Source organism: Macrotis lagotis, chromosome 1 (assembly GCF_037893015.1).
Source record: "Macrotis lagotis isolate mMagLag1 chromosome 1, bilby.v1.9.chrom.fasta, whole genome shotgun sequence".
NCBI classification, from domain to species: domain Eukaryota; kingdom Metazoa; phylum Chordata; class Mammalia; order Peramelemorphia; family Peramelidae; genus Macrotis; species Macrotis lagotis.
Window position 1 is genome coordinate 401,059,511 of NC_133658.1, and position 112,745 is coordinate 401,172,255.

Genomic DNA, 112,745 nt, shown 5'->3' on the forward strand with positions numbered 1-112,745 from the left:
AGCTGGGGTCAGGGTGGGTGGAGGCTGTGGGGAACACAGGGAGAGGTGAGGCCACAGGCAGGCTGGGCAAACAGATCTGGGCATGCGATGCTCTGTACAGAGCTCCCATTGTATGAATCAGAATTCTGCTTTGAATAATCTTCTGAGAATAGCCTCCCTCATGGTACTAGTGAACTTTGGAGGGTTAAACACAAGGTTAAATCCAGCTGCTTAGGATTGGCCTTAAAGGCTCACATCACCTGCCAATATTTTGATTTTTAAGCCTAAGAATCTCAAGAGGCTCAGGGGAAATGTGGGGTTTGAAGGTACCTTCCAGATAGATAGCTAGGGCTATACCAGATGAAGGGATATGAACTCTTATTTCCTCCAGAACTGAATACTTGAGAACCTCTAAGAACCCTAGAATATCCCTCTTCTGGTTCCCTTTTCCCAATAAAAAAGCTCTCCTTCTGGGAGCTTCCATTTTGGCGACAGCCTCAGATTGGCCATGCTTCATTCCCTCCTGTCTGTGATTCCTATTCTCCAGACTTTGCTATTTTGTCTCTTTGAAGGTTCCTCTATCTCACCAGCCCTGTTCTTTTTTATATGTTGCCTTCTTCTCATTAGAATGTAAGCCCCTTGAGATCAGAATCTGACTTTTTTTTTACTTGCATTTTTATCTCTTAAGAGTGCTAAAAATAGGGGCGGCTAGGTACCGTAGTGGATAAAGCACCGGCCTTGGAGTCAGGAGTACCTGGGTTCAAATCCGGTCTCAGACACTTAATGATTACCTAGCTGTGTGGCCTTGGGCAAGCCACTTATAACCCCATTGCCTTGCAAAAACCTTAAAAAAGTGCTAAAAATAAATGCTTGATAAGTACATGTCTGTCTTGAGAACCCCTCTTATCAAGTGGGGATAAGACAATTAATGTATTTTGTGTGTCTTTTCCAAAATGTCATCAAATTTTTTTTTAGGTTTTTGCAAGGCAATGGGGTTAAGTGACTTGCCCAAAGCTACACAGATAGGTACTTATTAGGTGTCTAAGGTCAGATTTGAACTCAGGTACTCCTGACTCCAGGGCGGGTGCTCTATCCACTGTGCCACCTAGCTGCCCCCAAATATTAAATGTCTAAATATGTGCTTTGGCAATGTAAAAGAATCACAAGATCATAGAATTTAGAGTAGAAAAGAAGGGAGGGGAACAAGCATTTATTGAAACAAGTTTTAGAAATATTATCTCATTTCATCTCCTCAACAACCTTGAAAAGTGAATGCAACATTATGCTCATTTTATAGTTGAGGAAACTGCAGCAGGTCAGAGTTAAGTGACTTATCTTGGGTCAAAAGTATCTGAAACCATATTTGAACTCAGATCTTCCTGATTCTAGACCTAGTATTTTTTCTACTGAGTCACCTAGCTGGAAGGGACCAAGAAGAATGTGCAAGGCAAAATCAGTTCCAGGAGGAAAAGGATATAACTATCCTCATATTACATTCACATTAGGCTCAAATCATGGCTAAGGGCCTCATAAGATGGAGAGTAAAGATGAGCTGAGGATCAAGGTGCTGGTGGTGGTGATAGAGACTAGGGTTCCAAGCTAAGGAAGTTCAATTTATGGAATAGAAGGGTGAGCAGAGGCTGTCCCTTCATAATTCTCTGAGTGAGACACCAAGTCTTCACTGACCCTATAATCCTAGCCCTGGACTTAGTATGTGGAAGTCACAGGAGAAAGAAAAATAGAATCTAGGTTGGAAGGGACCATAGAGCTCATTTCACTCAACTCTTTTATGGTATAAGGAAACTAACACTCAAACTAAGTTGATGCCTTCCCCAAGGTTACACACATGGCAAGTAGCCAATCTGTGAATTAAGTCCATATCTTTTGATTTTAATCCTAGCCTTAATTCTATTATTCCATTCAAGATGATCCACTCTCTTTCTGGTCCAAACTAATATCATAAGGCTTCCATCTTTCCGATGCATAGAAATGGTGGCATTTTGCCCCTACTAAAACTTCAGCAATTCCTTATTGCCTCCATGATGTGACACTACCCTGAGTTTTCAGTCTTGTCTCATATTACATCTGTTTACTTTATAAACTGGTCCAATGGCTGTCCCCAAAATACTTCCTATAGTTTCCTTCCTCTGTGCCTATAATGATCCTGCTTCCTTTACTAGGGAGGGAACATTTAGGAAATAAGAATAATTGGAACCAAAGAATGCTGGAATACTAATTGTGGTCTCTCAGAATGGGTTTGGGTTCCAGAGGTACCACTGAGGGAGAGTGGAGTGACTTTCTCTAATGCCATTGGTTTGAGACCTCATTCTGGTTTGTTTCCTCTTTACTATGCCACGTCAGTCAATAGGGCCCCAATTTCATTGAACTATTTAGCATCAATTTAGTTTTTACAAAGGGATATTATTATTATATATTATATGTGGCTGTTATTTATAGTACTTTATGGTTTGTAAAGTCTCCCAAAGTCCCAAAGCATGCTTATTTATTTCATTTGATTCTTACAATAATCCAATAAGTTAGGAACTAATTATTGTCCCATTTTTACAGTTAGGGAAACTGGGAGAGACTGAGGTTAAGTGACTTGCTCTGACACAGCTAGTTAAGTGTCAGAGAGCAGATCTGAATTCAGATCTTTCCATTTCCAGGTCAGATAGAGCAAGGATAGATGTTCAAAGATATTCTGTCCCACACCTGAATGTCACACTCTCGCCTATACTACTTTGTTCCCTGGGGAGAGTGGTATCATACTTAAAAGCAGTTTTTATATAGCATTTACCCTAATAAGTTCACTTCCAAACATAGTCTAGCTGATGAAAGATGAATCCTCATTTCTGCTACTACTGAATAGGGCTGGTTTTCCATTCTCATCTTTTAAAGCTCATAAGATCATGGTTCTCCTTCACTTAAGAGCAGGAAAGAATGAATAGAAGTCAAGAGAATCAGAAAATAGCTATAGGGTTCTGTGCTCTCAACTTTTTTCCCCATCAAGGGTTTTCAATACTTCTTGTCTCTTCAGTGGAACCCACCAGCAGGTATGAGGAAGATCAAGAGCCTAGCTTTGGCTGATCATTGCCTTTCCAATGCCAGTTCTAGTTCCAGAGTCAGTCAAAATTGTCTCTGCTTCACCTCATGATTAGGGATATGGAACCAAGAATATGTGAGCTCTAAAGTCCAAAGCATACTAATAAGACCTAAGAGATTGTCTGGTCCAGAGGTGTGAAACTTGTGGTCTGGCCCATGCAGCCATAACATAGTGCTGCTAGAACTATATTAAAGTGAAATTAGGAAATAATGGACAAAATAAACAAGAGGACAATAAAACAGATTGCATTATACTTTAAATCTAAGTCAATATGTGGCCTGCAAGGATCCTTATACACAGATTAGTAGCCTCCATTCTTATTTGAATTTGACAACCCCAATGTAGTCTGCTTTCTTTCTACATAGGTAAGGACACTGAGAAAACTGAGAAGAAATGATTTATCTAAGGTCACACAAGTAGTAAGTCACAGAAGTTAGGTAGGCTTAGGACAGGGATAAATGGCACTGGAAGTTTAGTTTTTTAATTTTAATTTTAATTTAGAGAATAAAACACATTTCCATGATACAGTATAATAGGAAACGATGATTACACACAAAACTACAAATCTATTATGTAAAATCTTCTATTTCCATTAAATATATAATGAAGTTACCACGTAAATTTATTTTTTTCCTCTTTTTTCCTTTTCTCCCCCATGACATTAGACATTGGAGACATTAGACACATTTATTAGACACAAATATATAAAATCATTCTATATATACTTATTTTTATCAGTTCTTTCTCTGGATACAGATAGCAGAATCCTTCTGTGATCTTTGCTCTTTCTTGCATGACAAGGTTGTCTCTTTTTTCTTCTCACCCACCAAGCCTCTACAAATGCTTTGCCAACTCCTGTTTCTCTGATGGAGTCCAGAAGATTCTTCACTGTTCTATCTGCTACATTATTGTCTAGATGAAACATGCTTATTTCCTTCTTGTGTTTTCATCAAGGATGCCCTTAAAGTGTACATTGCCTATTTTCATAAAGATATTTTTTATCTTTAAAAAAAGAAAGCAGGGGCAGCTAAGTGGCACAGTGGATAGAGCACCGGCCTTGGAGTCAGGAGTACCTGGATTCAAATCCGACCTCAGACACTTCATAATTACCTAGCTGTGTGGCCTTGGGCAAGCCACTTAACCCTATTGCCTTGAAAAATCTAAAAAAAAAAAAAGCAAATCTGTCTTATCTCCTCCACCCCAAGTATTTTTCTAAAGCATCACTATATTGTAGAAATGACTATAGGTTTGTAAAGGTTGTACAAACAGACTACAAGCTCTAGAAGATCCTACCAAGCTGGAAAGTCTTTGATTTGTTCATGGTCAGTCATTTTCATTTGTGTCCAACTCCTTGTGACCCTATTTGGGATTTTCTTGGAAAAGGTACTGCAGTGATTTGTCATTTACTTTTCCAGCTCATTTTACAGATAAGAAAACCGAGGCAAATTGAGTGACTTGCCCAGTACAATACAACTAGGCTGTGTTTGAGGCTGGATTTGAATTCAGGAAGATGGAGTCTCCCTGACTCAGATCCACTGTATCACCTAGCTGCCCAAAACCCAGTAAAAAACCCTATATTTGAAGGTTGAATATTAGCCTAATGAAGTATGAGATTTATCAGTAGGCAGTTCCATACTTGGAGTCAGGAGCTCTAGGTTTCCTAGCTGATACTATTTAACTGTGTCCAAGGTAGGCAAACTACATCACCTCTCTAAGTTTCAGTTTTCTCCTCCATAAAATGACAATAATGGTATTTGCACTATCTCAGCTATAAGCTAAATAAATGCATTATCATTATTATGATGATTTTAACCTTTTGTTGGTTTTATTTTTGTCACACTTCTGAATATAAATCCTTCCCTTCTCTCCTACCCAAAAGTCATCTCATTTAACAAAGATTATTAAAGAGGAAAAAAGCCATTAAGCAAAACTACACAAACCATCAGTCATATTTGACAACATATGCAATATTCCATATCCAATATGTTCATATATCCATAGCCATATCACCCACAAATGCTCTAGCAATGAAGATAGGAGGTGCATTTTCTCATTTTTTCTTCAGGGTCAAGTTTGGTTCATTAAGTCCTTGGGTTCAGTTTCAATTTATTTGTATGTGTGTGTGTGTGTGTGGGGGGTTGTTGTTCTTTAAATTTAAATTGTTGAAGTTAGTTTCATTCTGCACTTATGTCTTTCTGTGGTTTTCAGTAGTCATCATGTTCATTGTTTTTTATAGTGTAATCATATTTCATTACATGAGTGTACCACAATTTATTTAGTCATTCCAACTTTATTTCCATTTGTTGGCTACAATTTCTGTCTTTTACCTTTTTGGAATCTATGTCTAGTAGTGGGATCTCTGGGTCAAAAAAATATAATTATAAATTATTTTATAGAATGGCTAGACCAATTCACAGCTCTACCAACAGTATATTACTATGCCTTTCTTATTCCTCCAACACCATGACTCTTTCATCACCAGTGCCTGTTTTTTAGGTGTGAGGTGCAGCCTCAGTATAGTTTTGAAGTGTAGTTCTATGATGAATGATTTGGAGCAGTCTTTAATATGATTTTTAATAGTCTGCAGATTTTCTTTCCAGACCTGTCATTCATATCCTTTGACCATTTATTCATTGACAGTGGCTTTTAGTTTGGACCCTTATCATAGATATTTGATGCAAAGATTCCCCCTCCCCTCCCCCATAGACATTGATTTTTGTTCACTTAAAAGCTTTTTAATTTTATGTAATTGAAAGAATCCATTTTATCTTTTGTAACTTGTTTGGTTGAGAAGTCTCACTTTCACCACAACTGGGTGAAGGTACATGATTAAAGATCTTTCTCTTTTATTTAAGAAAAATGATGAGTAGCAGACTAGGAGTCAGACCCTTGCTTTGCTATTAACTAGTTGTGTTTCTTAAGATCAGTCATTTAACCTCAGTGGTCTTCATTTTCTCTATCTGTTCATTAAAGGATTTGGACCAGCTAGTCTCTGCCTTTCATTTCTAACAGTCTAAGCTCATTTTCTAAAGTTCCTTTCAGCTCTGACATACTATGTTCTATGATCCCTCCCAGGTCTGACGTGCCTGTTCTAAGGTCCTTTTCTGTTCTGGCGTTCTGTGTTCCAGATATCTAGGCGGGCCCAAGATAGCACTCTTGTTCCCGGGCCCGGCTTTGGGCACTGATCCCCCACCTCATGACCGGGGCTGGCACTCCACCCCCCAGGCGGCCAATTTCCCGCGAGGCAGCAGAGGAGGAGCCCCAGCTGTGCGCGGTTCCCTTCCACCTGGAAGCCCCAGCTGAAGTCAAAACTTTGCGCTTTCCCTCCCTCTCTTCGGCGGGGTGCCTCCAGCTCCGCCCCCCTGTCCCGGCCCGCCCCATCCCATTCAGCCTTCCTCTCCTCTCGCTGGGGTCCCAGCCCACTTCGCTCAGGGGCTTGCAGAGAACTGGACTTGGCAGCAACCAAGATCTCCAAGAAAGACTGAGTGAACCCAGGCTGAAGTTGAAGCTGCCGAGAGGCGTGCCAGGGTCGGACCGGGAGGCGAGAACTAAAGAAAAGGGATAAGGAGACAGAGAGAAAGGAGGGGGCTTAGGGAGGAGGGCGGGCCCCAGAAAATGAGAAAGAGATCTTGGGGGAGGCAGCAAAGGCCGGTCGGGGGCTCTCCTGGCTGAGAAAGAGGGAGAAGAGGAAGGAGGGAGGCAGGGAGGGAAGAAGCACGGCGGGACCCCTGGCTGAGCTAGCACCCAAAGCTCGGAGAGCCCAGCAGTCCCGGGGTAGCCTCCAGCTGTGAAGGAGGACCCCCTCAAGCCTCACAGCTGGCCCTGGCCCGGAGTCTTTAAGGGGGAGGGGCCTAGATCTTTTCTCTCTAGCTCGGGTCCTCAGGTTGGGGGTTCAGCCACCTCAGCACCCTTCAAGTACAGAATTCCGGTAGTTTCTCCCCCTTTTCTGCAGACTTAACCTTGAGGAGAAAGGGCAAAGAAAGCAATTCAGGAGTTTGCTCTCCCTTCCCAGAAGAGAGGAGTGAGCGCCAGGAGGGCGCAGCGGTCCCGTAGACTTAAGCTCCTGGCGGCCGTGACCTTGGCTCTGTTTCAGAAGCTGAGCCGCTCTTGGGCTGGGGGCAGCATGGCGGTGTCAGCGATCACTGGCTTCTCGCTGGTCAGCCTCCTCAGCTTCGGCTACCTTTCGTGGGACTGGGTCAAGCCGGGCCACCAAGCTGATGGGCCTCGGACCCCTGGGGACAAACCTCCTCCATCACCCTCGCAGCCTGTGTCCCCACCTCCACCCCACATCATCTTCATCCTCACTGATGACCAGGGTTATCACGATGTGGGCTACCACGGCTCAGACATCCAGACTCCGACCTTGGACCGACTGGCCGCGGAGGGTGTAAAGCTAGAGAATTATTACATCCAGCCCATTTGTACCCCTTCCCGAAGCCAGCTCCTCACTGGCAGGTACGTAGTCTGATTTCTACACTGACCACAATGGGCCTAGGGGGTGAAATGCCTGGGGAAGAAGACTCTCCTCATCAAGTTATTACTTTACCAAGGCTGGCCTTTCTATATTTAGTAGAGCATTCCCTAGTCACCTCCAGGCTCTTCTTTTAAAGTGCAAATATCCCTAGGAGGAGGCATATATTAATTCGCCCACACTTCAGTGTGAATGAGTGTAGAATTATATAGATTAAAGTTTGCAAAGTGTTTTGTGGTATCTCATTTAAGTCTCACAACAACTCTTTGAGGTAAGTTCTATAGGTATCTTCTTTTTGCAGAAGTGGAAAAGTGAGTCTCAGAGATATTAAAATGACTTGCTGATGGTCACACAGTAAGGGCTGTGAGGTCTTCCTAACTCTATTTCTATCATTCTTCTATACCATGGAAAGACCGAAATGAAAGTACCCTTAAAATATAGGGTTTTAGAACAGGAAGGGATCTTAGAACAGAGATTATTAGAGCTGGAAAGAACCTTTAGGTCAGTCAACTGCCCTATTTGAGAAACTTTACCCAAGTTCACATAGTTCAATTTAGTTGCATAGTCAGAAAGATGAAATGAAATCATAGAATTTCAGAGCTGCAGATCTTGAAGGTCATCTAAGACCCTCAACCACCCAGTACAGTACATGTCTACAATGTTCCTGACACACAGCAATCAATCTTTGGCTAGAACCCTTCCAGTGACTGCAAACATAGTGCTTCAAAAGGTTTCCTATTCTATTCTCCCATTCCTATAATTGTAAGACTCTTTCTTGCTTTTTTGATTGATTGATTGATTATGGGAAGCAGAAATCTGCCTGTCTGTTACTTCCACCCACTGGCTTTAGTTCTATTTTCTGAAGTTAGAACAAAGTTGATCCTTCATTTAAAAAGTATTTGAAGAAGGCCCTGGAAGCCTTCTCCTCTCTAGACTAACCCCCACCCCCACCCCCACCCCAGTTAAATATCTTCAACCATTGCTCACATATGGCATGGATTCCAATTGCCTCACCATCTTGTTATCCTCATCTGAACTTGTTTGTCAAAATCCTTCCTAGAATGTGGTGCCTAGAACCAGACAAAATTCTTCAGATGGAGTCTGGCTAGGGCAGAAGAGAGTAGGACTATCACTTCCTTTGATCTTGACACTGTGCTTCCATTCATGCTGTCTATGATCACATTAGCTTTTTTTGGAAACCATGTTACACTGTTGACTCATATTGAACTTGTGGTCAACCAATATGCCCAAATCTTTCTTCTATGAGTGGGTCTTTAGTTAGGACTAGTTCATCTAACAGGTTTGTCCAACCCATGACTCTCAAAGCCTGTTCATGTGGCATTACTATATGTTATTAATATACTCATTGATAATATGGGTCATCATAGTCATAAACACTAAATTCTATGTGATTCTAGAACTTGTGCAGTTTAATTTTTGAACCTAAGTATAGGACTTCACATTTATTCAATTAGATTAAACTCAATAAACATTTATTAGGAGTCTATTATGTATAAAGTGCTGGGTTAGGCACTGCACATTTGAAGACAAAATGAAAACATCAGTTGTCCTCAAGGATCTTACTGTCTAGATTATTTTTGGATCTTGGTTCTTTCATATTGGCCATTATCCCAAGTATTGGTTATTATTCCAACTTTTGATAAGCATGTCATTTCATTTTAAGATACTGATAAAAGAAGATCCAGTGACTGCCCCATTTCTTTTAGAATAAAATATAAACTCCTTATCCTGATATTTAAAGTTCTTCACAGTCTGACTCTAGTCTAAATTTCCAGATTTTTTTCATCCTTAACACATACTATGTTCCAGCCAAACTGGCCACCTTGTCACTTCCTGTACCCACCATTCCATCTCCCATCTATAGATCTTTGCACAGGTCTGGGATACATTTCCTCCTTACCTCCTCACCTTAGAATTCTTTGCTTTTTCAAGTTTTAGCTCAAGTGCCACCTTCTTAATGACCCCTCTATAAATTTACTGGACATATTTGAGTTTACTTGTTGGTACTCATCTATTCTCCCTTCTTCCCAATGGAGTATTAGCTTCTTGAAATCTAGGACCTGTTTTGGGTTTGTTTTTTATCCTCAGTATCTAGCAGAGTGCCTGGTACATACTAAGCTCTAAATAAATACTCGATGAATGAATGAAGGAGGGATGGATAATTTGAACAGGACCAGATTAAGTAAAGAGCCCTGGGACTATCATCAAAAGCCATACCAAGATGAAACAGACTGACACTCTTCAATTCTGGTCCTTTAGCTCTTAAATGATCTGATTCAAGAATTAATAATCCCTTAAGGGAAAAGAGCCATTTTGATGGTTATAGGATGCATTTTTTGAAAAAACTCTATTATATTCCTCCTAACATTCATTTGTCTCTCTTCCTCTTTTACTTCCTCCCTCCCTTTCTTTCTCTTCCCCCCTTCCTTCCTCCCTCCCTCCCCCCTTTCCTTCCCTTCAAAAGTGGTATAATTTCTCTGTTAAATTATATTAAAAAATGGAGAGGGGAAAGGGGTAGCCAAAGGGATTGAACTTTTTCCAGTCCAGAACTATCAAGAGGCGAAGTGGAAGGAGATCCAAGGCTCGGGAAGTCGATCAGTTTGTAAGTGTTTATTAAATACTCTTTAGGGGCTAGACACCATGCTAATCACTGATGATGCAAAGAAAATCAAGGTCAGAAGGCAGAAGGGTATGTGAAGGTAAGATGAAAAGTTTCTGAGAAATAAGTAGTTCTGGATTCAGATCAGCTGTGGGAGAGAAGAAGACTATCTGAGGATTGGGAAGAGGAGTGATCTATTGGGAATTCAGAGGTGGGAGAAGAATGGAAAAGGTCTGGTAATGGGATGGATGGCTAAGAAGAATGGTGTTTGGAGAGGAGTGTTGAGAGCAGAATGAGGGTGGGGATAGCTTAGGGGAAAGAATGGAATCAGGGAAACTGATGAAGGGTGCTCTCATTTATTCCTCCCTACCCCACCTCCAGACCCCACTGAGGCTTCCTTAACTCTCTGTCTCTTGGGAACTGCTTCATCTTATCCCTCAGTTGCTCTGGTTTCCTTTATCATCCTCCTTGCTCTCAGGATACTCTTGAGTCTCCTTTTCCTCTTCTTCCTCCTCCTCTTCCTTTACCACCTCCTCCTTTATCACATCTTTGTTTTTTGTCTTTCCCTCATTTTATTTCTTCTCTCTCAGGCCCCTGAGGCTGTATTTGTCTGCATTTCACAAATAGACATGCAGACTCAGGCACATCCAAGGCTTGGAAAGTGACAGGATTTCATCCATGGTAGTACTTCCTCCACTGCTACAGATTAACCCCCCTCTGTGCTTTAGGAGATTTGCTATGGCTAATCAATGCTTGATTCTCTGGTGCTGATTCTCTCTACTCTTATTTAGGCTGGCATCAGACAGGCACACTTAGCAGTGGTCTCTCACCAGACTTGTATGTCCAAGCTTTCCAGGAAGAGCTGAACAAGCTTGTGTTCTGCTGATAGTCCATGCTCATTTTTATGCAATGAAGAAGTATCAGAGTAGATGTGTGTGTGTATATACATACACAAATATATGTATACATATATGTATATATACATATATGTAACTATTTTGTAAAATTGCATCAACTTACTTTATATTTAAACTATACACACACACACACACATATTACTTACCTTCTCTATTAAAATGTAAACTTATTGTCAGTAAGGATCATTACTTTCTTTGCACTTGCATCCTCAGAGCTTAGCATAATACTTGGTCTCTACACATCACAACATAACACAACCTAACCTACCCTACCTTAACCTAACATAGCCAATAGAGGGCTGACTTTGGAATTAGGGAAAACTGGGTTAAAATCCTGATACCTACTGGCTATATGACTGTTATTCTCTGACAACCCACTAAGACTTTGAATTAGAGGTGATTTGCTAATCTGCAACAGTTGAGGGTGTTTCTACACTGAACATTCCCCAAATGGAAAGAAAATCTGGACCAAAAAAATTCTAAAACAAAGTAATTCTATAATAGAGGTAGAATGGTTTAGGATAGTGGGCTGGGAGTGATTCTATAAGACTAAGTTCCCAGGCTGATTCTGGTACTTTATGAGTACATGAACCTGCACAAGTCTTCTAAAACTTGGTGGGACTTAGACAACTTATTTACTAAATCATAAGGATGATAGTTTTAGAGCTGGAAGGTCTTGGACTGGGTCATCTAATCCAATTTACAGATCAGGAAACTGAGGTTCCAGAAAGGTAGAGAGTTTTTGATTTGACCAAAATTGACCAAAAACAGATCTAAACCCAGGTCCTCTGACTCCAGAAGTGACACTTTTCATTGAATCATGTGGATGTAAATTTGTTTTTTCCCCTTCATTTTCCTCTTGCTGTAGAGAATACATATATATATGTATACACTCACACACATATGTATGTATGTGTGTATACATATATATATATATAATTATTCTATACACAGATCTTTATCTGGATGCAGATAGTATCTTTCTTTATATGTCCTTTACACTTAATTTGGGTTTTTATAAGTCTTATTCTCCCAAGATAGCTTATTCTCTCAAAGTAATTCTATTACTGTATACAGTGTTCTCTTGGTTCTGTTCATTTTGCTCTTCATTATTTCATGTACATCTTTCCATATTTTTCATCATTTCTTATTTGTACCTGACTTTGAATGTTCAAATTATATATCACATCTTCTATGAAGCCTTCTCTCATCCTTTCTCCACCCTTTCATTTCTCTGCCATTCAAGGTTAATTTTAAGTTGATAATTTTGTATGGCCCATGAATAATGTTACAAATATCCAAATGGCCCTTGGCAGAAGAAAGGTTCCCCACCCCTGGTCTAAGGGATCAGACTCTCCATAGAGCAATGGGTCAGTAGAGCAGCACTCTCTCCTGTCTCATTCTTTTCACTTTCATATTTGGAAAGACTTTAGAACAGATAATGCTGAAAACTTGAAGAGGCCTTATAACATAAGGAGAGGACTTTACACAGAATTTAGAATATTGGAATTGGAAGGCACCTTTACAATGTGGAAAATCAGAGCTTAAGAGGACCTTAATACAATGACATGTCAGAATCAAGAAGGTCTTTAGAACACAGAATCTCAAAGCTGGAAGAGAATTCAGTCATACCTCCTCAGTTTATTAATCAGTTTATTATCTAGTCAAATCCACTTAGTTTTGTTGTTCAATTGTTTCATCAAGTCTGAATCTTCATGACCCCATTTGAGGTTTTCTTGGCAGAGATATTGAAGTGACTTGCCATTTCCATCTCCAGTGGATGGTTTTATCAGGTAATTAGAGGTAAAGTGACTTGACTCAGGGTCACACAGTGAGGAAATGTCTGAGGATGAATTTGAACTGAGGTCTTCTGACTCCAGACATAATAAATGCTTATATGAGCATTCATTCATTTCATCTTCAGGTCTGAGATGAACAGAGGAGAACTCAGATTCATGTTAATATATTCCTGTTCTTCATTCTGCCAACCAGGTACCAGATCCACACAGGGCTCCAGCATTCGATCATCCGTCCTCGCCAGCCCAGCTGCCTGCCCCTTGACCAGGTGACGCTACCACAAAAACTGCAAGAAGTGGGCTATTCCACTCACATGGTAGGCAAATGGCATTTAGGTTTCTATAAGAAGGCCTGTCTGCCCACAAGACGTGGCTTTGATACCTTCCTGGGCTCCCTGACAGGCAACGTGGACTACTACACATATGACAACTGTGATGGGCCTGGAGTATGTGGCTATGACCTTCATGAGGGTGAGAGTGTTGCTTGGGAGCAGAGTGGTCAGTACTCTACCCTGTTGTATGCCCAGCGTGCCAGTCAGATCTTGGCGAGTCACAGTCCCCGCCAGCCCCTCTTCCTCTATGTAGCTTTTCAAGCTGTGCACACCCCTCTGCAGTCTCCTAGAGAGTACTTGTACCGTTACCGTTCCATGGGCAACGTGGCTCGACGAAAATATGCTGCCATGGTGACCTGTATGGATGAGGCTGTGCGCAATATCACGTGGGCCCTAAAGCGTTATGGATATTATGACAATAGCATCATTATCTTCTCCACTGATAATGGTGGCCAGACCTTCTCTGGAGGAAGCAACTGGCCCCTGAGAGGCCGCAAGGGCACTTATTGGGAGGGTGGTGTGCGTGGCATTGGCTTTGTTCATAGTCCCTTGCTCAAGAGGAAGAGGAGGACAAGTCGGGCACTGGTACATATCACAGACTGGTACCCTACACTGGTGATGCTGGCTGGGGGCAGCGTGTCTGAGGCAGATAGGCTGGATGGCTTCAATGTGTGGCCAGCCATTAGTGAAGGTCAGGCTTCCCCTCGAATGGAGATCCTTCACAACATCGACCCTCTCTACAACCATGCCAAGCATGGCTCCCTCGAGGGTGGCTTTGGCATTTGGAATACAGCTGTACAAGCTTCCATTCGAGTTGGTGAATGGAAGTTGCTGACGGGGGACCCTGGCTACAGTGACTGGATCCCCCCCCAGACTCTTGCTAACTTTCCTGGCAGCTGGTGGAACCTGGAGCGGTTGGCAGATGGCGCCCGCCAGTCTGTGTGGCTCTTTAACATCAGCGCGGACCCCTATGAACGCGAGGACCTGGCTGCTCAAAGGCCCGACGTGGTCCGCTCCTTGCTGGCACGCTTGGCATATTACAACCGGACGGCCATTCCTGTGCGCTACCCCGCTGAGAATCCTCGGGCCCACCCTGACTTCAATGGGGGCGCCTGGGGCCCATGGGTTAGTGAGGAAGAGGAGGAAGAAGAGGAGGAAGAGGAAGAGACTGGGGAAGGGAGGGGTCGGGGCTCTCACCGAGGCAGAAAGAAGTGCAAAATCTGTAAACTTCGTTCTTTCTTCCGCAAGCTCAACACCAGGCTGATGTCCAACCGTATCTGACTGTGTAGGCTGGGGGTGGGGTCTCCAATCCTGCTTCTTCTGCCAAGGCTCCTGCTGGCTGGCACCCATTCATGGCTGGGAAACCCTTAGAGAAGAGACTGTTGGTTATCTAAGCAAAATGGGAACTAGCTCAGCTGGTTGGGGTGGGGGAGGGGTGCTCTAAAAGTGAACTGGGGATAGTTTACCAATGGGAATATCCCTTAGGCTCAGGGCTGGGATGTCAGACACAACCTAACTGGTGGTGATACTTCCTGATTTGTTTAATTCCATAGCAATCCCCCTGAAACTCAGTGGCAGAGCTGGAGAGTAGGACTGTGGGTTCAGGACCTAGCTTTAGAGCCACTGTTACCTTGCATCCCTCCTAGACTACACTCGAAGGGATCAATGGAGTTTCTCTTCCATGCCCATCTCTTATTGCACCCAAATAAAGGTTTTCCTTCAACTTTTGCTGATGAGAGCAAGGTTGATACCATGAGAGGGTGTGGAAGAGTTGAGAGAGTATGGGGAAAGTAGTAATGATTAGATAGGTGAATATCCATTGGGTCTACTATAGGAGGACTCATGTATACAGAGGGAAGTTGGATTTGGTGGCTTAGGATGTCTCTATCATATCTAGGCATCTGTGATTCTAAGATTTGGGAGCTTCATCCATCCAGCTAGCTTCTGGTAAATGGGGTGATGGTATCAATGGGAGTGAGTGATTACAATTCTTTGGTATGGACAAACATACAAGGCAATAAGCATTTGTTTAGGATCTACTGTGTACTAGGCCTGGGAAAAGCAAATTATTATGAAATTATGAACTCATAAAGAAGCATATGTACAAGCTAGGTCTTTGTACAATGGGTATAAATATGTGCATGTGTAGTCATTGATACCCACCTACATGCACATCTAATGTGGGGGAAACTAGAAGTAGATCCATGTGTGTTTGCACACGTGTACACACACACACACACACTCACTGAGGGGCAGGCATGAGGGGTGTGGGGGGGTTAAAAGCCTCTAATGTACAGTGCGTCTTCTTTCTGCACAGCCTGTTCTGTGTTTCTCCCTCTAAGGTTCCAGTCAGTGCCGCATGTGTAGGCGATGGCTCTGCTGTGAATTTTGAAAATAGTTATTTTTGTCTCTGGCAAATGAGGCCTGTTAGGACTTGTCAGCTCGGGGATGAGCTGCAGGGGGTGGGGGGGGAGGGTTTGACTGTCACAAAATCACATTCATTTAAAACTGGCCACTGAAGGATTTGACATAGCCTTGGAGAGTCAGGAGCCAAGGGACAGTGAGCAGGAAGAGACCTAAGGAGGATGAGAGAGCTTCAACAACCCCTCCTCTTCCCTCCAGTTTCATCAACCTTCCCCTTAAAGTGCAGCATTAGATTGGCTTTGTCCCAGGTCTGGTAGGAGGTCTGATTGGGAAGGCTGAGGATCAATAGCTAAAGGAATTTGTTCACCTGAGGCAGAGACAGATTCTTTTAGGGGTTTCTGGGTAGTCAAGACACAGCTCATGGCATCATGGATACAGTCTCAGGAGATAAGAAACCCCATGGGTTAGAGGGCATAGGAGGGGTACTGTGATGGTGGGACCGTGAGAGAGGCTGCTCATGGTCTGTTGTGCCAAATGGGGTTGATGATTGTTTTGGGGAGTTGGGAATTCTCACTGAAATGATGGGTCTGCTTTGGACCAGTCCTATAAGGACCCCTAATTGCTCTGGACTACTGTAGCCAACCTAACTTTTTTTCTGAGGTCTCACTGGTTTATTCTGAACTTGATTAACTTTGTAATGCCATCAATGTGCCTTGGAGGGATACAGGCCCAAAAAAACATAGATGGACTCTATTCTGCTGCTCTGGTGGTCATTGTTTTGGGCCCTCCCTTTTTCTCTAATGTCCCCTTCCTATTTTCAGGAAGAGTGACATTTTCCTGTTACCTCCTTTCCTATGGAAAAAGGCAGTCAAAATTCAATACAGACAGTGGGAAAAAAGTCTTTGCCCTGTCTCTCAAGGATCTTACATTTGACTGGACAACTTAGAGGTATCTTGAGATGAGGAAACCATTTCTCTCTTCCTCCTTCCCTCACTCCCACCCTTAAAACCCAGTGAGTAGGAGGCAGTATCACATAGTGGAGTAGATCTTTTTTTCTGCTATTGGGTGTCAGATCTGGTATCAATTTCCTGCTCTACTCCAGACTCATGTCTTTGGGCACACTGCTTCCCCTCCTAGGAGTTCCTTTCCTCATCTATAAAATGAAAGAGTTGGAATATAAATGATCTCTAAGGTCCCATCCAACTCTGACTTTCTCAGCTGCAAGTTCCCTCAGGACACACACCTGACTTTGACCTTAGATTGGGGTTGGTTCCCTCAGAAGAATCAGATCTATTAGGGTCTAGTGGACAAGCTTACTGGACTCTGAGTCAAGAAGACCTTGAATTCAAATCCTACCTCCAACACTTAACAAGGTGACTATGGATGAGTCATTCAAATTCACTGAGGCAGTTTTCTTTTACAAATGAGGTGAAAAAATAACTGTAGTATCTACCTCACAGGATTGTTGTGAGGTTCAAATGAAATGTTTTTAAAGCTTAAATGTCAATTATCATTGCTTCAACTGTTTCCTGTCCCCAGGATAGGATAGACAACTTTTGGTTCAACAGGGAGGTCCATCCTTGGCAGGAACCCCCTAGGGTTGCCAGAACCTATGGATGCAGATGTTGCTTTCTGGCTCTCTTGTGGCTGGTGTTGACCTGACCACTGGGTGGCAGTGAGACCTTGAAACTGGCTCAGCTGGGGGAGAGTATAGAGACCAAAGAGATGACCACCACCTCAGCTTGTCCCTAAACCTCCAGGCTATTTCCCACTAACCCTCAAGGGAGGTACCTGCAAATACAACCAAGAGAGCCTGAGAACAACTGAAGGGGGCTTTGTTTCCTGTGACTTCCTAGATGACAAGGACTGTCTTTTGCCTCTTATTTGTATACCTAGCACTTACACAGTAGGTGCTTAATAAATATTTACTGTATTGACTCACTTTTCTGCCTCCCTCCTTTGGCCTCAATAGGTACCTACCCTGCCACCTTAGAAGCAGTCAGTAGGACTTGGTGCGTGTGGAGAACAGTGCCCAGAGAGAAGGGAAGCAGGGGGAAAAAAAGCAAATAAGGAGTTGAGAAGAAGGGATGATTTAGATCCAGCTTCCTAGGATACATTCACTGCCTTTCTTCTCCTTACTCACCCACACAAACTGTTCTTTGAGTGGGCAAAGTAGAATTGATCTGAGCCCTAAGTATCTTACTATGACCTGGCTTCCAGAGTATAGACTCCTGGGCTAAGGAGAGTGAACCCTATCTTGTTCACTTCTGATAGTCATCCCCCCCCCAAGGCCTGACCTTCATCCCTGCATTGCTATTTAATTCTCTGACATCGGACAGTCAAGCTGACTGAGCAATGCAGGGGCAAACATCTGGCTACATGATGGCCACTTAGTTGAGTTGCCATTAAGAAGTCTTCTGACTTCTATTTCTGTTCACTTCTTTCCCTCATCCCTGTCCCCCATTCTTAATCCCTCCCCAAATAAAATGATAAATGGAAAGTATACTGGATTTGGGGTTTGGGTTCGAATTTTGCTCTAGTATGTCACTAGCATGACTTTGGGTAAGTCATTTTACGTCTAAGGGGTCTAAGATATATAAAATGAGGGAATTGGAGGGATCATAGAATTCTCTTCAATTTCTAAATTTAGAATCCTTTCTTCTTTGAAGAATGGAAGAAATAATAGAAAAGGGAAAATGTCCTTTTTAAGGGAGGGAGTAGAAGAAAAACACTGTAGGTCAATGTGAGTGCCTTTGAATCATAGAAAAATTCTGCAACATATTTCTTTTATCTTTAGATTGCTTTATTGATATTTTTTCATTAGATATATTTCAAATATAATTTCTCTTCTGGGAAGTATTTAGTAGATAGTAGATAGAGCTTGCTTGAAGTCAGGAAGACTTGATCTCAAATTTGGCCTTACTAACTATGTCACCCTTTGCAAATCACTTAACCTGTCTGCCTCAATTTCCTTAACTGTAAAATAAGCATAACAATAGTACCTTCCTCCCAGGATTGTTGTGAGGATCAAATATTATATGAAAAGTGCTTAATAAATTTTTGCTTCCTTCTGTCTCTTACCCAGAGAGCTACCTCTCTAATAAAGAGTAAAGAAAGAAGGGAAAAATAGTTTAGCAAAACTAATCAACAGAACTGACAGTAGATGCTATATTGTGTACTCCTAGTCCCTCATCCCTGCAAAGAAGGGAGAAAGTTGTATTTTCTCTCCTCTCTTTCAGAGTCAAACTTGGTCATTATAATTATACAGTGTTCAAGATTTTACTTTATTTTCATTGTTGTTTATTTTATTTACATTGTTAAAATATCCTGGCCTAAAGTATAGAACATTCAGCAATCACAAAATCTAGCATGGTGTAAGAGAATACATTGTGTCAGACTAACCTAATTTCCTTTTTTTTGAAAAGGTTACTAGATCAAAGGAATGTTGTACATATAGTTTACCTAGATTTGAGCAAGTCATATGATGAAATCTCTCCTGCTATTTTTGTGGATAAGATGGAGATATGTAGGCTACATAAAATGCGATTAGGAACTGACTAAATGGCTAATTGCAAAAAATAATTAGTTCCATGTCAGCTTGGAAGGAGGTGTCTAATGGAGGGTGTCGGGCCCTTTATTATCTAATATTTTATCAATTATTTGAATAAAAACACAAAAGAATGATTATCAAATGCTCTGATTATACCAAGTTCATAGTGATAGCATAGGTCAGAATTAGGATTCAAAAGGATCTTGAAAGACTAGAATGTTGGGCTTATATCTAGTAAAATAAAATTGAATTAAGTATGTACATCTTGCAATTGGTTCAACATGTCAACTTCATATCTATAATATAAGAGAATTATGGATAGAGAGCATTTTGACTGAAAAAGATGTCTTTAATATTTGGGGATAGGTATTAAATTATATATATGGTTGATATAAGCCAATAGTGTGACAGGGAAATCAAAAAGATAATATAATCTTAGGTTATATCATAAAAGTCTTAATTTCCATAATGAGACATATTCTATTTTTGTTTTATCCATCCCTGAAATACTCCAGGTTCCACATTTTAAGAAAGATATTGATAAGCTAGACAGTATCCAGAGAAGAGTAACCAGGATGGTGAAAATCTTGAGATCATGGCATATAAAGATCTGTTGTTCTTCAGCCTGGAGAGAAGATCCAGCAGGAATATGGTGGTCAGTTTCAGGAATTTAAAGAGCTGTCATGGAAAAAGGATTAGATGATGTCTCCAGAAGGCAGAAGCAGGGGCAATGGGTGGAGGTTGCAGAGAATTAGATTTAGGAAAGAAATATAAGGATGACACAGGGAAAAGTCTTCCAACCAACCAGATTATCCATAAGCTTGAACCAATTCTCAAGTTATTGAATTGTTTCAGTCATGTCTGACTCTCCTTGAACCCATTTGAGTTTTCTTGACAAAGATACTAGAGTGGTTTGTCATTTTCTTCTTCAAATCATTTAATAGATGAGAAAAATGAGGTAAACAGGGTTAAGTGACTTGCTTAGAATCAGGTCCTCCTGACTCTAGGGTCAGCACCAAATTATTGTGTCAGCTAACTGGCCCTTAAGAATCAATTGTTAAATTTTCAGTGAGAATATTTTTTTAGGTTTTTATAAGGCAATGGAGTTAAGTGGCTTGCCCAAGGCCACACAGCTAGGTAATTATTAAGTGTCTGAGAACCCTGATATTTGAACTCGGGTACTCCTGACTCCAGGGCTGGTGCTCTATCCACTGCACCACCTAGCTGCCCCTTTCAGTGTGAATATTAACACCCCAGCAGCAAATACTACAAATCAGAGCTCAATTTATTGTTTTGTAAATTGTTTAAACTTAAAAGATGGAAAAAATATTAGTAGTGCAGGTTAAACTTAAAAGCCTATGGAGCATGCATTTTAAACTTTCTAGATAGTTGGTTGTTAAAAATATTTAGCACACCCCTGACTGCCTTGGTGAAGAATAGACTCCTGGGTGCAATTCTTCAATCAAAGGATGACCATTGTTTTTTTAAGATGTAAGGTGGGTGGGGCAGCTTGGTGGTGCAGTGGATAGAGTACAGACCCTGGAGTCAGGAGTACTTGAGTTCAAATCTGACCTCAGACACTTGATAATTACCTAGCTGTGTGGCCTTGGGCAAGCCACTTAACCCCATTGCCTTTCAAAAGCCTAAAAAAACTCCATTGCCTTGAAAAAACCTTAAAAAAAGTTGTAAGGTGGTGGTAGTGGAACTGTTGTTCAGATAGGATTTGTATTTGAACCCTGAGATTCTAAGATTCTTTTTGATTAATAATAATAGCTCCCATTTCTGTAGTGATATAAGATTTGCATAGCACTTAACCTTGTAAAACACTTTGTGAAATGGAGAGTGTGTGGGTATTCTCCCCTTAGTTTTTTTTTTTTAGGTTTTTGCAAGGCAAATGGAGTTAAGTAGCTTGCCCAAGGCTACATAGCTAGGTAATTATTAAGTGTCTGAGACCGGATTTGAACCCAGGTACTCCTGACTCCAAGGCCGGTGCTTTATCCACTACGCCACCTAGCTGCCCCTCTCCCCTTAGTTTTACAGGAGAAATAGATGAGGCTCAGAATTGTGAAGTAAGTTTCTTAGAATCCCATAGCTAAGAAGGGCTGCTTGGATCTAAGACCAAATCTAAGATCAAACCATCCTTTGTCCCAAGCTGTCCCTCCATTCATTTAGTGAATCAGGTTCCCCTTCAGGATGTTTTCCCTTTCTCCTTATGAATCACTTCTCTGTTCCTTTTTATTCTCATTCCTTAAATTTCTCAAGGGGATATGCCCTTACTCCTGGAGGTTCATATTCCAAGCCTTCTTCTCCACTTAGATTCAGAAAGGATACCTTTCAAGGGCAGGGAAGTATTGGGAGCTTGGAACTGGGGGCATGAACTCTAGTATAAGGAGACTGGCCATCTGAGTGCATTCCTTTGTGCCCATGATGGACAGACTCAATTTCCCTCACATGTCACTGTCTTAGCCAGTGATACAAGGTGCTCTCTTTGTCACATGGATAGGAAATCACTTCTACTTCCCCTTGTAACCTGGCATGGTTTGCAAAGTCAGGAAGCATATTTATTGTGATCTCAAAGGCTGCCTCCTTTTGGAAGACCATTTGTCCACAGCACTAAGCTGTGTATATCAGCATGTACATTACCTGTATATCAGCATGACAAAGTAGGGACTTGGTGGGCTTGGGTGCTTATGGGTATCAATTCATAGGGCGCATGCTCAGACAGCCACACACATGTGTGCCAAATGTCAGTGTGCCCATGGGTATGAGCACCAGAGGTTGTATTCATCCTTCCTGCTCTCACTGATGAACAAACACAAGCTGACTTTTTGTTACTGCCATCACGGACCACTGGGCGCTATTGATAATACCCTCTTCTCCTCTGACCCTTCTTCTCTTTGTCCCATAGATTTGTTGGGCAGGGAAGCTATCTATTACATTTGTTGTAATGCCTCCTTATCAGGGGCAGTGATTATAGAGTAAGGTGAAGAAACGATAAGTCCAACCAGTGGACCAACTCTCTTATGCTGACTTTTCTAGATAAGAATTCATATTTTGTTTTTGAGTTAGATGATCTATTAGTGACCTCCCTCTCTCTGTGGGCTTGCCCTATTTCTGTTCCATACCCACTAGAAGATTTGGGGTTCAGTCAAGGAGGACCATTTTGCTTTACCCCAGAATCTTTTTACTCCCTCCTCCCCATCTCCTATAATCTAACCATTTTTCTTCTCTCACCTTCCCGTATCACCTCTTGGCACTGCCAGGGAAAGAAAGGAGGGAGTTTTCAAGAAGTAAGGCAGAAAGGAAAGTAAGGGGAGAGGAAAGAAAGAGAGGAATTACATTCAAATACCTTCTGTTATAAAGCCCTTGCTCTCTCTGTATCATCTGTTATGAAGTAGGCATGAACACAATTTAATAATACCTTCAGTAACAGGTAGCTCCTTTGCATGTAAAGCAGCACAATCCATTGTTTGTCATCTCTGTTATAGTTTTCCCTTGATCTGAAGTCGGCTTTGGTATCGACTTTCCCTGGTTGTTCCTAAGTCTGCTTTCTGAGGTTAAGCAGAAAAAGTCTGTTTCTTTCAGACATTTGGAGATAGTAATCACACTGTCTAAACCTTGAGTTGATCTTCAAATTGCACAATCTCTTGCTTCTTCACCATCCTATCTACCTTCCTCTGGTCACCTTGCTAGTATTCCTTTTAACATGAGATGCCCAGAGAGGAACACAATATTCTAGATACCATTCAATCCTAATTCTATGAAAACCAACAAGGTATCATTTGTCTATATATTTATAGTTACAATGTCATATACCAGGTCTTTAATGTTCTTTATGTTCTTTAATGTCCCATCTCCAGATCTTTTTTTTTTTTGCAAAAACTGCTACATGACTATGTCTGGGGGCTAGATAAGATGATAATATGATATGTCCCTTAGTTATAGGAATTTGATTTATTGCTAGGGGTGTGCTGAAGCCAGTTAGAATAAGTTCTTGAGAGTGATTGTTGAATTTTCAGGGTGAACATCTCAGAACTCAGTAACTAAGAGGGCAGCTATGGGGGCACAGAGGATAGAGTACCAGACCCGCAATCAGGAAGATTCATCTTGCTGAGTCCAAATCTGATCTCAGACACTTATTAACTGTGTGACCTTGGACAAGTCACTTTAATGGTTATTAAACATTTACTTGCATTTGGCTGGTTAGACCTCCAGCTCTACCAATGAATAGTTACATAACTTTGAGTAAATTACTTTTTCTTTTTAGCCTCAGTTTCCTCTTGTGTAAAATGAGAATCTTCAATTAGCTAAGGTTCTTACTAAGACTAGCATTCTGTGTTCTAAAGTCTCTTCATTGATTTGATAAAAACTGCTCTTTTGGTTTTTTAAGTGAAGACAAAAAGATACTATTCCTCCTGGAAAGAGAAAGGAGGTATTAGAAGCTAGGGGAGCCTTCTTTCTTAAACTGGAAGCTCAGTAAAGAGGATTGATAGATAAAAGGAAAGCATAGTATTCCCTTTCCTAGTCTGGTTTTCTGTGACTAGGCTGCTTGGTCTTTCACAGTGGTCATTTCTTTATCTCACCCCCCCACTGCCCCAAATAGTATACTTAAGGTGGGTATTTTTGCTAGGTACAAGTTCTGTGGAAAAGGGTGGGGGTGGCAGAAGAAGGGATCCAGGTGGAGGAGCCAGGACATGAGGAGGTGGGAACCACAGGACATCTTGTTGGGTCCCTCATTCAGCGGTTGAGATTTCTGCCAAGCCCTGCTCTCTTAGTTAAATTCCTCCCCCTCTTCACTTTACCCACCCCTTCCTTTACCCATGTTGCCAAAGAGCAACTGTCCTGCTCCTGGTGGGTACTGAAGGTGGAGGTAATAGCATATCCAATGCTTTGCTGCCCGTTAGCTGAGTGGCAAGTCCTGTTTGCCCAGGCACATGACAGGGCCCTCCTTTATGCTTCTGAATTGCTACGTTGGCGGGAGAAGGGAAAGTGTATTGTGTGCAAAAACAAAACCAAGTAGTTTTTCCTTTTTCTGAAGGTGGTGATGGTGCAATTAATGGCTGAGCCATTACCTCCTCCCTCTTTTCCACCTCCCTCTCCGATCCTCTCCTTTCCTCTCATTCCCCTTTCTATCTCCCCCGCCCTCTTTGATTTCTTTTCTTTGAAAAAAACCCCAGCAATACCTGATGAGTTCAATTCACCACCTGGAGGAGTCTATCTCTTCAGGGGTTAGGATGTTCCTTGTTCCCATCTCTGGCTCCTTAGGAAGGGGCAGGAATTTCCTGCAGCCAGGGAAATATGGGAGTGGGAGTAGGTGGGATGGTGTTTGTGTGTGTGGGGGGAGAGATTGAGAGACAGAGAGATTGAGAGAGAGAGAGAGAGAGAGAGAGAGAGAGAGAGAGAGAGATCATTTGAAATCTAGCTCCCTAGAGTATCATTAGACACAGGGATTTTGGAGAAAAATATAAATCCCTAGAGTTTAGGAAAGGAAGGAGGCCAGGCCAGCATTGCTGGTAACTGGGAGGGATGAAATTGCAAAATCTTGGAGAATGATGTAGTTGCCTGAAGTTGTTCCCAGCCCTGCCCCCAATTCTGGCTTTACTGAAAGACAATTACCTGAACTTCAGTTTATCTGGCTGAGAAATGGGACCAAAATGCTTCCTCCCTTTTCCTGAAAAAATATAGAAATTTATGATTTTTGAATAGGTCTGTAATTTGTATTATCAGTCCTTGAAAGAGCTGTGGTCCTAACTTCTCTGGAACTCCCTTTATCTCCTCTAGGAAGATGGGGTGATGGCTAGGATGGTGAATCCTTGTAAGACCTGAGGATTGGGATGAATGGTGACAAGACATCTTAGAAAGTGCATAGAAAATAGAAGTCAGGGAATGTGGACTTTGGGGCATACTAATGATGAGCAAGGGACATCAAGATTCTTTTTTTTTCCAATGTTAACAATGCTGATGATAATCCCTTTCTAGATAAGTGCCAACTGTTTCAGATGGGTTAGTTAGAACAAAGTCAGAGAAGAGAAGATGGGGTCAAAGCTTGGACCTTGCTTCTGTTCTCCCCTTAGTCCCCAAGCCCTCGACCATCCCCACTGGTTTGGTCAAGCAAACAGGGGGAGTATGGACACCATGGTGAGGACTGACTCCTATAACTAAGAGGTCACCTAGTCCAACCTCTTCATTTTTACAGATAAATAAACTCACCTGTGGGAGAGAGGAAATGATTTGCCCAAGGTCACATAATGGCACAAGTGGAATGTAACTTGAGTCTTTTCATTCCAGCTCTGTTTCCTCTACTTTGGGTTGCTGCTCCTGCCCCAACCCCCACTCCTAGTATCTTTCAAAAAGCAGAAACTAGGACAAGGTTCCCAGGAGAGAACAACTTGGTGATTCCTTTAAGGAAGGAGGGCAGAGTTAATGTCCACTCAACGATCCTTGAGAGAATCCCAGTCCATGTCTTGGGGCACAAGGATGATTCTCTCCAGACCCCAGACCTGAGGTTTCTCTTTTGGACTCCTCCTAATGTCTATGATTCTAACAAAGTGTGCAGATTAACAGTAGGAACTTAATGAATTAGAAGGTGGGGGAAGGGGAGGCAGAAGAGAGGAGACTGAGAATGAGGGATAAGGAGGAAGAATATTTTTTAGAAGAGTGGATAGAGCAGAGACATAATAAGTGATGATAGAGTGGAGAGGACAGAGATGAGGAAGAAAAAGAAGAGAAAGGTGAGCAAGAAGTGAGAGGAAAGGATTTGGGAGAAGAGAGGAGAGAAGAGAAAAAGATGAGTGAGAAAGGGAAGCTTACATAGAGATGACAGTGAGAGATGAGAGAAATATAGGAGCTGAGAAGAGGTGAGAGGAGAGAAGTGAGAGTTAGGAAAGAGAAGAAAGGTGAGCAGGGAGAAAGACTGAAAAGAGAAAGATGTATGTAGGTCTGGATGAATTAGACATTTCTTTCTAAACCTTGGAACTTGAATGTTGCTAGGGCAACAGGGCAATACCTGTTTTTTATGGAGGATAAGATGTAGTTGCTAGGGTAACAGCATCCTGTCTTTTCAGGGACCGTCCTGAAATGTGGCAAGGGTAGTTGCCATGACAACCCTTTTTTGCCCCACTTAATCCTAACCCATCTGTTTCAATCACCCCAGTGATCGGGGTGGGGTGTGGGGAATTATTTACTTATTTTATCTGGGGAGTAAGTTTCTTCTTCTTTACCCCCCACCCTTTCCCTGGATGCTGCTTCCCCCTCCCCCGCCCCCGACCTGGGCCCTGTGGCCTGCAGGTGTTTGGGAGGCAGTTGCTGGGGCAACGGAAACAGGGCGTTTCAGAGGTGGTTGCTATGGGAACCTGGATGCTGACGAAGGCTTGTGAGGCTTAGAGGAGACAAATTGCCCTCATCATTATCTCCAAGCTTGCCAATCAAACCCATTCCCTCATTTCCCTCTGCTCAGGGAAGCGAGCAGCTGGGAGCCCCCAGAGGAGCCCGGGAGAGGAGTGGCATCAGTGAGCTGTGAGCTGTTGCCTGCCTTCCAGCCCAGCTCTTCTCTCCAGCTCCACAGCTCTCCTCACCTGGCTTTGCTTCCTTGCCTTGTTGGGCAGCATGGCCACAATTACCTGCACCCGCTTCACTGAAGAATATCAGCTCTTTGAAGAACTGGGCAAGTAAGTTTCCTTTGTGAGGGAAGTGGGGAAAGCAGGCTGATCTTTGCCCCCCAGGTGGGAAAGAGAAGATGTCTGATTAGAAATGTTGGTTTCTTGCTGGAGTATTGGAGGTTAGGTTCTCAGAGACTCGTGTGTGTGTTTGTTTGTGTGTGTGTGTGTGTGTGTGTGTGTGTGTGTGTGTGTACACCCAGGTGCATGACCTATGAACACTTACTAAACTCACCCTTGCTCATGAACGCATGCAAACACTCCACATACCTTGCACACTAATGCACACACGACTCATATAGATGCACCAAATTGCATGCACATGTATGTACCCACTGTTCTGACTGTGGAGAGTGGCCAACTTTTCTGAGGAAGCTCCTCCCAGTCAAAGTTAGCACCACAGAGAATTTTGGTGGGGGTGCTGGTGAAGGGGTCAGGGTTGGTGTGGGGGTGAGGAAGGAAACAATTATTTTTTCAGGATTAGCCTGATCCATGCAGGGTTTAAACCCTGGTTGTTGGAGGGAGGTTGTAGGGAATGATGCTTAGAAGGCATCTTTGAGTACTTGTGTCTGTAGGAATAGGGAGGGGCAGACCCATGGGATCTGTGGCCCAGCTGTCCTGGGTGAACTCAGGCAGCTGAAAAAGTAGGGGAGGATAGAGAAGTACCCAAGTATGGCTGGTTAACACCAAGTTGCTGGTACTTCACTTAATATTGGCTAGAGTTGGTCCAGAATGGTAAGGGACCTAAGTAGGAAGGTAGACTTTCCTGAAGTTTATTTTCACAGTCTTAGTAGCTTCGGGGATAGAGGATAACAGTGGCATTACTCTCAGGGGGCCTGGAGCCGTAAAGGCTTGTAGGAAGTAGGTTAGACGACATCTGCATTGGGTCATAGGGTTTGCAGTTGTATTGAACCTTAGAGATTGTCTAAAACAAAGCGTCCAAGGCAAAGTGACTTTCCCAAGGTCACATAAGTATTAAATGGGAGAAGCAGGAGTGGACCCTTATTCCTCAGTTTACAAATCTGACATTAATGCTAATATACCCCACATTGTCTCTTTAGCATTTAATCCCTTGTCTTCTGCCCATGGCTGGAGTGCTTGCAAGGCGGAGAGGTACCAGACATTCAGAGTCTGGGTTCCAGCCATTCACTAAGGATGCTGAGAGAGAGTGTGTATGTGTGTGTATGTGTGTGTGTGTGTATGTAGGGAATTGTGCATCTGTGCATCTGCATGCATCTTGTATGAATCCATGAAAGGTACTGGTTTGCATCTGTATGTGCATTGTGTGGGAGTATGAGTATTTGAACATGTGCATCGGTGTGTCTGTGAACACTTGTAAAGGCATGCTGGTGTGGTCTTGCATCCAGCTATGCATAGTTTTGTGGGTCTAAATTTAAGCATCTGTGCATCCATGAGGGTTACTGAATGTGTGTGCATGTATCTGGGAGGGGGCTGGGTCCATGGGAAGGCAAGTTAGGATGGGCTATGTGCGCAAGACCTGGATGTAGGATATGCACATATGCAGGAGGCTATATGCAGATGCTCAGGAAAGCTGCCTGCACATGAACAGGCTGCATGTAAATGTGACCTGTCACAGCGGGTGCATATATGGGACAAACAAAACATAGAATATACCTCTGTATGTATGTTCATGCATGTAGTGCAGGTTCTGTGACTATCTCTAAGAGACTTCTAGTCACATGTACCAGCATGGGTTCAGATTTGGTCTGGGGCTGGGTAAGATGGGAAGAGGCTTCCTCTCTTCTCTGGGTTGGGCAGAGCTGGTGACTTGGGCTGTATGACCCTACTGCACAGGAGGTAAAGGGGTCCTGAAGGCACTGAAGACACATAGCACCTCCAATTAGTCATAAGCTGCTGCCTCTTGGGTTGTAGCCATTTTCCATTTCTCTGAACTGGAGGGCTGTGTGGTGAATAAATAGTGATAGGGAAGAGGGAGAGGGGTGACTCAGTCACTCTAAGTGAAAGTAAAAGTGATGTTTGCCCCAAGAGGAGAAGGATATTATTGAATCTTGGGTGTCTGTGGGGGTGTTGTTGGAAAGTCGCCTTCTAGAGGCTTCTCTTCCATGGTCCTTGGCACTCACATGCAAATGCCTGCTGTTGGCTCTTTGAGGAGGGTGTACCCTGGTGCAAGGAACTGCTGAGATGGGATGTAGTTACAAGAAGGGAAGCAATGGAAGGTGTATGGGGTGGTATGTGGAGAACATGGTTTTTGATGCTTTGGGCAAGAAGGCTGGACACTGGCACAGATTGGGGGTGTGTGTGTGTGTGTGTGTGTGTGTGTGTGTGTGTGTGCGTGCGCGCGTCTATATATGTGTTTATATGCAGGGGGAAGGTAAAGACATTCTGGTAGCTGGCAAAGAATGCAAGGGAAAACCAATGTCCTGGCAGTATAGAGTCATGGTTTAGGAGAGTGTTACAGTCATCTCAGCTCCATCTTTCACCACTGTGGTATATTGACATCTGGGAGCACTGCTTTGGCTGTTTCCCTTATCCAACTCTAGGGGCTTGATCTGTCAGGACTTCTGCCAAAGAGCCACACTAGAGAAGGAGGGTCCATGGCTCTGCCTATCATAAACTGTGTCACCTCTAGCAAGTCACTTTCCTTCCCTTGGCTTCTCATCACTAGGTTAGAGTAAAACCAAAGGATTTCATTGTCTAAATCTTGTGAACCTTTAGGTCATCAAGGTCAGGACTGAGGATGGGCACACAGAGATGACTAGGTATCTGAGATGATTCATGGGTTTATGGTCATCAGAAAGAAACTATGAATGGGGTGGGGGGTGCAGGGGTCTGGCAGGCATGTGAAGGGACCATAAGCTGAACCCCAAATGTGGTAGAGTTAAAAGTTCTCCAGGTCAGTCTTAAGGGTTGGACAGAAGGAAGATGACTAGAATGTGTCAAGGCAAGGTAGGTCTAAACAAATTAGGTATTTAATCAATCCTTGTTTGATTGATTATTCTGGAATGAGGAAGGAGCTACTCAGAAAGAAAATGCCCCCCTCCCCCACAAAGACCCCATTTATCTAGGCAGCATCCTCCAGGGGAAAGAGTTCTGTAATTAGAGGATGGAGAGCTGAGTTCAAGACAGCTAAGATTAGCTGTATAACAATACTTTCACTATCTGCCTAGCAGGATTGTTGTGGGGAAAGTACTTTCTAAATCCCAAAGCCTTATATAAATAGGAGTTGTGATTATGTTTACCTAGGCTACAGAAATAGTCTGGGGTCAGGTCAGGGGAAGTGAGAGGATCCTGGGTAGAGGGGTAGAAAGACTAGGAAGTTGCAATCCAGAGAAGTCTTATGCTCTAAAAAACCATGTGAAGGGTTCTGCCTTCTCATTTGAGGCTGGAGAGACCATGTCCTTGGGTAGGTGCATGGTCTGGGCCTGAGCCTTAACCAGAATTATCAATTTAAGTTTTGCTCCTTCCTTAGTCTGGTTAGTGGCTAGGTTCTCCAAGAGGAGAATGGAGAACCACAGACCCATTTCTGGGGAGGAGGAGGGTTGTAGGGATGCCTCCTTGTGGCTTTGACATTCTCTGAGGCTTTAGATCCCACCCCCATGACAGGTTATAGAAAGGAGGAAGGAAATTATCCTGCGGCAGTATGTAATCATCAGCATTGCTCAAAAAGAGCTTCAGAAGTGGTTTTTATTAGAGAGGGAAAAAGGGGGAGAGAGAGAGATGCATTAAAGAGGGAAGGCAGAGAAGGAGTGAGAGAAGAGTGAGAAAAGAGAGAGGGAAAGGAAGGAGGGAAAGACAAAGGAGAAAGATGCATCAAGAAGTGAAGGGAAGGAGGGAAAGAGGCAAAAGAGCGGAGAGAAGAAAGGGGGGAAGACAGAGAGAGAGAGAGAGAGAGAGAGAGAGAGAGAGAGAGAGAGAGAGACAGAGAGACAGAGAGAGAGAGAGAGAGAGAGAGAGAGAGAGAGAGAGAGAGAGAGAGAGAGAGAGACAGAGAGAGAGAGAGACAGAGAGAGAGAGAATGTAACCCACACTTTGGAAAGGAGAGATTGAAGATTGACTGATTTGGGGGGAAGAAGAGGGTTAAAATGAGTTGGATATCTGCAGGGGCTGCCTTAGCTGGGAAGGTGTGAAAGAGCAAAACAAAGACTTTTAGCTCCTTTTGATGGTGTCTTCTTACTCAGAGCCCTGCACACTGCCCACCTTTCCCAACCCACATTAAAAAAGCCTTCAATAGAAAAGCCCTGGGCAGCTTCTCTCTCTCTCTCTCTCTCTCTCTCTCTCTCTCTCTCTCTCTCTCTCTCTCTCTCTCCTCTCTCTCTCTCTCTCTCTCTCTCTCTCTCTCTCTCTCTCTCACACACACACACACACACACACACACACACACACACACACACACACATAGAAATACCCCCCACACACATTTGTCCTTGGACAGTAACATGGCCTTTTAGAAGGTTCCTAGGAGCCTGAAGATCTAGGTTCAATCAAGTTCAACAAACATTTAAGGGTCTGCTGTGGACAAGATACAAGGGAGACAAAAATTTAAAAAAAAACCCACTCTCTCTTTTCTCAAGTTGCTTACCTTTTCCCAAGTTGTAATTCCCTCCTCTCACTCTGACTTACTGGGAGACCTTTAATGTCATTTCCCTTCCCTGTGCCTGAGGTTTTGGAAATAATATTGATGATAAGAATGAGAATACCTCTTCCTGACAAAGATGTTTTCATGATAAAATGAAGCAATAATAATGCATTAATAGTTTATATTTAGTCCTTAGGAGTCATGACATTATGGAACTTAATCAGTACATGATAATAATCCATCTTTCTCAATGAAAAGTCTCCATGATGCCTTTGGCATTGATGGTTGTTCTTCAGCCTTATCATCATGGATGAAAAGGATATTAGAGTTTCTTACCTCCTCCCTTGTAGACCTACCTCTGAATTCTTGGCTTTCAATAACCTCTTTAGATTTTTTTCTCCCTTTGGGTTAAATTTGATCTTCTCAAGATTCTGCTTTAAAAATGCCAATAATGTTAGGGTGGAAGGAGGAAGTGTGTAATATACTCAGTTCTCAGCTACCTCAGTTTGAAAGAATGTATCAGGATGCCTTCTTCCTGGAAGAGAAGAGATCCAGGGCAGCTTGAGAGCAGAGTAGATCCCTGAGGTAGGTGAGAGCAGGTTATAGGAGAATGGGGCGAGAGGTGCAGGGAAGACTGAGGGTGCCACAGCGTTATAGACTGTCTGACCCTTTCTGGGTCAGACATTCTATGTCCTGGGGTCCCTCCCATCTAGGACATTCTTTGTTCTAAGGTTCCCTCCCAGCTCTGACACTGTCCATATCAGATTCCTTGTTCTCTGATTCTAAGTTAGCCTGAGAGGAAAGGAAAGTCAAGGTTCCTCACAGGCTGGGCTTTGGTGCATTGAACGCGGCTCAGGCGCCCCCTCAGCCACCCCCACACAGGCTGAGACACACTGACAATCGACAGAGCCCTCGCAACACACACACTGACACCACTGCCAACTCCCCCTGCAATCTGGGACCCACAGACTGCGATGGGAGAGCACGCCCTCTCCCCACACCCCCCACATGAGCTCTTCTTGAAGCCCCCCCCCCCACCGCAGTCACCCCCCACACCCCGGGGGAGCTTTCTCTTTACAAAATGAAATATTCCTGATGCTGGAACCCGTGGACACACACAGGCAACCACTCACACGCAGGCTCTCTCTCTCTCTCTCTCTCTCTCTCTCACACACACACACACACACACGTATACATTCGGACATCCTGCTTTTCCAAAGATCTATACCCATAGATACACTGTTCCAACACCTTCACACCATGCAGCTTGTACCCCCCATCACACATAAACATACACACTCAAACACACCCATACATGCACATATACCCCTCCCAAAGCACTATCTCAATACCTTCACCATGATGCACATCCACCTACCCATCCACCAGTCTGACACTGCCCTACTGCCTGATCCTTTGAAGCCTTTTTGCCCCAGTTTGACCAAATGACAACCTCTCTCTGGGTCTTAGTTTCCTCCAATCTTTAAAATGAAGGAGTTGAATGAGATGCCTTCTGAATTTCCTTCAGTTATGTACAAAACACTTTTACAAGAAGGGCCCTCAGTAGACAAAAGCTATTTCTAACATGTGGGCTCATCGGACTTGGGTGCAGGAGAAGCAGCCAGGCATAAGAGAAAGCTTGTCTTTGGACTAGGGACCAGTAGACCTGCCTCTTAATCCTCGCCCTCCTTCTTACTAGCCAGATGACCTAATCTAATTAGGTGGAACCTAATAGAGATAAATGTAAAGTCCTGCTCTTAAATTAAAAAGAAAAAATCAGCAGCCCTGAGGTTTGAGATACAATGGGGGAGATGTGGGCTACCAAAAAAACTAATGAGGTCTGAACTGCATAAATAGAAATATAATGAATGGGGCAAGGGAAGTTATATTTTTACTGTCTTCTCCATTGGCTCTATGATATCTCCAGGGTATCATTTCCAGCCCTGGGAACCATGTTTTAGGAAGGGTATCCTGTAGAAGCAGCAGCAAACATGGATAAGAAATCTAGACCCCAAGTAATGTGTTCAAGTCTCATCTCTGATGAATACTGTCTGGGGGACACTAGTCTAGTCACTTTACCCTTCAGTGATGGCAGGCAACTCTCTCAAACTATGCTTCATAGCAAATGCTTCTTTTGTATTGGTAGAGAAATAGTTTCCCTACCTGGGGACTCCCTATACCACTGAAATCACAGGTCCAGTTAAAAAATGTGAGATCCTGTAAAGGATGGCAGCCCAAGATGGTGAAGGGATTAGAAATTAGGAATTGGTTCTATATAGGAAAATATGGTTTAGGGGTACATGGCTGATGTCAGCAAATATTTGAAGGGTTATCAATTAGGAGAGAAATCTCTCTGGTTTTCCCTGGATCCCAGAGGACAGGTCTGGGACTGATTAATAGAAGTTAAAGTGAGACTGATTTCGGCCTCATATAAGGCAAAACTTCCTAGCAACCAGTATTGCCCAAAGGGAGAATGAGATGCTTCCAGAGTGAATTACTCACCAAGAGAGATATTCAAGCACAGGCTGGATGGCCTTTTGTTGAAAGGTATTATAGAAAGGAGTCTATACTGGGCAAGGGGTTAAATCAGATGACTTTAGGAACTCTGAGATTCTGTGACCTTGGGAAAATTACCTACCTTCTCTAGGTCTCAATCTTCTCATCAGAAAAATATAGATAATTTCTGTTTTAGCTATCTCTCAGGGGAGCTGTGAGCACCCAAAAAGATTACAGCTAATGAGTCAGTCTATCCATATTACATGCCTACTGTGGGCCAGGCATTATACTTAGTGTTGGAAATACAAAGTAAGATAAAAGACAATTCCTGTTCTTAAGGAGCTCCTAGTTTAATGGGTTCATTTTATAAATCATGAAACAGCCACATATGTGAGTGATCCCAAATACCTTAGTGAGCAAACCTTTCCTGTGAGGTATAGATTTCATATGCAATGGGGTATGTGGGCTCTGGTTTATAGACTAAAATTCAGAGCCTTTAGTACTGATCCTAATGTAGTCTGCAAATAAAGTTTTGGGAATGAAAGCTTCTTTCGTTCAAATTCAAGATTTGCCAAACTATATTACCTTAGGCAAATAATTTCTCTTTTCTGTGCCTCATTTTCTTCCTCTATAAAAATAAAGGTGCTGGCCAAGATATTCCCTCAGGGCCTTTCCACTTGAAATTCTATGCCCCTAAGTGTCTTCTATTCTGGTAAAGGGTTTGGTTTAGGCAGCTTCATTTGTCTTTTCCTATCAGGGATGCTATATAATATACCTACTGTGGAATCTCAACCAAAGACATGCTCTTTAGAGACCCTCCAAAAAAAGAGCAAAGAAACAATAGTACTTTTTGGTAGTGGTAGTGGTGGGAGGGGAAGATGTTGCCTATATGGTCGATGATTCTGATAAATCATTCTGCTTCTCTCCTTCCTCATCTCCACCTACTGGCTTCCTGGAAGTCCCAACTAAAATCCCATCTTCTACAGAAAGCCTTTCCCAACCTCTCCATTCTGTAGTGTTCTCTGTTTCTTATTTCCTGGTTATACTGAATAGACTTTTTTTAAGTATATATTTATTTGTTTATTATTTCTCCTGTTAAACTGTGAACTTGACATCAGGAACTCTTCAGCTCTTGGCATAGCCTCCTACATAATAGGCACAATAATTGTTGATTGATGGAATTGATTGTCTAGAAATCTCAGGTTTCTTTATTTCAAAGGACTTCAAAGTTGTTTGAATAGGATGAGTTCCTCATCATTACAAGTAATAAGAATTAAGTCAGCTGATACTTGCTTCAGGCAGAGATTGGAGCAGATGTTCTTTGGTGTGTCTCTTCCAGATCTGAAATTCTGTGATTTTTAAAGACTAGACCCTGCCCCTTCAACCCCCCCTTCCTCCCTCCCTCCATTCCATTATAATCTAGTCTTTCTCTATGAGGGTTCACCCTGTTCTCCAGTCAGGCAGAGCCTTCATTCTGAGAGAGCAGATCTAGAGGCAGGCTGGAAATGTCATTAAATAGCTAACAGTTTCCTCTGATTCATTCATTCCATTTGGACCTAAAAGACCCAGTAGCCCCCCGGGAGAGCCACTTAGTGCCCCAAGGGCCCTCAATGATCTTTTAATCTCTAGGAGGAACAAGTAGGATTATATATAGGAAGAATAGATGACTCCCTCCATGGTATGTCTCAAATGAGATAACTATAAAAAGTGCTATGTAAACAACTTTAAAGTGCTATGTCAACTGTAAAGGGTTATTATTATATGTGAACTAAAAGTATAAGCACTAGGAAGACAACGCCCACTCCCCCCCACATCTAAATAGCCCCTTTGGATCCTGGGAAGTCCACCATTAATAAGACTTTTCTATAAATTAAGCTTGGTTTTTTACAGGCTCTCCTTTCCTAACTCTTCCTCTCCTCTTCATGCTCAAGGTATCCCTGAACCTTACTCCAAGTAACTTATAATAATATTAACTAACATTCATATAAAATAAATTAGTGTATAAAGTATATTATAGAGGCGGCTAGGTGGTGTAGTGGATAAAGCACTGGCCTTGGAGTCAGGAGTACCTGGGTTCAAATCCCGTCTCAGACACTAAATAATTACCTAGCTATGTGGCCTTGGGCAAGCCACTTAACCCATTTGCCTTGCAAAAACTAAAAAAAAAATAAAGTATATTATAGATATTGTTGAATTTGATCTTCCTGACAACACTCTTGGGTAATATAATTATTATTCCCATTTTGCAGATAAAGAAACTCAGGTTCAGAGAGGAATAGGTGACTTGTTAGACTCCACAAAGCTAGTTAGTGATAGTCGGGAATCAAACCCAAACCCTCAGATTCCAAATGTACCCCATTATTCAGTGGCAGCAGCAGCAGCAGGATAGCCAACCTTTCCCTTGCCCCCAACCTTTACTGAAGTATGATCCATGAGGCAAAAATGGTTGCTGGGAAGGGAGATGTAGGAAAAAGGGGAGGGGGCATCACAGACAAATTCTTCTCACTTTACCAAGTTGTAGACCACTGACCCAACCCCTCCCAGAAATATTGTAGGTCTTCTGACAATTCACAATCATTAGCAATCAGAACACGTCAGCTGGAAAGGATCTTTCTGTTTTGTGTCCCTTTTTTTTTCTTTGTAACCCATTCAAGAAAAAAACCAACAGCAGCCAAAACAAGGAATATGTTGGAACTTCTGTTGGTTCAGTGTTCTTCAGCATCAAACAAAATCTTCCATTTCCCAGGCCTTCTGTGTACCCTCAGAGCTGCTGCTGCGTTGGTGTAGGCCAGGGCTCCGGGCTGAGATGGTTCCAATACATCATGTCCTCATGGCATCTGCTAAACTCTCAGGAATTCTGAATTGGAGTATAGATGCCTCCCTGGCAGGGGGAGGTGTGGTGCTAAGCAGGATCAAGAAGCCTGGGGTGACTGGAGAAGGAAAAAAATCCTGCATTGGAAATCTGGAGACCTGGATTATAATACTGGTTCTAGATGACTTTGTGCAGGTACCTTAATAACTTTGAGCCTGTTTCCTCATCTGGAAAATGGGCATCCTAATTACTACCTTAACTTTTACAGGACAGTTTGAGAGAACCAAATGAAATATTGAAGGGTTTAAAAACACAAAGCATTATATAATTATAAGGGGTTATTTTGTTATTCTAGATAGTTTGGCATAATGGATTTAGGACCAGAACTGAAAACTGAAGACCTGGGTTCAGATCACACCTCTGTCTGACACTATCTGTGCAATTTCAGACAAGTTGTTTAATTTCTAGGGTTCCAGACAATTGTCTAAAACTAAATTACTGAGTGGCTAGCCTGCAACCTTGGAGGAGCATTCATTCACCAAGGTCCTGAATTGAGAAAATATTTTTTGCCCCCATTGTTTTGATCCTTCAAGGGATCTATGATCTCACCAGTATGAGTATTCCTTCCCTCTTAATGCAGATCCTCATCACCCTATGCAAGTCTTACCATGTCAATATTCAGTAAATTCCAGCGCCTCCCTATCACCTCCTGGATTAAATATAAAATCCTTATTTTTCACTTAACCCCATTACCTTAAATAAACAAAATTTTGAAAAAATTCTTTGTTGACATTCAAAGTCTCCTTTAACTTGATGGTCCCCCAGTCTTTACCTTTCCAAATCTAATACCTTGCCTCTCCTCTCCTATCTCTGCAATAACAGTGATAACAGCCTCCCTGCTTTTCCTTGACCAAGTCACTACCTTTCCTGACTCCAGGAATTTTCACTTCTTGTCCCCCATGGATGAAATTCTCTCTCTCTTCATTGCCTCTTCCTGGCTTTTGCCAAGTCTCAGAGAAAATCCCACCTTCTACAGAAAGCCTTTCCATTTCCCCCCTAAAAAATCAGTGCCTTGCCTCTGCAGATTAACTCCAGTTTACACTACACATGGGCAGCTAGATGGCACAGACAATGAATGGAGCACTAGACCTGAAGTCAGGGAGATTTGAGTTCAAATCTGCACTGAAATATTTCCAAGTTGTGTGACCCTGGGCAAGTCACTTAACCCTGTTTGCCTCAGTTTCCTCATCAAAATAAGCTGGAAAAGGAAATGGCAAACCTCTCTCATATCTTTGCCAAGAGAACCCCAAAGGGGGTGACAAAGCATTTGAAATTACTGAACTAACATTATTATGTATAGCTTATAAGTACACAGTTGTTTGTATGTTGTCTCGTTCATTAGTTTACCTTGCCTATATATATATGTATTAGGTTTTTGCAAGGCAAATGGGGTTAAGTGGCTTGCCCAAGGCCACACGGCTAGGTAATTATTAAGTGTCTGAGACCGGATTTGAACCCAGGTACTCCTGACTCCAAGGCCAGTGCTTTATCCACTATGCCACCTAGCTGCCCCACCTTGCCTATATTTTACCTTTACCTTCTTTGTATTCCTTTCACTTAGCATGATATCCAGAGTAGTAGGCATTTAAATAAATGCTTATTAACTAATACTAGTACAATTCACCCAAACCTTCTTTCATGTCTTCCAGAGGGACAGACAGCCCCTGAACAACTGAGGGACAGCTGAGATAACAGATCCCTTGAAGGATCAAAGCATTGGGGGCAATATTTCACATATATGAGTTCAGCACTTGGTTATCCATTTATCTCTTTGTATCTTATCTATCTCCTTTTCTAATCCTTCATGATGATAATAAGGCTTAAGAATCCATCAAGTTGGGGTGGCTAGGTGGCACAGTGACTAGAGCACTGGCCTTGGAGTCAGGAGTACCTGGGTTCAAATCTGACCTCAGGCACTTAATAATTACCTAGCCTTGTGGCCTTGGGCAAGCCACTTAACCCTATTGCCTTGAAATATCTAAAAAAACAAAAGAATACATCAAGCACTAAATATTTATTAAGCATCAACCTACTATTTGCCAGGTATAGTCTTGGGAACTTGAGATATGGAGACAAAAAATGAAGTGGTCCCTACCCTCATAAAGTTTACATTTTATTGAGAGAATAAAAACCTATATGCATCAAATATAAACAAAGTAATTTTGATGTGAGAGGAGGCACTGGGGAGAGTTTCCTCTTAGGGGAGATATTTAAGCTCAACCTTGAAGGAAAGGAAGGATTCTAAGATGGAAGAGTTCATTCCAGGCGCTGACAAATAGAATGCTAAATGTGAGGAAGAACAAGAAGAATGTACCACAGAATGTGTGAAGGGGAATAATGCATAATGAGCCTGGAAAAGTAATTATTTAAATAATCAGGTAGAGATGATGGAAAACTTCAAGAATTATGGAAAAGGTATAGAAAATATGTTTTGCAGTCATGTAAGATTCTTCTTGATTCCATTTGGATATTTCTTTTTTGGGCAAAGATACTGGAGTGAATTGTCATTCCCATCTCCAGCTCATTTTACAGATGAGGAAACTGAGGCAAAAAGGGTTAATTTAGTTACCAAGGGTCAACCAGCTAGAAAGTATCTGAGGATGAATTTGATGGGCCAACACATTAGTTTTTACCAGTCTCCCAGAGTTCAATGCTACTAGATGAAGGAAGACAGGTACTGGGGGGGGGGGTGTAAATGCAAGTCAGAGTTCAAGAATCTGACTCCCTTTTGTCTAGAGGGATCACAGGGTCATTGGTGGAAAGGACCTTAGATGATTAAGAGGTCAAGAAAATTTAGATTAACTTGCTAAAGTCCCAACTAGTTAAAATTCGAACCCTGGTTTTTGGACACCAGAGGCTGGGCTCTTTTTATTTATTTATTTAGCAAGGCAATTGGGTTTAAATGACTTGCCCAGGGTCACACAGCTAGTAAGTGTCTAGCCTCTGAGGTCAAATTTGACTCAGGTCCTCCTGATTTCAGGGTGGGTGCTCTATCCAACATATCACTAAACTGCCCCCCCCACCGGGCTATTTTTATACTTTTTTCAGGGCATGAATCTCAGATTGAACTTCTCAGCTGAAGCAGAGGGTCTGAGGAGCAGGAGCAGGAAGTTTCTGAGGAGCAGTATTTCTGATGGGAGGGAATTCAGACAATTCCTTTGGTAGATGGAGTTAGTCAGGTTGAGTCAGCCATGAGGAATGGTTAATAACACCGAAATCTAGAAGTCACTGGTTTAGATGACTTTCCTGCTAACAACTCCCAAGTGAAAGCTTTGCAGTTGGCTCCCAAGCGTCTACTTCAACAGGCAGTGAGAAAATCATTTTCTCAGTGCGATTCTCTGGATGCCCAGGTCCTGACTAGGTCTGCATTCCTTCTCACAGGCCATTAACAATTTTCCACATTCTCAGTGATGAGCCCTGTGCTCTCAGTCCATCTGGCTGGGCCCCCTCCTTTCTCCTACTTCCTTAACTGGGAACCTAGGGCCATCTGGGTGGGGTGCCAAGCAGAGATGATTGGAGACCAGTTAGGAAAGGAACTCCTTGTTCTTTCTTTCTTGTCTTAGCTATTCTTTACAAGGATCTGTGTCATTCTGTTCTTCTTCCTTGCCCCTATGCCATCTGATGACATCCTCCTTGCGCCAACACTCACATCCTGGCTCCAACACCAGCTGTGTGTCCTTGGGCAAATCATTGTACTTTTTTTGACACTGTTTCCTCATCTGTAAAATGGGAATACACCTTCGCTATCTCTCACAGGGTTGTTGTGGAGGAAGTACTTGGAGAACCAGCTATGGGATTGTGAGCTAATATTAGGAATGTGTGAGTGTCTGTGTGGGCGAGTAGAAAGAGCTCTTGCTGGATGGACTTGAAGTCAAAGGACCCAGATTTGAAGTCTGGCTCCAGTAGCTGGGTGATCATGAGGAAGTCATTTAAACTCTTTGAACTTCACTTACTTCATCTGTGAAATGGGAATAATAATTCCTATTTCATGGGGTTGATGTGGGTGGGGAAATCACTTTGTAAATCTTAAAGCACCACATTATTCTATTAATATTATATACTCTGAGCCAGGATTCAGGCTTCTTCCTCTAACACTTCCCACCCCTTCTTACCTCCCCCAGGAGGGTCTCATTCAGCTAACCTCATGCTTCCCATTGAACCTCCTCACATCTCCCCACTTCCCCAGCCCTTATCCTGTCTTGTCCTTTCACACACTCCCTAGCCACCAGCCCCCTCTCCCCCACACCCCCAGCCATCTGCTCCTTTTCCATATAAGAGGGGGGTGGTTGTCCTTGTTTTCAGAGATTTCTCTGCTGCTTCTCAGGCTTCTTAGGAGACAATCCTCTAAATGTGCCTTTGAAACAGCAACAAAAACAAAAGAAAGAAAATGTAATTGAGAAAACCTAGACTTAAAATCTAGCTCTCTCTCTGACAATGTCAAGGCAAGTCACTTCTTCCTGGGCCTCAGTTTCCTCATCTACAAAATGAGCCACTTGGACTTGATAAGTTTCATATGCTCTAAGCATCTTTCTACCTTTAAATCTCCATGACTTAAACTCTAGTAAAACTAGAATTCTACCCAGAATCTACTATATTCCACATTGCCTTTTCTCCCTCCTTCCCTTCCTCCCTCTCTCTTTTCCTCCCTCCCTCCCTTCCTTCCTCCCTTCCTCCTTCCCTCCTTCTCTTCCTCCCTCCATCCCTCCCTTCCTCCTTCCCTTTCTTCCTCCTTCCCTCCCTCTCTTTCTCCCTCCCTCCCTTCCTCCCTCCCTCCCTTCCTTCCTCCCTCCCTTCCCCCTTCCTTCCTTCCCCCTCCCTTCCTCCATCCCTCCCTTTCTTCCTTCCTTCCTTCCTTCCTCTCTCCCTTCCTTCCTCACCCCCTCCCTTTATCCCTTTCTTCCTTTCTTTCTTCCTTCCTCCCTTCCTCTCTTCCTTCCTTCATTCCTTCCCTTGTTTCCTTCCTCCCTTGTTTCCTTCCTCCTTCCCTCTCTCCCTTCCTTCCTCCTCCCTTGCTTCCTTCCTCCCTTCTTTCCTCCCTCCCTTCCTTCCTTCCTCCTCTCCCTCCCTTCCCCCTTCCTTCCTTCCCCCTCCCTTCCTCCATCCCTCCCTTTCTTCCTTCCTTCCTTCCATCCATCCCACCTTTAGTGCTGAAAGGAACCCTCGAGGTCATTCAGACCTATGTATGCTCCATTTTATAGATGAGGAACTAAGATCCAGGGGATTTGTCTGACATCATATAGGCAGCAAATGGCAGAATCTGGATCGGAACCCAAGTTTTTTGATTTTAAAGCCAGCATTCTTTCCTTTGTACCAGTGTGGGGCCACTGTGACCACTAACTCCTCTTTTAACTGTTGAGTGGAACTCTGGAGAAGTTCCAGGAAAAGAAGTCTTATGAATTTTAGTATTTTATAACACCTGAAGACTGCTCTACTTGCAATCCCTTCCAACTCTAATCCTGTGAGCCCATGATCGTAATTAGACTGTAAATTCCCCAACTGTGGGAACTATGGCTCCATGGGATGGAGGTTTAGAAGAACTGAGTTGTATTGTCAGTAGCCCTGGGTCTTATGTCTGTACTAACACTAACTTAGATAAATCCTTTCCTCTCTGGACGCATCAACTTCCCTATCTGCAAAATGAAGGCGTTTGAACTAATAACCTCTATGGAATCTCCTAGCTCTCACTTTTCTTTAAATTTTAGGATGCTCTGAGCCCTCGTCTCTATCCCTACAACCCCACCCTCAGTGGTCCTGTTCCCTTGTGGGGCTATGGTCTCCTACCTCTTGGCCCTGAGTGAGGCCTTTCTCCCTCTCTTGCACTTGTCCACGTACTACTGGTACCTAGACCTTTTCTTCTGGGCCCTCATTTTCTTTCTTTTTAAAAAAATTTTCATCCATTTGTCATGTGTATTTCCAAGTTACAAAATTTCCCTCCACCCTTCCTTCCCACCCCCCTCCCCTCAGTAGGGAACAGTCAGGTTAGCATTTTACACTCATTTTCTTTTGACTTTTTTCCCCCCTTCTCTCCAGGGGTGCCTTTTCCATTGTTAGAAGGTGTGTGAAAGTGTTAGCTGGTCAAGAGTATGCAGCCAAGATTATCAACACGAAGAAGCTCTCAGCCCGAGGTAAGTGAATTGACTGTGGGTTCTCCTGGGATTCTTCTTTCATGTTTCCTACCCCTACACCCCATTCTCCAGTAACTGGGCTTGGGTCAAGGCTAGGCTTTGTCTTGCCTGTTAGAAGGACTAGAAAAGAAGGAGAGAGAGAGAGAAGGGGGAGAAATGACTTTTTTCTCCCTTCTTGAATTCTAATTCTTTGTTCTATAGTTGGCCCTGCATTTGGAATCAGAGGACCTGGTTTTGAATCTTGGCTCTCTGCCATTTACTAACTGTGTGATATTAGAAAAATCACCTTAGCCTTTCTGGGCTTTGGCTTTCTCCTCTATAAAAACATTTTTGGTCATATATCCTTATTTCAGACTCATTCTACCTCCATATCCTATGATTTGACAAATTTACTTGCACTTTGGAATCATACCATTGTGTCTTTCTGAAGATGTACATGCTAGAGGCTGCAGTTTAATTGACATGCTGTTCATTTGGGGGGGGGGGTCTCACATGCTACTTTTCAACAAGTTGTAGGTAAAGTAGAGGCTTTGTAGAAATCCTTTTCCTTCTGGGTATGATAGAGGCCTAAGATAAAAAATGACTTCTTGACTTCTTGTTTTTCCTTCCCCCAATCCCTGAGGCTATTATAAGTGCAGGAATCTTATATTGACTCCTATGAAATTTCATCAGAGTTATCATGGCATAGATAACAGATTGTTGGAAAGCCTGAATTCAAATCCTGCATCTCATGCCAAATGGCTGTGTGACTCTGGCTAAATCATTTAACCTTGTTGAGTCACAGATAACTCCCCAATAATCACTCAATCTGATGAGTATTAAGTGCTCACCCTATTCAAGGCATTGTTCTAGGTGCTCAGGATACAAACATAAACTAAAAATGTGATCTTGACCTAAGGAGGATTTTTACTCTCTTGGGGAGGAGACTGTTCCATATTTAGGACCAAGAATATACATGATAATCTGTAGAGGAGAATACAAACCAAGGGGATCAGGAAAGACTTTCTTCATGTGAGAGATGAGAACTGAGCTGAACTTTGAAGGAAGTCAGGGATTTGAACAGATTGAGGTAAGAATTGAGGCTATTCTAGGCATGGGAGAACCACTTGTGTAGGACAGAGGTAGGAGAGGAATGCCAAGTTGGGAAACCTCAAGTAGCTTGACCACTAAGTTTGGTCTACTAGGAAGTCTATTATTTGTTACTACTAGAGTAGTAAGTCTAATATTTGACTACTAAGTTAATGAATGAGTTAAAATAATCAATTGATGGAGAAATTTCTCATGCCATTGAAATTTTAACATATTGATATAAACTTCATCATATTAAATTTGATTTAATTTTTTGGAATATAATCAGCTATGGAGTTAGATTTGTAGCTGATAGGAATTCACCAATCTATGCCTTCTTTATCTTTCAGTCTTTCTTCTACATGAATGGATGGTCCTACCCACTTAAAGTAGTGTATTTTATGAATATCAATGCTTATATTGATGTTGTCTTTTGGGTTTTCCAGATCATTTTGTCATAATGGTTCTATGAGGTAGCTAGGATATTATTATCTCCATTGTACAGAGGAGAGGAAGAGACAAGCTCAGAGAGGTAATGGTCCTTGCTGAGGGTGACATGGCTATTAGGCATCAGAGGTGGAAGTCCAGATCTCTTCTGACACCAGGTCCAATGCTCCTCTGACTGCTCCAGTTACCTGTTTAAGTTTGTGTAGGGTGCAAGAGGATCCCAGTCCATTGCCTTCTGGCTTCAGTTCTTATTACTTTTCTTTATTGTCTTCCAGAATTAATGCCAATGGCCTGAAGGGTTCTGTGTCAGTTAATCTGGAAGAATGACCTCCTCTCCCAAACACCATCATAGGCCTGTTTGAGATTGACATAGATTGGGCATGGATCAATTGTGTTTCTGCCAGCAGCTGTGAAATACTGACATTTGGCGCCTTCCCAATTTTATCTGGTCTCCTTGGAATTTCAGTCTTATGTCAGTCAGGTTAGCCAGAGCCAGGTATCAGATGCCCCTGAAAACATTGTAGTCCATACCCTATAGACTCTCATTTCACTCAGACCAAGTCTTGATACCACTTTCTCCCAGAATCTGAAGGCATATCTTTTTCCCTGGTCCAAGACTGGTTGTTAGGAAGATACCCACAAATCCCCCCCATTGCACAGGGCCCTCCAAATAGGACTAACTCCAGTTAGAATTGTGCCTGAATAAGTCCTAGGGGTGGTCCAGGACCTGAGACAAGTGACAAAAAAAGGACAATGCTGGACATAGATTCCTGTTCCTCACAATGCTTGCCCCAATTCCCTTGCAGATCTGCTTGCAAAGTAGATAATTCTGCTGTCCTTTTCTATGTCCCCAAGAGGTAACAAAAGTCTTTGTATCAACATGGGGCCTCTTTTCCCACCTACTCCTTGCAGTACTTGACTCAGCCTGTATTTCTTTTTAAAAAATATCTTATCTATTTATTTTCCCAGCCACATGCAATGGGGGTTTTCAACAATCATTTTTTTGCATTGAGTTTTACATTTTTCTCCCTCCTTCCCTTCCTTCCCTCCTCCCCCTAACAGAAAGCAATCTAATATAGGCTTTGCATGTATATCTGTGCTAAACATAGATCCACATTAATCATATTGTGAAAGAAGAACCATATCCAAATGGAAGAAAAAAACATTAGAGAGAAATAATGACATAATACATAAGATAACTTTTAAAAATTGAAGATAGTAAGCTTTGGTCTGTATTTAAACTCCACATAGATACAGATGGTATTTTCTATCACAAGTCTTTTACAATTGTCTTTGATTATTGTACTTCAGTCAGCATTTCTTCTTGGGTTGGGCAGAGCATACAATTCAGTGGGTTACTTTCAGGATCAGAAGAGGTAGTTTAAACATCTCACTTTAAATTTTGTTAAACACTTTATATTATCTCATTTGATCTTCACAAAAACTCTGAGAAAAATGCTATTCTTGTTCACATTTTGCAGATGAAGAAATTGAGGCACAGAGATAGATTAAAGGGACTTTTCCAGGATCACACACACTAGTAAGTGTCTGAGACAGGATCGTAACTCAGGTCTTCTTGACTTCAACTCTATGCTCTCCACTGTGCAAAGTGCCACATTGGTAACAGAATTCTACTTACTGAGGTGTTGGGTGACCTTGGATAAGCCCTCTTCCCTTACATGTCTTACATGAAGTTGTTCTTCAGTTGATTATTCAGTCGTGTCTGATTCTTTGTGATCCCTTTTGGAGTTTTCTTGGCAAAGAATTTGTCAATTCTTTCTCCAGCTTATTTTATAGTTGAGGAAACTGAGGCAAAAAGTTTGATCTAAGCTGAGGGTCCATGTTGATTCAAACATTTTTGTGGCCTCTTGGGGACATGGAAAGGGACAGTAGAATTGTCCCCTTTGCAAACATGTGTCACACATTTAGTAAGTATTTAAGACTGAATTTTAGATCTTCTAGATTCCAGACCTGGGGATCTATCCAGTGCATCACCTACTGATTAAGGTCCACTGCTTTCAAGATCCTAGATCTCCTTAGAGCTTAGCCTTTCAATAGGAAAGACTTGACTTGTACAATTTCACTGAGCAGATTTTTTTTTCCTACTGGCTATTTAGGCACTGGCAACAAACAAAAAAGTTTCTTATTTCTTATTCCTGGTAGTATTTGGAATAGCTCCAAGCATCTTTAGCTCTCTGGGGAGTCTGTTCCTGGCCTCCCAATCAGAAGAGCAGCTCTATAGGATTCAGAGTAGAAAGTCACCTGAGAAATATTGTTCAGTGACTTTATTTTACAATGAGAAGACTGAGGTTCAAAGTTGGGAGTGACTTCCCCTGAAATCACACAGTAAATAAGCAGAAAAACCAAGATCTTTCCCCAAATCTAGTTCTTTCTCTTCTCTACCAAGTTTATTGCTTTTTACATCAGTGTGAGGGGGGAAGGGATGTGGAAGGTTCCAAGGTCATTGTGGGAGGTAGTGGTGATGGTGGTGGTGGGGTAGTGGTGCCTGGCTCCTGGTTTTCATCTGTGTTTGGGAATGGGGCTGGAGAGCAGTTGGTTCCTTTGGCACTCAGCCATCCCATAAAACAAGGAAGCCTCTATGACCAAAATCCCAGGCCTGAATAAGCAATGGAACCTATCAGCTAAGCATCTCCGGTCCAACTTTCCTTTTTCTGTACAGTTCTGTGAAGGTTATGGCCAAAGCCGTGTGCAAGAATATTTTATCAATGGGGTTCCAAAAATAAATTATAGTTCGTCCAAAATTGAGTCTCTGGCCAGAGGAGAGACTTCCAAGTGGTATCCAAGAAGCGGGACTTCTAAGAGGGACCCAGGTATTCCCCAGTGCCTTAGTGGGGTTGCTTTTTAATTGTGGTGCTCAGGTAGGACCTATTGGAAGGAATGGAAAAAAAGAAGATGGGGTTTGAGAAGGGACATTTCTCTTAGTTTCCATATTCCTGTTGTTTTTTGACCCCCAAGACAATGGGGCTCACTCTTCTCACTTGTAAAATAAACCTGTTAGGTAAGCTCTCCCTGAGTCCTTCTGACTTTTATATCCTAGAAAATTTCTATTCTGATTAGGCAGGAAATGGGAAGAACCTGGGTTCTATTCCTAGATCTACCAGCAATTTGCTCAAAGTCAAGGTGCTATGTCTTTCACTGCCTCAGTTTCCTCATTTTTAGAGAATTGAACAAGATAGCTCTTTCAGTTGTGAAGTCTTTAACTTTGTGGCTCTATAAATTAACAAGGGAGAGGAAGAGAGGCATAATGCAAAGAAAATCAGCCTTCAAGTCAGGAAGACCTGAGTTCAAGTTCTGATTATGAAATATCCCGACTATATGAATTTGGGCAAATCAAATAGATTAACCTTTCAGAACTCCAGATGACTCCCGTGTTGAGTTTGTGCCATTATACACTTGTAAAGGGAATTTCTCTGATATAAATTCCCAACACTAATGAAATGTAAATGTAAAATAGTTCATATGACACATGAAAATTAATTAAGAGTCTTCCTTTGATAACCTGTGAGATAAGAACTATAGCTTTTTCTATCTGGGTTTTACAACTAGTGAAACTAAAACTCCAAAAGGATCAGTGTTCCAGGGGGTCATGGAACTAGTAAATGTGAGGAGCAAGATTTGAAGTCAGGTCTTTCTTATTCAGAACCTAGCACTGTCTAGCATCATACTGCCTTGAAATAAAGGATGAATTCAGAGATATTCATTTTTCTCTCTTGCAGTCTTGGCAAAACTATTTTCTACTTAACCAAGCAAAGTGGACTAGGCCTGGAACTGTTTGAAATATGGTCAAGTTTAAAAGACGTCAGGCAATAGACTTCAAATAAAAATGGGAAGGAAAATGGACCCAGGGAGAGATGCATGGTTCTTTCAATAGAAAAATATTAGAATTGCCAGGAAAATGTGATTGTGTGTGTTCTCTGCTGCTGCCTCCCTCCCCCCCTCCCCCTGCCCCAAGTTGGTGAAAATCCTTTTTAGCTAACTCCTTCCTTAGGGACTAGGGAGATGAATAAATTGACTTTCTTCTTACAGAGATTCCCTGCTTACTATGCAATTTCCCCATCAGTTCTTAGCTGCTCTTGGGTTGACCCATCTCTTTGCTGGAGAATCTTGTCCTTTTTCTAGGAAAGTAACTTCTCCTGAAGAAGGGGATGGGGAAAAGGCCAAGGATTTTCCAGCTCCTTTCTAAACAGCCCCTCCTGGCAGCTGGAAAATTTAACTAGGAAGCAGCTGTAATTGATAGAAAAGCAATAAATTAGTTTTGATCTGCATCTCTCCAGAATTCTAAGAGGTGTAGATGGGGTGGATCTGAGGCTGGAAACTGAGGGGGGTGGAGGGGACAGGCTTTGATGAAATGAAACTTATTTTGTATTATTCCTTTTTCTCTACATTCCAGCCAGACCCAATTACTCACTGTCTCTGATCATCCTGACCTCTTTGGTCTTTCTGCAATTTCTTATTCTATTTCTCATGCCTGAAAATGGATTACTGCAACTTCACTTTTTTGAAATCTCCCCCTTCCCCTGCCCACTTTGACTCTGAACTCTGGTGCCATTTCCTTCAAGAAGCCTACCTATCCTTCTCTCCCAGATGAAAGCTATTTCTTCCTATAGCACCCACTCTTCTTCCTTTGTCTTATCCATGATTCCATGATTGGAATTCCATATTCATCTTTGTTCCAAGACTAGATGCCTGGACATTGGAGGCTTTAGAAAAAGGAATTAAACCATCAGAGTTTTCCCTCCCTCTCTAGAAGGATATTATGGGTAGTGATTTCACCAAGGGCAGGGTAATTGTGTCCTGCCCTTGGTTCACCGATTGGATACCTGTGGTTTTGTGTCTTATACTAGGACATTCTGTCCCTTAGGTCTTTGTCCTTGTCCTCATCTCTTTTGCCCTTCAAAAATGGTGGTAAAGAAATAATCTCAGGGAAGGAGGACCATAGAGTCAGGAGCTATGATCTAGAAATCACGTTCTTTGAACTTTTCTTTCAAAAGACCTGAGCGCAGAACTGGACAGTGTATGGGATTTGATAGGATGTAGGCTTCCTTTTTTCTCTTCGCCTCAGAGAAGTATAATTCCTCTAATTTCCCATAGGCTTGGACACTTATCTGGGACCCAGGTAGGATTTTTCAAGTGATAACCAAGAATAATTAAAACAAACTTCCTACCACATGTATCTTATCCTAAATCCTCCCTGATTTAGCCGAGAGATCATCTAGTTTCCTGAGTTTACTGATCCTGTGTCCAAGCCAGAGTCCAGACTTGGACCTGCCAAAGCCTGGCACCATTAGCACCAAGGACTTCAACAACTTTGGATCAGGGACTGTTAGAGAGTAGAGAAGCCTTGACAAGTATGCTTACAGTCTGGTTTCAAGAGGTGGCCTCTTTTCTTTGGTTTCATTAATCCTGACCCTCTTGCAGAATATTGACTTCCCCAGAACACAGAATATCTGAGCTAGATGGACATATAAGAACTAGAGGAACTATAGAATGCTAAAGCTTAGAAGAAACACCAGCCATAATAAACAAGCCCCTTTTTTCTGTGGATGAGAAAATTTCCTCTTCCCTCCTCACATTGTGAAACAGGGAGTTTCAGGGTTCAGAAGGAAGATGAGGGGACTGCTCAGTTTTGGGGAGGAAAAATCTTACTTCACTCCCCCGTCCACAGTCCAACCCAATTCAGCTCTGACCTGAAGTTCCTTGGGTTTCAGATCACCAGAAGCTGGAGCGAGAGGCCCGAATCTGCCGCCTGCTGAAGCACCCAAACATTGGTAAGATAGTCTGCCTTTCCTCACTCCCCACCAAGGGGAGGGCTGACTGAGACGGGTTGCACTTGTGGCTAAGAGGATCAGGCCTGGGGCTGGAATGGGGTGCCAGTGGGTGGTGAGAATGGGGCTTGAATCTCTTGGAATTGTGTGTGTGGTGACTCCTGGACAGAATGGGGGAGGGGGGAATGGAATGGTAATTTTGGACTCTTTGGAAGGGGGAAGGGAGGGGACTGGGTGGGGGTGGAGGGCAGCCACATTCCTTAAGAAGCAGCTGGGGGTGGGGGTGGGGAAGAGGGGGGAAGAGAAGGCCTTTTCCGCCCAGCCTACGCCTGCCGGCAGCCTCCTTCAGAAAAGCTGTTTCAGGAAAACTCCTGAAGCTCCGAGAAAGATTAAAATAGTCTCCAAAGGAAAAAAAAAATTCCCAGTGTACCCCCCTTGCCCCCCCACACAACAAACCCACCAACAGTGTTGCTGAGTCAATCTGTCACCCACCCCCACAAGCATTCAGCACCCCCTCCTCATCCCAGTTCTGCAGCAAGCCCCTAGCCCCCCATGGGGAAGTGTAAAGAGGCTATGGCAGGTAGTGGCTCCTTCTCTAGGAAAGGTGGGTTACCTGAAGTGGCAAATGCACCTAGACTGGCCTCACAGACATGGAATGGGAGCCTGGGCAAGAATAGGCCCCTCTCAAGGATGAAGAATCCCAAATAGTTATTGCTGGTCTTGCCTCCAGTTGACCAGCTCATAGAGAGGGCTGTGGTACAGGTCCCTGAGGTATGACTTGAGCCATAGGATCTTAGAGTTGGGAGGGACAATTTAGGCTATCTAATCCAAATTTCCTGTGGCAACCAGGCAGCGTTTGCCCACGGCCACATAGGTGGCATTCAGTCCCTTGTCTTCTTGATCCAAATTGAATATTCTTTCTATTATACCTACTAATACAAGCAAGTTAGAGATAAAAGTGGGGCTGAACAACCCCTCAAACACAACACCCAAAGCTAACAGCTGGATGATTTGGGTGGGGTCAGAGAAGAGTGAAGATAAAACTTTTATAATTCTATATTTCTACCTGTCTTGTTCCTTGGAGACAAATTGCCATCCCTGTCAATTCTGATATCAGCTCTCAGGAAAAGGTGTCTGTCACGGGCTCCTGACTGTTCTCTCCCCCTCTGACCTTGAGCTGTCTGGGATGGAAGGTTTCCCTGTTGTTCAACCCACTCTTTCCCTGCTCAAGTTTCTTCTCCGTTTGTCCTCCAAATCTGAGGCAACCTTGAGGTAGAGACAGTGTGGACTAGTGTATAGAGAATCCTGGACTGAGTCAAAAAAGATCTGGGTTCAAATCCTACCTCTAATAATAGGTGGGTGACCCTGGGCAAGTTAACCTCTTTGTGTCTCAATTTTCTAACTTGTAAAATGAGGGGATTGGATTCTATGACCTTTAGAGATCACTTTGAGATATAGATCTATGATGATTTGAGATATCAAAGTAATAAAAGTTAGTACTTAGGATTTCCAGAGTGCTTTATGTAAATAAAATTTCTTTTAACAACACTGTGAGATAGGTGCTATTATTATAATACACATTTTATAGATGAGGAAACAGTAGCATAGCTAAATAGGTGTTTGAGTCAGGATTTTTTTGGGGGGGGAAGTTAATAGTAGTTAAAAATGACTACCCAGGGTCACATAGCTAGTATCTGAATTCAGATCTGAATTCAGGTCCTCAGTTCTCTATCCACTTTACTACCTAGCTGCCTCTCAGGCAGGATTTGAACTCAGATATTGCTGGCTCCAAGTTCAGGATTTTGAGTATTATGCCACCTAGTTACCTCAACCAACATCTAGGACCTTCTCAACAAAGTTTGAGGTACTATTCAAAACCTGGGGTGAAAAAGGAACTTCTAAGATGAGGAAAGAGACATCTTATCCCCTCCACTCTTCCAGTTCTTTACTGCCTTTCTTTTCCTCTGGGTCTCTGAGATTTCAGTTTAGCAGGGCTCCTGTCAAGGCTTTATGCAAGTCAGGTAGCTAAATGGTGTAATGTAGGACTTGGACATAGGAAGAGCTGAATTCAAATCCTAACCTCTCTCAGCCTCAGTTTCCTCATTGGTAAGTTGGTGATAATAAAAGGGCCTTCCTGGTGTAAGGGTCAAATAAGATAACATATGTCAAGTTCTTTACAAACTTCAAAGCCTAAATAAATGTCTGGTCATTATTACCATTAGTCACTAAGCCCCCAGTACTTCAGCCAATATTGTCCGGGGCCTCTACCAGCCTTGCCCACCACCCCGTCAAGTTGTTGCCATGGCTCCTCTTTATGCTGCTGCCTTAGTTCCTGCCTCCTCCCAGTCTCTGTCTCTCCTTTTGTGGTTCCTATTCTCTTAATTCAGTCACTCGTTCAAAAGATATTTTGGGGGCTGAGGGTGTGGTGTAGGAGGAGACCCTGGGCAAGGTGCTCTGGGGGAGGGGCTGCAGATGAACAAGAGAGTTTCTATCCTCAGCAAGCTAGCTCCCAACAGAGGATAAAACCATCACTGTTGTGAAACTCAAATAAGGTAATAGATATAAAGCACTTTACACACCTTAAGGTGCTGTATAAAGGTGACATCATTATTAACTTCTAGGTACTAGACCCCTGCTCTGGGGATAACTCAATTCTCCCATCTTTCTGCTGAGCTCAAACAATGTTTAAAGAGCAATAGAAAGATATATACTGAAAAATGTTTAACAATCAGGCTCTCCAGAAAAAGAAGAAAAAGTAGGTTTTTAAGTTAAATTTGCTTTTGAAGTCTAGGCAATCAATGAAGAAAAAAAAAATCAAGCCCAAATTTCCAGGGATTGCTGATTTCTAAAGTGTAAGTGATTACAGTGACCATTTAACATAGGTTCTCATAGGTCTGTTAGAGCTGGCTTCAGCACTTACTTGATGAAAGCCCCTAAGTGATAAGGTAGAATGAGAGAAGTATGAAAAAGGAATATCAAGGGAAATAGAGATAGAAAAATCACACTTGTTGGGGGAATCAGGAAATAAGACTAGTTTATATTTATATAGAAGACCCAGTTTTACATGCATTTATCTCATTTGATCCCTTATAAAGACTCTGTGAAGTAACTGCTAATATTATCCCCAATTTACACATTCATTAATATTGAGGTCCAGATTTGATTAATGTGAATAAGCTTCTATTAAGCTCTTACTATCTATCAGATACTGGGATAAATGTTTTGCCAATATCTCATTTGATTCTCATAACAACCCTGTGAGGTAGATGAGCTATTATTATTCCCATTTACATGTAAATTTTCATCATTCTCAGATAAAGGTTGTGACTTACCCAGGGTCACAGTGTCTGAAATAGAATTTCAACCTAGGTCTTCCTGACTCTAGTCCCAGTGTTCTTCCTTTTTATAGGAGATGACATTTGAGCTAGACTCTAAAAGATGGATAGAATATCAATAGGTGGGGATAAAGATAGGAAAGATATTCTTAGTGAATCATCGTGGGGAAAAAAAAGAGGACTGGAAAACATAAGATATGTTTGGGACACAATTTATCTGGAGGGTTCTGCATATATAGGATGTGGAATCATTTTCCCATTTACAAGTAAATTCCCATTATTCCCAGATAGAGGTTGTGACTTGCCCAGGGTCACACAGCTATTAGTGTCTGAAGTCATTGGAATGTTTGTCCTTCATTTCTGAAGAAGACCAGGACATCAGGGAGGTGATACCATGACAAGCATGTGAATTGGATTTGAATGAGGGGGTACTGTGCTAAGTCACCAGCCTCACTTTGTCCTCCAGAGTCCTCTGGGCCCAGCAGCCAGATAGGAATCAGGACAACTGGAGCTGACCCTGGATGAGAAGCAAGAGGGTTAAGTGACTTGCCAAGGTCACACAGTTAATAAGTGGAAAGTGTCTGAGGCCGGATTCAAACTCCTGTCTTCCTGAATCCAAGTTCCAGTGCTCTTTCCTTTTGTAGGAGACACTAGATCCTAAAGGATGGATAGAGTGTCAATAGGTGGAGATAAAAATGGGAAAGATATTCTCAGGGAATCACTGCATGAAAGCACCAGAAAGCATAGGATATGTTTGGGACACAGAATTTATCTGGAGGCTTGAGCTCATACAGGATATCCTAGAGATCTTAGTGGAATTTAAAGCTTTGTGAACCAAGACTTTGGGGATACCCTGTATATAGAAGAAGAGAAAGATAGGCTGGGGTAAGGCTGCTTAAAGCCTTGAATGCTAGGTCAAGAAGTTGGACTTCATTCAGTTGCCAACAGGGAAGTGGTGAGGTCAAAAGATTCATCTGGCAGACTTTGCAGGATGGAGAGGGTAGGGGGAAAGGAGGCAGGAAGCTCAGTTAGGAGGTTATTTCTATAGTCTATGCAAGAGGCGGTGATAGGGAAGGAGAAAAAAGGACAGTTAAAAAAGAAACAATGAGAAGATAGAATTGCTCGGGGAGAGGAAGAAAAATATGACTGAGTATTATTTGAGCCTGGGTAACTGGGGGCGTGGAGATGGAGCCCAGAAGGGTTGCAGTGTTTGGGGGTGACAACTCCGGCAGCTATTTATACCCAGAATGCACTTCCACCTCCTTTCATCCCCCTCCCCCCATTCCCTGCTGCTTGGAGACCGACCGGGGAGTGAGGACTGATTCCTGAGGCTGCACACTAAGCCTGATTACTCATTGATGGACAAGGCCATGTTGCCAGGGCATGGATCAAAGAGAACAGGGAGCAATAGTAGGTCTCCAGGGAGACCTGTGGGCAGTGCCTCAGCAGACAAGGGGGAATAAGGGAAGAGACTAGGCCCATGAACACATTTTCTTGGGGAGGGGCAATAGAGCAGGTTTCCTAACAGGGATGGAATTGGACCCGAGGGACCTAGCCTGGATAAGAAGAACTGGATAGATTTTATGGATCCCTTTTCTTTTGGAAAGATTTAGGGCTTATGGTTTATACTTACTCTGACCAACTTAGATGGCAGATTTGGAGTCAGAGGTCCAGGAATTTACTTCAGACTCTGCTATTTCCATAATTTAGGAAAAATTATGGGCCTCAGTATCCTCATTTTTAAAATGAAGGAGTTGGACTACATGGCATCTGAGATTCTCTCCTCTGACCCTATTACCCTATGCCTTTATCCTTACTTTCCCAGATGTGGGGAAAAAGAGAAGGAGGTGGGAGGGTCAAGTACAAGGGAAAATCACTTCAATCAGGAATCTCCCTAGCTGTATGCTAGAATAGATCCGGATTCAGATATTGGGTCCAAATCCTATCTCTGCTTCTGAACCTGTGTCCTTGAACAGGTCACTTAGTCTACCTGGGCCTCAATTTTCCTCATCTATAAAATATGAGGGTTGGATTATATGGCTTCTGAGATCCCTTATAAGTCTAATCTATGATCATATGGGTTCAAATGCTAATTCTATTTCTTACTGCCTTTATGATTTTAGGTAAATCACTCTCTGAGCCTCACTTTCCCCATCAGTAAAATGAAGGTGTTAGATTAGCTTCCCTCTAAGTCTCTCAACTCTAAATCCATAATCCTCTGAAGAGTCTTAAGAACCTCAGAGCTGGAAGCAAGTCTTACAAGGCGCCCAGCCCAAGTTCCCACATCTTTACTCCCCCCACCCACCCAGTGCAGAAATCTGGGAGGTTTATAATACCATAAATATCATGCTTTAGTTTCATGATTTCATCAGTGTGGGTGCGTTTACCACTGATGGAGGTTCTAACCCCTCCCAGTTTAGGAGTAAATGGTTTAGGAGTTGCTGCAACCCAAACAAAAAGCCCCAAGGGCGGAGGAATTTTCCTGGTTCACTGGTCATGAACCTTACCAAACTTAGATGGAGGCTGGTATCTGGAGAAGAAGCCCATTCTTGAGATCTTTCTAGTTTATGTTCCCTCTGCCTTGGCAGGGAGAGCTGGCATGGCTTATGGAAAATATGCTGTGGTTGGAATAAGAGGACCTGGATTTGATATTTTTCATGGCCTGGGTTTCCTCATCTTTACAGTGAAGAGGTTGGACTAATTAGCATTTAAAGTCTTGTATAACTCTAAATCTGTAGCCTGTGAGGCTCATAACCATGGAAGGCTATAGAAGGGACTTTGAGAACTGAGGTTCTTCCACCCCTCATACCACCATGAGACATCCAAGGAATATTTTAATAATAGCAGAGTCACAAATAAAGAACAAAAGATAACCTCAGAGGCCAACTGGTTCAACTCCCTCATTTTAGAAATGAGGAAACTGAGGCCCATAAGTGATTTTCCCAAAGTCATGAGGGCTGTAAATAGCAGAATCTGAATTAAATTCCAGGACCTCTGACTCTATATCTGTCACCCGTCTGTGGAGAGGAGCTATTCCCTAAAGCCCTTTTAGGAACATACCCTGGCTTCTTACTAGCTATATGACCTTGGGTAATTCACTTCATCCAGACCTCAGGTTCTCATCTATAAAATGAGGGGAGTGAACTTAATGACTTTTTCAATTTTTTTCCAGCTCTAAACTTACAAGTTTATGAAGTTTAAGATCCCTTCAATCTCTTAATTCTATCTGTGATCCTATGTGGTGCTACATCATGAATGATGTCTAAAGGGGATGCTGAGAAACTAGGGACTGGTTGCGGGGCAGCTAGTTTGCACAGTTGGATAGAATGCTGGGCCTGAAGTCAAAAAGACCTGAGTTCAAATCCAGTCTCAGATCCTGGACAAGTCATTTGACCCCATTTGCCTCAGTTTCCTCATTGGTCAAATGAGTTGGAGAAGAAAATGGCAAACTAGTATCTTTGCCAAAAAAACTTCAAATAAGATCACAAAGAGTGAAAAATGACTGAATAACATTACTATTTACCATCTGCCATATAGATACATACATACACACACACACACACACACACACACACAACACACACAAACACACACAGACATATTCCTTGCCTTGTCCTCTTTGCTATTAAGGTTAAAGTTGTAATCTGTGGCCAAGGCACAGGGTAAATTCACCTTGCACCTAAATATATAAACTATGTGAGCAGATAAGCCATTCCATCTACCTCACAAGTTTGTTGTGAGGAAAATACTTTGTAAACTTTAAAGCATTATAGAAAGGTAAAGTATTATTAGTTCTAGTCTCCCCTTGCTTTGTTGGGGCTCTGAATCTCCATCTATCACAAGGTACCCACTAGGAATCCATGACTCAGCCATTCAGACCTTTGGGCTTCACAGGATCAAAGAGGGCAGAATTATGGACCTCCAGGGAGACCCACAGGTAGCCCCCTCAACAGAGGAATAGAAGCAGGGAAGAGAGCAGAGGAATAGAAACAGTGATAATTTCAGCATAGAAATGGACTGGAGAGACCTGGGTTAGATAAGAATCTGGTTACTTTTGTGGGTCCTTTTCCTTCTGAGGAGATTCAGGACTTTCAGACCAAGGAACTGATAGTATGTGATCCTGGTCTCAACTGAAAGCTTTGCTGAAGGCCTGACTTGCAGACCTCTTTGCCCTTCTGTGGCTCAGAGGGGGTTGAGAAGAGTTTAGCACCACATCACTGAGAAACCCAAATCTTGGCTCTATTGAATACTTCTGTACTGGCTCTATTAGATCATGTGGTTCCTTGCTCTATGACATCAGATCTAGTACAATTTCCATCTCATGTTGTTTCTGTGGGTACAGACTCAGATCCAATCCTTGCTGCTTTCTTCCCGGTCCCATGGGGACTATTTTTATATTAAATGATGTTTTTTTCCTTTTAATTTGAGAGATGGGAGGAAGATGAAGAAGATATAGAAAAAGGGGGTTTGTTACTATGTGTAACCATTTATAAAGTAGTAGTAGGTATTAATTCTTGTTTCCTTCTTTTCTGTAGTCCGACTCCATGATAGCATATCAGAGGAGGGGTATCACTACCTGATATTTGACCTGTAAGTACCAACCAGGATCCTTAACTGTTGTTCATTGATGTCACTCCTAGGCTGAGCAGGGCAGTGAGTAAGGCAAACACAGTATAGACAGGGAGGGAGGTGGCAGGACCAGATAGGGTGAGTTTAGCTGACCTCATGTTTCCAGGACCCTGAGGTGCTGAGAAGTGTTCCTAAGAGTAGATCCAAGGGCCTTTATGGGTCTTTTATGAGGAAATGAGGGTCAAAGAGGTGGAACAACTTGTAGTGATTGGAACAAGGTGGATTTTCTCAGCTTCTGGTTTCTTGAGACAACTACAAGAACTATAGACCTAATTGTAGTTTAGTTTTTTCTGTGTTCCATGCTCCAGGTCAGCCTCTTCTTCTTGGTTTCTGTATGGGGAGGAGAGGTGTGTGTGTGTGTGCATGTGTGTGTGTACATTGGTGTGTGTGTGTGTGTGTGAGAGACCTCAGTATTGGGGTCTGGGCTGGTATATGGTGTGTGTGTGTATGAGAGAAGGAAGGAGGAAGGGAGGGAGAGAGAGAATGAGAGAGAGGAGAGGGAGAGGGAGAGGGAGAGAGATGCTCATAGGATCTTCTTTTGATCTCTTAGACCTGGCAAATTCATATGCTCATCAAATTCATATGCTCAAGGGCTTGTAGATTTAGAACTAGAAGAGTCTTTAGAAGTCATGGAGTCCACCCCACCCCCCACCCCCCCATAGAGAAGGAAAGAAGGCAAAGAGAAGTTACAGCTAGCATGTATTGAAGAATGGTTTTACATTAGAGGAACAAAGCCCAGCTTGAAATAAATTGAAAGTGGTGACCAGCAATACAGGGAAGATTCAGTATCCAAGAGGGAAGGGGCTGGACTCTCTTTGATTTCATGAAACAATCCCCTGCTGAGAACCTTGTTTGCTCTGCTGGTTCACGGGGGTATTAGTACCACAGGGGAGGCAAAGACTGAGCCCCAGAGGGGAGAAGGGAGTAGAGGCCTCCCCTGGAATTGTGCCTTTGTGGGCACAGGTGTTTCCAAACACGTTGCAGGCTATGTTCAGCTAGTGAGTATTAAATAAAGAGAGGGACTCTAGCCACTGCTGCAAGTGGGGAACCTAGCCCCATACATGTCTGCTAGCAGAAAGAGCTATAGCTTGAGGAGTCAGAGAGAAGAGGACGCAGGTGGGGCTTGGGGATCCCCTGTGGGTTTTCTATTGCTTCCCTAGTGCACTAGCCTGGATGGGGAGTTAGGGGTGTGTGTGTGTGTGTGTGTGTGTGTGTGTTGTGTATGTGTTGTGTGTGTATGTGTATATGTATGCATTTTGTGTGTATATGTGTGTGTGTGTGTGTGTGTGTGTGTGTGTGTATGTGTATGAGACCTCAGCATTGGGGTTTGGCCTGGGTTACTAGTTTTTCTCTTGCTGTTAGTGTGAGGGGCCTCGGAGGGCAGCCGTTGTTGCTTGAGGATGACTGAATGCGTGTCTTTCTTTTAGGGTCACAGGTGGGGAGCTGTTTGAGGACATCGTGGCCCGAGAGTACTACAGTGAGGCTGATGCCAGGTAAGTGAGGAAGGGAGCATTGACTCCTGCCTGACCTCAAGGGACTGGAGCCTCCAGTGTCTTGTGCACAGCTTGTCTCCTGCCCATGCTGGCCTCAGTTTCCTTTCTGGAGTTTTATCCTATATCTGTGATAACTAGAACTCATGTCCCAGGGCCAAAGCTGCCCAGGCAGGCCTCCACTCTGAAGATCTTCTGTCTGTTACTCCGCCTTGTCTGAGGGAGAAGGTAGCCTTGAACAGGCCTTTAAGGCTTTCATGTATGAATGGCCCCATGCAGAACACATCCCCTGTCTGATTCTGTCTGGAAGTGTTTGACCAGGCCTTCTCTTCTTGTCTGCTACAGTCATTGCATCCAGCAAATCCTAGAGGCCGTGCTTCATTGTCATCAGATGGGTGTGGTGCACCGAGACCTGAAGGTGAGATGAGGATGGAGGTGGGTGATACACGATGGGAACCCTTGGCATGAGCCCAGACTGCAGGGTGGGAGCTGCCAGCACCTTCTGGGAGTATTGCATGAAGGGATGTGATGGCACATGGGTCTCCATACTGAGGAATTAGGGCAAGGATTTACCCAGCTAAGCCTGGAATGTCTCACTTTACAGTGTCTGGGAGCTGGAAGGAGGGTTTCCTGGTCAGGTAGTGTCTGGTGGTTCTGTTGCTGTGGCCTAGGTTACAGAAGGCTCACACACGCTGGAGGAGTCTGGGGAAGAGGAAACTTCCCCACGGCTCAATTGGCCAGTGCAAACTGGGCTGGCTGGGGAGGAAGAACATTGAAGACAGTTATAACAGAGACAGAGGGCAGCTAGTTCAACCCCTCTCTGAAGAGCATTCCCTTCTGTAGCATCCCCAGCAAGGGGACATGCAGCCTCTTCTCGAAGATCCTTAGCAGCAGCCCATTTCCCCTCACGACAACTCAACATTGGTCAGTTTTCTTTTCCGAGATCTGTCTTCTCTATGACTTCTACCCCATTAATTCTAGTTTTGTCATCTTGGGTCAGGTAGAAGTCTGCAGCCAGGTGCCTTCTGGCTTGTTGGCCCTGGCATCAGGGAAAAAAGAGGAAATGAATTCAATGATTCATTATCATCAGAGCATATATTTAGAGCTGAAGGGGGCTTAGAATTCTTTAGATCAACCCCATGTCTGACGGATGGGGAAATTAAAGGCCCAAGGAGGATGAGTGCTTTGTGTAAAATCACACATTGGGGCAAAACTAAGGTTTAAACCTAGGTCCACTGGGCTCATATCTGGCACTGTTCTACTATATAATCCTGACCCACTATTCTGAATTCTGGTAACCTAGGGCCTATAACAAAATTAGAGAAGCATAGACTTTTTAATCTTTGCAGCTGCTGTTGAGTTATTTCAAACATTTCCTATCCTCTGTGACCTCATTTGGCACTTTCCTGGTAGAGATAATGGAGAGGTTTGCATTTCCTTTTCCAGATCATTTTACAGATGAGGAAACTGAGGCAAAGAGTTAAGTGATTTGCCCAGAGTCACACAATGTTTGAGTGTTTGAACGTTTGAGACCAGATTTGACCTCAGGTCCTCCTTATTCCTGACCCAGCACTTTATCCATTGCTTTACCTAGCTCCTCGATAGCTTCTATATTATATCTTTTCGAGTGTTTCCAATGACAGGGAACCCACTACCTATTGATACATAATTTTTGTTAGAAAGTCCTTTTTTATATTGAATTTAGTCTGTCTATTTGAAACTTCTGACTCATTAATTCTATTTCTCCTCATTGGGGCTAAGTGAGCCATGTCTGATTACATCACAGTCTGTCAGATACTTCAATGATTATGACCTTTTCAATCCCTTCCTCTTCGCCCCAAATCCCCACCATGTCTCATGGGTTTTCTTCTCCAGGCTAAATATCTCTAGACCTTTTCATTGATCTTTTTAGGTCCTGGATCTTAACTCTGACAAATCTGTGTGACCTTGAGCTAGTCATTTAACCTCCAGGATCTCAGTATCCTCAGTGTGAGGTGCTGGTCTGGATGGTTTCCAGTTTTTCCAGAATGAGAGTGTTGAAGTGGATAGTCCCTGCAGTCTTTTCCATCGTTAGAAATTTGGTTCTATGATCCTCATTTTTAAAGATGTCTCACATCTTGGTTGTCCTTCTGTGGAAACACAATATTGTTCCTAAAATGTGGTTCCTAGAATTGAATAAGAATACCAGTGCTGGAATGTGCTGATTGTTGCAGTGGACCTAATAGCCCCATTGTCTGGGTGAGCCCCTTAAAGAGCTCAGCTTAGGAGGCTGAGCAAGTGAGAACAGAGCCTTCCCACTGGTTACATTCCCCTGATATTTTAAGCCTGTTGCTCAAGAGCAGGAATGGAGGAAAGACAGCTCAAATTTAGGCCACTTCAGAGAGATAATTAGGGGCACATTCATCAAACCAGGGCATCTCCAGCACCAGGAGTGGATACTCTTTGGGAACACTGTCCTGGGAGAATGAATGGGCCATTAGTGAGTTGAAGCAGACTGAGACTATATTTAGCTGAGGCCAGTCTATCTTTGGGCAGCTGGAAGGTCAGGCTTTAGTCCACTCAGCAGCACAGAAGACAAAATCAGAAATCAACCTCTGAGAAATTATAACTGGGCTTAAAAATTCATCCCTAAAAGTAAAAGGGAAAAGTGTTTCAATGAGGGATCTAACATTCAATTCTTAAGATAGTTTATGTCATCTCTTAAGGGTCTAAGATTTTTGGCATACCCCTCCAGATTCCAGAGAGCTGATGATAAATGAAAGGAAGTACTCTTGTCTAGGTTATGGTTGGTAGACCTGTGGTTGTATGCTAGGCCACAGGGAATGTACACATTTTAGCTGTGCCTAGTGGAGAAGGAACCTCCCAGCATCTCAGTTGACCAGAATTTGGGGGCTGACTGAGGATCATGAACAATGGAATCAGTAATGTGAAAGATAGAGATGATAGGGGTAGCAATGATGGAAATAGTTATGATGGATATAGCAATGATAAATGAAGGCAGAGATGATAAAGATAGTAATGATGGGGATAGGAATGATGAAGACAGGAATGAAATGGGGTTGTGTAATGGAAAGAGCCTCTGGGTCCTCATCTGGAAAATGGGAAGTATAATACTCTCCTAACTTTACAAGGTTTTGTGAATAAAATACTTTTAAGTGTTATATAAATGAAGGGTATTATTATTATTATTATTATTATTATTATTATTATTATTATTAAGCAGTGATGACAGAGGTCTTGATGATGGAAACTGTGATAATGGACATAGGTACAATGGAATCAGTAGTAAAGGAGGCCATGATGTTAGAATAAGGGATGATGGGGGCAGAATTGATAGATGTGGCAGCAATGATAGAGAATAGAGCAAAAAAGACAATTAAGATGGAGGTAGTACAATTATAACATATGACAGTAATGTAGTACTTTAAGGTTTACAAAGGGCATTGTATATATACATTCTCTGATCTTAACTCTGCAATAGCTCTTTCAGGTGGGTTCTCCGGATATTATGATACCCATTTTACAGATGAGAAAACAGAAACTTAGAGAGGTTAAGTGATTGCTCATAGTCACAGAGCTGTTGTTTCTTAGTTTCTTCAGGCATTTCCACCTCTTTGTGATCCCACTTGGGGTTTTCTTGGTAAAGACATTGAATTAGTTTGCCATTTTTTCTTCTTCAGCTCATTTTACAGATGAGGAAACTGAGGCAAACAAGGTAAAGTGACTTGTCCAGGGTCACACAGCTAGTAAGTATCTGGTGCCAGATTTGAACTCAGGAAGATGAAGCTTCCTTACTCCAGATCCAGTGCTTTACCCACTGCACCACCTAACTGCCCAAAGGTTATAGAGCTAATGATCAACAAAATGTCATGTCCAGAATTCCATTCTCAACGGAGTCACTAATGATCAAGGGGATGATGACAGAGGGATATCTCCTGTATCCCAACTGATCTTATTTATATATTGTCAGAGCCCAGCATCAGTCCCATGACCACAGGAAGCCATAGATGCAGTGGTCATGTGAATGAACAATTCTGGAGGTAGTTACTCTCTGTACACCATGACATAGGTACTTATAGCCAATAGTAATTGGGGAAGATTGCACAGGGGTTGAATCCCAGGAGCCAAGAGCTCTGCCTTAGATTTCTCTCTGGATACTGATCCAGCCATTTTCCTTCTGACTCCTACAGATTTCTCTGATTGAGAAGCAATATCCATTACCATCTTTGATAGCCATTGAATTGCGGTGTGACCTTTAATAAATTAATTTCATTTCTATAACCCTTAGTTTTTTTAAATTATAAAATGAAGGGTTGGATTAGATAGTTTCTCAAGTTTCTTTTAGTTCTACCATTTTAACAGTTTGTGATGCTGGCGTGTTAACAGTTCCTTGCCCATCACTGGGTCAATGAAAGGGAAGCCTTTGAGATTCACTTCATTAATACATTTGATTTTAGTGAATGGAGAGAGGAAACTTCAAAGTACAAACTTTGTAGGGTGTGTTTGAGGGAACATGTCTATTGAAGTCTATAAGTACGAGAGTAGAGGTTCAGGTGGAGGAGAAGACTGTGATTCAGGTACTGAATTTCTTGGAAAAGGAAGGGAAAATAACCTGGATACTCATGGGTACCAGGTTCCATAGTCTAGATGGAATATCTAGAAGAATAGAGAGAACCTCAAGAGGTTTGGGGGTTGAGAGCAAAGAATATTCCCATTTCTCTTCCTTCTAGCTCTAGGTGTCCAGGGGCTTAGGAAGAATTCTAAGACAAAGGGAAGTTTATTAGCAATAGAACAGAAGTTCTGGAGGGCACAGTGGAAGGCAGAGTAGTATGGGAATGCTGAAGGCTTAGAGTTGAGGGTGATAGGGATGAAGGATTGGGAAGGGGTAGCCAAGGAAGGGAAATTTTATTTAGGGAGTCTATAATTCTAAATCACAGAGATTTGGAAAGGAGGAGAAAATAATTTGCTAGCATGGATTTTCTTAGTCCCTCCTTGAAAACTGAATCTGCCCTGGGTCCTAGAATTCCTAGCTATAATTTTGGACCTTGGAACCGCTTTCTGATTAGGTGATCTCATTGAACAATCCAATGAACATTTATTAAATGTCCACTCAGAGCACTATGTTGGGTATTGGTAGAGAGAATTTAAGTAGGAGTTTAAAAGTAGGTAGAGTAATAATTGATTAAGTACTTGTTTTGTATAAGTCATTACTAAGGACTGAGGATACAAATATAAAAAAAATGAAACAATTCCAATTTTCAACAAATAAATAACCCTCAAGAAGTTCATGAGTTTTTTGGGGGGGTGGAAAGGAATAAGTGTATACATAGATAATACAAAATAATCACTAAACAAACTTCTATGTGAGATCTAAGGGGAAAAGATCAAGGTGCCCCTTCTTGAAGCCTCAATTTTTAAATCAGGGCCTTAAGTAACCCTAGCCATAGTGGTCTCAGTCTGTCTTATTCTCTTTTGGTCCCTTCTTTCTTTCTCCCTTCTGTCCATCTTTCTCCTCCAAGGTTGCTATCTACCTATGCAATATGTATACTTAATATTTAGTTATTGGTTGTCTCACCTTAGGCTATAAACTCCTTAAGGTCAGGGACTGTTTTTGCTTTTCTTTGTATCTCCAATATGAAAACCAGGGTCTGGTACACAGTAGATGCTTAATAATTGTTTGTTCCCTAACTAACTGCCTTTCCTTTTATCCCCTTTCCTGTGAAGCCGGAGAATCTGCTCCTTGCATCAAAACTGAAGGGGGCTGCTGTGAAGCTGGCTGACTTTGGCCTGGCCATTGAGGTAGAAGGGGAGCAACAAGCCTGGTTCGGTGAGTGGGGACTGGAGGAAGGTTAGAGTTGGTGGATCTGTAAAAGGAATGGTGAGATTTGGAAAGATCTTCTCACTTCTCCCTCCTCTCCTCAAACTACCCTGAAAATGGAAGGTAGAGAGGCAGTCAAGGATTTGAAGGATTTGAAGACCAAGACTCAGGAAGCAAATATGGCATCACAACCAACTCAACTTCTCTGCTATTACCATCTCTTCAGATCCATGCTACTCAGAATAGCTTCCTGAGGTCTTTGCAATAACTAGTATAACACTTTATTCTTATCATAGTGTTATCATGTCCAGTCTCAGGTGATCCTCACAATAGTCTTGTTACATATATCCTGCAAGCAATATTATCCCTATTTTGTAGAGGAGAAAACTGAGACTCATAGAGGGGAAAAGAATTGACCAAGGCCGCACATGAACTAGTGGTAACGCTAGGGTTAGAACTTAATTTTCTGAATTGAAATTCAGTGTTACCTGGAGTAGGCTAGATGCTTAGATCTTGGTCTTGAAGTTCAACTTGGCTAAGATCAAGGACAAATTCTATTTTTAAATCGCAGAATGGTTGGGGCAGAGAATCTCTTCTACTGATAGATTTCCTTTCTGCAATAGTTCTTTTTTCCATACTTTTTTTTTTTTTTTTGCCATGATAGTTCTTAATACCCTTAGAATAGAGTTGGGAAAAGAAGAAATTCAGAATGGAAATGAATGGGTTCTCTAGACTTTTGATTCCCTTTCCCTAGCTCATTCTATCATCTGTGAACAGATTGAGGTTTCCCAACTACAATATCTAATATCAAACTCTGGGAATAGTTCTGGAGGGACAGGGTGTGAATGTGGAAACTTCTGTAGAGAATGTTTCCTTAGATCAAAGATTTAGGACTTTTATAAGTAATAGGGACTTGTTGAAAGTTTCTGAGTAAGGATAGTGATAACTATATGTTAGTTATGTGCAGGATGGATTGGCAAAGGAACCTGAAGATAGGGAGAACAATTAAAAGGTGATATTTAATAGTCTAAGTATTAAGTAACAAAGATAATAAATGAAGGTGTTAGTCATGGAAATGGAATAATAGTTCATTCATTATAGATTTAATAGAAATATTTCCCACATACTAAGATCAAATCATCCATCTGTTTTTACTTGTTTGTTTTGTCTTTGGGGATCAGGCTTTGCAGGGACACCAGGGTATCTCTCCCCAGAAGTTCTTCGAAAGGACCCATATGGGAAGCCTGTGGATCTCTGGGCATGTGGTAAGTGTAATGTTTGGAGTCAAAAACAGTAGAGGTAGAGGAAATCATGGTATCAGAGCTCTCTGGTCCTAGGACAGTCCAGGTGAGTGAGTATTCTCTCCTGGCTTCTGACAACAGAGACATCCAGGTAATCCAGAGGGTTCCAGGCACCAACAAAGTCACCCAAACACCCAGAATGTGCCAGATGATCTTCCCATATGGACTGGTATACATTCAGGAGCTCTGTGTCTCTCATCTGTTCTTCTTGTCAGTAGCCCATTTGGAGGAATGTCATAAATCTAACAATAATAACTAGCATTTATTAAAAACCTTCTATTTTCCAGGTAGTATGCTAAGTACTCTACAAATATTTTCTCATTTGAACCTCACAAAAGTCTTGTGAGATAGGTCTATTATTATCCCTATTTTAAAATCAAAGAAATGAAGCAAATAAAAATTTGCCTAAAGTTATTCAGGCAGAAGTTTCTAAAGTTGAATTTGAACTCAAGTTTTCCTGACTCCAGATCCAGGATCCTATCTACTACCTCAAGACTTACTTCTCCAGGAGATCATGACATATATGATTCCCTCTCCATGTGGGTCATTATTGCGCCTGATACAACTTCCCAGAGAAGAGGCATTCATGGGAGTGTACATTATGTGTCAGTTTTTATCTTCTCCCTATGGGCCAGGAAACAGCATTATCAAACCTGTGGGATGAATGTAGTTGTCCAAGTCACAGAGATCCAAGGCTTCTATACGGGACCTTGTGATGTGATGGGAGGAGGTAACACAAACTTCTTTTCTTGAAAAATTCCATTAGCTGTCCATGTTAAAGGAGGTATGCTCAAGTCTGCTAACGAGGGTAAAGTTAATTCCTGTGATGACCCAGAGTCTCCTCTTTTCCTTCCTTGCCCTTATCACTGCTTGCCATGCCAAGCAGATGAAAGTTACTTCTTTATCATTACTCTTCCAACAATCTCTATTATTAGTACTTCTACAATCTATATTCTTTCATTCAATAGACATTTATTGAGCACTTTGTGGTTGTTACTGTTGCTCAGTCTTTTGCCAGTTGTGTCTGACTCTTGGTAATCCCTTGGGGTTTTCTTGGCAAAGATAAGGGAGTAGCTGCCCATTTCCTTCTCCATCTTGATTACTTACTATGTGTTAAAGCCTGGGGGAGATACAAAGATAAATGAATGTCGTTCCTATGCTCTGGAAATTGCTGTAGTCAAAGAGATGTGCTTACAAAATAGCTTCAGTACAAGACAAGATATGATAACTGACAAGACGTTGATCTGGCAAGCATCATGGAAGAAGTGGGCTTTGAGATGAGCCTTGAATTTTGGTAATTGGGGATGGAGGGAGTAGGGAAGAAAGTGCCAGCAGAGGGAACAATCTGAGCAAAGCCATCATGGCAGGAGAGCATAGGGTACATTCGGGGAAAGGTGAGGTGATCAGTTTGGCTGGAATGTAGAGTGTCACAGGAAGAATGATGGGAGTTAAAGCTGGAAGAAAGGTTGGTAGTAGAGGGCTTGAAATGCCTGACTATGAAGTTTAGATTTAGCCATGTAAGATTTTTGAACAAAGGAATAATAAAGGATCATGGGATTTAGAACTGAGAATAAACTTGGAAGTCATTTTATCTCTTCATATCATTTTATAGATATGGGAACTGAGACCCAGATTTTCAGAGACATTATCATAACTTTAGGAAGATTATTTTGTTATATCATATTATGTTATGATATGATATGTGTTATATATATATTTACATTAGATGGAGTAGATGAAAAAAGACTGGAGATAAGTAGTCTGATTAAGAGGCTATTATGAAGTAATCAGGTCCTAAATTAGAGTGGTAACAATGAAAGTGGAAAGAAAGGTATAAATTCAAAAGAGATTATGAAGGAGAAGTCAACAGGTCTTGGTGACTGATCTGGTTTATGAGACCAAGGAGGAAGGAATTGTCACAGATGACTCAGGTTTTGAGTCTGAGTGCCTGATAGAATAGAATGGATTATAGAAGGAAGGTAATGAATCCAACTTTAAAGATAATAAACTTGGGAACCCAGGAATATTCAGGTAAGGATATCTGATAGACCCATGGAAATTTGAGAGAAAATTCTAGGCTAGAAGACCTAGCTTGTGGAATCATCTTTAAGGAGATCACAGATGACAAGATATAGAATTGAAGAGATTTTAGTTATCATCTACTCTATTCCTTGGTTTTATAGAGGAGTAAACTGAGGCTCATAGAAAGAATGTGATTGACAGAGATAGTAGATCCTTGGGTCCTCTGACATTTATAGGACTCTTTCCATTTCACTTGCTGTGGCTGGTAATAAGGTTGTGGCAAAGGAAGAGTTTGTTGTTCATCCTTCATTGTCAAAGAGGATCGATGACATCAGGAGAGTGATGACTTATGCCTGAATTGAATTTAAGTGAGACAAAGCTAAACAAAGTCATCAGCCTCATGTTCTCCTTGGACCAGTGACAAAACAAATGTCTTGTTGATTGGCTATGGCTCAGGATGCAATGAATGACTTTGGTCTTCTAAAATTAAGTGATTTCCACATCTTAGTTTGTCTGAGGCAAGAATCCCTTTGTAGGTGTAGCTAAATATCAGATTTAGGTGTATCTGGGTATGGGGGGTGGGGAAGGATGTAAAAGGGAAGAAAGGAGAGATATCCCTCTCTCTACTACTATGCATTTCAACCTGCTCTTTGGTGCCTGGACAAACTTGTCTTTCAATGACTAAAGTTTAAGAAAAAGAGATAGCCCAGTATATTATCACAAGGGGAAGAATCAAAATTTCTGGACTGAAAAGAAAGCAATTTTTATTTACACTCACTCTTTAAGTCATCAAAACCCTAACATTGAACAAAAGAAGTTTGCACTGGAGTCTATTATTGGTCATTCAATGAAAGCTGGAGTTTGATATGAATTGCAATTTAAAAAAAAAAACCTGTCTTTTTCAGAGCTATATTTCAAGAAAATGGAAAATATTACCAAAGGAGAGAATAGTAGTTGACTGGGGCTAAAACCTTAATGTATACCTATATTTAGGGGGTTAGGAGAGAAAAAAGAAATGAAAGGAAGTAAAGTTTGGTTATAGATGACTATGAGAAAGCATGACTAAGAATGACTAAGAGATGAGAGCATATCCAAAAGGTGTGACAGTTAAGGAAGATGAAGTTTGAGATAAGACCTCTGAAATTGGTAATTGGGTTATCCTATGTCTCTAGCAATACTGCTGCCTCCATAGTTATTACATCCATCACAACATGATCCTTATTGTTTCCTACTTTTTCTGACCTCAGCATCTTGTTCCTTTTCTCCAGGTGTTATCCTATACATCTTGTTGGTGGGATATCCTCCTTTCTGGGATGAGGACCAGCACCGACTATACCAGCAGATCAAAGCTGGAGCCTATGATGTGAGTATTGCTTAATCCTAATGCTGCTTCTTCTTGACTCTCTCAGTGCATTGGACCTGTCAAGGTTCTCCTTGGCCTGACTCTGCTATTTCTCAACTAGAGGTGGTCCCCATGGTGGAAATTATGGATGACTCAGCCTTTGCACAGAGATTCCCAAGTCTTGTTCTTAAAAAGCTGGTATGTCTCTAGGCATGTAGTGTGCATTGTGGACACATCAAATTCTAGAAGTTAGAATAGTAAAAATAATATGGTAATGAGCTCAAGATAATACTAAGAAAATAAAGATGACCCTTAACAAACCGAGGTCCAGATGCTACCTTGCTAACAACCCTTCCAAACCTTGATAGAGGAAAATGAGGAAAGGGTTGGAGCAAGAATCCCTTTGTAGATATAGCTAAATATCAGAAATGGGTGTATCTGTGTATGGGGTGAGGAGGGGTGTAAAAAGGGAAGAAAGGAGAGATGCCCCTTTCTCTCTACTACTATCCATTTCAACCAGCTCTCTGGTGCCCAGATTTTATTTGGCTTCTACTGGTCTTGGTATGGGTGTTTACTTCTTCCCCTTAACACACCCAAGACAGAGGATCCTTTTTTTTCCAAGTGACTTTATTAACAATGAAGAGAAAGATCTATATAATGAAACACATTTTTTAGAGCATAGAACTATTGAGTTAGATAACTCAGATATCTCATTCTAAAATATGCCTAATCCAGTCTCTTAGGTGGTACAGCTGCCAAGGATATCAAATCTCTCCCTTTCTCATCTAATTAAGTATCTGGGCCTGGCCTCTTGAAATGACTAGAGGCCATGTTCCATCAAGGAGGGACTAAACATGAGTAACTCCCCCAGCACCTAAACTCAATTCAGCCTTCTTTTCCATTTCAAAGTTGGTGCTCCCTTCTCCAGCCCTGCCCCCTTTCCATCTCAACTCATTTGCAAAGCTGAGATAACAGGCATATCCTGGAGTTAATGGACAATAAATATCTTTTCCTGATCCAGCTGTTGAATTTACTGACCAAGGTATGTTCATGTTAATGAGCTTTTTTTTTCCTCCTCACTTTTTTGGGGGAAATTTCCTTTCTTTCTTTCCCTAATTTCAGAAGTATCTCTCTAAAGCCTAATGGTGGAACACCTTTTTTATAAATTCAGAAGCATCTTAATAGCAGGAGAAGCAAGAACATATCATTTTTACTAACGGAAAGGGGGAAATAATTTCATTGCATCATGCATAGTTCCCAAATGCAGAAAGGTACTGCAATGAATGTGAAGTACTATTCAGATAAAAGTTGTTTCCCCCAGAATTTAATGGTGGTGAAGAATTTGTAAATTAAATCTAGAAGAAGGATTGAAGAAGTTGTGAATATTTTGAAGAGAAGACTTACAGGGGACATGTTCTTTGCTTTCAAGGATTTGGAGTATCAATCATATTAGAAAGGATAGGGCTGATTCTTTGTGAATCTCCAAGGAGGACCCCCTATCCCTTTGCTCCCCAGGGAATTATGTCTTTCCTGACCCTCACTCCCCCACAAATAGTGATTTTATTTTTTATATTATATTATTATATTATTATATTTTTTTTGGTTTTTTTGTTTTAACTGTGAATAGATAACTGACATTGAAGCCAGGAAGATCTCAGTTCAAGTTCAATCTCTGACACATACTGGCTTGGCAACCCTGGACAAGTCATTTAACTCTTAGTACTTTCTAAGAACTAAGAGTATAAGTTTCAGAGAAAGTGCCAGCTTGAACTAGTAGAGGGAGTTCATTCATCTGGGAATTCCCTATGGCTAGGACCTAACAAGCCCAATCCCTATATTATGAACATTTTCATAAGTATATGTTATCTCTCCCTTAAATTGTTTCATTTTTGTATCCTTATATTGGTCAAAAACATTTTAAGAAACATTGATATCCTATATGTTGTGTTAATGGAGATACTAAGATTAAAAAAATGATAAAAACCCTACCTTCTAGCTTATATTCTATCGAGAAGGGAATACATATGCATATACATATATAAAAGTACAGAATAAATATAAGGAGAAATAAAAATTAATGTAAAGTAGTTACATACAATGGTTAGGAGGGATGGCATTGGCAGTTGGTGTGAAATAGGAAAGATTTCATGTAAAAATTGGTGTTTGACCTCTCTTAAAGTAGTGTAGGGGTTCTAGGAGACAGACATGAAGAATGGTCAACAGGGGATGGTCAGTGCACAGGTGCAGACTGGAGATAGTGTGAAAAGCAGAAAAAAGTCCAATTTTGTTAGACTAAAGTGAGGGAGATGAGCAATGTCCCAAGAAGCTGTAAAGATAGGTTGTGTTTGTAAAGCCAAACAGAGGAACTCATATTTTATCTGAAAGAGAAATGAGAGCCACTAGAATTTACTGAGTAGAGTAGTGATACCTTCAGAACTTTGCTTTAGGAGAATCACTGGCATTTGTATGGAGGACAAATTTGAGTGAAGATAGAGAAGCTGATGGAGTTAAGTACGTGAAAGATGATGTGACCTTGAATGAAAGTGCTGACCTTGGGGCGGCTAGGTGGCGCAGTGAATAGAGCACCGGCCTTGGAGTCAGGAGTACCTGGGTTCAAATCCAACCTCAGACACTTAATAATTACCTAGCCATGTGGCCTTGGGCAAGCCACTTAACCCCATTGCCTTGAAAAGTCTAAAAAAAAGTGCTGACCTTGTGATGGAGAGAAAGAGTAGGATATGAACAATGTAGAGCTGGAAACTGCAAAATTTGGCAACATATTGAATATATGGGGTAAGGGAGAGTGAAGAATCAGAGTATGACTGAGGTTATGAAGCTGAGAGACTGGAACAATGATGTCACCCTTGGCAGAAATAGATGCTTGGTAGAGGGGTGGGTTTGTGGTGGTGGTGGGGAAGATAATGTGTTCTGTTTTGGCTATGTTGTATTTGAGGTGTCTCTTGGACATTCAGTTTCAAGTATCTAGTAGGCAGTTGGTGATGTGAGACTAAGTTGAGGATGGGTCTAGAGATACAGACTTGTGAGTCATCTGCACAGAGATAATTAAACCCATGGGAGCTGATGAGATCGCCAAGAGACAGTGAGGACATTGATTGCTATATCCACCCTACATATAGATTCTGTTATATAGATCCATTAGAACATGGAGGGGATTCTTCCTTCCTTCCTACACACACACACACACACACACACACACACACACACACACACACACATCATTATCAACCTAGGCCAAGATTCAGCAATGAAATTCTTGATTATGGAAACAGCGATCATTTAGTCAACATAATATAGGATTTAGAAATGAAGGGGAGGGCGGCTAGGTGGTGCAGTGAATAGAGCACCGGCCCTGCAGTCAGGAGTACCTGAGTTCAAATCCAACCTCAGACACTTAATAATTACCTAGCTGTATGGCTTTGGGCAAGCCACTTAACCCCATTGCCTTGCAAAAACAAAAACAAACAACCACCCCCAAAACAACAACAACAACAAAAAGAAATGAAGGGGATACTAGAGGTGAACTGGAGATTATCTATAGGGTATTCTAGAAAATTCCCTTTTCTCTCCATCACAAGGTCCCCAATTCAATAAACTCCAATGGTGATGAGGACCCCCAAACCTCCATGATGGTAAAGGGACTTTTGTTCATGTCACTTGAGGATATTTGATGAAATTGGGTACTACTAGTCTGGAAAAAAGAGCACTTGGGGCTCAATTGGAGTGATGGGGCATGGTGTTGTTTAGTCTATTAGTTGTTTCTGACTTTCTTGACTTCAGTTGGTGTTTTCCTGGCAAAGATACTGGGAGTAGTTTGATATTTCCTTCTGTTGCTCATTTTGCAGATAAGGAAACAGAGTTGAGTGACTTGCCTAGGCTCACATAGTAGTGTCTGATGTTGGATTTGAACTCAGGCCCTCCTGACTCTAGAGTCAACATTATCTACTATACCACTTAACTGTCCTTTGGGGCCTAATAGTTGCCTTCAAATATTTGAAGGGCTTCTATATAGAAAAGAGATAGAATACTACCTGCAGAGGGCAGAACTTAGAATAATGGAGTAGAAGCTGCAAAGAGGTAACATAGTAGAATTGATGTTAAAGAAAAGCTTGCTAATATATAGAGCACTCCCACAGTGAAACAGGATGCCCTAGGTAGTCATAGGTTCAAAGGGTAGTCAATCACTTGTCAGGTATGTTATAGAGGGACCCCTTTGTTCTGGAGTAGGTTAGACTAGGCAGCCTTTGAGATCCCTTGATTTCAGGTTATATCTTTGATTAGTGGGATTGTCTCCCACCAATAATCTTCAAAATATGAAAATTCTAGGTACTCGGCGCTTCATACAAAAAGGGATTTTTGATGTTATTGTTAATTATGTAATTAGTTTTTTGGAAGAGGTGGTGTAAGAGTCCTGGACTTGGTGACAAAAACTTTGAATTTAGTTCACACCTTGAGCTGTGACCAGACAATGACCTCCTGTGAGCCTCAGTTTTACCTCTTAAATGGATATGACCATGATTATACTATAACAGAGATAGTCACATCAATTCAGTTCATTAAATTCAGTGCCTACCATGTACCATGCAATGAAGAGAAATAGACAAAAGTGAAAGCATCTCTGCCCTCAGGAAGCTTAAATTCTACTGAAAAAGCACTTTGGGATTGTAAAGCTAGTGCCTGTCCATAGAAATATGAGCTCATATCATTATTATTTTTTTATTTTTTCTATTCTGAATGACAGTTTCAAAGTCAGAAAAACCTGGGTTTAAGTTCCCTCTTTGACACATACAGATTGTGTGACTGTGGACAAGTTACTCTACCTCCCTTCTTTCCACTTCAACAGACTCCATGGTTCCCTATAACTTCCAGGGTCAAATATAAACTTCTCTTGGATGTTCCAAACCCTTCACAACCTATCCTCTACTACTATAGGCTCTTATTAAATTCTTACTGACTTGATTTGTTGGCTTTCAGTTCTGAAATTCTCTGATTCTATAAGATTATCTATGAGATCACTCTCATTTTAAAGATGAGAACTTGAAGCACAGAAAGGATACATAGCTTGCTTACAAAAGCAAAACCAGGTCAGTATAAGAGCCAAAACTGAAACCCAGATTTTAGATTCAATGAGTTTTAGCCTTCTAAGGAGCCATTTAGGATACCTAAGTGGCACAGCAGACAGAGCACAAAACTTGAAGACAGGAAGAATCATCATCCTGAGTTGAGATCTAGTCTCAGACACTTTCTTCTGTGTGACTCTGGGCAAGTGTCTTAACCCTGATCCCCTCAGCTTCTTCATCTGTAGAATGAACTGGAGAAGGAAATGGTAAACCACTTCAGTATCTTTGTCAAGAAAATCCCAAATGAGGTCATGAAGAGCTGACCAACTGAACTACACTAACAATAAGAGAACAGAGGAATCACATTGTCTTAACCTCCTACCTCATGCAGGAAGTCTTTAATGATAAACCTTGCATTTAGTTCTCTATCTTCTGATTGAATAGCTCCAGGGATGAAGAATTCTCTTCTTGGGACCACATTTCATTATTAGGCATTTGATTTCTTAGAAAGTTCTTCCTTGTGTCTTGAAATGAAAGAAGTCACATAGAATAAATTTAATCTTCATCTTCACGATAGCCCTTTAAGCATTTGAAGACAGTTTTCAGATCCCCTCAGTTCTTCTCTTTTTTCATGCTAAACAGTCCTTGTTCCTTCAATTATGATGTGGCTCTCCTATCTTTCTCATCATTCAGACATGCTCTCTTTTGTCGGTGTATGTTGTATCGCAGTATTCAGGATGTGGTCTAATCACAGAGTACAGTGGGACCATCACCTTCTCTAATCTGGACACTAGTCTTCTCTTCCTTTATTCATATTTATTGAACCAAATAGAATGAAATAGAACTCCCACGCCCAAGATCCCATTAGTTGTTTTGGCAGCCATAAACATACTATTGAGTATGTGGTCCACAAAAATCCTCAAAGTCTTTTTCATATATATATATATATATACATATATATGTATATATATATATATATATACATATATATATATATATAATGTCACTTTCATCTTGTACTTTTTATTTTTTGGATTCAAATATAGGATTTTGTATTTTTTCATCTATTCAGTTTCATATTATTTGATTCAGTCCATTGTTCCAGACATTTTTTGAATATTTTTAATGCTATCGGGATGTGAGTTGTTATTGTTATTATAACAATATCTTGATTCTATCATCTGTGCTTCCAACCAATTCATAGACAATGATGTGGAACTATCATTCCCAAATCTTCTCTTAACTAAACATCTCCAGGTCTTTCAATGAATCCCTCACATTCTTTCTGGATTGCCACACAGTTCTGAACAGATTGTAAATGACAGTTCTTAAAGCGTGGCTCCCAGGGATCATAGGCTATATGCAGAGGAAATAACTTAATCCCTATGCCCTTTCCCCAAAAACTGTTGGAACTCTGACCTTGCTCAGACAGGTTAAGGTCTCCAAGTGGCCTCTGTTTGCATGTCTGGTAGACCCAAACAAGAAGGGTCTCTGGGCCATAGCTCTCCTATGCCTGCTCCCCTGCCAGGCAGGAGTTGTTCTGATTGCAGGGGATGGCCTGTGGCAGGCTAGCCAAACCTGGCCCATTTGCCCTTTTCAGTTCCCATCTCCGGAATGGGACACGGTTACTCCAGAAGCAAAGGACCTGATTAATAAAATGCTCACCATCAACCCCTCCAAGCGCATCACAGCTGCTGAGGCCCTCAAGCATCCCTGGATCTCTGTAAGTAACACCTGGAGTGGGGGTTGGGTAGCAGGGGGTGGGTTGTAATTTGAGATCACATGGCCAAGGGTTTGCTTCTTAAGTGACTAAAGAACATTCAGCATGCTCACTACCCCTGGGTCTAGGTATTTAAGGAACTATGTGACTTTCCTTGGCAAACAAAGCCCCCTGTCCCTGTCCTGGAAAAGACTTGTTAGGAGGAATGAATTGGAAGTAACAGCTAATGACAATAGCTAATATTCACCTAGTGTTTGCATGTACTGGGCCCTGGAGGAGTGCTTTTCAATTATTATCTTATTTGATCCTACTTGATAGGTGTTATTATTCCTATTTTATAGTTGAGGAACTTGAGGCAAACAGAGGTTAAGTGCCTTGTTCAGGGTCCAACAGCTAGTAAGTGTCTGAGCTAGGATTTGAACTCAGGTCTTCCTGACTCCCGGTCCAACAACTCGGTCCATATTGTGCTGGAAAGAGCAATGAGTTTGATGAACCTGAGTTCAACTTCTGGGTCTAGCATTTACTGACTGTGTGACTGCAGGCAAATTACTTAATTTTTTGATTCCCATTTTCCTAATCTATAAATAGGCATACTTATACTTGTATTGCTTACATGATAGGGTTGTAAGGGAAATGCTTGGTAAATTATAAAACATTACAGAAATATGAGCCAATGAAAAAAAATGTAAGAAATCCCCCCCCCAACTCCCTATGTAGCTCCATCTATTCTAGTGCTTCCTTACCACCAAGTCTCCTTTTAAATTAGATTTAAATTATATTTTTTAATTTATTGAACTTCCATCATTAGGGATTTACTACTGCTGAGACCTGGTAGGCTTGTCCTTGCAAAATCACATCTTTGCTCCTATTGTCTTTTTAAAAAGGGAAGCACCCCTTCCCCCAGCCCCTGCAGTTTGGAAACTGAAACTGTTCCTTAGATAAAAGTTCCACACAAACCACTCCCACCCCAACCTTCCTGCTCATGTCCTTTTCCTCTCTCTTCTTTTGCTAGCACCGATCTACAGTGGCCTCCTGCATGCACAGACAGGAGACCGTGGACTGCTTGAAGAAATTCAATGCAAGGAGGAAACTAAAGGTAACCCCTTGGACTGGTTCCCTCTCTCAGACTGCTGGGCTCTGGATTGGTCCACATTTCTGCCAATGGGAATAGTGGTTAAGACTGGGCAGGATCCCCTGGGGAACTAGGAGATTCTCAGGTTTTTGCCTAGGCCATGAGTGGATCACACTCAAGAGGAGAGGTGGTGAGTGCCTGGCCAGCTGTGTTTGTTCACTGTGAGGAAGCTCACCTCTTCCTCCATCTCCTCAATGTGAAGCAGTGTAAACAGGTGCCACCCTGGGAAAGTCAGCAAGACAAAGGTTTGAATCTTGCCTTAGACATTGACTAGCTTTGTGACTGAGTAATTCATTTAACCTCTCTGGGTCTCAACTTCCCCATCTAGAAAATGAGGAGTTTGACTGGATAACCTCTAAAGTCTCTTCTAACTTTCAATCTAAGATCCTGTAATTAATTGTGTGACCATGGTCATGACCTTTCCCTCATCTGTAAAGAAGGGGAAAATGATACTATCCTGGGATTATTATGAGGAAAGTACTTTTTCTTAAAAAGGTGATGCACTTATTTGTTATTATATTATAAAATGCTATCATTTTATAGTATCATTATTATTGAGAGGCATCATGGTCCAGCAGATACTCAGAAAGACCTGAGTTCAAGAACTGATTTGGACATATACTGGCTAATCTTCCAGCATCCCAGAAAATTCTCCAAGTCTGTAAGGTACAAAACAGGTCTCAATTTATATTTGTAAAAAGCCTCTCTTCACCTGGAATTCTCTATATTGATGAAATCATGGATTTGGATTAAAAAATTATTATTATTATCCATATAACTCAGAACAGTTCCTGAATATTCTGCACCCCTTACTCTGGTTGGTACAGGAATAGGAGTTTAAGATGCTTCCTGTCCAGCTAAATGGATCTGTGAGCCCCCAGGATTTCATGGAGCTGAGGCATGATTTATTTTAGATGTGCTGAGCTCACTGTTAATCTCCTTCTTTGCCAACAGTGTTCTCAGGAGCCTCCCCCCATTTTGGAAGGGCAAGGCTTAGGGAAGAAGGGAAGACTTACATGTATTAATGGATGTTGTCACCAAAGGGCTGGTGATCCTAGGAGGAGATCTAGACTAAGGGGGATTCCCACCCAACTTCAGGATTTTTGAGCCCAAAGGGATCTTAAAAAATGAAACAAAAACCAGAAATCTTATGGTATAAAAAGATATTAGAACTGTAAGGGCTCTAGAAATCATTTATTCCATCCTACTCTGTTTTACAGATGTGAAATTTGAGGAGATGGAGAGCATTTCTGAAGGCCTGGCATTCTTTAGTTGGATAGTAGGCTGCTGAGAGAGAGAGAGAGAGAGAGAGAGAGAGAGAGAGAGAGAGAGAGAGAGAGAGCACATTGACAGCTCAAAAAGGGGAGGGATAACTCAAGTTGGGGGCAGGGGAGAAAGAGGAAGGAGGGTTGAAAAAGTGACCACCTACATGACTCAGGCAGGGGATTTGCATGGCCTTTTGGAGACCTAGTTGGCAGGTCTCCTGGGGTCTAGCCAGCAACCCTGGCTCAGTCTGGAGCTGCCTAATAATACTCTTGTCCAACACAATCTTGTCCCTGGAGTTGTGCCCACCTAACACCCTTCTTAGCCAATCACTTTTTCTTTGGGAGTGTTGAGGACAGATGGACAAAGGGATGGGGGGAGAATGGGAGGCTTGTTCTCTGAATACAACAATATCTCCCTCTACCCACTCTCCACATTTTCTTATTCCTCCCTCCTTCCCCTTTTCCTCTCTGGTCTTTCTTCACACCCTCACCCCTCTTGCCGTTCTATTTTTGTCTGTTTCAGGGAGCTATCCTTACCACCATGCTGGCCACCAGGAACTTCTCTGGTAGGTGGTGGGACCCTCTGGTCCTCAGGATCTGACATGCACAGCTCAGCATTGGGATTGCAGGGTTCCGAATCCAGGGTGCTCTAAGAATGTAGGAGAGTTCAGGGGTGAAAACATTTCTGTTCTCCCTACCCAGGGAATACTGGGAACTTATTCTCTAGGCCCCCCACCCACTTCCATCACTGCCTGCTCAGCATACAAATCCATGGACGCAGTCTTTGCCAAGATTTGGGGTGACAGCTGAGGAGTGGGTGGAGGGGGAAGAGGAACATGAGGTGCTGACCAAGTGCTGAAAAATCCCAATGGACTTGACATATTTGTGTCTCTAAACAAGCTGCCCCATTGGCTCGAGTTAGACTTGTAATCAGGGAGAGATGATCTGAGTTCAAATTCTAACTTTGGCACCTAGAGACATGTTTTGGTCCTGGAAAAATCATTCAAACTTCTGTAAAATGGGGATAACAATATTTACAAGGTTGCTATGAAGTACTTTATACATTCCAAAGGACTCTAGAAATGTCAAGTAGTCTTTCTCTGTGCCATTGGTGAGAATGGTGCCTGGGCTGGAGGTAGAGGCATTAGCAGCCCTGATATTAGAGGCAATCTCACAAAAGGAGGTTGGCAAAACCTAGATTAGAGTCCCCAGTTCCAGTAGAGGATGAACAGGAAGGGAGAAGCACTTGGAGAGAGGTACCTGGAGAAGCACCAGAAGCTTCCTATGACAGGTGTGTGAGAAGCACCCAATAACAATTGGCTGTGGTTACTAGGTGGCGAGGAGGAGGAAGGGATTTACCAAGTGACCCTTGGCTGAGGGCACATGAGTGAGTGACAGCACTGCCAGGGTCCAGCTGCTAATGCCAGGGGGGTTGGGAGAACTGACAGGACAGAGGAGTATAGCTGAAAAGGGGGTCTTTAGAGTGGTTCTGCATTGCAGTTCAGTTCAGCTCCCTCTCCTGTCCCACTAGTTCCAGGAAAGGGTACGGAAGTTTTATCCCATTTCCCTCCTCCCATAAAGTATGGAACCTTCTTCACCTTGGGCAGCTGGGGGCGGGGGGGGGGGTGACTCTGCTTGTTAAAGGAACTATTCTCAGACCCAACAGACTGGGCCAAATATTGTCTTGTCTTTGCATATCATGCCTATGGCATGGTGCTGCAGTTGCCAAACTGACTGCTTACCTCTAGCAAACTAGGCAGGGTGGACCCAGTGGAAAGAGTCCTGGCTGCAGTAGGAGGACTTGGGAGTCACACCTTTGCTCTTCCTGGATAATCTCACATCTTTGGATTTGACTTTTCTCATCTTTAAAATGAAAGGATTGGAAAGATGGCCTCTAAGATCCCTTCCAGCTCTAAATCTCCAACTCTATGAATCCATGAACCTTTCCAGCACTAAATATACAATTCTTTTGTCTATCCACTATCCTGTTTGCTCAGCCTTGTGCTGTCTTTCATTTTCCTTACATTCTCTGTCTTCTCCGGGCAGGTACCTAGAGAACTTTTTGTAAACCCCTTGTACATGTATAAGGAAATGAATAGTCTAGGTTAGACACCCTAAGTAGGGCTTCAAAGGCCAGAAAAGTGGTTAGGGAACACCTCCCCCACTAAAGGAGACTGTATTTGTGTTTCTCAAGAGAGGCTAAGATACTGATGGTAAACAAGACAATGGCAAAAAAAAAATGTTGAATGGTGCAGTGGAAAGAGATAGTAATTCAAGGGTCTCTTCCTCCTTATGCCACTTAATAATGAAGTCTCTTTCCCTCTCTGAGCCTCACTTTCCTCATCTCTACAATGGGCATGATAACCTACCCTGCTTATATTACAGAGTTGCCTGGGCTAAGTAGGACAATGGATGTGAGGGTTTGCAATGCCAACATGATGAATGAATTGATGCCTCCTGTTCCAGCCTCCGAGGCATCATGGATATGCAATTAAAAAATAAGGTCTCAAAGGGTATGTAGCAGGAACCTTATGAAATTCTCAGGTACTAGTGTCTCTGAGCCAGACAATGTACAGAGAGTATCCTTAGGTTAGGGGAGTCAGAAGGCAGGACCTAGTATATTCTGGTTAAGGCTGCAGCAGCTGCTGTAGGCAGTCCTTGGGGGAGGGTTGAGGGTTGGCCAAGCCAGGTAGAGAGAGAAGTTGTTTACCTTACTGGGCTCACTGTGTTTCCTTAAAGCAGTTTTGGAGTGTTAAGGTCCTCTTCTCCCTTTTACTCTCCCCTCTCTGGTGCTCAGTCCACCTAGAGAAAGTTTCCTCATAATGTCAGACTAGGCTGGGTATTCTGCGCATTTTCTGGCTGGGATCTGAACATAAACACTCCATCCAGGATGGGTGTGTGTAGGGGGAAGGGGGGAGAGGGGCAGAGGAGATGATGGAAAGACGGAGGTCTCTGGGAATTTTCACTGGAACAGGAGTCCCAGGGCAGCTGTTTATCTATCTCCTTTCCTCCCTGTGCATGCTTTCTAGAGGGAGGGGCTACTATAGCTAGAAGGCTGGCCCTAGGATGGGGGCCTGGACTAGGACCTCAGTAGTGGGTGGGCATCTGCTTCTTTTCATTGCCAAAATGGGGCCTGCAGCTGTCTAGTGAAGAGGATCGGGTGACACATGACCAAGGCAGCATGGGGCTAAAATTAGAGAGGGGGCAGAGGCAGGGAGAGAGTACAAACCACCACTGTCCCAGGAGTTTGAGACTCTAGGATTAGCCTTTGGACTGAATGGGGCTCAGAGGAAATCCCCCAAGGCTGATGGGGGACCCCTGTGGCAGTGTGGTGGCCAGGACCCTTGGGGGAGGAGTTCTCTGTCTTTGAAGTGCCAGATTATCCCGTGGCCCACGGAGAGGGGAAACTCCCCCTTTCCCCAGGGGGCCAACTCTGGTGCTGGGAAAAAAAAGGCAGAGGAGGTGTCTCTCCTGAGAATTCTGGATCCAGCCTGCCGCGCGTCCCTCTCCCCTAGCCTCTCATCTCCTGCCTCGCTGCTCTCTGATGTTGCTTCTCCTCACGCTATGGGCCCTGGTGCCCTGCCTTGTACTTATAACTCTCTACTTTGTCTCCATCACAGGAGGGAAGAGCGGGGGCAACAAGAAGAATGATGGTGTGAAGGTAAGCTCCCCTTGATGCCTGAAAGGGCCTCAGGTGTGGTGAAAAAGAGCACAAGATTTGGAGCCAGAGGGTACCTGGGTTCGAATCCCAACTGCTACATACTACCAATGACTTTGGGCAGTTTACTTAATTTCTCTGGCCTTCAGTTCCTCATCTATAAAATGAGGGGGATGGAGTTAGTGATTTTTATTTTTAAGGTTACTATCTGGATTTGTGATGCTATAACTGAGTTCCACTGTTGGGGTGTGAGTGTGTATGAGTGTGTTGATGAAGGGATGGGACTCCAACCCTTATTGAGTCCTACTGTATTCATAAGGCTGATCATCTGGAGCACCACCAGTATTGGGGGTATCCTAACTATCGGTGAGAATCAAGTCATGTGGATATTCTATTAAGAAATGGGTACCAGGGTGGCTAGGTGGCACAGCGGATAGAGCACCAGCCCTGGAGTCAGGAGTGTACCTGAGTTCAAATCCAGCCTCAGACACTTAATAATTACCTAGCTGTGTGGCCTTGGGCAAGCCACTTAACCCCATTTGCCTTGCAAAAGCCTAAAAAGAAAAAAAAGAAAAGGAAAGGAAAAAAGAAATGGGTACCTTGGGATAATAGTCTCTCTTCTTCCTCATCTCACTATTGAATGCCCTCTTTCAAGACACTGATCTCCTTCTGCAAAGGGATGATTTGGAGCAGAAATTAGGGGGGGAGGGGCAAAAAGGGCAAAGGAAAGTTGGAATGTGGGGGAAACAAGGATAAACTAAGAATAAAAAGGAAAGGGCTTAAATCCCCATGGGGACCTAGAACAATGAAAAACAAGAGCATGAGTGCTCAAGAATTAAGGATTAAAAACCTTCCCTAAAGTAGCTCATGTGTGTCCTTCAGCCTTGACCACTGGAAGGAAACCCCAACAGAGATTAGAATGAATGTGGAGGCTTTGACCTCCATACCTTCCCCCAAATTCCACTGAATTAGCTAATATCTCTCCATCCATTTTCCTTAGGATCATTTGGCAGGAATAAGTCTCTGACCCCACTGAGTAAGGATTCATCAGGAATGTTAGATATCCAGGACCCAAATGGCTAAAAAGGTCCTTCCTGTTTTTTTCCCCAAAGATATATTCAGTGGCCTGTTGGGGATGCTACTTGATCAATGATTATATTTCCTGCCTATCATATCTCTACTGAAGAGTTCCAAAGGGTGGCTAGGTGGCGTAGTGGATAAAGCACTGGCCTTGGAGTCAGGAGTACCTGGGTTCAAATCCGGTCTCAGACATTTAATAATTACCTAGCTTTGTGGCCTTGGGCAAGCCACTTAACCCCATTTGCCTTGCAAAAATCCTAAAAAAAAAAAAGAGTTCCAAGGCCTAAGGGAACAAGAATAAACAATATCTGTTCTTTTCCTAAGGGAAAGAGAGATTGACCTCTGCAAAATTGGACATAAATTGTCTTTTTCCTCCACCCTTACCCTTCTACCATGCTGATGACCAGTCACCCAATAACACTACCTATCTTCATTTTTCCCCCTTTATCTACTATCCTTTCCCTCTTCTCTTGGTGAATGGTGTTTGTGCCTCTAGGAAACATACTGATTCTACCCTGTCCTTGGCTGTTTTCCACCACAAGATTACTGTTCCTGGATAGGCCTTGCTATCCTATCACACTCCTCCAGCACATGAACTCTATGCTATGATGGGATGTTAAAGTGAATGACAGTGGGATTTGGGGAAGTCTATAATAATCCAAACTAAGCAGATTAATCTGTCATGGTTCTGGTGTTAAATTGCTGTCCTTTCTGGGTTATCCAGCTGACTCTCCTAATCATTATTCAGAGGTATTGCCAGAAAGGCAGATTTTATTATTGACAAGAAATAATAAAATGAAAGAATCCGTTCCCCCAGTACAAATAAACAATATATATTCTCTAATTGACTCTAGAGTATATAGTTTATATACTCTAGAGTCAATTAGAGAATATTCTGGATAATTTTACATTTTTCCTGCCATGGCTTCTCATTGTTTACTTGGGAATTGTCTATGTTGAGATACCCACACATAGGAAATACTGATTTCGGATGTGTGGTGGCCCTCCTTAGTTGCTGGTTTCTCTTCTGAGGAGCTAGGGTGATAGGCTCAGTGGAAAGAGGCTGAGTGTTGGGGTGGCCTTGAGCAGGAATTGTTGGCCATTCCCTAGTAGTTTGTATCCTGAGCATGGGGAAGAGAGGGCAGAAAGTTCTAATGGGGTTTGATGGACTTGAGGCAGGTTCTGAGGAGTTGCTTTAAGGACTGAGGGAGCAGGGGCCTAGGTGCCTGCATGGTCAGTTGGGTTGTAAGTCCTGTACTTGTGGGACAAAGGCGCTTCAGTTTGAGGAATGAGAAGAAATTCTGCTGGGTGGGTGGGGGCAGTGATTCATTCCCAGGACCATCCCCATCAAATCTTAGGCATGGCCTGCACCTCTGAGGGCTGAGGTCACAAGGTGGCTTTTGCAAATTGGTTTTGAAGTTGGATCCTCTATGTGTGAGGCCAGAGAGATGGAGAAGCAGGAGACAAAGGAGTCTTAGTGTCGGAGAGGCAGTAATTGACCTAGACTCTGAGTCTGCCATCTGTGGGCAGCAACACTGGCATTGCCCATGTGGACCAAAATGCTGCCCTGTTCCCCTTCCCCATAGCAGAGCCTAAGGAAACCATCTTATGTCTCCTAGACAGGCGAGGAGGCAGAGGAGAGTCAACATCCCATGTCATTAGTCAGGGGAAGGCCTGGCTGGGACAACCTTGGGAGAACCGCCCCTCACCCACCTAATGCTGCCTCACCACTCTCCTCTACTTTGGCAGCTGCGGGTGGGAGGTAGGATTAGGGAGGGGGAAGGACATGAGCTCTGACCAAGAATGTTCAAGACTAGTCATTGGAATCCTCAGGATGAATGATCCTACACCTCCCTTCCTTGACTGAGAATCTGATGAAACCATCCCCCAAGTAGAGGGAATCAGGTTTTGGACAGCCAGCATGTGCTGGCTCCTATTTCTTAATAGACAGATCTCCAAAGTGTTATTCACTGGATTTGGCACATCAGGGAGAAACAGTCATCCCCTTTCCATCTCTTCCCTTCCATCCCCATCAAAGAAGCAGCCTTTAGGGGTCAATTAAGGAAACCTCTCATCTCGACACCCTGTGTTCATCTAGGCAGATGGATGGAGTTCCCTGATTCTTACCCACCCTAGTCCCCAGATGCTCCTTCCTGCATATATAATGATGAGGGAGGGGGAAATGAGGGCCCTCTCCTGTCCACTCTGACCCCTTCCACCTCTCAGAGGCTCCCAAAGCCATTCACTGCCCCAACATGTGATGTCCCATCCTGTCCTGTTGTGATGAGTTCAATCACTCCCCACCCCTGCCCGCCGTGTCCCATCCTGTTACTGTGCGTCCAGAACTTAGTACAGTCGCTGCTCTGTGTTTGCATCATGTTTTTTGTTTGAAATGTCTGCCCCATGTGACAGACCCAAGTGAGTAGAGCCGAGTCTCTCAGCCCCTTGTCTTTTTGGGTTACAGCTGAAGACAGAACAGCTACTGGACTCCTACCCCTGCCAGAGGTCATCTGGCTCCCACTCTATGCTGGCTTGCATCATGGTGTGGAGGTCATCTAGGGGACCATGTCCATATGGAGGCCATCTAGGGGAGCCTGTGCCTGAAAGTTTAGGGGGAAGGGGCAAGCAGGCATAGGAGACTGGGCTTACTTTAGTGGGGACTCAGACCCTTAGAGAAGGCTGTGGTCACTCTGGAAGGGACTAGAGCCTAATTTCTGAGCTCTTTATAGTTTCTAAGCCCTTACTCACCCCACAGGATGCTAGCCCTCCATGAGTCATCAATGAGCTTTGGCATCGTGACCTTGTGGCTCACTGATATCCCTGTTTAGCTTTTTGAGACATCTTAACCCCACCTCACCAAAGGACTTTGTCCATACCTGAATTTCTGGCTTAGGAGTCAAATTGAGAAAATCATTTGGAGCCGTGCTTTCTCTTCATCTTCCTACCTTGCTTCCTTTTCCTCCCACTTCCTTTTCTCTTTCTCCTTTCTCTTGCTATTCCCCTTTCTACTTCAGGGTTCAGATTGGTAAACAACAATGCCTAAAAGATGAAATAATTTAATGATCAGAGCAGTCATTGTATGACATTGGGCAAGTCATTTAACTCTTCTAGGCTCCAGTGTCTCTATCTGTAAAATGGAGTTGACCTCTGCTCCTTGCAGATTTGTAAGATGTCAGAAAAAAAGTGATGCAAATCAAACATGATTTGGAATTAGTACCAGGTGGACGAGACTATATAGAGACATTTAACTGCTATTCTCAGATACTTTGGGACTGTCTTTGATACTGGTATCTGAACCAGTTTACCCCAGTCTTCTAAGACTTCATTGAGGCCTATCCCATTCTTGTTTCTGGAAGGCTAAACCCTGAGAATACTGGCAGCTGAAGATCTTTTCTGATATGCCACAGAGGTGGCAGGGTGGGGGTCAGAGAGCACCATTTTTCAACTCTTAGAATCTAATTTCCATTTGAAAACCAATCAGTTGTGGGCAGTCTTGACCTGGCTGCTGGGAGGTGACTGGCAACCAGGGCACCATACCCCTTCTCTTACCAAAGTTTGGCATGGTGGGTCAGAGAGACTCTGTGCTGGGATTTGGAGGATTTGCAGAATTAGAAGGTTTTGAATGACAAAGCCCAGCAGAGTTAGGCAGGACCCCAGATTTGGCTGTTCCTCAGAGTTATGGTAAGTGGAGGAAGTGTCCCTAGGGTCAGGGGCATGCCACACCTTGGGCACTACCTTCTTTCTCTGAGTACCAGATTTCAACACCTTTGAAGTACCATTGAGACCGGCCCAGGGGCCATTGCTTCCTTCCTGCCCCACTCTACCTCCCTCTCCCCACTACTCTCTACCGTTTTGCCACTGTGTCTCTTCCTGTCCCATCTCTTCTCCTTGTTTTTCCAGAAAAGAAAGTCCAGTTCCAGTGTTCAGTTAATGGTGAGTGTCTGCCGTCTTCCCAAACGCCGGTAATGCTGGGCCTCAGTGCACTCCCGCCTTGCTCCTAGAGGTTACACTGGGAATGCGGGATGGGGAGAGGGGACCAAGGGTGTGCGTGGTACGTGTGTGTTGTGTGGCAAACATGTATGTTGTTTGTGTGTTTATGTTAATACCTTCAAATCAATGCTCTGGAACAATACATTCATAGTGTACGACCAATATTGACCCATGGTGGGTACTGGTTGACATAGACCTTGCCCAACTCCTCGGACTGTTTCCCAGTCTGATTCTCTTGAATCATTCTCACTGGAGTTCTTCAGCCCAAAGCCCTCAACTTTTACCCTAAAACCCAACTTTTTGAATTACTCAGTTCCTAAATGATGAAGTGGTAGCCAGCATAGACTCATGGATGTGGCAGTGTAGGGACCCTGTCTGGGGTCTTTTGTAGAGTGAGGTGTCCAATGTGCATTGGGCAGATGGAACCTCAGCCCTTGTCTTCCTTGACATCTCCACAGGCCTGTCAGCATAACCAGTGGGTGCATTTGGGGCTCAGAAATGCTCTTTGTGTGACTGTGCATCTCTTTCCTGTAGTTTCCATGTGTTCTCTCCCACTTCTGCACAACTCCCTTTTTCTCTCATCCCGATTCTCCCTCCTTTTTTTCCTGTAAATTTGTACCATTTCCTCAATTGTACAGTTAACATGGTGTCACTATTCTTTTTCACAACTCCTTCAAATATCTTATGGCTAAAGCCTCCTCCCATCTCATAGCAGAGGCTAGAGTTCTCTATGTATCCATTCCCATAAGACATCTCCCTAGATTACACCTCCACTGCCGCCTCCTTTCCCCCTTTTCCTTCTTCTCTTTTTCCTCCTCCCTCTCATTGCTCCTAGAGTTTGAATATTAGTTTGGGTTAGCTGCTCTGACTGAGCTCCAGGGTCCATCTGGCTCTTGGGCTATCAGTTAAGTTCTTTGGTGACCAGAGTTGGTAGAAGCTGTTATGTTTGCCATCAGCTGAGCAGGCTTCTTGGTTTTAATGGTCAGCCTGGGGTTCACTTCTTTTCTATTGTTTTTCTCCCCTATTCTTTGCCCAGGAATCCTCTGAGAGTACCAACACCACCATTGAAGATGAAGACACCAAAGGTAGGAGGACTGGCTCCATTTTCCCTTTTAAGAGACCATGGTTGAACCTTTCCAACCTTGCCTAATTTAGTCTAATGGGTTCCTTTGAAATTGGAATCCATATGCTGGAGTTAACATCTACATAGGGAAATTGTCTAATCAGAGCAGGACAAAAATATTTGGAAGTAAGCTACTTTGCCATTGGAAAAAAACCCATAGGACTGAGGTGTTTGAGTCCACAAAGTAATTTCAGATCTGTCTGAAGGAACAAAGTTGTAATAGGTACCAGAGGTCTCTTTATTTCTTATTCCTAGGCTCCAGATCTTATCCTGGCAGAAGCTACTCTTTGATCACTTAACCACAACTGATCAGGCTAGACTCATAATGTTCTGTTTTTCGTCTCTGATTCCCATTTATCCCTTGATGTTACCATAAGATGTTTATCATTCCCAGAATCTTCTTTCCTTTACCCCTTTGCCACACATACATATAACACACTCACAGACAGAAATATTTTTGTGGAATTACAAGAAATCAAACATGCATAAAAATAAACTGACCTGTGTCAAACTGCAATGTTCTAAAGCTTATAGATCTACTTACTTCCCTGGTCCCTTCTACATCCCATCAAGGATTTGGATTCTTTATGAAAGTAGATGGGTACCTTATCAAGATGCCTTCAGAATGTCCCTTCATTCAAGACTTTAAAGCATATTTCTGGACTCTCCTCCCAAGGTCCAGTTCCCTAAGTTTACCTGAGGGATATAATTTAAAGTTTGTCACCAAACTTCAACCAACCAAAAAGTCAAGGGCTACGTTCTTTTTATTTTTTATTTTATTTTTTATTTTTTTATTTTTTTTAGGTTTTTGCAAGGCAAACGGGGTTAAGTGGCTTGCCCAAGGCCACACAAGGGCTACTTTCTAATCCATCTCCTTTCTTGATCCCTGGCTCAGGCCTCGGTCATTCTGAAGCCCAAGGTCCTTCTACTCTCTGATCACTTAACCACAGTGAGACCTGTTGTCTTATTCATGATCCTTCTTCCTTCATCACTATCTTAATCTGAAGGAACATTATGTTGGTTTGTCTTTGTGCCCCCAAATACTCCAACAGTTTATAGAAATATCATGTTTCCTTATAGCTGCCAGGTAATGCCATTGATTTTCCACTCCCCTTTTAACCCTAATCTTGAATCTGATACCATTTGGGAAACTCTCATAATAATCAAAGATACAAATACAATCAAAGATACAAGTCATCTTGGCATTTGCACTCCATCCAGATGTCATCATCTGGTCAGGGTAACAGAACCATTCCTAGGTCTTAGCAGTTACAGCTGGAGAGAAGTCAGTTCTTAGTACTCAACATGAATCTTTAGATGAGGTGATTTCTTTCTAGAAAAAAAGATTTGGCACAGTTGACTGGTTTTATTTTCATCCTGAACCCTGGATTGGGAAGTTGTTTGAGGGGTTGGGGCCAACACCAAGGTTGTCAGTGAGCAGAGAGAGGGGCATGATAAGAGCCTATTGGACTGAAGAAAGAATTGAACCTTCTTCTTTGGCTCCCAGTCTTAGTAGACATCCTAGGAGTGATCAGTCCTCTGTGGAGCTCCTGGACTCAGTGTAGCTTAGTGGAAATAGCACTGAAAAAATAGAAAGGACCTGGGTTTGCATTCCAGTTGTATGTAAAGTGCTTTGTAGACTTTATGACTTATATAAATATTATTATTAGTAGTAATAAAATATTATAACATAATAATATATTGTGTAATAATAAACCTGCGTGATCAAGGATGAATTATTTAACATCTCTTGGTTTTAGTTTTTTTTAATTTGTGAGATAAAGTGATTGAATTAGATCAGTGGTTCTCAAAATCCCTTTTGGAGAGTCTTTTGGTTTCAGGACTTTACACTATTAAAAATTGTTGAGGATCTCCAAAGAGCTCTTGTTTATATGTGTTATAATTATTGATATTTACTGTATTGGAAATTAAAACATCTTAGTATTATCATGAAAATAATTTTGATCTTACATATCCTTTGAAAAGGGGTCTTGGGGATCTTGAGGGCTCTTGGACTGTACTTTGAGGGTCATTGGACTAGGTCTCTGAGCATAGGATTTAAAGTTGGAGGACACCTTAGAGATTATCTGATCCAACTCTTTCATATTACAGATGAGGAAACTGAGACCTGGAGGTATAAGCAAATTGCCCAAGGTCACATAGGCAGTAAGTAGCTGAGTTGGGATTTTAACTCAGTTGATCTTTTGCTACCTTCACAATTTTAAGCATGAGTCTGTTTCTAAATGTGTGGTATTATAAATGAGGAAAGCCTTCTGGTAAATATTTCCCTGATGAGGGAGGTAAGCTATGAATCATTCAGTTGGGCTTATTGGTGATCTAATGATGTCTGAGAATTCTGATCTTGGGATTTGGTATGGAACCAAAAAGGAAAATAGCTTTGAATGAGAAGAGGACCAGGCCTGGACTCAGGCATCTTTGGAAGAAAGATGTCTCGAACAAGGTGAAAGTAGAGGTAGAGCAAGGCAGAATGGAGAAGAGGAAGGAAACCCTAGGGGTTTCTGGCCGGTTTTCTTTCCTGACTAGGGTTCTGCATCCTCATGAACCCCTTACCTCTAGGTCTATCTTGTTAGAGGTGGCATGGGATGAGAGGGCAATGGTCTCCAGGATGATAGAATCATAGATTTAGAAGTAAAATGGATCCCAGAGAACATTGGGTCCAACTCCCTAATTTTACAGAGAAGGGAACTGAGGCTCAAGGAAGTTGAATAACATGTTCAAAGTCACATAGATAGTCAGAATCATGATTTGAACCCAAGTCCTCTTTCTTCAGAACCAATGTTCTCTCTACCGTTCTTAAGGAAGGATTCATTTGACTGTCAATTATTGTTTGTGGGTTTCCCTTGGATGCTTTCATGATGTTAGCTTCTCAAGGGGGAAAAAACAGACAGGAAACTTGAGTCAGAACAGTGTATGAATGAATAGATGAATAAAGCATTTATCAAACTATTTTTGTTGTAAAGAACTGGGGATATAAATAGAAAAGTAAGACAGTTCTGACCCTCAAGGAGCCCAATATTCAAATGGATGAGACAACACAGAGGGAAGCTTTTACCTCCAAGTCCAATAGCAAACTTTAAAGGTCTTTGGGAATGCTAGAAAAGCATATGTTAATTCTTCTTCTTTAATGTTTTCTTTAAATGATATTATTTTATATATCTATATAAATATTTTATATATGTATAGTTATACATTTTATACATAAATATTTTATATATCATACACAAATATTTATATATTTTATATATTTATACACAGATATGTATATATTCCATATATTTCACATATAACATTGCATATGTGAATACACAAATATTTATATTTCACATATTTTATATAGTTATGCACATTTATATATTTTATATACAAATATTTTATTTTTTACACAAATACATACTTCAAAAATAAATATTTACATATTTATACATAAATATTTATATATTTTACACAAAATATTTTATATATTTCTGTACAAACATTTATATTTATATATAAATGTTTTATATATTTATATATTTTATATAATTAATACACAAATATTCATATATTCACATATAAATATTTCTCTATGTATTTTATATCCTACATGTAAATTTTTACACATTTACATTTAAATATACCAAATATTTTATATATTTATATATAAATATTTTCTAGATTTAGAAGGAAAGTGGGTTTAGATTTAGAGGAAGCTGGATTTGAATTCCAACTTATTCCCTCTGTAATTTGGGGAAAAAAATTAATCCTCTTTAAGTTTCAGTCAGTCAGTCTCTAAATATTGACAGAATCCCTTCTATGTGCTTAGCACTGAGGTTTCAAAGAAAGGTAGAAGACAGTTCCTGTGCTTACCACAGTCTAATGATTTCCTCACATATTAAATGAGAAGGGGGTTGGACTAACTGACTTCCTGGATCTCTTCCAGGCCTGAGACTTATGAGGAGCAAGGGGGGCAGGGGCTGGGGGTGGGGACACAGCACTTGAGCAAAGGGAAAAGGCTAATGTGGTTTCTTTTGGAGCTGATTATCATCCTTCCTTATGTTGAATTAGTGATTTTTGAGCTCTTCCATTCGTGATTTTGACCCTCTCAACACCTTGACAAGGAGAGATGGACTACTGCTAACATATTACAGAGAACCTGAAATTGGTGTGTGTGCTTCTGTGTATGTGAAGAAATTCTTAAATTCCTAAATTTCTGACACACTTAAAAAAAAATCTTTCTACCCCTTCCTCTCATCTTCCCTTGGACTAGTTGACAGCATCTAACAATAAGAACACCGTACTGAGGAGTAGTTGCGATGGCCAAGGAGGCATGAGAGGGAGCACTGACTCCCCTTTCTAAGGTTTTCCTCACAATCATTGAGAGGGGGCAGTGAGGTGATACAGTGGATGGAGCACAGGACCTGAAGTCAGGAGGATCTGAATTCAGATACTGTCTTGGTGCTAGTTGTGTGGCTCTGGTCAAATCACTTAACCCAGATCACAAAACCACAACAACAAAACAACCAAACTCATGAGGTAGGTAATATGAAGATCATTACTATGTTACCTCACCAGTCTGAGCCTCAGTTTCCTCATCTCTAAAATGAAGGGGTGAGACTAGATGGGCTCTGAAGATCTAGAGCCATGATCCTTTGAAAAGAGTGAAATCCTTGGCCAGGAGGAACCAGCATCTGAACCCGGTCTCTCCTTCAGCTCTGGTATGTGCTCCAAAGCTACAATTCCCTGGCTCTGCCCCTAATGGGAATATACTGACCAGGAGCTTAGATCTCTTCTTGGCCCTTGACTCATTAACTGACCTTAAGAAACTTGCTTAACCTCTTAGTTCCTCATGTTTCTTCTCTTTGAAAAGATGTCCTCCCAGGAGGCCAGGACAATCACCATATATGTGAAATGTCAGAACCAAGTGGGAACCTGGCCCATTGCCTCTGAAGAGCTATTGGATGGACTCTCACACAATTTGTGCTGGGTAGAAGGCTGCTCTGGGGCAGACATGTCCATGTTAATTTGGTTTTTAATTTCTGGAAAGATGCAGGTTGGTAGAGAAAGGGCTTAAGGGAATATGGTGGGACTCCTAGAGGGGGGCCTTGTAATATAGTAGATAGAGGGCTGGTCTAAGAGTTGGGACAACCTAAGCTTGAACCCCAACTTTGGCACACATGGACTTGACACACTGGAAAAGTCACTCATTTCATATACTATCTGAGGAGACATAGGCACCTGAAGGGTAGAGACTTTCATTTTTGTTTTTATAGCCCCAGCAGCTAGTCTAGGACAGTGCATGGTGGGTGTCATTAGGACAAAGCAATGTAGGATGTAAGATCAGGACTGGCTCAGTGGATAGAGCTGTGGGTCTGGATTTAGGAGTTCAGATCTGGCTACAGACTTTCTAGCTATGTGACCCTGGATAAGACACCTAATAATGTCTGCCTCAGTTTCCTTATTGGTAAAATGAACCGGAAAAGGAAATGACAAACCTTTCCATTGCCTTATCTTTGTCAAGAGAACCCCATAATGGGATCGTGAAGAGTCAGATACTACTGAACAACAATAAATATAGAATGTCATTCCTTGAGGGCAGGGACTGTTTTGCTTTGTTTGTATCTCCAGAACTAGCCATAGTTCTTAGCCCAGAGTTAAATGTTTAATAAGAATTTGATGATTGATCATATGGAGGAATGAATTGTTCTTTTTGCTTGGCACTGATGGGTAGGATTAAAACCAGTAGGTGGAAGCTACAGATGTGCAGACTGAGATTCAAAAATAAATCAATTTTTTGTTGTTTTTGTCATTCAGTTGTTTTCAGTCTTCATTGACTCTCCATGATACCATTTGGGGTTTTCTTGGCAGAGATACTGGAGTTGTCATTTCCTTCTCTAGCTCATTTTAAAGATGAGGAAACTGAGGCAAATAGGGTTAAGTGACTTGCCCAGGGTCCCACAGCTAGGCAGAATCAGAGACTGGATTCAAAATCAGTGATGAGTCTTCTTGACTCCAGATCCCACACTCTGTACACTATGGTGCCACCTAGCTGCACCTAGTAGTCAATTAGAGCCAGCTAATGACAGAATAGTCTTCCTCAAAATTACATGGGAATGCCTATAGAGACCTTCAAGTAGATGTGGAATTGCCACTTATCTGGATTCTTACTATATGGTGTAGTATGGAAAGAACCCCAGAGTTTTGAATCATAAGATTAAGATTAAAGGCTTTATTTTGCCATAAATTAGCTATGTGATTTCAGGGAAATGATTCCATCTTTTTGAGATTCAGTTGCTTAATCTGAAAAATTGAAATAATAGTTGTAATGCCTATGTCACAGAGTTATTGTGAAACTTATTGGAAATAGGTCTACACATTTAATACAAGTAGCCATGTGACCCTTGATAGATCACTTGCTCTCAATGCCTCTCTAAGAAGGTCATGGGTTGCAGAACAGTCATTGATCTACTTTGGTGGAGGGATGTTCCTTACTGAATAGCTTATGAAATAAACCACTAAAATAATTTATTAAAATTCTTTATAAATGGTATTTTTTCATAGAAGGGATTTATCCTTCAGGTAGCTCGGTGGTAAGCTTGAGATATATAGGTGGTGCTATGAATAGATTGTCATACCTGGAGTCAGGAGGATCTGAATCAAAATCTGTCTGCAGAGGCTTACTAGCTGTGTGACTGTTTGCTTCAGTTTCCTCAATTGTAAAATTGAGATCATAACATCACCTACCTCCCAGGTTTGTTGTGAGGATCAGTAACATTTGTAAAAATGGTTAACATAGTGTTTCACATGGTAGAATTTTAATAAATCCTTCTTCCCTTCCCCTTCAGGTTATGATTCTGGGTTTCCTCTGAGAGTTAGAATCTTGTTCTCATACTAGCCACATTGAGTATGGGCAAGTCACTTATCCCCTCTGAGTCTCAGTTTCCTTATCTGCAAAATGTAAAACACTATTTGCCTTTCTACATTCATGGGGGTTTTCTGAGAAGAGTGTTCTGTTAACAGAAAAGAGTTGCAGAAACAGGAGCTATTATAACTTAGTACACTGAGATACCCATAAGAGGCGTGGCCCTAATGGAGTATTTGTTCAGCATCAAGTTACCTGATGTTGGGGAGCAGGCACAAGATGTTGGCAGGGCAACTCTCTCTAATTCCAGTCCAAGAACTTCTCCCAGGTTTCAGTCTCACTATCAGGCTCCCATGTGGGAAAATGCTGAGGGCAGGATATTTAAGACCCTGCCTGAAGGCCAGCTGGCTCCTGGGGATTCATTGCTCATACTGGGTTCTCCCTTTTCATCACTTAAAACTTCCTAAGGACCCCATCCACTGCTTGTGATGTAGGGTCAAATTCCACCTTCTGGCAATGATTTAGAGTGAAGTCTCTTTCCCTCAGATTGAACCTTAGAGTCTGACCAACAAATCCAGGTGTCCTGTTCTTTGGTTTGGAAAAGGGGCGATGATCACCTGTGTGGGTATGATGTCAAAGAGATTCTTGTTCAGGTCTGATCATCTCTAAGGTTCCTTCTAACTCTGTGCTTCTCTGAGAGTTGGGCTGGCAGAAAGAGCCCAAGACTTGCCATCAGGAGACCTAGCCTGTATTCCTAATTCTGACACTAGCTGGGTAAACACTGGACAAATCAATTCACCTTCTTCCTAAATTGTAGCTAATGATTGTTGGGAGCAAAGAAGAACTGAATTTGATCCCTACTTCTACCTATTATCTATGTAACTTGAGTAAGGAAAGGGAAGGGGAAAGGAATAAACATTTTTATGATGTCAACTATGTGTCAATCTCTGTTCTATGTTTTTTACAAATATTATCCCATTTGATAATTTACTTCTCCTGACCTCAGTTTCTTTAAATGTAAAATGAGGGAATTGGGCCAGACTCCTTTGGCTATCCATTGCAGCCTATGGACTTATTCTCAGAATTTTTCAAATAAAAAATAAAATATATAGGATTACAAAGGAAATCAATTATGTCCATATATATATGTATATGTATATATATATATATATGTATACACACACACACACACACACACACAGTTTTAAAGTTCACAGATACAAGTTAAGACTCCCGAAGATCCTTTCCAGATCTAAGACCTGTATCACTGTGACCTATTACCAGGAAATGACCTTTCCCCTTAGTGTTTGTGGCAATTAAATACACCTGTTACTCTAAACTTCTTTCAGTTCCCTCTAAGATTTTAGGTGAATCTTCCTCTTGGCATAGATGGGAGAGGGGGAGCTGTGAGCAGAGTATTCTTCTAAGACAGTAGCAAAAAGACACAGCTCATTAGCTAAAGGGTACAGGTCTCATAAGGATTCACAGAAAAAGAAATCGGGGTGTCGGGGAGGGCTGGAGCTGTGAGACTCATGCCTAAGGAAGATTGTCTTGGTAACCATGTGAAGATTGCATTGGGAGGGTAGAATCTGGAGTCAGGGAGACCGGGGTTGACAATAGGCATCTCCTTTCTTCTTGCCTGTGGTTACCACTGCCAAATGAAAGCATGTAAAAATTTAGCCCAGAGTCAAGTTCTTTGGGTTCACCTTTTGGCCACTGAGAACTGGCCTCCAACTTCGTGGCTTCCTGGGACCATTGCTAATGCTTCCTCCTAGTCAGGTTACAAACGTCTTTTGTCTTTTGTGTTTCTTTGTATTTTCTCGTTTCCTACAGTGAGAAAGCAAGAAATCATTAAGGTGACAGAGCAGCTGATTGAAGCAATAAGCAATGGGGATTTTGAGTCCTACACGTGAGTTTGATGGGTACTTCTTGGGAATCTGGGGCAAGGGAGGAGGGAAATGGCTGAGTGATAATGTGGAAATGATTTAATCCCAGCATGGCCTAATGTATAGACAGCTAGTCTCAGAGCCAGGAAGATCTGCATTCAAATTCTGTCTCTGACTCCTACTGGCTATCCGACCCTGGACAATCAATTTAATATATCTGTGCTCTTGGTGGCTCTTTAAGACCATCAATTGCCAGGAAATTATCAAGGGGCTCTAATAGAAAGGCTTTCTTCACCTGGAAGCTTACTTTAACCAACAAAAGCATAGGGCCAATCCCTGTACTATCCTTATTCACCTCGCTTTTATTTATACAGGTTTGCTGAAGGCATGGATCAGTGCAACTCCTCTTTTGCATTTAGATTAAACTCATTTTAAGTTTTATTCTCTTGTTAGAATTTTCTTTTCTGCAGTTTGATTTGTGTTTCTTTTCTGCCTTCCCTCCCATGCTTTCTTGACTTTTATTCCCTGTGGACTCTTTCTTTATGCTGCCAAATGGTCCTTCCCTAAGGAAAAGATGTTTTTATTTCTTCCTTGAATTCTCTGGGCTCTCTGGGATTGTGTGTGGGTGTGTGTATATGTGTTGCAGGGTAGAGAGGTTGCAGCTGGATGCTCCCTGGAGGGAGTGCTAGTGGTAGAGTTTCTCCACACATGCTGGTGTCTGTGGTGAGAATGTTGTGGAGCAGCAGTTCTCAAACTTTTTATTCTCAGGACCCCCTTACACTCTTAAAAATTATTGAGGACTCTGAAGAACATTTGTTCTTGTGTGTTGTGCCTAATAACATTTAATTATTAGCCAGGAAAATATTTTAAATTAATAATTAATTAAAGAATGATCAATTTAAAAATATTTTATTTTTAAAATATATAAAACATTTATTTATATGCTAAACATTAAATTCATCTAAAGTGATAACAATAAACCAATTACATGTTTCCATGAAAAATGCGGTTTTCTCAAACAAAACATAATTTAGTGAGAATAGTATCTTTCACATTTTTAATATTTTATTTTTTCCAATTACATGTAAAACTAATTTCTAACATTCTTCTCAAAAAATTTTGAGTTCCAAATTTTCTTCTTCACTCCTTCCCATTCTCCTCCTTGATAAGACAAGCAATTTGATATGTGCAGTCATGTAAAACATATTTCCATGTTAGTTGTATTGCAAATAAAGCAGAGACTCCCCCCAAAAGACAAGAAAAAAATTTTTTTAAATAGTTTCAATCATTATCCAGACTCCATCACTTCTTTGGAGGTGGATGGCATTTTACATCATAAGTTCTTTAGAATTGTCTTGGATCATTATAGTGTGAATAGTTAAATCAATCACAGATGATTCTTGTACACTATTGCTATTATTGTGTATGATGTTTTCTTTATTCTGCTCACTTTACTTTGCATCAGTTCATATAAACCACAGGTTTGTTTTACATATTTTTGCAAATTTCTTTAAATTTTGGCTTGATAGAAGAAAGCTAGATTCTCATATGTTTCTGAATTCAATTTGTTGCAATATGTTGTTTTGCTTGAAGTGTGTGAATATCCAGTCTAACACAGATAGTTATTTGGAAAAAGAAGTATTTTAACAGACAAATAGCATCATAGTATTATTATGAAAATAGCTTTGATTTTGCAGGACCCTAGAGGTCCACAAATCACCCTTTGAGAACCACTGTTATAGAATGATCTTCACTTTTTATTGGATTCCTTGATCATTTCACCATATTCTAGTTTATCTTCTGTATTGGGATATCACACTCAATTCCATAAACACTTATTAAACATCTCCTTACTATGTGCAAGACATTGTGCTTGACTCTGGGATACAAAGGTGAAATAATAAACCATGAGAACTTACAAGCCACTGGGGGTAGAAGGAGGCATGGAAATAAGAGACATACGTGTGTGTGTGTGTGTGTGTGTGTGTGCATGTGTGCATATATATATATATATATATATATATATATATATATATATATATAAACTAGATTGACAGAACCCATAAATGCTGGCCAATTGAGATTGGGTTGGTAACAAATGTAATAAGAATAATTGGGGAAATTTTAGAGCCAAATAGAGCCATATATCTATATCTATATCTATATCTATATCTAATCTATATCTATATACATACATACATACATACAAATGTATTTTATACAAATATATGTATGTAATACAAAGCAGAATTTTAAAAGGGAAAAAAGAGATCTAGATGTTCAGGAGAAGATTTGAAATCCACTTTGAGCTGGAAGAATCAAAAAAACTTCATGAAAGAGGTGCACTTGAACTAGACTTTGGATGAAGAGACAGTTTCAACGAGAAAGGAGGAGGTGGGAGGGTGGAGGTGGGGAGGAGCCTATTCCAGATACAGGGATGGTCCATACAAATATAATGAAGTAAATAGAAGGCAAGAGGAGACTGGATATTAGAAAATAGTTTGGTTTGTTTGTAATTGAGACCAGGTGAAGGCTTGAAGTGTGGAATAAATCTGGAAAGGTAAATAAGGGAGTCAGATTATTGAAGACTTTAATGCCAAACTAAGGAGTTTGTAATCTTTCCTGAAGGCCTTGAGGATTTTTAACCAGAGGAGTGACTTGGTTAGAGCTATGCACTAGGGGTATTTATTTGGCAGCCCTGTTGGGTATGGATTGTAGAAGCAGAGACACCAGTCATTTCCTCCAGTAGACCATGGGGAAGATATAAAGACCTAAACTAACATGGTGGTTGAGTGACTGGAGAAGATTTTCTTGGGGGTAAATTCTTCAGTATTTGGCAGCTCCTTAGATATAAGGAATAAGGGAAAAGGCAAAGATAATGACTCTTGGACAGAATATCACAGGATCCCTGTGAGAAATGAGAAAAGTGCCCTTGGCTTTGAAGGAGAGAGGAGTACTTTTCACACTCTGCTTTTGCCACTCCTGGGGTTGCCTGATGGTCCCCAGGGATTGGAAGAATCCCTGCTTGCATGTCTGTCCATCAAACAGTCAGTTATATGGGCCAAATGTTAGCACTGGATAAGGGATCAATATTCTTGCACAAGTTTTCTTGTGCTCAGGTCCAAAGTTCATTGAAGAGCAGCTCAGGTTGCCTGTGTTGAACTTTGGATCTCCAAAGCCCTAGGGTTGAGCCTAGACTGGTTTCTCTGTGGCATCCTCTCCTAAGGAAGGGACAAAACAGGAAAGTCCCAGTAATAAATGCTGGCCATGGAGAAGAGTCAAACTAGGAGGGGGATAGACACACTTTTTGCTCCCACAGAACACAGGTCTTTGAAGCCTTAAATGTACCTGTTTGTTTTTGTATGGTCATTTGAGTATATTAATATTTCCTTGAATCTTTGCATATCTATGTAGGTAAAAATGAATCCCTGAAATGAATGTATAAAGGGTCAAAAATGTTCTGCCTACATCAAGATTCTGTCAATATTTAGCAATGGAGGAAAGGGAAGAAAGAACCACCCTGGTGGTTCCCATAACTTGCTTGGGAGTCTTAGGTCCTCTGGCTCTCCATTTAGATTCACAGGATAATAAAATACAAAAATAAAATGATAGAATTCTATAGAATGTCAGAAGTGGAAGATTTTAGAACCTAGAACATGAATGTCAGAGCTTGGACAGATCTTAGAAAAGAAAACATAGAATGTTAGAGCTTTGAAAGGCTTTTAGAATATTGGAAATAGATGGAAGGGATTATATCATCTAGTAAAACCCTGCCCCAGGATCCCTGTATAATGGATGAAGAAAATGAGGTCCAGAGAGGACCCTGTTTGCACTTGCTTTCCTCAGGAAGATGTGTGACCCTGGGATGACAGCCTTTGAACCTGAGGCTCTGGGAAACCTAGTCGAAGGCCTGGACTTCCATCGATTCTACTTTGAAAACCGTGAGCAATTCCTTCCCTCCGTGGTGCCTGTTGTCTCCTCTCGTTGCTTGTCCTGCCCGCTGGCAGCGTGTCTCAGCCTCCTGGGAATAGCAGTGTGACAGACAGGGCCCCTGGGCAACTCAAGACCCCAAGAAGCCTGCAGGAAGCCCCATGCGGAACATGGGTTGGTACCATCTCAGATCCCTCTCCTAACCTTGACCAGGCAAACTGCACTCCCCAACCCTTCCCTTTCATAGCTAGAGGCAGGGACCTTGGGGTTTACAGGAGGGGTGGGGACAGGCAGCCTCCCCCTCCCCAGAGTCCCCCAAAAAAGTATTGCAATCCCAGAGCCACTCAGGGTTTGTCCAGTGTGGTCTTGATCTCATAGGCCGGCCAGGCCGGCTGACCACTGGGTTGGAGGTTTGAGTGTGTTAACTGGGCAAGAGCTGGGGGAAGACCTCACACTGCTGTCCCCCGCCCCTGTGTGTCTGCCATGCGGCTGGGTCTCTGTTCTTCATGTTTGTTAGTCCTGTGCATCCCCCCAGCAGGGGCAGCATGATACTCGGGGGCTGAAATGGGGCTTTCTGCAGGACTGTTTCTGCCTTTGCCTGTTTTCCCTGTTACTGGCTCTGAAAATTTCCCCAGCTATGTCATCCTAAGGGGCCTTCATCAAGTCTTAGAGTTGGAAGGAACCTTAATGGATCAATAAGCCCAATCTCACTCTTACAGATAAGAATACAGACACCCATAGAAGGGAAGAGACATTCAGTGAGATAGCAGGAGAATCAAGACTAATAATAGCTCCCATTTTCATAATATTATGTAAATCCTAGGTGTTGTCATAGAAAATCTAAGCTCCTTTAGGACAGGGACAGTTTCCCATTTGTCTTTGTATTCATAAACATTTATTAAGTACTTTCTATGCTAGGAATTGTGCTAAGTGTTGAACTAGTTTCATTAAATGATGGTTAATTTCTTATTTTTCTCACAACAACCCTGAGAGGGAGGTGGGGTATTATTACCCATATTTTGTAGAAAAGGAAACATACTTTGAGATGTGACTTACTCAAGCTCCCCCAGCCAGTGAAAGGCAGTCAGAATTAGAACCCAATTTCCTGTCTCCTGAGCTAATGAACTTTCTGTTACCCTCCCTCCACTGTGCTGTCTCCTCTTCCTAGGAGTACACTGGGGTAGGAAGCTTTCATTACATTGTGGCTCATAGGTCATGTCTAACTGACTGATTACTATTTGGGTTGGATTTGGGGTCTCCTCTCAGATTTCTGTACTGGAGGGCAAAGAAAGCTTCAGCCACTCTTCCTGACTGTTATCAGATGGATAATTTTTGTCATCTGATAAAGTAAAAGAGAACACTGGTGATAATAATGGAAAGTCAAAGAGATAACCTGGGACTTGGTTTCTAGTGCCATTAGTTTTCACTCTTGTCTACAGTCTCATTTCTTGACCCCGTGATTCTTGTATAATTTACCTGACCCCTTTCTAATCCTGTCCTACTCTAGACAGAGGATTCCAGGAAAACAGAAGTTCTTAAGGGGCCAAACTGTTAAAATAGGCAGCTCACTGAACTGGGAGTCAGTTCTTGTTTGGAGTCTAGGCTCGGCCATATGCTCACCTAAGGAACTCAAGCAAGTAATTTTCCATCTTAGAGCCTCAGTTCCCTTCTCTGTAAAATGGGGAATATTTGTATTATCATCCTCATGGGATTGTGAGCAAAGTACTTTGCAAACCTTAAAATGCAATGGAAATGGGAGCTATTGTCATTATCTGAAAAATATTAGGGGTTAAGCTAGATGATCTCTAAGACCCTTGGTTCTATGTGACTTTCTGTCAAGGATTCTATACAGTAGATTCCTGCACGGGGTGAAAGGTTGAATGTGATGACTCCTGAAGTTCCTTCCAACTGTGGGATGCTCTGGTTTTAAGCTGTGGGAGTCTATGTGGACATTGCTAACTGAACGAACCTGATTATGAAACAGGGATGATGGCCTCCTTGCCTCATCTGTTGCATCAACACTGGGAAGTATTTTTCTGCAGTAGTGATTCCTTCTAAACTTTTTTGTAATGTCTTAGTCCCCTGGAAACCTTGACTCTGATAGGACCTGGTTGGTAGTTGAGTTTCCACCTCTGAACTGATAGGTCCCCTCAGTTAAGGGGAAGCTGGTGAAAGAAAGAGAATGAGGAGAAACTTCAGGGTCTCCCTGAAGCACAGTACCATGGTTCCATTCCACTTTTACTCCTTGTTCCCCTCCCTCTTTATCCTTCCCTTCTCCCTATTCCCTGATCTCTAGTGTGGTCCAGGAACAGCAAACCTGTCCATACCACCATCCTGAACCCTCACATCCACCTGATGGGTGATGAGTCAGCCTGCATTGCCTATATCCGCATCACACAATATGTGGATGCCAGTGGCATCCCTCGCACTGCCCAGTCTGAGGAGACCCGCATCTGGCACCGCCGGGATGGCAAATGGCAGATCGTCCACTTCCACAGATCTGGAGCACCTTCAGTCCTACCACAGTGAGATCTTTTCTCTTTTTCCTTCCACTCCTTCATGTCAGACTGCCCCTGATAGTGAGAAGGGTAGCTGTGGTTTGATTGGATATTGGAGCAGAGTCTAAGCCATAATCTCCCAGGTAGGCAATCTTTGGTTAATACAGAATCACTTACCTGGAACTAATCATTTTATTAGGTTAGGATGCATCTAGACTGTATATAATTCTTTATATTATTTTTAATTGGAAAAAATCACAATTATAGTTACAGCAATGGCTGCCATATATGTGTATTTATATATGTAGAATATTTTAACAGACACTATTCCATTTGATCCTTGAATCCTTTGAGGCAGGAAGCACAAGTCACTCTATAGGAAGCTACTTTGTATATTGAAAAAAAATTAGAGTCAGAAGGAAACTTAGAACATTGAATGTCAGCATTGGAAGAGACTTTAAAATAAAGTGTGAGAAGGGGGAGATCCCAGTCCATAGAGCATCAGAGATAGAAGGGGGCTTAGATATGGAATCATAGACATAAAACTGAATGGCTTTTAGAGGGCATTACTAATCCAATTCTCTCATTTTACAAATAGGGAAACTGAGGCCCCAAGAAGTCAAGGCACTTGCCCGAAGTCACACAGGTAGTAATTGTCAGAACAGGTTCTTCTGTGTTCCTTTCACTGCACCAGACTTTTCTCCAGATCTTAGGACATAGAATGCCAGAACTGGAAGGGACATTAAGATGCTAGATATTCTGATCCTCTCATTTTACATAGGTGGGAAAACAGATGTTAGGGGATCTTTGCCCAAGGTCATACAACTTTTTAAGTGGAAGAGCCAGGTGAATCCACATCCTAGTTAAGGAATCTGTTTTAGAGCCTAACCCCCCACAGGAGTTTTGGATTTTTCATAGCTATCTAGAATTTGAGAACATTTATAAAAGCTATGTTCCACCCTTCCTGACTCCTTCATACTCCCAAACTTAGCTAAAAAAGAAAAGGCATTTGCCTTATCTTTTATGAATCCTGTTGGTTTAGCCCAAATAATTACATGGTTGACATTAAAAATACACGTTTAATTGTTCTACATTTCAAACATGTTTTCTGTAGTGGATCTATTCTGATTGTTGTCTTTTTTCCCCTCCAAAATAATGTTCAGAGGTCACACTTTGTGTCTTTTCAATATACTCCCCTTCCCACCCCCATCATCACCCTCATCTCCGCCCTTCTCTCCTCCCAAACCACCTAATAATAATGATTCACATTGATATAGTGCCTTTATATTGGCAAAGTTCTCTCTGCCTAGGCACACCATGATGAATGCATTCATTTTTACGGTCCTTTAAGGTTTACAAATATAAACCTGTTGCCTTATAACAAATCAGTGAGGTAGCTAGTGCAGTCATTATCTCTGTTTAATAGATTAGGAAATTGCAGTCCAATTTGATCCTCCTAATGCCCCTTTGAAGTATGTGCTGTCATTATCCCCATTTTACAGATAAGGAAACCAAGGCAAACAGAAGTTAAATAAGTGACTTGCCTGGGTCACACAATGAGTCTGTCTGAGGCAAGAAGTCTCAGATCTTCCAGACTCTGTGTCACCTAGATAGTGAAGCTTAAAACTACACTGGAACATGATGAATGAATATAGACAGAATAAATATAAAAGGAACAAACTCAAATTGGTTGGGAAGGAAAGGCACTAGCATTTGGGAGGATCAGGGGAGTCTCTCTGGGGCAGAAAGTGATTCTTCAGATTCTTCAGATTCTTGAAGAAAGAGAAGGATTTTTGAGGTGGAAGTAAGGAAGAAGGATGTTCCAGGTTTGGGGGATGGAGTGCCATAGGAATGAGGAAGAGAGTCCATTTTGGTTGGAAAACTAGCAAGTGTCTAAGACCAGATTTGAACCTGGGTCCTCCTGCCTCCAAGGCCAGGTCTCTATCCACTGCACCCATAGGAGGTGGGGTAGGGGCTAAACTAAAATAGTGACTATGACTATGTAGGCAGGAGAAAGGGTTAGATGCAAGAGATGCTGTAGAGATAGAATGGCAAGATTTTAATTGGTTAAGTGAAGTTACTGAGGGTGAGTCAAGATTATAAACAAGAACTTTTGATAGAAATAAGGGAATTTGAGTTGTGTGACTCTAGGTAAATACTGCATTGCCTATATATTGCTCTGTGCCTTAGTTTTCCTCATCCACAAAATGGGGAAGGTTAGATTTGATTGCCTCTAAGGTCGCTTCTAGTTCTGAAACTATAATCCTATGTCCTATAATCCTAAGCATATATTACTTATTATCACCTTGGGTGTTCTCCCTTTTCTCTTGTAATCTCTTGACTTCTATTTTTCAGTTGAAATTCTACTTGGGTTGTGCACTCTCTGGCTGCACCACGGAGATCTACCCTTCTTCATCTGTGGCATGTGGCTGCTGGTTCTACCATGTGCTGGAATTCCCACCATCATCATCCTTACCATCACCAAGTTCCTCACAGAAGCCAAGAAAACCTGCCAACCAACTCAAGCCATCACATACCAGAGAGCAAACGGCCACAGTTATTTATTTACTTTTATTTTTCTCTATTTTCCCCCTCTACTTGTTTTGCTTTCCATTTCATTTTTTGATTAGATGCATGAGCCAGGCCCAGGGGTCCAGATTATCAGTCCTCTTCCTGGGTCAGCTGTTGCCAATATTTGAGGCAGAGAAAAATGTGGAAGGAAGGGAACACTTCCCCCATACTCCAACCTTCTGCCCCAGATCTAAGAGTACACTCTTCTCTGTCAGCTGTGCTGCCTTTAGACCCAACCCTCAATTCTCACAACCTTCTTCTCCTAAGGGCTCCACTCCTTGGAGAGATGCCTAACTGGGAAATCAAACCTGTTCCCTGGTGATGCCTGACTCTGGTGGCTAGCTAGCTAGCTAGCATAGTGAGCAAGTCCCTATTTGCCAGCTCTGCTGATGTCTCAGGGCTACCTTCTCTCTTCCTGCCTTTCTTTTGAGGCTCTTTTGGGAGAAGGGCAGCTGACCCAAAAGAGAAGGTCATTTATGACAAAGAAGAGAAAGTAGGAAATCTTGACCTTAAGCATGAACTAGTCAAATTCTTAGCCTTGGGCTTTCAATTAGAGGTACTGCCTTTATCCCTCCCTTCTGTATGCTTTCCTTTCCCTTGATAAATTGCTTTTCTCCCTCTCCTACTCTTAATTTTCCCTTCCCCCCTTCAGTGAAAAGTGAAACTGATTTTATTTATTCATTTATTTAATTTATTTTGGGGGAAAACAAGCAGTGTTAAGAACACTGGTGCTAGATCAGGGTATTTATCCTTTCTTTTTGGTTTGATGGGGCTGTTTGCTTCAAATATGGATTTCATTGAACTCATTTTTTCCAGCATAGATTGAGAATTTCTGCTTTAGTAATAAGTAAGAAAGGGAAAGCTGATCATCTTTTGGGGGGAAAAAGAAAAAAACTAAAAGCAACCATTAGGAATCTCTTCCGCTTTGACCGCATGCCTTTTGATATCCAAACTTCTGTGTATTTGGTTTCATGTATTTGCTGAAATGGATCTTTATGTAATAGCTAAACATCTCAGATTACTTTGGGGAAGGGTGGGTTAGGGTAGGGTAGTTGTTTCTTTCACTTCTCTCTCTTTCTCTCTTTTCCCCTTAACTTCTGAAGCTATAAATATGTAACAATTGGGTGTCTGCGGTATAGGGGAGCTCTACCTCTCATCCTTGGGGGAGTCTCTCCTTCCTATCTATCACTCTCCTGTGTATCAGTCCTCCTGGGTTCCCTTCGGTTCTGCAGACATTTGGAGTTGGGAGAAGCCTTGCATGCTGACATGAATGTTGAAGCAGCTGGCCACATCTGACCTCAGTTGGCCAGGAAGAATGGTAGAAATGTCAAGGAAGAACCTGACTGTTGGAGGAATATCTTGGCCTCCTGGCTCCCCACCAGAAGCTTCCCTTGGACCTTTAGGAAGAGCCCAGCCATCTCTTGGACTTGGTGGACCTTACCTTTAGCAGGGTATTCCAGCAGTGGATGGGAGAGGTCAGGGAGACCCTGCGTGGCCTGATGCTGTGTGGTCTTTTTCCCATGGAGTCTGATGGTATTTCTAGTGTTGATTTCACCCTTTGGGTTCCTGCTTTCCTGCACCTACAATCCCTTGGTTTTTCTCCCCTTCCCCCTGGATTGACTCTGATGTAAGATGCCCCAGTCTTTCCAGCAGGGCTGTGTCTGCACTGTGTTCTTTGCATGACCTTACACTGTATATGCAGTAAGTTTATTGACAAAACAAACAAAACCAATCACGTGTTTTGGACAAAAAAAAAGAAAAAAGAAAAAAAAGATTGTATTCTTAGTGTTCAATTTGGATTTGCGCTGCTGCCTTCCTGTGTCTCATGGTCTTTGTGTGGCCATGTTTTGCCAGAGCAAGATCATTTCTCCTGAGTTTCTTAGGAGAGGAAGGTCCAGCTAATGAGAGGCCATAAACTGAGCTCTGGGAGATGGTTCCCATTCAGCCCACTGACCTCCACATGAATCCTGTGTGTGGAGTGAGGGTAGACCCAGGACTATTGAATGGTTTCTAATCTGGGCATTTTCTAAGTCTTCCCTGCTTGACTTCTCTGTGAGTGATCTCCTGCTAAATGACAGACAATCCTCCATCCCTGGTCCTTCCCCAGCACTTTTGGATTATTGACTCCTTTTGTGGGGATGGAGAAGTGGGAGGAGGGGCCATGAGGGTGGGGGAGTTGTAGCTGGAGGCAGGGGAAAGACAGGGAAATTAGAGTTCCTGGGGATAGCAGGTTAGTCACTAGAGGCAGGGGACAGAGAGGCTAACTAGAGTTTTTCCCCCAAAGCCATCATTGCTCTAGAGGTCTCTTCTATAAGGGGCTAAGGTAGGGGATGGGAGACAGGGAATATGTACACATACTAGTCAGGTAGCTTGTCCTAAATCCCAGTGTTTTAGTGGGAAATATCTTCCAGGAGATTAGGCAGAGAATGTTCCCACCTTCCCACTCAGCATCCCAAATTAGTTCCTTTGCAGTCTAAATGATCTTCCACCAAGGGTACCCCTTTTTTCCCCCTTTTAGGAAGCCCTTTGGGCTCTCCCTGATTGTACTCTTGAGCTCTGTAGTGACCAGAACTTCCAAGCTTCTAAGACTTCTTTCCCCAGGCCCATTCTTCCAGGCTAACCTTTCAATCATAGGTTTCCCCTGTCCCAGAATGATGCTCACTATCCTGTCAACCCAGTGGACCAGGCCATAAGGAACTTATCGCTTCCTTTCTCTAGGCTTGCTTCCCTGTCTGTAAAATGATAGTGGTGGGCCAACTGATCTCTGAGGTTCTTTACTGTTTTAAAGTCTATGATCTCCTACCTCTGGTCCTCCAGGGGGCCCTGAGCAAATTGGGGGGATGGAGAAAACTCTAGACTTCTCTTAAACATTGTAGAGAAGAAGGGTTCTCTTCCTCCTCCCTTCCCTTCCTTCCTCCAACCCCAATCCCTTTCTTGGTACCCCAACAAATTTCTGACAGTTTTACAGTTAGAAAGAGCCCTGGTTTATCTTTTTGGACTTCACAATCTCCCTTTCCCTTCTGGATTCTAGTCTTGGCTCTACTAAAGACTCCCTGCCTGACCTCGTCAGCTTTGGGGGCTTCTGACTTCTCATCTATAAGATGAAGGTAGAGAAGGTAGTTGGCCCAAATGAGCTTCAACATCCCTTCCAGCCCTAAGGTTTTCAGCCCAGATAAGCATCTGAATCTTGGGGTTCTTTTATTCCTTATTTCCTTGCCAACAAATCTGTTAGTTTCCTTCAAGGAGTTTACACACCTGTTATCTGAGTCTATTTTTCAAATTGCCTTCTGTGGGAGGTGGGGCAGGAATGGCCACTCCAATTTTAATATGAGAAAACTAAAGAAGGATTTTCTAATCCCCGTGCCTGTTCTGAATGGAACTCTGGTACTAGCCTTCCTCCTTTCCATGTCCTCCCTCTTCCAAACCAAGCCACCCCACCCCTTAGTGCCTTATAGGCTTTGGGATGAGCTTCCCTACCCTGCCCCCTGCAATGGCTTTGATCAGTCCATCCAAAACAGGTAGATGAGCAGGAAAAGCCACTTGCCATGGACCTGAGTCAGTGGTCATTAAATTCCCAAGTCCACATATACCCCTGTGTCTTTTGAATGCCCTTCAAAACCATACTGTAAGAGAATTGCTTGAAAGAACTAGCAATATTGAATTTGGAGAAGAGATAGCTTAATGTGGATATGATCTCTGTCTTCATGAATCTGTAGGGCTGCCATTGGCAAAAGTGACTTGATTTTCAAGGTTCAAATTAGAAATAGTGGATAGAAGTGATAAAAAGGTGGATTTTGACTCAATATGGGGAAAGGTCTAATGATCAGAGTCATTCCAAAGTGGAAAAGTTTCTTTGGAAGGCAATGAGATTCCCTTTCATTGAGATCTTTGAAAGTAAATTGAATGGCCATTTGTTAGGAATGTCATAGAGGGCATTCCTTCTCAGGTATAAGTTGGTGTCGAGGGCCTCTGGAGTCCCTTCGGCTCTGGGATTCTGGGATTCTAGACACTAACACCTTTGGAATGCTAGCATGTGTGAGTATGTCAGTGTGTGAATAAGTGAGGATCATCTCTCTCCCCACTCCCCAATTGATTACCCTCAGGTAGTGGGATGACCTACCCTCCTTGGTCACCCTCAGCTCAGACTGCAATTCTACAGTTTCTATAGATAATGTCAGAATTTGTGGAGGCAGGGAAACCCGACTCTCATCTGTTGGGGTCATCCCTGCCCCATTCTTTACTCCTAAGACTCCTCAATGAAGTGTTGGGGGAAACCCCCTGAATGGGGATTGGAAGAGAGCATTGTACCTTGGTCTTCCTTGGTGGCTAGCTCAGATAAAGGGATGCCAGGTATTCAATGAGGATGAAAGAGGAATGAGAGTATACAACCTGGTGAGTGTTAGGGTGATCTTTCCTCAGACTCCCTCAGGGCTGCAGGAGCCCTTAGTGAAGTCAGATTCCATAATCCCTGATTGAACTATTTACTCTAATGGTGGAGCTATCTGACCATACCCCAGAAGAATAGTCATTCATTGATGCTGAGTAACAATAAGAATAATCACAATTGAGGGTGGGGTAAGCCTGATTTTTTAAGTCCTAGCTGTGAACTACTTAGCTGGACTTTGGATTGATCTCTTAACCTGTCTTGACCTCAGTTTCTCCAAGTATAAAATTAGAGTGCTAAACTAAAAGATTTTGAAGCTTCCTTCTAGCTCAAACATCTTACTAGCATTTCACTAAGCAAGTGTGCTCTTTCCTCAATGCCCATTCATTCATTCTTCTTTAGGTCAGCTTTCTTCTCGATTCTTAGCAATTTTATGCCAGAGGCACCTCTTTATCCCTCATTCCAGTCTTTAAGTGGGTCCAGCAGATGAGGGTAGGTTGGTGGGGGGGGCAAAGGGGGTATAGAGTACACATTTTCTTTTCTAACGCTTGCACATTTTAGAGGTATATAAACTTTTGCTCATGTGGGCAGGACCCAATCACCCAAACTTAGTTTGTGGGACTCTAGAGCCCATGGGATTGCAAAAAAAAAAAAAATAGCAGAGGATATATTTTTAAAAACATATTTAAAGACACCCTGCTCCACTCTTCACCTCCCTGCTCGTGGAGCAAAGCCTGGCCCTTGCTCCTCTCTGGTCTGGATGAGGCTTGAGGGGACTTCATTTGGGGCATGTTTGCCAGTGTGCCGTGCTGCATTGTTACTGTTTATTTTGGGGGGATTGTTTTTGGGGAATCTGTGGCTGTGACCTGCATAATTGCTGTTTCAATTTTATGTTATTTGGGAGGGGGAGGGAGGGAGGAAGCGAGGGTGCTATCTGTTTTATTCTTGATGTTTCCAGTGCAATAAAGAGCTACTAACTTCTGTGCATGACAAGACTTGGTTGTTTCTGTCTTGCTGGGTAGTCTCAGATTGGAGTAAAGGGGAGACTAGGTCACCAGAATCCAAGTATCTAGGCCAAAGCATGGTTCAGAGAATTATCTGGCAAGGAGGCATGCCTGGAGGGACCTGTTGGTCCTCTTGGAGCTTTCAGATGCCATCAGACAGCAGCCAAATGGGGGAATGGGAATTGACTGAAGAATGTCCTAGAATGATATAAAGAAGAGAGCATGCTGAAGAAGACTTGGATTCAAATCATAGCTCTTATGTAGCTTTGCATCATCTTGAGCAAGTCCCACACTTTATCAGTGAAATGATGGGGTGGGGGTATATGACTTAGTATTATAGATTTAGTACGAAGGGATCTTGGAGTCTATCTAATCCATTCCCACTTTACAGCTGGGGAATATGAGACCCAGATAGGTTAAGAGACTTACTCAAAGTCTTCAAGCTAATAAGTGGTGGTCCATAATCATTCTGCCTCTAAGAGACTTCTGAT

At 42.2% G+C, this 112,745-nt stretch overlaps 2 protein-coding genes across 5 annotated transcripts; both read left to right on the forward strand.

The window, feature by feature from the left end:
• The first annotated feature begins 6,230 nt into the window (after positions 1-6,230).
• On the forward strand, positions 6,231-26,378 carry ARSI (arylsulfatase family member I). 2 transcript variants are annotated; one of them, XM_074212642.1, is made up of 3 exons: positions 6,231-6,610; positions 7,035-7,537; positions 13,083-26,378. In XM_074212642.1, exons 2-3 carry the CDS (start codon positions 7,206-7,208, stop codon positions 14,497-14,499), a joined length of 1,749 nt encoding a protein of 582 aa, XP_074068743.1. In that variant the 5' UTR covers positions 6,231-6,610; positions 7,035-7,205; the 3' UTR covers positions 14,500-26,378. The 2 variants fall into 2 exon arrangements, with proteins under 2 accessions (XP_074068743.1, XP_074068742.1); XM_074212641.1 differs by having other exon boundaries at positions 6,231-7,537.
• Positions 26,379-26,550: 172 nt separating this feature from the next.
• Positions 26,551-104,326, forward strand: CAMK2A (calcium/calmodulin dependent protein kinase II alpha). Of its 3 annotated transcripts, XM_074212643.1 has the most exons (18): positions 26,551-26,799; positions 42,744-42,838; positions 50,083-50,142; positions 58,010-58,064; positions 59,531-59,596; positions 59,939-60,011; positions 65,318-65,420; positions 66,593-66,676; positions 70,003-70,097; positions 76,755-76,877; positions 77,887-77,970; positions 79,795-79,837; positions 82,892-82,932; positions 87,910-87,942; positions 89,036-89,084; positions 97,815-97,890; positions 101,714-101,808; positions 104,094-104,326. In XM_074212643.1, the coding sequence occupies exons 1-18, from the start codon at positions 26,738-26,740 to the stop codon at positions 104,324-104,326; spliced, it is 1,470 nt and encodes a 489-aa protein (XP_074068744.1). In that variant the 5' UTR covers positions 26,551-26,737. The 3 variants fall into 3 exon arrangements, 2 of the variants coding, with proteins under 2 accessions (XP_074068744.1, XP_074068745.1); XM_074212644.1 differs by lacking the exon at positions 87,910-87,942; XR_012473775.1 differs by lacking the exons at positions 26,551-26,799; positions 42,744-42,838 and adding an exon at positions 44,449-44,511 and having other exon boundaries at positions 101,714-101,971; positions 104,094-104,181.
• The last annotated feature ends 8,419 nt before the right edge of the window (positions 104,327-112,745 follow it).

Excerpts from the sequence above, each read along its gene's own strand:
- ARSI (XM_074212641.1), top strand. The coding sequence starts at position 7,206 with ATGGCGGTGTCAGCGATCACTGGCTTCTCGCTGGTCAGCCTCCTCAGC. Across the intron at positions 7,538-13,082 it reads AGCCAGCTCCTCACTGGCAG|GTACCAGATCCACACAGGGC; the intron begins GTACGTAGTCTG and ends TCTGCCAACCAG.
- CAMK2A (XM_074212643.1), top strand. The coding sequence starts at position 26,738 with ATGGCCACAATTACCTGCACCCGCTTCACTGAAGAATATCAGCTCTTT. Across the intron at positions 66,677-70,002 it reads TGTGGATCTCTGGGCATGTG|GTGTTATCCTATACATCTTG; the intron begins GTAAGTGTAATG and ends CCTTTTCTCCAG. Across the intron at positions 70,098-76,754 it reads TCAAAGCTGGAGCCTATGAT|TTCCCATCTCCGGAATGGGA; the intron begins GTGAGTATTGCT and ends TGCCCTTTTCAG.